Source organism: Tympanuchus pallidicinctus, unplaced genomic scaffold (assembly GCF_026119805.1).
Source record: "Tympanuchus pallidicinctus isolate F22 unplaced genomic scaffold, pur_lepc_1.0 scaffold4, whole genome shotgun sequence".
Taxonomy (NCBI): domain Eukaryota; kingdom Metazoa; phylum Chordata; class Aves; order Galliformes; family Phasianidae; genus Tympanuchus; species Tympanuchus pallidicinctus.
The window spans coordinates 35,432,462-35,576,640 of NW_026294758.1; the positions used below are offsets into that span (position 1 = coordinate 35,432,462).

The 144,179-nt window shown below is 37.9% G+C and overlaps 1 protein-coding gene across 9 annotated transcripts; it reads left to right on the forward strand.

The window, feature by feature from the left end:
* The first annotated feature begins 33,913 nt into the window (after window positions 1-33,913).
* On the forward strand, window positions 33,914-102,313 carry TLE1 (TLE family member 1, transcriptional corepressor). Of its 9 annotated transcripts, none has more exons than XM_052700757.1 (20): window positions 33,914-34,507; window positions 34,739-34,839; window positions 36,113-36,176; window positions 36,267-36,311; window positions 53,189-53,251; window positions 54,194-54,298; window positions 70,655-70,859; window positions 71,606-71,622; window positions 79,801-79,917; window positions 83,475-83,528; window positions 85,122-85,274; window positions 86,080-86,224; window positions 86,925-87,115; window positions 87,920-87,996; window positions 95,954-96,203; window positions 97,866-98,152; window positions 100,016-100,163; window positions 100,541-100,691; window positions 101,127-101,203; window positions 101,362-102,313. In XM_052700757.1, the coding sequence occupies exons 1-20, from the start codon at window positions 34,484-34,486 to the stop codon at window positions 101,467-101,469; spliced, it is 2,382 nt and encodes a 793-aa protein (XP_052556717.1). In that variant the 5' UTR covers window positions 33,914-34,483; the 3' UTR covers window positions 101,470-102,313. The 9 variants fall into 9 exon arrangements, with proteins under 9 accessions (XP_052556717.1, XP_052556718.1, XP_052556720.1 ...); XM_052700758.1 differs by having other exon boundaries at window positions 70,658-70,859; XM_052700760.1 differs by having other exon boundaries at window positions 54,194-54,268; window positions 70,658-70,859.
* Window positions 102,314-144,179: the final 41,866 nt, after the last annotated feature.

Here is a 144,179-nt window from a genome sequence, read left to right on the forward strand (position 1 = left end):
ATGTTACAAAAGACGGTTTGAATTGAGGTCCACGTGACTTCTTCATGCTTCCTTAAAATTCACCAAATCCCTTCTGCTTTTATGTTTACCAGATGTTGTGAAAAATTCAGAATAATTTTTATGGGTGATTTTTCCTTCCTGTTTTAAAAATTTTGTCTGTCTATCTATCTATCTATCTATTTATTTTAGAACAACTACTTTGTGTTACTTTGGGTGGTTGTTCTTTTGAAGTTTATATTTTATTTGACCAGGTTTTCCAGTTTTGATGCTATGCTTGCAGCCATTGCGATCCAGTGTGATTTTGAGATTGTGTCATAAAATATTGTTTGATATTCTCACGCAAGGCAGTAATGCCAGTGTGTGCTTGAATGCAGATGTTTTCTTTCCTGGTTTTAAAGAAGACTTGCTTTAATGTTGCGGTAAAAAGCTACGTGAAGTCTTTTTCTCTGTATATTAAACTCCAAGACTTATCAATTCTAAATCCTGACTCAACAGAAGACAACCTAAGAGTTAAACCATGCACCTAAGACTGTCATATGCATGCTTCTTGATCATCAAGAGCCTGGCAACATGACTGTTTCCCTGGGAAGACCATTCCAGCCCCCAGCCACTATTAGCGATGAATGTTTTACTAATCTGAATATCCTCTGATACATTTTTAAACTATATGCTCATGTTCTATCATTGGCCACCAAAAAGAAGAGGTCAGCACCTCCTCCTCCATGCCCCCACATGAAGAAGTTGTGAGCAATGAGGTCACTCATCAGGCTGGTCTTCGCCATGTAAGTCATGCCCATGTGTCCTTTCAGCGTCTTTTTTGTTCTCATTTAGCCACATTTTAATATTTTTATATCCTTATATTTTTCAAAACTGCACACAGTGCATAATCTGAGGCTGCACCATTTCAAGCAGGAGTGTGACAATCCCTTCTTTTGACAGATTATTTCCACAGTGCTTAGAGACCGCAGGATATATTGGCCTTTGTGGCCTCCAGGACACATTTTTGGTTCTCACTGAGCTTACTATCAATGAAACCCCAGATGCCTCTGTTCAGGGCTGTATTCCAGCCATTTGTCCCTCAGCAAGTATATACATTCAGGGTTGCACCATCCTAGGTGCAGAATCCAGCAATTGCTCTTGTTAAAACTTTAAAAACTGGAAATTGTCCAGCGCTCCCATCTATTAATATCGTTCTGCAAGGCCTCTCTACCCTCAAAGAAATCAATGACTTCTCCTTGTTTACTATTGTCCACAAACTTAGTGCGCACTCAACTCTTCCATCCAGTTCACTGATGAAAATACTGAGAACTGTCTCTAAAATTGAGTCCTGAAGCACAGTGCTACTGACTAGCACCTGCCTGATTGTACTCCATCTGTTATAACTCTTTGAGACAGACCCTTCAGCCAATTATTTACTTATCCTATTGTGTATATGTCTAGCTACGTAGTAGATATTTTGCCCAAGGACAGACTTGACCCAGATCCAGGCCATCGGAAAGTGTGTTGCCTTCCTGGGGCCTGGCTCAGGGACATAACCAGGAAACTCCCTAAGCTGGTAAGGTCATCTAACTACTTTCCGTAACTCATAGTTCAGGTGAGCAGTGATGAAAGTGCTCAGACAAGCCTACAAACTATGAAAAAAGATTTCAGGCGTTTAGGGCATTTAGTTCTAGGAGCGGGAGCTCAAGCAATCTTCTGCTTTATACCTTCAGGGGCAGTAAGGGACACTGAGCAGGATCAGAAAGCACAAGCAATAAATAGTTGGCTCGGAGGCTGGTGTCAAGCCAGAAACTTTCTTTGATCATGGGGCAGTTTATTTGGCCCCTGGCCTATTGTCTGTCTGCTTTAAAATAGCTACTAAGGGGGAAGGGGACAAAACAGGCCTTATAAGAGATGAGCCTAGTGGGATGATGCTTAAGCTGGGGGTGAGGGAGATGGCTCAACTGAAGTGCATCTACACCAATGCACACAACATGGGCAACAAGCAGGAAGAGTTGGAAGCGATTGTGAAGAAGACTAGTTATGACCTAGTTGCTATTACCAAAACATGGTGGGACCACTCCTATGACTGGAATGCTGTGATAGATGGCTACAAGCTTTCCAGAAGGGGTAGATGAGGAAAGAAGGGTGGTGCTGTGGCTCTTTATATTAAAGACTGTTTTGATGTTGAAGAGCTTGGGGTTGGGAATGACAGAGTTGAGTGTCTATGGATAAGGATCAGGGGGTAGGCCTGTAGGAGCAATGTCTGGGTGGGGGTCTGTTATAAACCACCAGATCAGGATGAAGAGTTGGACAAAGCATTCTATGAGCAGCTCACGGAAGTCACACAATTGCCAGCACTTGGTCTCTTGGGAGATTTCAACTTCCCTGATATATGTTGGAAATATAATACAGCACAGAGGAAGCAGTCCAGGAGTTTCTAGACTGAGTGGAAAATAGCTTCCTTACGCAACTGGTAGGAGAGCTTACCAGGGGTGGTTCCCTGCTAGATCTAGTCTTCACTAACAGAGAAGAACTGGTGGGTAAAGTGAAGGTTGGGGACCATCTTAGACAGAGTGACCATGGAATTGTAGAATTCTCTATTCTTGGAAGTGTCAAAAGAATGATCAGCAAAACTATTTTCTTGAACTTCCAGAGGGCAGACTTTGATCTGTTCAGGGTACTTGAACTTGTACTACCCAAGAACAGGCTGTCCCTGAGTACTGTAAGGCTAGCCATAGGGGAAGAGGACCGGTGTGGATGAGCCAGGAACTGCCGCTGAGACTCCAGGAGAAAGAGAGTCTACGTCCTCTGGAAGAAGGGACAGGCTACTTGGGGAGATTATAAGAAAGTAGCTAAGGTATGCAGTGAGGAAGTTAGGCAAAAGCCCGACTTGAACTCAGATTGGCCACTGCAGTAAAAGACAATAAAACATCCTTTTATAAATATATCAATGGCAAAAGAAGAACAAAAGATAATTTTCATCCTATACTTGATGCAGCAAGGAACATGGCCGCTGAGGACAAGGAGAAGGCTGAGGTCCTCAATGCATATTTTTACATCTGCCTTTAATAGCCAGACCAGTTATCCTCCGTGCATTTTGCACCCTGATCTGGAAGTCTGGGATGCTACTCAGAGTATACCCCCAGCAATTCAGGTGGAGACAGAGAGCTTCTTCTCCATCTGGACTGTCCCAAGTCCATAGGACCAGATGGGCTGCACCCTCAGGTGCTGAGAGAGCTGGTGGGGTGATTGTTGAGTCCCTCTCGGCCATCTAGCAACACTTCTGGTTAACTGGTGAGGTCCCAGAGAATTGGAGGCTTGCTGATGTGACTCCCATCTTCAAGAAGGGAGTTAAGGAGGATCCAGGGAACCATAGGCCTGTTAGCCTGACCTTGGTACCAGGGAAAGTAATGGAGCAAATCATCTTGGATGAGATTGCATGGCATGTGCGTGGTGTCCAAGGGATCAGGCCCAGCCAGCACAGGTTCATGAAAGGCAGGTCTGCATGAGGACCTGCGAGATATGGTTTAGTAGCTTGTGGTAGCAGGGGTAATGAGAAGGCAGTTGGACTAGATGATCTTGTAGGTCGTTTCCAACCTTGTGATTCTATAAGTCTATGACAGTACCAAAAGCTTTGCTAAAATCCAAAGAAAATACATGCATCAAAACTGCAGGAAAGATCAAGTCTCAATCTCAGAAGAAACCTGTCCTTTAAGAAAGCTTCAGTGATGTTCTTGGCTGCACAGGCCATCATGAAGATACCCACTATACTATACTCATGAAGTTGGTTTATCAGAAAACATGGAGGCAGGCTAAATATTTAGATCTCTATGTTTATTATACTCAGTGCTCACAGGCTCATTGTAAGCAAAAGATATGTGCCAGGATAAAGACCATGACTACCCAGTACACCTGGAACAATGGAATTACTTTAAAGTCTAACAGTCACTACTGAAATATTTTTTTTTTGTTCAATTTGGCATAACAAGAAAGGAAACTAAAGGTTTGCATAAATTTTACTGTTTTCAAATAGTATTTCCAATAGCAAGTGATTTGATTGCATGCACACAACATATTTATTGAAGTATAGTAAAAAATAAACCCTGCAAAATTGGAAGATTGCATTGCATTTATAGAAGGAAGACAAAGAGAGAACTAAGCATTCTAATTAATGGTCAAGTTTTGTTTTTGTGTGTTTGTTTCTTAATACGCATCTAAAAGCAATTCAGATATCTGAATATGATGAGAAAAACGTAAAAACTAGTTGTAAAAAATGGTAGGTCACTTATCCAACTATACTGATCATTTTTCCAGAAGCTATGTTTCTGCCCATAACCTATGAATGCACATCAATGCAGTGCAATGAGAAGGACAAATGAAAATCATATAAGCGTAGTAACTGAGTGGCAATGAACATGCTTCTTCAGTAAAGCACCAGTTAGGTGGGACTGCAAATATGAAGAAATGACTTGCAGAGACACGATAGACACATATGATATCTGGAACTGAACTGGAGCAATGCAGTCACATCCTTGCAGCCCAGCCTATAGCAACACAACTGTTTCAAAAGACATGCCTTTGAATATAATACAGATTGCCCTGGCATATCTATTCAAGGATTGCAAAATGCCGTATACACACGACTTTTAGCCTTAAAGGTTTTTACAAAACAGTACTATTTTCTGCTTTTTTCTGCACTTAATTTGTTCAAATTCAAATCATTGAAATACAGAGAATTTCTACCAAGTGTACTAACCATTGAATCTGAACTGTATATTCATTAACACACAAATTGCAGTGCAGTGCTTCTGATTCTTCTTTTTTACTTATTCAAGCCTGTTTGAAGTTACCATAGTATAAAAACCAGCAAGGATTTCATGTTATGTCGTAATAAAAATACATCTTTTTAATTTAAAGTATCTTGAAATATTTGAAAACAGGCACTCTTCTCAGAATAGAAGATGCGGTTTGGCAATTGTTTCATATTTAAAAATTACAGCACCAACATTGTAAGGAAATTCCTCCTTCCAAGATCACCAAATAAAACAAAAAAAGGTAATTGTAAAATAAGTAATTAAAACATAAATTCAAAGCAAGCACCTCCACCTATATCAGAATTGGTAGTGAATTATACACGGAGCCGATAAAGTAATAGAAAACTATGAACTGAGGCACAGCTTATCAGATATTTTTCATCAGGTCAACATTGAACACTCAGATTACAATATTGTTTGGTTATGTTTTCTTCTTTATTAACTATATTTATGTAGTGTAGCTCAATTATTTTTATTTGTTTATTTATTTAACGAGATGCAAGCTCAAACACTCTGTTTTGGGGCATTCACTTGACTAGTAAATCCCAAGTTCGGTTATCTTTACACAGTCAGGAAAAACGGTGCTTGGATGCTTGTTTAATGCCTATGCAATCATCTAAGAAAGCTCCATGGAAGGTGTAGACTAGATGCTTTAAATGCTCATAGACATCTAAAAATTTGACAGAAAAAAAAAGCATTACAGGGCATCAAAGTGAAGAACATACTGTGTTTGAAAAGTAAAGTAGGGATGAAATTAATCTGTTAAGATGTCTACATATAAGCTAGCTTTCTAGGTCTTCCTTGAATATAGAGGCAACTCTACATAGTCATTTCCCTCATTCTACAGCAAATTTCTGTAACAGCTTAAATTAATCATCTTCTAGAACTTCTAATTTCATTCCATGGACCATAAATCTTTCTAAGGCATGGAACATACACACTGTAAGCCAGATGTATAAACTGCTGCTCACCTTCAATGTCCACAGAACCTCTTGATGCTAAAGCTACTCTAAAAATAATCCTTTCATATTCAAAGTCCCTTTCTGACTCTTGAAAAAATGTACTTACTAAAAATTGACATTACTATCCACTCTCCAAAGTCAGAATAATTACTGTTCAACAAATATTATCAATAGATGATCACTGTGACAGTGATATTCATGGTTTTAAAGTCATTGTAGCATGTAAACACATCCTTGACATTAAATTTTGCAAAAGCCATTCTTTCATAGAAGACCATTGATATTCCTATATTAAGGAAAATACTGTGTTATTAAACTATAAAAAATAAAAGACTTTCTCCATGGATATAAGCCACAAATTGGAAAATAAGCCTATAAAAGTGCATCATGTTTTGTCTGTTTTGAAAGATAGCCAACAAGACCATTAAATGGGGATTTTGTTGCACAAGGTCTGCAGAATTTAACCACGAGCACACAACATCAAGATGGCTGTGCCAAACAAAGTATGTCGGAATCAGTTTCGCTCAATAAAATCTCTAAATCAAATGAATGTTCAGTATGCTTAGAGCACTTAGTATTTTTCGTACTTAAAGTCTGAAAGAATATAGAATAAACACTAATGACAGATGTTAATAAAAATCTATTATTAATTAGTAGTGAGTGTAATCTAGATAGCTGTTTTCTTTAACTTTTACAAAACTTGGACACGCAGCTTCCTTATGTGCAGACTTCCAAGAAGATAGCTATTCATTTAGCAGATTTTACAACTTAGTATTAAATACATCAGCAGCACCTCATGCTTAGAACATGAGTAAATATGTCTTAGCTTGTTTAGATGTAAGGAAGTCAATTTGTGACACTCTGTACATCAAGAAAGAAAAGAAAAAAAGATGTTCAAATTCAACATTTGTAGCAGTCAGGTGTATACATGAGCTGAAGGGTCAGAATTTCCTTCACTTCTGATTAAATTTTGAGGCAGGAAAGTAGCAATTACGAGCTGTATGACTGAATAGTTTTTATGATTATACAAAATCTGAGGAGAAAACAGAAAGCCTTAAATTTGAGAATAAAGAAAAGAAGTCTTCATGTGCCATGATCTATAGCAGAAATATATGTTTTTAAAAGACAAACATTTTCTATTTCTCCAATAGAAACATATGTTAATGAGAGTGTATGTAAACATTTTTACAGTGTGGAGGACTGACTCTGACCAGAATCCAACAACCGACATAGTTGTTTGCTGGATCCCCTCTTCCCAATTGGAGTGAGAGACAGAGGAAAGTACAAAAGCAAGAAACCTACAAGTTGAAAGACACAATCCTTCACTGGTGAAAGATGGGAAGAGTTAGGAAAAGAAAAAAAAAAATAAGTGATGTAAAGGCAACCAGTCAGCATTCCTCACAGTCAGTCTGGTATTCAGCCACTCAATGAGCAACAGCTACCCTGGAGAAATAAACGATAAAATCTCCTTTCCTACTCCAGCTTCATTTTGATCAAGTCATGTGGCACGGAACATCCCTTTGGCCAGTTATTATTGACTTTCCTTGTTGAGTCCTTTCCAATTTCTTGCCAGTCTACTCACTGTAGTCTAGAGGGAAAAAGATAAATGCTTGACGCTGCAAGATATGGTCAGTGGCAGCTAAAACATACGTGTATTATGAATGCTTCTAGTGACAAATCTGAAACACGAATTTGTACCAGAGGCTATGAAGAATGTTTCTCCATACAGCCAGACCCAGAACAAACACTGAAACAGAGAAATGGCACCATTTATAATGCATTCAAAAGACTTCTCTCTTTGCAATATGTAGAACATTATCAGTCTGGTCCAAAAATTTCTGCCAATTACTTAGACAATGATTAAGAAAAGCTTGGATTATGTTATATGCTGTACCAACCTTCCCTTAGTCTGTTTCAGAAACACATTAAGAGAGTTACATCATACTCATTTTGACGGATTCTTATTCCTCTGCCTGTAGAATTCCTATTTCTGGCAGCCAGACTGCTGATCTTCCTGCCTATGCAAGGTGTTAGAATGGCCACCAGATTAGTTACAAATAGCTGGTAACAGAGAGCCTACCTTAACATCATCTTTTTCAGAAAACAATTTGCTCTTCCAGATATCATAATCAAGGCTGTCATGTCTAATCAAGTTCTTGATTGTGTTTGCATGTGCACAATTAATGAATGTACAGATGCTACAGATGCTATGGTATAGCAGAGAGCTTGGCTATGTAGTTGTTACACCAAAGCAGGAAATGGAAATGATAGGTACACTCACCTATATCCTGGGCTGATGTGAGAAACTCCAGTGGAGTGGATCTCTAGAAGAGACCCTTCCCTACTGGCAGTCAGCTCTTAAATAGGTCTAGGAGAGGTGGAGCCAGGCTACACCCCTTCTGGCAGCACAGGTGAATTGCCTTCACCTCTGCTCCCGTGGCTGACTCATTGCTTGCCTCGGGTGATCAGAGGTTCAGGCTGTGATTCAGCAGTTCCTATACAGCATGATTTTCTGCACTATAGCAGGGCAGAAGAAACTAATGATAGGTTTGGCACTGAATTTCATTGAGCATTTCATGTTCCTCTACCTCCACAAAGAAAACCCTAAAATACATGTTGTCATTTTATGTACTGACTTAACTATTTAGGAATCGCGTACTTCAGGGATGATTTCCTTTTTCACTTTGTGAAATAAATAATTAAATACTGACTGCTTATTAAATCATTTAAGTGAGGTCTTTAAAACTTTTTCTCATAGAATTATTCTTACAGAGCTAAGAAAGGTCTCTGAAGCAGAATTTGGAAGGCCAGGATTTACAAGGTGCATAGTGTTTGTATGAGCAGTAAAAAGACTTGTTAGTGATACTTCAAAGTCTTGAGATAGCGGCCAAAACACACTAACTTTCATAGGCATCAATTAAATAACATAACTGTATTTCATAGATGAAGCGACCAACAAGTAGGGAAAGAGAGCTAATTTACACAAGCTATATGTATCATTATGGCTGTGAATCCCTTTCTATACTGAACTGGTGTACAGGGAAGAAGAAGTGCTGCCATAACTTCCTTGAAAATCAGCAGATGAATAAATATAGCAGTCAATTTGAGGAATAACTTGCATGTTGTTCTCAAGAAATGGGATGAAAATATTTACAGAGAATATAGTGTAATGTTGGTAATAAAAGTCCCATAAAATGTTTAGGGTACTGATATTTTTTGCCTAAACCTAGGAATGAAAAACAGTAACTATGTAAACAAAAATCTGAAGAAAATTAATTACAAAATCTATAAGTCAGAATCTGCTTTAGATTATTCTTGTGAGATGTTGGTTTGGTTTAATGAATAGAAAATTGTATACCTGAGGTTAAAGACTTCTTTTACAGTTAGCATTTTGAGAACATATTTATTCAAAAAACAACACAAGTTAATGTTTTCCCTATGACTGCCTAATACACACTCTGATATCTTCTTGTCTCTATTCATGTTCCACTAAAGATTTAAAAAAAAAAAAAAAAAAAAAAAAAAAAAAGGCTTGGAAAGGTGATTTCCTTTTATTTGCTGCTTCTCAAAAATCAGAGCATGAAATGCAGTATTGATAATATATTAACATCTCTTGAAGTACTTCGACATTTTTTTTAGAGGCTCACGGAGTCCTAGGCAGCTAGAATATTCAAACAAACATACAGATATTCTGTTATCTCCTTTTTGCATGTGGAAGGAAACAATCCAAATGACTTCCATATTTTCCTGCAAACTTCTGTTGCACTGAATTAGGTGGAATTTTCATATGACTCATCATCTTCACATAACTCCACCATCACTTTACCCCACGTTATAAACTGCAGGTGACTGTGGTACCTTTTGATTTCTGAGTAGAGGTGATTATGGATAAACAAACCCTTTAAGGAATCAGAAGGTATTATGGAGTTTTAAAATCTAGTTGTTCAGTTGTTCCACGTGCAATAACTTATCTGCTGATACTTTAATGTTTGTATATCATTTCAATTCTTTTATACTAACTGGAAACATGAAATTTTGTCTTAATATGGACACAATGGACTGTAGACTAATTATTGATTATAGATTTATTAAATAGATTTTAAATTAATTGAAGACTAATAGATTATAGACTAATTGAAATCACCAATCAGTAAACATTTCTAATATGATATTTATAAAAACAGGATACTTCATACAAATATTTAGTTGCATAGGAGAAATTTGGATGAAATTTTGCATTGAGTTAAGTGAAATATAAAGATCCCATCACTTCATTGCATCAGGATTTAGATGCAATACTGGTACTAGGAGCCAGAACAGTAAATGAACAGCAGCAAGAGTTACTTGAACATCAAGTTAGGGCAACTATGAACACAAGGACATGCATAATCATATTGCTCTTCTTTGGTTTCATTAACAACTTACAAAAAAACACCATACAAAAAATAACAATCATCTCTGGATACTGTGATAGTTGGTAGTTAGAGGCAAAAAGCAATCATGTTTTTGTTGTTAATATTCCTAAAAATGTTTCTATTTCAGTGTATATCTGTTAAGTTGAAAGTAATGTCCTCAGCTTCTTCTTGGTATACTGCTGCTTACAGCTTCCAAAAGGCAGCAGGTGGGATGTGAGATTAGTAAATTTGCTAATTAAAATGAGAACAATTGCTTTCATAGGAAATGAGTTTTTTCCCCAAGAAATATTTTTTAACTCTTGTGCTTCTGAAAATTCATTGTTCTTTTAGACATGGTGTGCATTATTGTACATTATATGAGATCAGGCAAAAGTGGCAGTAAGAGATTGCTGAGAGTCAATATAATATTGAAAATACAAACCCACTGTACTCTTTTTTTATACTGCATATTTTGTAAGATTTGTTGCACTGAAAACATCAGGAACTTCTAATACTAAACTGAAAAAAAAAAACCAACAACCAAACACATGCACTCTAAATGCTGAATATACACTAAGACATCAGGTCATCTTTGCATTGCCTGCACATTGCCTGTGTCCTTTGCACTGCCAGCCCTGGGTGGTAAGCACACATTTCCCAAAGGTAAGATATGACACATGTGGAGTAAGAAGACATTAACCTGACTGGTAAACACCTAACACTGGTGAATTTTGAAGGGAAGAGTGGGAGGGGAAGTATAAATTTAGTCATAATTATGTCAATAGGTTGCTAACTAAAGCAAGATAATGGACATGACGTAGCAGTTTGGTATAATCTTGCGACTATTTCATGTATTGGAGTAACCTGCTGATATATAAATGAATGTTGGAATATGAATAGTGTTAATATAATCAGGAAAAGACAATGAAAATGGTTGGCTATTGATCTTGAAAGCAAGGGGATATCTGTGAACCAAGAGCTCTTGATTTTATGGAAATCCTAGCTCCCCAGTGAATAACTGTCAGGATTTTGTGGATTAGGACCCTTGGAGTACAAGTACAGGGAGGTGTAAAGTGGTGTCCATGAGTTTACAGTGGCATAAGACAGCTTCAGGTTGTACACCCACTGGTGTTTCCTGTCTACAGCTATCAATGTTATTCCTGTTTTCCCTCTGAGACACTTCCATCACCAGTCCTTGTTTAGAATCAAATGTATTACTGACTTTCAGATCACAGATAAAATTAGCCTCTCATCCGTACAAATGTTAGCTTTGTGCCTATGAACAAACTTATTTCACCTCCATCTTTCCACATAGCCTGAGTTGTTTCTTAATACACATGATTATGAGATGTCAGCAATCTGCCAAAAAGCTGAAGACTTGGCCAGGGTAACTTTGGTTAGCTAATTGGTCAGCATGTGTTTCCAATATGTATGCTATTGGCTTAATTAGGTTTAATTAACAAATGTTTATGTCTGGTGTAAGGGACAATGCCTATCTAGTGAAGGCTTATTTACAGGCACCATATGGCATTCTGGTGAACAATTGCCAGAATAACTGTAATGAAACATTTAGAAGATTCAGTTCTGAAAAAGTCTTTTTAAATATTAAAAAACATAAAAATGTTATTCAGATGTAGGCATAGCCTGGAAGGTGCCTTTTGGTGCATTTCTTTGGAAATGAGCCTTATGTTTCTCTCATCATCTGTGACCTATAGGGATGGGATGCAGGAAGAAACTTTGTTAGTATTAAAATAAAATAAAAAAAAAAAAAAAAAAAAAAAAAGCTTCCAAAACAAGATAAGTGCCAGAAATTGTAGCTAATATAAATATTTTTAATAGTTAAAAATTCTTCTCTATATCTTAAAAAATAAAAAAAAAACAAACAGATGTTTTAGACTTTAAGTGATGAACCAAACAAGTAAGAAATTCATTCAAATGACATTGAATTTTAGTGTTAACTTTAATTAACTTGTAGAGTAGGTCACAATTAGAAACCTATACTGCTTGTGGACTCTACAAAGCCACACATACTAATTTTTAACTAATTTTAGTTAAAAAGATTTGAATCTAGGATGTGTTTAAGAAAAAAATCACACATAATAAGAAGTGCTGGTCTGAGCAAATACTTATTTTGTAATATAACGTTTTTAATGGGATTGACTGGTAAAGAACCAAATTCAGAACAGCTTGCCATTGAAATTTATCTTCTGATCCAGTGTAAATGCTGACTACATTTCTGTTTGGACTACAGCAAAACTTGATGGCAGTTTAACTGTCTCAGAATAAAAATATTGCTTATTTTATGGATTTATCTTGAATTTTGCTGGAAACAATGAGTGTTAGTCTTCATCAAAGTTCTCTTTATTACATCTTTGAATTCTTGCTCTGAGGCCAGTGTTTGCAAAACAGTAATGGAAAAAGTGTCACGCCAGTTCTGACACCCCTGTAGCATAAGGTGGCATGCAAGCAGAATTCATAGGCTTGAACAGAAATTTCCAAGAGCTATTCTTCCTTCTGCCTTAGTCTTCCCATTGTCAGCCATGTCTCTGACAATGTTTCATGTCATGACCTTCCCTACACAGAGAGATACATCTCCTGTCCACAGGCAGCTCCTGCAGCTCCTCTCTTCCTGAAGCACATAGTTAGCCTTTGAGGCTCCCAGGAAGAGCAAGGTTGTTGCATGCAGCCCACAAAAACAGAATCCTTGTCCACCCTTGTACTATGCAGTTAATATGACTTGCTCCTCTTTTCACAAAATTCTACGAGTTTTATTTTGGCCATAGGTTAGACAAGGGGCCAACGACTCTTCACCTTAAATACCACAACCTGTCTGCAAGTCTATGCTGGTAGTTCTGCACCTCAGAAGAAGGTATCCATGAGCCAGCAGTATGCCTTTCCAGGAAAAAAGGCCAAGGAATAGTATCCTGGGCTGCATTAGGAAGAGTGCTGCTAGCAGGGCTAGAGAGGGGATCTTCTCCCTTTGCTCTGCTCTGGGGAGTTCATATCCAGAGTACTGAGTCCAGTGCTGGGATATCCAGTACAAGAGAGACATGGAGCTCCTGGAGAAATGCCACCAGAAGGCTTGAAGATGGTTAGGCACCTGGAGAATTCTCCTACGAGAAAAGGCCTGTTTAGCCTCTAAGAAGAGAAGACAGAGAGAGAAGGTCTTATAAATTTATACTAATACCTCCAGGGAGGGTGTTAAAAATTTGGGACTGGACTTTTTTCAGTGGTGCCCAAGAGCAGAATAAGAGGAATACAGGAAGTTCCATCTGAATATGATGAAAAAAATTCCTTACCACAAGGGTGACAGTGCATTTGCACAGGTTACCCAGAGAGGCTGCTTGGATGCAGTGCATCTACATCCTGCTCTGAAGGTCATTGTTTGAACATGTAGTTAGACTACACGAGCTCCAGTGGTCTCTTTCATCTTCAAACATTTTGTGTATATATAGCTCTGAGCTGATTTGTAAGTGTTTTACAGTAAATTTGACCACTTCTTTCAAATAAAAAGAAAGCACGTTCTCACAGTGGTTTGAAATACTGTAGATAAACATTTTACAATAAGAAATATTCATGGCTTATGTCATGCTGCTTGTGCTTGAATACTGTTATTAGTTCTAATTTGAATGTAATTTAACACAATGATGTTAAATGAGACTGTATCTTTAGATTTTAGTATTGATTCACTCTCCTTTACTTAGTTTTTGTGTGTTTGTCCCCTTTAGTAATTCTTTCAGAGCTGCTCTCTGAAATTGCTTCATAACTATAGAATTTTGTGGTTCACCTTGCCTACAAGTAAGAGAAGAATCTTAAAGAAACTCTTAAATGGAAAAATCTTTACCCTTCTTTGAGTCACTGCCATTTTACACACAAAGAAATACAGGCATAGTAAACATTTGTTGGATGTTAAGAAAGTAGGAATTTTAAGAGGTATTTTTTGGTTGTAGGGTGAAGAAGGATCATTACTGATGTTTTACCAGCTTAGTAGTAAGATTCTCTTCCCTTCTGTACATATACTGTCACTCACTGTCTTTTCCTCTCAGACAAATGTTACTATTCCTATCATACTATGTATGATTTTAAATGCTGAGGAGTCTCCCCAGAGCCTTTTCTTATCCAGAAGATATACAGATATCTTGTCAGAACTTGAGCTGTTATTCTTTCCTGAAAGAATTGGTGACATTTTTTCCATAAGAAAGTGGGTGGTGACAAAATTGGAGGACTGTGTATCCAGTGAAATGTTTTGTCCTCTGTTCAAAATTCCTTTTACTTACGGAAATTTTTTTTTTTTTTTTTTCAAATCTAATATCTGCCAGGAATTCAGTTCCAGGTGTCCAGGTGTCCAGGAATTCCAGTTCCAGATTTCTGCCTCAGAGCAGTATTTCTGTTTACCACTCCTCTTCTGAACATGTCAGGCCACAAGGCAAGCACTGGTGCTGACATGACCCTGATATACTGACATACAAACAGAAAGAAAAAAAAAAAGTGATGTTCAGTCTCCCGCTCATTACTATATACCCTTACAGAGATACTATTCAGAAGTGTTAACTGCTGAAAAAGGGTGTTTGGTCTGTATGTCTTGTATCTTGACTTCATCATCACATTTTCTCTAATACAAAGAGACTCTCAGAGGTTGTTTTAAACCTTGGAGAAACAGAATTGTTACAAGAAGACAGAGCAGCAAGGTCTTGGACTGACATGAATGATGGTCTACTCAGATGTGATATCAATAAAAGGGAAAAAGAACTTGCTTACCTCAGGAAGGTCCATACAGTCCCTGGACAGGTGGAGATACTCAGATGATCTCAGTCATCATATCCAGTGACAACCCAGTCATCATGTAGTTATATGAGATTTTGTTTACCTGCTACAGATGAAAACATCTACCAGAAGAGGTAAAATATAAAGTCTAATTTCAAATTTTGAAATTCCAACGCAGGAAGTGTGTTGTATTTTACTGTGATACACTGTCGTGCCTATCAAAGAGGAATCCCAAACCTTGCACGGAGTCACTACAGTAAGGAGATATCAATGATTTCTGTGTAAGGCGCAGATACACAAACATATGAACATAGAATTTGAAGGAAAAAAAGGCTATCAAACAGGTAAGAATCTTTTCCTTTTTTTTCCTTTTTTTCCTTTTATTTTTTTTTTTTCTTTTTTCTTTTTTTGTCTTTTTTTTTTTTTTTTTTTTTTTTTTTCCAGCTTTAAGTTACTACAGTTTTCAGAAAACAAGAGAAGAATACCATGGTCCAAGATGCCTAATGTACTGCCTAAGACACATTCACAATATGTATGAATTAAAATATGAATTTTACCAATACAAATTAGCATGGGCAACTGCAAATCCATGAAAAAAAGGATAAGTTTAATGTAGTGGAAATGTTAAATGTGAAATTATAGTGATTATCTTAGGATCATAGAATCATAGAATGTTTGAGATTGGACGAGAACTTAAAGATCATCCAGTTCTAGCCCTCTGCTATGGGCAGAATTACCATCCACCAGATCAAGCTGCCTATGGCCCATCCAACATGGCCTTGATCACCTCCAGGGATAGGGAATCCAGACCTTGTCTGGGCAGCCTGTGCCAGTGCCTTACCACATACTGAGTAAAGAATTTCCCCCTAAGGTCTAATGTAAATTTTTCTTCTTTTTGTTTAAAGACATTTCCCCTTTTCTTGTAATTATCATACCAAGTAAAAAGTTATTCTTTGTGTTTGTAAGCTTCTTTCAAGTACTGGAAGGCTGCGAAGAAGTCTCCCTGGAGTCTTCTCATCTTCAGGCTGAACACGAGTAACTCCCTTAGCTCATCTTCATAGGAGAGATGCTCCAGCCCTCTGATCATCTTTGTGGCTTCCTCTGGACCTGTTTCAACTGTTCCACATATTTCTCTACTGGAACACTAGGCGTAGGTGCAGTACTCCAAGTGGGGCCTCATGAGGGTGGAGTAGAGTGAGGCAATCACCTTCCTCACTCTGCTGGACAGCTCTTCTTTTGATGCAGCTCAGGATACTGTTGGCCTTCTGAGCATGGAACATACAGTTTTGCTTATGTCCAGATTTTATTTAGTTCACAGAACCCAGAAGTCCTTCCCCAGAGGGCTGCTCTCAGTGAGTTTTTCTCCCAATCTGCACTCATACGTGGAAAACTGCCACAACCAAAATGCAACATCTTGTAGTTGGCCTTATGGAACCTCATTAGGTTCTTGAGATCCCACTTCTCAAGCCTATCTAGGTCCCTCTGGATGGCATCCCTTCCTTTTGTCATATCAAATGCTCCATTCAGCCTAGTGTTGTCCTCAAACTTGCTGAGGGTGCACTCGATCCCACTACCTATCTATGTCATTGATAAAGAGGTTAAAGAATACCAATCCCTAAATGGACCTCTGGAAGATTCCATTTGTCACTGTCCTCCTCCTGGACACAGAATAGCTGAAAACAATATTCTGGCTATAACTATCCAACCAATTGTTTGTTCATGAAATATTTCACTCTGCAAATCCATTTCTCTCTGATTTAGAGATAAAAATGTGATGTGGGATCATGTCAAAGGCCTTCCACATCTACATCCAGGTAGATGGCATCTATTGGCCTTTCTTTGTCCACTATGCTGTCACTCTACCACAAAATACCACTAGATTGGTGAGGCATGGTTTGTCCTTCATAAAAGCTGTCTCAGATCACCTCCTCACCCTGCGTGTGCCTTAATGTCTCTTTTCAGGAGGATTTGTTCCATGACCTTTCCAGGCACAGATGCCAGGCTCACTGTTCTTCTGTTCTCCCTTTCTGAAAAATGAGACTAGTGTTTATCTTTTCATCTGCATCTTCACCTGACAGCCATGATTTTTCACATATGGTAGAGTGTGACTTGGCAACCAGCTAGTTTCCTCCAGACACTCAGATGCACATCATCCAGAACAAAAGACCTGTACACTTGCAATATCATTAGATGATCTTATACCTGTTTTTCTCTTATAGTGGGAAGGATTTTGCTTCTCTAACCACCTCACAGAAGTTAAGGGATGTGATTGGCTCAGGAATCTTGTTTGCCAGTGAAGGAGTCAGTGAACATGCCTCAGCCTTCTCCATATACATTGTTTCCAGTTCTCTCTCCTCATTTGACAGTGAGCTACACTCTCCTCAGTCTATTTCTTCTAATCAGTGTATCTACAGAATCCCGTGTTATTTTTCACATCTCTTTCCAAGTTCAGTTCCGTCTGTGCTTTGGCTTCCCTGATTTCATCTCTGCAAGTCCAGAAATCATCTCAGCATTCTTCCCAGGCCACCAATTCCTGGCTTCCACTGCCTGCAAATTTCCTTCATAGACCTCAGTTTGACCAGCATGTCATTGCTCAGACATGCCATTTTCCTCTGTCTTTTGCTTATTTTTTTGTACTGGATAACAGAGGTGATGTTCCTGAAAAGTATCCTTCAAGAATTTCTGGCTCCTATCCTATGTTACTTAAGATAGCTTCCCAGGAGATTTCTTTCAGTAATGTTTTAAATGAATGAAATTCAGGATTCTGACTTTGGTCTTTGCCAAGCCCGTAGTTCTTGATATCACAAACCCAACCAGCGCATGATCACTACATCCCAGGCTACTTCCAGTCTTAACCACTTTAAGCTCATCTGTACTAATGAGCACCAGGTCCAACAATGCCTCTCTTCTGGTCTTCTAATATAAGGAAAAGAAAGTTTACAGAATCAGAGAATCAGAGAATGGTTTGGATTGGAAGGAACGCTTAAGATTATCTGGTTTCAATCCCCCTGCTTTAGACAGGGACACCTCCTCCTAGACGAGGTTGCTCAAAGCCCCATCCAGCTTGGCCTTGAATTCTTCCAGGGAAGGAGTATCCACAACCTCGCTGGGCAACATGTTCCAGAGTCTTAGCATCCTCACAGTAAAGAATTTCTTCCTAATATCTAGTGTAAATCTACGTTCTTCCTGTTTCAAGTAATTTCCCCCTTGTTCTGTCACTATATGCCCTTATAAAATGTTCCACCCCAGCTTTTCTTGAGGCTCCATTCAGGTACTGAAAGGGCACAGTAAGGTCCCTCCATAGCTTTCTCTTCTCCATACTAGAGAGCCCCCAGATCCCTCAGTCTGTCCTCATAAGGCAGGTACTCCAACCCTCTGATCATCGTGGCCCTCCTCTGGACCTGCTCCAACAGCTTGATGCCCTTTTCGTATTGGAGGTCCCAGAGCTGGATGCAGTACTCCAGGTGGAGTCTCAAGAGAGCAGAGTAGAGGGGCAAAATCACTTCCCTCAATCTGCTGGCCACTCTTCTCTTGATGTAACCCAATATACGGTTGGCCTTCTGGGCTTCAAGTGCACACTGCTGGCTCGTGTTGAGCCTTTCATCAACCAACACCCCCAAATCCTTCTTCTCAGGACTGCCATCCTCAGCCCAACCTGTATCTGCACTTGAGATTGTCCTGACCCAGGTGCAGGACCTTGAACTTGGGTATCCCGAGTATACACCAGGAGTTTCCTCAATTGTTAACAGACAGCTACTTTTTCTTTCCAGAAGACATCTGCGTGATTAAAATCCCCCACCAAATAACTACCTGCAAGCATAACGCTTCTTGTAGTTGAAACAAGAAGGCCTCACTCGTAGGCTCTTACTATCTCCAAACAGAAACCAGAAATTAATTGCAACATTTACAAGAAAAATATTTAAAATAATAGATATTAGGAAAAAATAATAATAATAATAGAAAAGATTTAAGGTAACTACAAGAATTGTAATAACTTTTAAAATTACTAAATTTGTGTTTTAAATTATACAATCTACCATTCTCAAAAACTGACTCCTAGACAGGCTAAGTTGTGGACCCAGGTGAATCTCATGAGGTTGAACAAATCTAAGTGTAAAGGTCAGGCACTTGGGTCATGGCAATCCCCACCATCAGTACAAGCTAGGGGATCTAAGGATAGTGCACAGCCCTGCCAGAAATATACTGGGGGTTCTGGTGGATGGCAAGCTGGATATGAGTTAGCAATGTGCCCTTGCAGCCACAAAAGACAACCATATCCTGGGCTGCATCAAAAGAAGCCTGGTCAGCAGATCTAGTGAGATGATCCTGCCCCTCTACACTGGATATAAGAATTTATTTATTTATTTATTTATTTATTTTAAGATAAAGGAAGTGAAACACAGGAACTTTTTACCCAGAGAGGTGGTGGGTCTTCCTAGAGACATTGAAGGTAAGGCTCAGAGCAAGCTGATCTTGTTGTAAGTGTCCCTGTTCAATGCAGGGGAGTTGGACCAGATGGCCTATAAAGGTTCCTTCTAACACAAAAGATTCTATAATTCTATGACTTTATTTTTTTTTTAAGTAAATTGAATTTGCTTCTAGGATCGGTCAAATCTCTATTGTAATATAGCATAATGAAGTTCCATGCCATAAAAAAGAGCTAAAAGATGCATGTGGGCATTTTCTTTTTAAATAATGGATACAGAATTTTCAAGGCAGACAAGTTAAATCTTTTGATTTACGTAAGGATGTTTTTAGAATGTGGTGCATGCGGAAGCAGGAAACTTCTGTGATCCAAGCAGTCCCTTTCAGTCTGATTCACCTTCCAATCTGCCTTCTTCTTAACACCAGCACAAGCCACTGCTCTCCCATCCACTCCTCCTCTCTGTTCCACTCTCCTAAATCTCTGAAAATTAATGTGTGTGTTTTTTTTCTTTTACAATGGGAGTCAGACTTTAGGGAAATGTCATTAGCCACTTGCTTTTATACAATAAAGAATATGAAAATACACGCGCACACACACACACACACATATATATATATACTTTTTTTTTTTCAGAAGAAAAATATAACATGGATAATCAATATAAATCAGTAAGTATTAATGTTAAAAAAAGGTTTGGAGCAGTAAAGAAGTTAATTCACTTTCTATAATGGTAGAATATTTTAAAAACAGTGTTTACTCACAGAAATGGGTTACTGGAAATGAGAGACAGGTAATTGTTTCTTTCAGTGAATGTAAATGTGAATTACCACTTTGTTTTCCAAACAGCTTGACATGCTCCCTAAAAGCTGAACAATGCATAAGGTGAAGTACAAGAGTGGAAAGGTAAAAAAAAACGTTGGTTTGTTTATGTAAGACTTACTGGTGAAGACAAAGGTATAATAGAGCCATATGTTGGCATCAGGCATGAACGGCTCAGGAACGTTAGTCTTGTAAACAAGGGAAAATAAGAGGATTAACAAGATAAATTATACCTTAGTTATCTCTACCTGAAAGTCTGGAATAAAATATTCTATTTAAACAGCAAGTTAAATGCTCCACAAACAATGATAAAATGTGATAGTCTAGCTAATGAAACAGATTCTTACATCTAAGGTACTGATTAAACAAGAATGGAGTAAGTGCTGCCATTTTTTCAGTGGCACATATGTGTCTGGTTGCCTACTGAGGGGCATCTCTCTGTTGAGTGAAAATCAATCACTTTCCTCATCCTAATCAAGAATTTTCAGGCATTAAACCTAATAAGAATTCTTGTGCAACTTGAAATTATTGTAATATGATTTATCAATTGTTAAAGTCATCTGAACCAGGTTATCATAAAATTTTATTTTCTTTCCTATCAGTCACTTTGGATGTGGAATGTATGCACATTAGTCCTCAGTACAAGCTATTGAAGTTTAAACTTTTTTTTTTTTTAACCTAAATATTTTATCCCTTATGCTTGAAAACTACATAACACATACTGCATCTTCTGTAACTTATTTAGGGCCTGACTTCTCATCATTTAGTTAATACAGTATTTTGTCATTAACTATGACAGGCAAGGGACTAATCCATAGATGAAAATAAATGGATTTTCTTGGCATGGAATGAATATTGTTTCAAAGCAATCAAGATTGAAAAGAACATACTTTTCTTCTCCCTTTTTTCTCTTCCAGTGTTTTAGGAAGTATTTTGTTGAGTATTTTGACAACAAGCAAACAAACAAACAAAAACCAACAACCAACCAAAAAAACAAACAAACATACCAAAAACTCATGTAACATACTTGTGGTGTTTTTTTTTTTCCAAGGGAAAAGTTGCATAGATCATGAAATCCTAGCCACAAAATGGAAATTCTGTTTTTCACTTAGCTGCAACTACTGTTTAACATTTTGCCCCACCCAGCAGCAACCCTGGGCTACCTGTTTGCCAGGTATTCATTCAGCCTTGCAGCAGAGTCAACATGTTCTGACACAGTTGTTTGATTTTGAAGAATGAGCATATTGAGATGAAATACAGTTTCACTGGAAATTTTTTAGGGAGCTTTAATGAAGGCAGTTCTAATCTCACAGATCTACCACAAGAAACCAAGGCTATTTTTCTGGAGGTCATGCTCCTGAGTACTGGCTCTGTGGCTTCATCCTGCTCCCAGATTTTCCACAGAGGAGTAAGCAGTTTCAGTGTTGCTTTTCATTCTGATGTTGGACCAGGACTTTTCATGTCTCATGCTACTTTCTGAGGCCTGCCCATAAGGTCTGTCTCTGGGACTAGCCTACCTCTCTGTGTGAAACCTCCTGAGGCTCTGTACAGGAGTGTTTCAGTCTAACAAGCAAGGCCTACAGAAGTGGGAATCATGTTTTTCACATTGCCCAGTCAGTAGTGAACAACTGTCCTATTTTAGGAAGAATCTTCTTCTGCATAGCCATCTTTGTTAATAGTCTCTGTCTTGAAATTCTAACAGGGTTCTCAGAGGGACCCAATAGATGGAAGCATGTTACCCAGCTTCCTGCAGATCTGGATCAGCATAAGTAAGATTCTTTGTAGAACTGTATAAATACTGTATAATTGTTATCAAGAAACACAGATATTACATTGCAAGATACTAAAACAGGAAATCTTTTATTTCAATAAATTTGAATACATCTGCATTTTTATAACAAACTGTTACACTGCTTAAAAAAAGTATCCAAATAGTTGATTACTAAGACCAGAAAGTAAAATTTAAATAGTAGCGATAATACGTCAGAAAGAACAGTCAAGGTCATTGGGTACTTCATGCTGTGACCGTTTACTGATCGATCTACTAATTCCAGCTGAGAGTGCTGCGCAAAATGTAGGTCTCAGTCCTGAGGAAATATCATCCATGATTGACAGAGAAGAATTTTTTCCCATTAGAAAGAGTCAGGTTTCCTGATAAGCACTTTGCTTTCCCTCACTATGCTGGATTTCAGAAGTGAGACTCTAAATGAAGAAGAACACCTGGTAGAGGTTTTAAACAGTTTCATGGTAGATAGAAAATTGTAGAACTGAAAAATAATTGAGTTTGACATCTACCACATAACAGTAACTCACAATCACTGGAATTCTTTTTTACTTAAGCAAAACTTATCAATTCACACAGAGTTTCATTCACAGGCTTGAGAATCCTGAGATAACACATGTAAAAAAGATAATATGAAAAAAAATATTCTGGAAGTTCCCTTTGTTAAATAATAGATGACCTGAATATCAGTATAAAGAGAATTATACATTAAATGAGTTTTAATATTTTAAGTGTATAAGCATATGGGAATGACTGTGACTTGCTGTTTGTGAAAAAATTCAATATATATCTTATTTAAAAGTTAGATCTATTTTTTTTGTACTTTCCATAATTTTTATTAAATAAGTATTCCTAAAAGACAGCTTTTAAATATGAACAAACTGAATTTTGAATTCTCTATAGAAAAGTCTGCTTATATTCTCAAACTTACTGTGAACTCCTGCAAAAGACTATTTTAAAGCTCTTTTTGCCCAAACTGTTAACCTTGATGACTGGGTTTCTTCCTTCTTTTGTTGGCTTTTTTATAGGAAGGGAAGGGAAGGGAAAGTGGAAGGGAAGAGAGAAGGAAGGGAGAAGGATGGGAAAGGGGGGGAACAGAGGGGAAGGGAAGGGAAGGGAAGGGAAGGGAAGGGAAGGGAAGGGAAGGGAAGGGAAGGGAAGGGAAGGGAAGGGAAGGGAAGGGAAGGGAAGGGAAGGGAAGGGAAGGGAAGGGAAGGGAAGGGAAGGGAAGGGAAGGGAAGGGAAGGGAAGGGAAGGGAAGGGAAGGGAAGGGAAGGGAAGGGAAGGGAAGGGAAGGGAAGGGAAGGGAAGGGAAGGGAAGGGAAGGGAAGGGAAGGGAGAAGGGTGGGTAAGGGGGGAAAGAGGGGAAAAGGAGGGGGACAGGGGAAGGAGGGGAAGGAAAGGAAAGATGTTTTTACATCTGAATTTGCCTTTAGTAAGATTAGATCTTTTGCTGAGAAAAGAGCAATACAATTTGTCATATTTTTAATAAAACTTTTTTAAAAAGTAACAAGTGTTCCTGTGTAATAATATTTCAAAAATTTATGTCATATAAGAAATGGTTAAGGTCCTTTGTGCTATCTTAACATTTATCTATGTTGAATCTACTTTTTGAAGTGGTTTGTTTTTTTTCTTCCTAAGGTTTTAGACTGTTAATTACAAAAATATCTGAAGGAGACTTTTTTTTCCCTTAGCCTATCAACAGATACAGTTTCATTTAAATATATTCTAAAAGTACTGATTTTGTGGCAAAAGCTACAGTAGTATGTCTGTTTTTATGGAAAGAGACATTAAAAAATAGATGATCTAATGAAAGTGGTGTTCCTTCAGGCAGGCTGTTTGCATTTATCAACATGAGTCCCATGCCTCCCATGTGTTTTAACACTTTCTCAGTTGCCACTTGCAGTTTGTTGTTAATGGAAAGTATAAAATGGTGAAACCAGAAGACAACTGAATTCCTTGGCGTCTAATGGCAACATTTTAAACATCTATATTCATTTTGAATAGTATTTTGAAGAGGGATGGGAAAAAATATGAGGTCTTTGTCTTGATTTTCCACTAATGACCACATGAATTCAAATTTTAACTCATGTGAGTCAGGTCATCTTTTGCCATAGCTTCAGATTCATTGAAAACCATACCTATGAACTAATCAGTTGTAGCCTCGTGATGTTCATGAGATACATATTTCACAAACTGCTTGATCATATGTGTATGTGTCTGTGTCTGTGTGCCCATTACCACTTTATATGAGGACTACTCCAAAAGTAATGTTTCCTATTTTATTGTACTGGTCCATGACATCAGAGGTGGTATGGCAGTAAAAATTGAACCTTCCCACCAATGTTCCATTACATTTTGCTGCCACGTGACTGATGGCAGACAGGGAGAATGGTGTTGCATATAAAAATGAAGATGTGGAATTCAGTATCTCCATGCAGAAAAAACAGAACCCACTGACATTCACTGATGCCTGCTGAACATTTATGAACACCAAACACTGGTTGTGAGTGCAGTGCAGTGGTGGGTGGTGCAATTCAGCTCTGGTAACAGTAATATGTAAGATAAGCCATGTTCTAGATGGCTATGCATAACTGTCACATCATGCAATAAAGAGCACCTCATTTAATCAGCTCATTTATGCAAATTGGCTAATGGTGGTGACTGTCGAAAAGGAGTCATGTTTAGGTGGTTTTTTTTAGCTTAATGCTCTATTAAATAGCGTTATTTTCTTCATATCTGTTGTACTTTCCATGGAAATAAATAGGAGACATTATTTTTGGAGCAACATATGTACGTATATATCTACGTATAAAATAACTTCTTGATGTTTAGTACCAAAACAATCAAGAAACAAGCCTCATGCTCTCTGAATAGTTACTATCTGAATTGTCTCTTCCTTTGCTTTTACAGGTGATTTACTTCAGTTTCAACTTCTTACAATGATGTAACAACACATTGAAACACTGCCAAAGTACTCAATTGACTGATGAGAAGATACCTAATTCCATAATTGTATTTCTTTTAGAAGTTAAAAATTCCATGGCATTAAAAATAATAATAATAATTAAATCTAAGCAAAAGTGATAGAAAGGTGCATTTTTTGGATTCATACAGAAGCTGATATTTTCATATACTGTATTCTATTCTATTGTATTGTATCACAACACTTAATGCAAGTAAGCAACAAGTCTCAGATGTGCTTATCAGGCAGCAAAATAGTGAAAGACTTTACAGTGAGAAAGATTGGACAGGAGGGACAAATATTCCCTACTGCAAAATTCAGTTTGTTTAAGAAAAAATTTATTCTTGACAGTTTGGATAAGATGGACGATTGTGGGTAGATTATTTTTCTTTTCACAGAATCACAGTCATTGGGGTTGGAATAGACCTATGGAGACCATCTTGTTCAACTCATCTGCTACAGCAGATTTCCTACAGGAAAGAATCCAGGTGCATCTTGAATATCTCCAGAAAACAGGATTCCAGAACCTCTCTGGGCAGCCCCTTCCCATGATCTCTCACTCTCAAAGTAAAGGTTTTTCTTATGTTCATGTGGAACTTCCTGTATTCCAGTCTGTGCAACTTAGTGTTCATTCAGTTGCTGGGTACTGCTGACAAGAGCCTGGCACCATTCATTTGGCATTTGTCCTCTAGATATTTATAAATATCCCTGATAAGATCCCCACACAGACTTTTCTGTGCTGAACAGTCCCTGATCTCTCAGCCTTACCTCACAAGAGAGACACTCCAAGCCCCTTATCATTTTTTCAGCCCTCTGTTGGACTCTTCCCAGTATTTCCCTGTCTTTCTTGAACTGAAGAGCCCAGAATGTCCACATTACATATCCCAAGCAGAAAAACTCACAGTATATCTTAGGATGTTCAGACTATTTTACTAGAGTTGTCAGGCACCTGGGATGAAATTCTACTCCAGATGAGTCAATGGGACCAACCAAATATGTGAGACATGACACTTACACAGTGAGGAAGCCCACATTACATATGCATGTCATGCTTTGATAGCAGTTCTCATACTGTATGAGCCAGGGGTCAGCCTGGTTTGTGATATTAAATAACGTATGGTAATGTGTGGGGCAGGGATAGGGAGACTGGTGTTACAGCTGTGTTTACATCTGGCAGCCTGCATTCAAAGCAAATCTCTGGAAGGCAACTATCTCTGTGCTGCCACCCCTCTTGCTTGTATGACCTGCTCTGCTCACGTAGCCTTTTGTGAGGTGTCTTATGGCTTGGGACAGAAGTAAGTTGGGAAATTCAGTTCTTGTTCCTATTGTTTTCAAACACAGGGACAAAATGTGCCAGGCTTTGTTCAGTGGTTTGCTTGTGGGAGCTTTGTTCAACTGAGGATTCAGAATTTGCCTTGTGGTTTGGCTGGCTAGCAGGGAGACAACCAACCAGTATTCAAAAATTATTTAAAAACATGTGTGACCTTGTCTGCACCATCTGGCCAGTTCAGTAGGAGCCCTGTGTGAACCACTTAAAGAGAGCTGTTTAGAAGATGGCCTTTTCTCTCACTACAGATCTTATCTCAGCCTATGACAGACCTTACGTTGAACAGCAATCTGTGATTACTTTTTTTTTCTCCCCACACTAATTTACTTTTTAAATGGAATTGACAATATATGAAAAGAAATTGTTGAATTCTCTAGTTCAAATCAGAGTATACGATTTAAAAACAAATAGACAGAAATCTACTAATTTAAATGGAAAATTGCAATAGACTTTCAGGCATCTGTCTGCATAAGGATGTATAAAAATTTACAAGAAACACAGGAAGAATTAAGATCATAAGGAAAGGACGTAAATAAAAACAAAATGGTTGAAGCTTTAGAGATTAATTAAATGCATCAAGTACCTCAGTATTTTTAAGGGATATGAATGGAAGTAACTACCCTCACTGTTTGTCATACTTTCCTCTTCAAAATTAAATGGCATTTTCTGAATTATTTTGCAAGATAGCAGAATTTGCCCTCTAAGTGCACATAGAAAATATCTATATTTTTCTACCTGTTTCTTCCTTTCCTTACATGAACATTCCCTGGCTTTGTTAAGCCAAAAACAAAAGAAAGGTAGGAAAAAAAAAAGGGCATTTTGTCAATATGTTATGAAGCAGCATCTTTTTTCTTTTTTTCTTTTTTCTCCCAGAAAAGGGGGCCAGCTTGGTGGGATCTCATTAATAATGGTATACGCAGCCAGGGGCTTCTATAAATCCCCAAATACAATTTTTGCCTTTCAAGGACATCTCACTCACAGATGTAGAGAGCTCTACAATAAGTGCTCTCGGCTTGAACCAGCTTCAGAGGACTAATCATGTCTCTCTCATTTGAGTGAAATACCTTAATTCAAAAGCAAAATACTGACACTTAACAGCTATCTTCCCATGTAGGCAATACAAGAACACTTAATAGATAATTACACTAAAAGGTGCATCTGCACATCTGCATGCCTTTACTGCTTACTCCATGCCTTTCATGGTGCGCAGTGATGAGTTTTGCGAACTGTTTTATCTCAAACTGAATGAAGATGTAATGATTTTGTCTATGTGATCTAATTCATTCCCAAAGCACAACACAGTGCCAGTTTCAGGGCACAGGCATTCTCCTGGTCTATGCTTGTGAGTCATGTAACATAAAGATTTTCTTCTGTAAGTGTGTTCCTAAACCTAGACAGCAGCCAAAAACCTGAATATGCACACATACATTAGTAGGCAGCAAAGCTAAAGCAGAACATAGGCTCCAGAGTTGCTCACCCAAGCAATTCAGCAGCAATAGCCTATCTACACTGTACTCACTAGGCCTGTGCTTTCACATAAGAAGTTATTTAAAGGACTTTGGCAGCTCTTTCCTCAACCACCAGTACTAATCTTGACTCCTCATCCTATTTTCTATCTGGTAAATGTGGAGATATTTGGATTACTTGTGTATGGTTACTCTGCTGTCTGTTAATCGTATCATGTTTTTCTTGGGTAGAATGCTTATTGACCGGTTAAAGACTTCAATATATAAATCAGATTGCAATGGTTGTATCCATCTTTCCTTTTCTTTATACCACTTTTATATTTTTAATGCCACTGATTAATTACAAGCCTTACAAGCATATCAGTTAATATCAGTAGTTGCAAAATAATTATTTTTGGTGGGCGTTTCATCTGAGAATTTACTGGAGCCATATTAGAGATAGTTCTAAGTGTATGTCAAACTGCAGAATTTATTATTTCAGTTTTTGGGTAACGGATATGTTCTCCGGATATGTTAATGATCATGGTTGTGGTAATGACATATTTGCCTGAGACACAATCTGAGACACCTGCACTGAAGGTGAAAAGGAAGAGCAGCAAGTTCAGAGCAGGAAGAGAAGAAGAGAAGTAGACAGTCCTGGAGGAAAGAGCACTTTGTTATTTTTTGTTTATGCTGTGAGTAGCAGTAACTGCAATTTGGCTTGAAGTGTTGGTTTTTTTTGTTTGTTTGTTTGCCTGTTTTGTTTTGTTCTTGCTGTATTCTGTCATCCTCCCTTTCCCCCTGGCTCTCTCTCCCTTCCCCAAGGGAAGTTTTGTTAAGTTGGTGCTGAAATACTCCCCCTGCATATCACTCCTCTCCCCAGATCTCCTTCCATCACTATCCTTGTACAGCAACATTTTTCTTGAATCTTTCAGCTTCACATTGGATCCCAAAAGATATACTGGTAAACTAGTTACAAACATGGGAGCCCAGAGCTTTGACAACATGGGGAAAGCTGGGAATGGACCACATGCCTCCGTGCCACCAGCAAGTGCTGGAAGAGTATCTCCACAGATGTTGTGGCTCTGGCATGCCAGTGCATTACAGCATCAGCATTATGGAGAGACAGCAGGATAGCACAATCTGCTCTCATCTAGACTCCACCAGACTGAAATACAAGGTCTGGAGCAGAAAGCTGGTATAGGAGCAGCTCATCTGAGGCTAATAACCTCAGTGCAGACAAGAACTCAAATTCTGAAGGATTGAGGCAGAAGTATTAGAGCAACAGCTGCCATGACGACTTCCAGTTGAATCAAATTCTTGATGACTAACAGAGTCATAACTTTGTACAGAATATTTCTGCATCATATCTATACTTAAGCAACTCCTCAAGGAGATTGCATTTGTATATGTATGGAGAACAGACATTAGGGTAAATGGCAGGGCTCCTGCAGTACCCCTGCAGGATCAAGTGGTTAACTGTTCTCACTCTGAAATGCAGCATACGTGGCAGCATTTCTCCCTTTTTCAAATAGTCCTTTTCTTTCTGATATGAAACTTCCTGTGCTCATTGGAATGGATGCTGTAGAAGCAACATTTCCACAATGTGTTGTTTCAATGGTATTTATGTTTGTGAGTGTTCGGTGCTCTGTAGATTATTCCTAAGATGTTGACAGCTTAGGAAAAAAATCAGCCTATTGTCAATATCAGAAGACCCTATTTAGGGTACCATAATGTCTTGGAAAAGTTTTCGAATTTTGCAACTCAAGGATAAACATAGTGTGTACTATTCACTGCAGTTGTATTACGTACGAGTTCTACTGAATCTACTGAAGTGAAACGGCTAACTGCATTTTCTGTTACATCATTTCTTTTCAGGTAACTCCCCCAAAAGACAGTAAAATCCAGTCTTCTATGCTTGGAAAGCCATGTTATTAATAACATACATTTTACATGTGTCAGCCACAATCAACATGCACAGAACGAGGCCCAAATCTAACACTGAGACATCCCTTCTAATGCAGTATTGTCATTGACTCAAGGTGGTTATTTCCCTGTGATGATAGGATGGGAACCACTTCCACCCTCCCCACACACACACCAGGGAGGCTGCTCACACAGCCCAAGAGATTTAAGAAGGTGACATGGCACCAAGGTTATCAGGCCAGAGCCACAAAGTCTAAAGCAATGTCTTAGAGGTTATTATAAACAGGTAGTAGATCTGGCTTGTTTTCAGACTTAACAGTGCATGGAAGATGAAAGAGGCTCCACACCCCTATCCCCCACCACCCATCAGCACACACCTCCCCTGTGCTTCGTCTGGAAGCACCCTGCAGAAGCAGCAAAGTTGTGAAAGACCTACTTTAATTATAAGTGCTACAGTAATGAATTCAAGTACACTCATTTATCATGGAGGGCTTCCCCATCTGTCTCTAAAGTATGCTCAAAAACGCTGTGTATTTGATAACATGAAGGTTGAGAATTTATCACGTTTTAGCTTTAAACACTCCATTTTGGTTAGCTTTTTCTAAGACTGTGCAACTGCATTTTGACTGAAAGAACAGATTGGTGTGTGTGTGCGTGCACACGCATGTGTGGTCTCTTTCTAATTTATTTGCACTTCAACCCATTGGGATCAAGCTGCAATCCCTGTAGGCAAAGGAAGATTAGGGAAAGCGACCAACTGTTTTTTTCCCAGACACAGAAGGGAAGGCGACTTCTCAAGTACCGCAAATTTTTCTGGCCACCGTACAAATTGTTCCTGAGTATGGAGTGTTTCCAAAAGACCTAATTAGCAACTCGCTGCAAACATTTCTTTGCATTAGCTAATGATCCGGCTACACTTGTAAGCAAACAGTACCAACATATCTAATCAATGCAGAAAAACCAACAGAATGCCTATTAAACATCTGGATGTAATTTTCTAGTTAGACTTAGGACAAAATGAAAACATATGCAAGTTTCTTTGATCTATGCCTCAACAAAGAAATTGTCAATAAAAAAACACGCTGGCCAGTCAGTGTGTCATTTTCATAAAGCCTGGTCATTTCTCTTCAAATGTTCCCAGTTTAATTTTGTTGGTTTCCTGCAATATCTAATTTTACCATATTGTGCGAAACCACAAGGGATTCTTTGGATTGGATTTTATTTGAGGTTTTACTGCTGCACGATCTGCTACTGACTTATTTTTTTTAAGTTCAACACGGGAAATTTTTAAGGGTGAAAGAATGGGAGGAAGGAGAGAATACAGACACAGTGGTAAAATGACCTTCTGCAACTTTTTGAATGTTCTTGCCTACAAGGAAAACTACTAATTAAAAAGAAATCAAATTACAAAGAGAGTATGTAATGGCTATTAGCCAAAAGATAGCGAATAATTAGAAATGAAAGTGCTTTACCCTGCTCATATCATTTACACTCCATAAATAAAGAAATATTTTAGAAGTGATATTGTTTTGCATGCCCTCATAATAATTATTATTCTTCCGGCTGTACAGGTTGCTCATTACTCTATACTGTACACTGTGTGACTCAGATGCTATTTTATTCCACCTGTGCTGTCCTGACACTGAAAAGGGCAAAAAAAGAACAGCCCTCTCCCCACCATGTATATATGCATCATTTTAAAAGGCATTCTCTGGTTCTCTTTTGGTTGAAAAAACAACGATCTCTCAATACCAAACTTAGAAACATAAAATCTATTGAATTTTGTAATTGCTTCTTACATTGATGTGCTCTGACTACACAGGTAAAACAATGAAATAAATCATAAATTTACTAAATTTTTCCCCAGCCTTATCTACAAACTCTTGATGATTAAGACCATCAACATTCTTATTATGTGTGCCAGTTTGGGGGATTTTGAAAAATATTGCTTGTAAACAGTACTGTTAAAAGAAAAGAAGAAAGAAAAAAACCCACACTATCAGAAATTGAAAGTCAGACAATAAGTCATATCCCTCAGGAGCAGATGCTACATCTCAACCCCTTTCAGTATACTCAAACTAGATTTTGGATCTGATACTGCTCTTTTTCACTCAAATCTCCAACTGCTTTCAGTGTGAATTTTGAGTACATGGTCAATGCAGGATTACGCCTTCTGATACAGGAGGTAAGAACATGACGTTAAAATCCCCACAGTGGAAAAAGAATTGGTTCAAACAGCAGAGAAGAACTGAAGGTTAATCAGGAGGGTTGGGAGAGGGCAATCTTCTTACTGTACATTTTTAAAAAACATAGCATAATGATTTAAGAACAATCGTTTGTAATTCAGTTTGAAAACTGTGTAGGGTAATTACAGTACCATGGCATAACATTCTGGCATCAAATACTACCTTGAGTCAAACAAAGCTCTTTACAACATGCTTGGCCAAATTTTGGCCTATCTTTCACTAGCATAGTTATTGTGTGCTGCCATGAGTAAGGATGTTACGTTTTCTGAGAATAATCCAGACTTATACCTATCTAATAAAAAGGATTATTTTTTGTGCTTCCATCAGCTAATGATGCCAAAGTATAGATTACTTAATTATCAGATAGTGTTGATTACTGCTGATACTAAGTAATGTCAGTTACCCACGCTCGGAAAAAAAGAAAATTTTGTTTGGTATCACTGTTGCTCTTGCAGCTTCTCTGTCTTGTTTATGATGGAGAAGATTCAAAATGCTGTTAAGTAATTGATTCTAGGATTGAAGGGGGGTAAAAAGCACTTGTTAAATCAGGAAAACAGAGCTTTTCTTCTCTGTTACAACATGCCCTGGACACTTTAATGATGACAAATAAAGATTACAAGGCATTTCAACTTTCATGTAGGTGAGCAATTATAAAAAACAAAACAAAACACAACCTTTTGTTTATGTTCCAAAGCACAGTGTTGTTTTAATGCCGTATCTGTTAATATCTCATTAACAACTTGTGCCAGCAGGTTAAGCAAAGTACAACCAAAGTTAGGCAAGTGCTACATTATTGCAGACTCCATAGCTGCTAGGTACACACACAGATATGTAATAATGGCCTGCATATTTATGGTAGCTTTCATCTGAAGATCTGAGTACTTCATAAGCATTAATTAATTAAGCTTTAGAATGCCATGAGTAGTGAACTGGCTTGTCCAAGGCAACAGGGGAAGAGCTGGGAAAAGAACTCATGAGGAGGAGCTCCAGTTATGCATGCGGAGCGCCAGGCAGGTTTACAACCCCACCTTGGGAAGCACCACCTCACAGTAAAGGCATTTTCACTCTCGTCTTAGAAACAGTGAAGAAGAACAGTCCTCATGTTTCTGTACTTATTTACGCATTCACAAATGTGCATGCTCATGCACATTACCTAAACACACCCATACACATACACACGTGAGTGCCCACAGGCCCGCGGGCCCGGCAAGACACGGGCAGGTGATGCAGAGCCCTGCTCCCAGAGCCCTGCAGCCTCAGGGTGAGTGCAGCTTTCAGCCCGAGCGCTGAGCGGTTCCAGTCCTTTCCTTTTGGTCATTCTGACACAGAACTGCGCACAGCGCACAGCACAGCACAGCACAGCACAGCACAGCACAGCACAGCACAGCACAGCACAGCACAGCACAGCACAGCACAGCACAGCACTGTGCACAACCTCCTATTCCGGTACCTCCTCGCGTCCGGTTTCCTAACAAACTCCAAACTTCGGGCTCCTTATATAGCTCCAAGTACTAAGTAAAAAGCATCAAGGGGCAACGCCACAGCGCGTACAGCTACCCCGTATAACTCTCCGAGCCGTCATTCAGTCTCACGACGCCCCACTCCAGACCTCCGCACCGCCCCCCGCCCTGGCGGACATCAGCGCCCTGCCTCCCTGCCCCATAACACCACCGACCCCATGCGCGCAGGCGCCGCGTGCTGTGCGAGAAGCAGCCCCACGTTACTTTGACTGACAACTCAGCCTCCCTGCTCCCCTTCCCACAGACCTTCCCCTCCTCCCTGCACTCGGTGCCCTCCCATTGGCCGGCAAGGAGGGCTCCCGCCGCTCCGCCAGAAACGCTTCCCAGCGAAAGGCTGAGAGGCGGACGGAGCTGCGCCCGTTCCATTGGCTCGCGGCGCCGGACGCATCACGCACCCACGTTGGTGCGGAGGCCGGCGACTGGCTGCTACCGCCATCTCTCCCACCTAAATGAGCGCTGTGGGAGGGGCCGGGAGGCTGGTTAGCCGGAGGAGTGTGAAACCGCGTGTTAATGCAAACGGCGCGGCGAGCACGGCGCATCCCGCCCGGTCCAGCCGTTCCCGTCCCGCCGAGGGCGTCCCGCGGGGCTGCCGCGCTGCGCTCCCCCGCATCCCTGCGCGGAGCAGGGCAGGGCCAGGCAGCGCTCCTCGACCGGACGGAACATCACCTCGCCGGGCCATCGCCGGGACAAGAGCGACGGCGAGGATGGGGAGGAGATCGCGATGCGCCGCGTGCTGCTAAGGCGCGGAGCCGCCCGGTGCCGGAGGCCGTCGCCCTCCTAATCCCGTTCGGAGCGGGCGCTCCCCGCCCTTTGTTGTGCTGTCTCCGTCGCCGCGGGGCCGCCCCGCGTCCGCCCCCCGCGGAGCCCCGCTCCGGCCGCCCCATGAGCCGCCGGCGGTCAGGAGCAGCGCGGCCGCCTCCGGAGGCTTCCCGCCCGCCCCTCTCGCTGTGACGGCCCCGCCCGGAGCCCACTACAGAGCCGCTCGCCCTCGTGACTCGCGTCGCCCGTCCCGTCCCACGGAGCTACCGCGTCAGAGTGGCCGCGGCCGGAGGATGTCCCTGCGGCGGGATAACTAAGCGCCGCGGGACGGTGTGAGGCGCGTTCGGAGACATGTTCCCGCAGAGCCGGCACCCCGTGAGTACGACGCCGGGCGGGACCGGCTCTGCGTGCGGCGGTCACTTTCCGCCCCGAGGCGCGGGGAGCGGCGGGGAGGAATCGGACTGCTCAGCTGTGGGAGTCGGCGGGAGGAAAGGGCTGGGGCCGGGGTCGCGGCAGGAATGGGGCGGGCGGGGAATGGGGCTCGTTGCGTCCCGCCCCGTCCGCGCGCTCTGACTGTGCCTTTCTCTCCCGGTCCGTCCGCACCAGGCGCCGCACCAGGCTGCGGGGCAGCCTTTCAAATTCACCATCCCGGAGTCGCTGGACCGCATCAAGGAGGAGTTCCAGTTCCTCCAGGCTCAGTACCACAGGTGAGCCGCGGAAGGGGTCGCGCCGGAGGGCCGCTCCGAACCGCTCCTCCCCCACTGGGCGCGGGGTTGCAGCGAGCGGCCGCGTCCAGGCGGTGGCGTGCGGGGCCGGGGCGGCGCGGGGCCCTCGGGCGGGAGCGCGGCTGGAGGCGGCCGGGCCCTGGGTGAGGGGCGGGGAGGTGTTACGGGGGAAGAGTGGCGTGGTGCGGAGGGCGGCGGAGGAAGATCCTTCCTCCATTGCGTGCGGTGTTCACGCTAAGGTGAATCCGACGCCGACGTGCTGTGCCAAAAGAGCCTGGTGGATGGCAACTTTGTAGCGCAGAGTTAAGCGGCGGTCTGCTGAAGCCACGAGGTGCGCTTCTTCGCGCGGCGCTGTACGGTTCTTTGGTGCTGGAACCCCGCAGGGAGCGGGTTCCTGCCTGCAGAGGGTGTTTGGCAGTAAGAGGCTTTTGTCTCTCGATTTTGTACTCCCTTGCACCTGAGCGGTCTGGATAGGGATAGAAGATCTGTTACTTTCCATGCAGGAAGTCAGCCGACTGAGGCTGGGGTTCTCTTTGATTTCCACAGTAGTTTGATTCTCACTCGAGATTGTTGATTTGTCTGAGCCGTCAGTTAGAAATGAGGTATAAACTGTGAACATTCGGTATTGCAGTTGTAAGTGAAAAAGGCTTCTTTCCGCAGCGTTTGTTTCAAAGTATGCTTTAAGGTGGCCCTTAAAATAAAAAATTAAAAAAAATGTTGCTGCTTTTGCTTTGTTTAGTCAGAGTCCTTAAAGCGATGCTGCTGTTTGTGAAGAGACAGATAACTTTTCTGAAAACAAATTTGCTAGCAAATGGCAGTCAGTTACTGCTGTACAGCTGCAGGCAAGATAACCCAAGCTGGAGGTGCCTGGAGGTTAGGAGATGGAGATATGCCTGAGATGTAATTCTAACCACAAATGGTGCCGTTTGTGACTCTGAAAGTCACTAGTGAGGAAATACTTCTGGCTGCTCAGAGGAACTTTGGAGAATGTCTGATCCTGACACAGCCCAATAGTCCATGTCCTTTGCCTGTCTCCATAGCTTTGGACGCAGCTGCAGCTCTCAGGCAGCACCACAAAATACCTTCTGAATTTCCTGCTCTACCCTTGTGTTTAAAGTATGAATTAAGCATTTATCTGTCTGTTTGCATGTGAGTTATGAGGTTTTTTAATTAGCTGTTTTTGTCAAAACACAAAGTGGGTAGGTGTCAAAACAAATGACATAGTAGTTACACTGAAGTGTGATCTATTTTGTAGCCTTAAACTGGAATGTGAGAAACTCGCCAGTGAGAAGACAGAAATGCAGAGGCACTATGTGATGGTAAGTTTGTTTGTTCTTTATTTCAGTAAAGATCTTATAATACAATGCAAGCCGGTATAAAAAAAATAATACGTGCTCCTTTATTTGCAGTATTATGAAATGTCATATGGATTAAACATTGAAATGCACAAACAGGTAAGGCATTTTGTTTTCTAAACCACAGAAATTTGCAATCAGTCTGCGTTTAAGTGTAGCAGCTGTGTTTGTCTTCAGATAACTGCGTTGTATGTCTGAATAGACTGACTGTAGCTGTGATTGGCAGACCTATGCCTATCTACTGTCAAATGTGGTGTAGGTTAGGCTGAGTGACACAGCTGTCTTGCTGTTGGTCCTAAAAGGTGATGTCAGAGGTAGGAAAGGTCTCCTCTCTGTTTTTGAAAGTGTAATTCAGTGCTTATGTGTTTCTGATTTGTCGCTGGTAGGAGGGAGCCTTTGATGATGACTCTGTAGCGTATGTAGTGACAGTTGCTCCAGTACTTGCCTTTTAAAAGTATGAAAGGGTTAGTGACTTGGAAAGCTCAAGTTATGACTATGAATTTTCAAGTTCCCATAAAATTCACACTTACAGCCACTATAATGGTGAATAAAAAGAGTGCTGAAGTAGAACAAGACACTAAAGACCTCATAAGAGAAGAAAACTAAATGATTGTTCAGCCCAGAGGACCCTCAACTAAGTAGTCATTGTCTGCCAAATAAAGCTTTAATGGTAGGGTGTAAGTATTCTGTAGATATGCTGACATTCACTTTTTCATCAAGATGCTGGTACAATAAGTCTTTCAGAAATCGATGGCCTCTTAAAAAAATTATCATTAGATGAAGTTGCACAGTTGGACACATTTCAAAGTGCAACAATACAACTCTTTCTTGAAGTGTATGTGTTATTTCATCTAAAATTCTTGTTTCATTAAATTAAAGAGCATGGATGACCGGTTAGGGCATAGCAAGTAAATTGATTAGTTCAGGCTTCGGATCTTCAGTATATTCAAAGACTTTCATTAAGTAAGTGAACTGCAGAGTGGAATTCTTCTTTTGTAACTCTGAACTCTTTGATTTTTATTTTGTGTTCACTTAAAAATATTGTATTTTGTGAGGTGGTATGGTGGTTCCTTGGTAACATTGTTTGCAAAGCTAGGCTAGTGCTCCACAGTGTTTTTCAGAGTTACACTTGTTTGAATCCAAAATACTGGTAAAAGCAGGGATGTTAGACGGCCTAGTTGTTTTGAAACGATGCACTGAATAGGCAAATAGAACAGTAGGAGTGGTGGGTGACTTGGTTCAGCGCTGTGCTATGTTTTTGTCCAGTCTGTGTTAAAAGAATGGTATTTTCTCAGTGAGGTAACTTTTTTTTTTTCCTCTTTATCCACTTGATCCTGATTTTTGGGTTTTTGTTTATTTAGTCTATTGTAAAGCTCAGAATAAATAACTTGTGAGGAAGACAGTGTCCATATAGGGGGTTGAGTTGGTGCAAAATGGATGTTATCTTCAGAAGATCTTGACAAAGTCAGGTGACTTCAGTAAATGTACAAGGAAATTAAATAAAATCAATTAAGCCCATGAGATTAAAGAGCCTCAGAACTGAGGTTTCCACTTTGACCTTAACATCTGTGCATTGCAAAGGTTTAATGCTCTGTATATATGGCAACTATAATTATCTACCCAGTATGCAGTGATACTTGGGAAGCTTTTAAGATTTATGGCAGTCCATTATATCTGCATTGATTCTGGTGGAGGAGAACAGAGCACGCTTACTCCCTGTGTGAAAAAGGAAAGAAAAAGCATTTGAAGGGATAAATAGTTTTTCTTGGTTATGAGTTTTAGATACTATGCTTTTACATGTTGAGGAATTCTGAAAAGAACAGCACCTTCACATTAAAGATTTAGATGACTACAGTAAGGTTTCCTAGTGCTGTTAGAATTCAGTATGTAGGTGATCGAACAGTAAGGAGACAAAAAAAGCAAAGCAAAAAAAAAAAGCCACCAATGACATTCTTCTGAATTTCTACTTCTAACAGTAAGTTCTGAGGAGGCTTTTGTCAGATAGTAATCATAATTCTTATTAAAACTGGTGACGTCTAGCCCCAAGGGTGTAGCCAGGCTCAAATTGATGCTTTTTGCTGGCTGATCACCAGCATGGCCTAAGTGCTCATTATGTTGTAGAGAGGGCCTTTGGAGCTCTCATTACGTTTGACAGGAATTCTCTCTAGGGGGAAACTGGGCATTAGCTAGACTTCTGACAGGCTGAAATTATTCCTGCTTTATGGCTTATAACCAAATGCTAGCAAGGCATCATCAGGGGACATGAAAAATTGTCATTTCTGACAACATCTTTGTTACTGAAAGATGCAGTGATGGGGAAACTTTCCACTGAACAAGCTTTTATGTTCTTAAAGCCTACCGTCTACGTGGATGCTGTAAGCACCCTGTGTGAAGCCTTCAGAGTGCTTGGGCTGCTGATTTGAAAATAAAAAAAATTGTACTGCAGTGGTGTTAGCTTGTGCAGTGTGCTGTCCATATCACTGTGGAAAGTAGGGGTCACTTTCGTTAAAGAAAGTTGTTGTAGTCTGCCTGCTGATAAAAAGGTTGATTTCTTGTGCTGATGCAGTTGTGTCAGTTACTAAACTCTTCATTTAATTCTGTAATTTATTATGATTATAATGTGGCTAAAATGGTTAGGACTTGAATGTTGCTGTATGCAGGTTTGACTGAGGCAAACTCTGCCAAACAAAAGCAGCTGTATGGCAGAGTTTTCAACTTGAATACACTGCATTTGTGTCAATGAATGGCTGCATGAAGGCTTTCTTAAGCTTCAACTTTGGCTCTTTGTAGTGTTTAACTTTGCACAATATGCTTAAACCCAGGTACTGCATTTGAGTGCTTTTGAGCTTGCTGTCTGAACACAAATCAGGACATAATAATTGACATACTTGTGGTTGGTTTGTGTTTTCTTGATTTGTTTCTGTTTTTATAAGAATATCAAAGGTTAATTCTTAAGAGGATGTTGTGCCTGGATTTTTGTACTGTTTACAGAGCTGATTATCTTAAGGTGTATACAGTTACTGATTAACACTACTGTCTCTGAGACAGAAACAAATTTGAGGATTTGCTGAGGATAGGTGGGGTTGATTCAGGTATTGTTTTCATGTGTGTTGTGGATTGAATTAACAGATGAGAGAAACTGAAGAGAGTTTTTCCCACTGTGACATCTGTGTCTGGCAAAGCAGATGTGTCAACTGCTAGTGCCAAGATGTAGAGTCTTTTGGGTATTAAAAGGCCCACTGTACTTGAAGGGTTACTGCCCTTGGCTATTAGGGAGAGATGCTGAAAATAAAGAGGTGCTGCCCTGTCATCTTCTGTCATAAGTCGAGAGATAAGGCTTCCTGTGTGTTTAATGCCTAGATTGTTCAGGTGCAAGATTAGCTCTTGCTCAGTGGCAGGCAGCCAAAGAAAGAAAAAATCATCACTGCTGAACTAACTGACAGACTGTATAAACTACTACAGTATTTGAGTGTCTGCAATCCCAAAGGTTACCAGCTGGTTTTCCTTCTCTTTGGGTGGGTTATTGTGATCTTTGTGACCTGCCTTGAGGCAGGAACGTCATTCAGTAGAAAAAGAGGAGCGGGGAGTGGAAAAGGAAGGAAGGGTTCTTTCACAGTGGGTTCTGGGGTGAAAGGTAAACACCTCTTTCTGCTATTTGTAATACAGATCAGGCTAGTATTTGAATTGCCTTTCAGCAATTTTAGTTTTGTAGCAAAGGGTTAAAATTACATTTCATCTTCTGTGCAAAATGGAAGATAGTGTCTTCTGGATTTGTGGGTAGGTCACCACTGGCATATACTGGCATCTAAAAACAACATTATGTTAACTTGCACTTACCAGAAGACTCCACAGTACTTATTAATTTAAAAATGATAACAACGTTCAGTAGAGCTAATGATGTTGTCGTTCCACTGAATTTAAGAGTTGAGAATATATAATGACAGCTGTGTTTACATTGTAACTGTATACTCAGCTCCCTCTTCTCACTGGCATCAGTTACTTGCTCCGTGCTCCAGTTAGTTGTCTTTATGAACAAACAGGAACAAAAAGGAGAATTGATTTTTCTTGATCAGCAGTTTTTATATTCTTAACCATTTCATCTCATCATCAGGGGTGTGAGGTTGATGGGTGTTCAACTTGTCCTCTTATGTAAAACTTCTTTCTAGTGGGTTTTTGCCATTGTGCAGGGAGGAAGCTGTTGTTGGTGCAAGATAAGTAAGGCAGTTGTGTTGATTTTGGGGGGAGGGGTTTAGGGGCTGGGAATAAAGAAACTTCATTTGTGATGTTATCTTTGTTTGATGACCCTCAGTTCTCAGCAAGTGCATGTAATTGGTGTCTAGTTGCCTTTTCCCTGCGTTTAGAATGTTAGACCTTTGTGAGTATTGTTTGTGACTCACTTTCACATTGGGTGGTCCTATTCTACTCAATCTGTGAAAGTACAAGTTGTTCAACAGCTTGATCATCTGATATGCCTTTGCTTGATTTTTTTTTTTTCTTTTTTAATTTATTTTTCCCCATTTTCAGTCTACTCCACTGAAGTGAGGGCACAAGAACTAAATGCAATTGTCAGGGTTTAGGCAAGCCAGAGATTTATGTAATGACATAATTGTTTTCCGTATTTTTTTTTTTTTTTTTTCCTTTAGAAAAGTTCTCAATACTTGATTTCTTTGCTTGGCTACCAACAAATTCTGAACTGCTACTATCACCTCTCAGATTTGCTCACATTTGAGTTCTTGCTCATGAACGATGTTTGCTCCATCAATTTACACTGACGCTAGGGGTGGTTGCCCCTGGTGTGCCTATGAGTGTGTCTAAGTTGTGTAATTACATTGTTTAACTGCCCTCTTCAGCTTGTAAGGCTGCTTTGCAATTCTTCTGTCTGTCATTGTTTCTACTTTGAATCCTCTTGTGGAACTAATGTTATTACTTACTGTGTGCTGTCTTCTCCAGACTGTGTTGCTGAGCATACTCATAAACCAGATTGTAGTAAATGTCCCTGAGATACTACTGCTGACATTCCTTTTTCTGCAAGAGCTGATGGTTTTCCCTTGCCCTGTTTCCTATTTTTTGACAATTATTTATCTGTTTAAGGCATGGAGCCAGAGGCAATTGAAAGGTAGGTTAGAATTCACTAAAACATTGCCTGTGTGAGCTCTACTTCAAATCTGACTAGGTTTTAAAAATAAGTTTTTTCCTGAAGTCATTTATTGTAAAAGAAGGCATAGTGATGAAATTTCTTTTAACTTTTTTTTTCCCCTCTGTATTTGGTGCAGCATATAATGAGTTCTTTTTTTTTTTTTTTTTTTTTTTTAAATGAACAAATGGAAGATGGAAGTAGCACTGGTTTCTCTTAGAAACATGTTCCCAGTATGCTTAAGTATAAGTGGAATGGAAAAAGGATTATAGCTTTATTTTTATAATATTCTGTCGAGGATTACCTTAGTTGTTAGCAAACCCAGTATTACCAAATGTATTTTCAGTGTGTTGAGAAAACTGTTCAGAAAATTAATCAGTTTGGTAGATTGCTTTGAAGTTTTTATAATGATAATAGTGTTTTGTGGCTAGTGATAAATTGAATAGCATTTCAGAAGCCTGCAAACTCTAATTGGGGATTGACTGAGTTGCTTTCACCTTTTCTTTATGTTCTGCAGAAGCACAAACAAATTAGCACAGATGATTAAATTACAAATTAAAGTTCTTTGAGAGCTGTTTGGTGGGTTATCTGTCAGGGTTGCTTATCTGGAAGTATGTTGTACTGCTTAAGTGATTGGAAGACCTAGCTAGCCTTTTAGGTTGTGTGGTCACATAACAGAAAACAGACATATTTGTGTTTGGTGCTTTTCTTTTGTTGTTAGTGTGGTGATGGTGGTGTTCCCTCTACCTTCCCTCACCCAGCATGGATTTTTTCTTCTTCTTTTTTTTTTTTTTTTTAATCCTAGAGATTTTTGATGTTTGTGTAAACAGTCAGTCAAAGTAACTTACTTGTAAGGTGACCAGTCAGGGTATTGACAAGAACAGACACAATAGAAAACTGCATTAGGAGGCAAGCCATTGGGATTTGTAGTAAATATATTACAGAACACAAGTGAATTGCCAATACTGCTTGTTTAGCAGTTTGCAAGGGCAATGGTAGTATGGATTTTTGAATTAGAAGGGAAGGACTGTTCTTTCTCTGTGCTGGAACATCTACTTGATGGCTGAGGATAAAATTGATTTAGAGAACAAAATGCTGCCATCTCTGTTTTTGCCATTTTAGAGGCTTCTGTATGGATTAGTAAGCAAAAACAAGAAGATAGCTTTCAGTTTTGGAGAAGGGAGCAAAAATATGTATGCTAGTTTGACTGATTGTGTATTAATTCTAAGAAAACATTATTCAGTCGGGTCAAGAAAAGCAAAAGACATCTAAAAGCAGATAGTTTTAATTATCTGTGGCAATTTGCTTATTTATGAAGTTGTTTTTAAATATGCCAAACCCCCTGAGTAGCTGCGCTCTTTACTTCCTTATATAGTGATCTCAACCTCTTCAAGTGCAGAAGTTTGAATTAAATCTTTGGGAGGACAGAGAAAACCCACATTTTCTTGGGAAAAATAACAAATAAGATTGTTCTTTTGTGGTTTTGCTCTAACAGTCTCTATTTACAACAGAATGTGCTTTTGTTTTGTTTCTTACTGAAATGTTTATCGCTGTTTTTTCTTTATACAAGTCTTGAGTCTGGGTATAAGGTCATCCTGAATTTCTGCTTTGTAACTGGCTGTAAGGTTGCCAGCCATTACTTTGCAGATACCTAGCTGTCTCAAATAAGGGATATAAATTGCAAAGTAAGCGAAGAAAAAAAAAGGTCTTTTTTTTTTTTTTTTTTTTAAAGCAAGACCTATGGGAAGCCTTTAAACTTTTTCATTACACTGTCAGGTGCCAGTTCCAGGGAGGACTTGGCACCTCCCTCTGAACTAGCAGAATTAGTTGTAGCAGTGCCATTTCTGACAGGGTGCTTGTCTGATCTGCTGCTGAAGATTAGCAACAGCAGCCACTCTCAGACTGTCTGGGTAACAGTGCTTTTCTGTGACTGAAGTGCTTTTTCAGTTGCACCCCCTTTGTTTTTCCTTTTTTTTTTTTTTTTCCCCTGTGCATTTTTGTCCCTGTGGATAGGAAAAGGCGATTGTTTGTTTTCTTTCCAGAAGCCTCTTTGTGCACTACTGCATCCTAATGACTGTAGTGGCAGCCTTTTACTAGTGGCGTACTGCAAAACAACTTCTGATTCTCTGTGACAGAGAGGTTGCTTTTCTGGCCCCCTGAATCCTTACTTTTTGCTCCTATCTAGGTATCCTGTGGTTCTTAATGCCAGTTTGACCCAATCCTTTTTATTTTTCCTAATCGTTTTTTTTTTTTTTTCTTTCACTGCAAAGTGAGTTCTGAAGCTCTCCTAGCATGTTACGGATTTCTTTGCAACTCTCTGTAAATTAAGGATTAGGGCAGGTAAGGATATTTTTATGCTCATTAGTGCAAATGTTAAAAAATACCAGTCCTGTCATCCATGCAGAAAGAACTTCTTAAGTCTTGATACTTGGTTTAATCATCAAGCAGTTTTGCACATTCTTGTGAAGTTGTAGTAGAACTGTGCTGTTTCCATTGTTCCTAAGAATGCTACACTACTAGTGTAAAATTCTCAGTGAAGAAGGTAGAGCACCTGTGTCACTTAGCCATAGAGGACTTACCTTGTTGGAATTTACGTGGTTCAGATATTACTTATTGTTGTAAAATCAATAGAAGTTACAGTTTGTCTTTGCTTTACCTAATTGAGAGTATTTTAATGTCTTGAACTTGAACAGTTGAATAAAGCCGGTCTATCTTTGCTCTTTCACAATCTTTGCTGTTTTCTTTGTCAAGTATTGTCCTTTTATATGTAGTTTTCTTTCTGCCTGACACTTGCAGGTTTTGCAAGGTTTTCACTAGCCCAAGCTTCACTAGTGTGCTCTTGCTACACTTCAGTTGCCATGGTTAACTTGATCAGAGCATTCAAGTAAAGTGAGTTCTTTGCAACTCAAACAGTAAAGGAAATGTTGACCTTAGGTAGCTAATAATTTGTATTAATTATGTGGTTGAAGACTTTCGTTTTATAGTTAAAGGTGGGTGAAAAAAAAAAGTTTCTAGCAGCATTGGTGTCTCTTTACTATCTCTTTCTTTCTGTAAGTTAATGAATTGAACCTTTTTTGTTCTCTTCTTAGTATGTCACATGGCTGAGCAACAGCTTTGTTTTTTGCATAACTTAGTAGTGGCACATAATTTTGTAACTATGTGCTAGTGCTGTATATATTTATACTACCTCACCTGGCATAGTTTTTACTTCTTGCACACTTTCTTGTTTGCACCACGTTAGTTAGAAACTAGTGATATAGATTCTTGGCAGAGTTCATCCTTACCCTTCTTCCTCTGTCCGTTCCTGTTCCATTCTCAGATGTGTTAACTTTCACGCATGTCCTCAATACTATTTCATAAAAAATTCATCAGCTTTCCAAATGCTTTTTATCTTTCAATAACAGATCCTGTAAAGATGAACTTAACCAGTTGACATCTGATTTCAGAAGTCTTGAGAGCCTTATTACTCTGCTTTGTACCAATAACTATAAACTGTATTGTGATTGTCAATCTCAAATTACTTCCTGTCTGGTCAGTTTAAATCAGCTCTTGTCTACAAGATGTAATCTAGGTGACATGTTCACTAGCTCTCTGTATCCTGTGGCAGAAGAATATAAACAAAACATAATAAAATAAGGAAGAAATTTATTTACATATCTCCAAGATTTTGCTGAAAGACTTCCAAATTTCACTTTCTGCACACAGTAAAAGTAACTGTTATTCCTTCCAAATTCTGTGGCAGCTAATTCTGCTAACAGCTAACAAATTTTGTTGGTCCTCCTGACTTGTTACTGATTAGTGAATCATTTGATAGCATCTGAAGTATTGATATGAGCACACCTCTAAGGCCTTAAATTCTTTCAGTGACTTGAGGTGTTTGAATCTCAGGTCTGAATATTGTAAATATTGTAAAACTGTTAAATTAATGTGAAATGTACAAGTGCGTGTGATGTGTTTGATTAAACTTGCTTAATTTGGTAGTTATTCCTGAAGTTCCAGTGAATGCAGTGTATTGCATTTAATTTTTTCCTCCATATTTCCATCCCTTCTCTTGATATGTTGTACTGCTTATTTTGTCAGTTTTCATGCTTTGTTTTACTCCAGATCAGATTCTAATGCTGTTATAGTCTTACTTGATGGTTGATAAGGACTGAATCTCAACTGAGAGTTTTGATAATGTCTTGAGTACTTTAAGTGTTTTGTGCTTGATTTGAGGTACATTACGCTCTTACATCTTCAAAGCTACATAGCTCTAGGTACTTCCACAGTTACGTAATATCTCTGACATTCTATGGCCGTCCTAATAAAGTGGCTCTCAGTGGGTGCTTTACGGATGTGTTTAAAAACTTGGTTGTAGGTTATGGGATTGAGAGCAAAACAGGAATGATTTTTGGAGTGTATCCTAAATCAAATGAAAAATGAAGGGTATGGGATTCCTTTCTATCAGATCTAGCAGTTACAGCTATTCTGTTTTTATGGTCCCTTTCTTTTACACTTCTTTTTGTCTCTTCCTTTTTCTTAGATAGAGCTGTGTTGCGCAGCTGTTCTTGTGTTAGCTAGGTTCTTAATGCCCCAGTAATAATTAATCAAAACATGTTTTATAATTACAAAGAATGTGTGGGATGGGAGGAACTCATCTGGCTTGTTGTTTCCCTCTGCTTTCAGTTAGGCTCTTCCTGTGCTTCCCTGTGAACAGCTGCTACTTGGTCGATGCTTCTTGTTAGTCTACTTAACTTGCTGATCTGCTAAGCTGGTCCTTTTCCTTTTTCCTGTAGAAATGTTTTCTGCTCAACTAGTGAGCTGAGATGTTGGACGATTCTGAACATCTCCAGGAGTGCTTTTGGAATAAGGTGATCAGTGCGTGCCTCTGGAAATAAAGGTGGTGAGACTTTCTCTTTTGGATCAGTCAGCTTCTGACTTGCTCTGCCGACTCATGAAATCTGAGTAAATGGGAATGATGTGTACCCCAAAACAACTGGAAAGTAAAGTAAAGCTCCGTGTTGGCTTCAGAGATTTAAACAGTTCTGTGTATTAAGGTTGGCTTAGGCATGGAAACAAAGCTGTGGAATTAAGATTTGAATGAATGCAAAATGAACTGAAGTTGAATTAAAGGAGAAATGTTATAATAGCCCATTTTAGCCAAGTTTATGAAAAGTGTTAACATAGTGAAGATGTGTGAAAGGATCACTGGAATGTCCTGACAACAGCTTTGTTGTTGCCAGTTAACTTAGGTTCAACAGAATTTACAGCTGCAAGTGGCATGGGCAGTTGTTTACAGTGGTTCAGTGAGAGCTGCACAACTGCTCTATTATAATAGAAAGGATTTAAATTAGACATCTGAAATATATCCAGTCACTTTACAGTTGAATAAAGTTCAAATCTATAGTAGATGTTCGCTAAGTGTAGCTGTTGGCTTGTGTCTCAGATCCACCGTATGTTTAAATTAACATGACCTTTCTGTAACATAAAGTAACACCTGAAGAGGTTTCAGATAAATGTAGCTTAGATAATAAATGCACATTTGGAAACTGTCATTCTGCAACTTCGTCATTTTGAGTTTTTGTTCTATTAATATTTCTGTTTCTTCTTTCTTTCTGCACTCCCACTTGCAATATGGTGATGTTTTGTTTTTTTCATAGCTAAAGATTTTTCATGCTAGTCTTCTTGGTGGGGCAGAAGGAAAACTGTATTTGTTAATGATATGTCATGTTAAACTGACAGCTTATCCCTCAAATGCAGAGTTTGTTCTTGTTTCTGAAGTGAATGCTACCCATTGCTGCTTGTCAGTATGAATTTCAACTATCTGTGGAGAATAAACCTTCCCTCCTCCTCCCATTGGTGTGAATGTTAGTAATGACAGTGTTTATAATTTAAAATACAGTTTGAAGGCCAACTTCCACAGTTTGTCGCGTGGTGGTTAATATGGCTGTAAAGGGGAGATGAATGTGGCTACTTCTCCCAGTCTGTTACTCAGGAGACGAGTAAATTTGATTGGCTGCTGCAGTTCTAGCAAAATCATTTGATTTGAGAGGAATAGAAAGATAAGATATCCAATTACTCAAATGATTTGCGGGGTTAGCCAACGTTGTCATGGAGATGTGAGTTGGAACAAATTAAATTTTAAGCAATAAAATAATCTTAAAGCACGCCTGGGAACAAGAAAATTTGGCAGTAGCACTTACCTGAATTGAATCTTAGCTTGACACACTGTTGCTTGACATTGATATACTATGGGGGCCTAAACTTCTACCTGGTATATTGCCTTTTTTCTTCCTTCTTGCAACTATTGCCAGAACAGATTGTGGTGTATTAGTTTTAAATAAAAGGGCATTAATTTCTCAGTGCTTAATGTGGATTCAGTAACTCATAAACAGCAAAGTTCATAGAATGCTAGCCTTAATCATTTGAGACTTTTGAATATTTAAATATTGAGATTTAATCATACATCCAACATCCTCTCCATCCCCAAATTGTTAGCAATGCATTCTTGAAATTGCATAAGCTTTACCATGGCAAAATTAGAAGTTATGCTCTGTGAAACATTGGTTGTGAGTTTTTTTTATGTGCTCTATGAATAGGTGTGATTTTTGTTGTCTCTGAAGATCTGAATCACATTAAGAATAAAGGCTGCAACACTTCAGTGCAGGTTATTCTAGTGTTTCTGCAAGAAGAATGAAAATAAAAATGGGTACTAACAGTTTAAGACTAAATTGTGCATTTGCAGTTTCTTATCCAAGGTCTTCGTAGAGATAGTTTTCAGTTAGTTTCTGGTTTGCAGCAGGGATTAAAAATGGTCAAGCATGTCCCATAAAGAGGGCTTTTATCTACATGCCTGTTAGACATATGGGGATGAAAATTGGTCTGAGGTCAAGTCAGTTGCATCATCACAGCCTTTGATTTTTCTCATCATCCCTACTACAGATCATCTCAAATAATTCAGTAATGACCAAAAATGCAACATTAACCTTTACTACCTGTTGGAATGCTGTGTTAAATGCTGTAAATATAAAGAAATCCATTTCCTTCTTCCAGAAGTAGTTCAGTGTTGTGTTTGGCTTCCTATGTTTTGAAAGTGTAATTGGAGGCATAGTACTTCAGAATTAACTTGTAAAGCCTTTATGAATATTTGACTGTATATTCTTTTCTCTGCATTGAAGGCAGGTTGACTTAATTGAATGGATTAGGACTTGCTTGTTCATTATCATGGTAACCTTGGGTTTTTATGTTGCTTTTCTTGAATTTCCTTTTCTGAAGCTTTCTCAACATTTCTCCTAAGCTGTCTTCCTCCAAATTAGATGACAATTTTTTTTATTTTTTATTTTTTAAATTGGTTTGAAATAATTGAAGTACGAAAAAATGTGATGAAAGTGCAGAACTTGAACAGAATTTCTTGAACTTAAGAAATGGTGATAGAGTACTTCAAACACCAATCTAACTTTTGGTTACAGAAAATGCAATCTGCAAGAGAAAAAATGAGCTTCTGTGGACTATTCTGGCTTAGCGTTGTTTGGTAATGGTAGACCTGGACAGCTTTGTGCAGTCTCAAAACTAATAAAGCAACAATTGTCATAATACAGCTGATTGTCACAATAATGTCTTCTAAGATTTAATTTCTGCTTTAGTTTACTGTAGTTGCTATAGCTAGTCCTTGCTATGACAAATATGGGAGGCGCTGACTGGAGCAAAACCACAGCTGTTGTTGGAAACTCTGAATCTCATCAATGATAAACTAATTTTCCTGAGGTGGAAGTTGCATTTTTTTCAGTTAGAAATGAGAGTGCTGACTCTTACTGGCTAGGGCTTCTTTTATGAATGATGAAATGTGTTATGTGTAGTGTGAAATCTGAGTAGAAATAGGGTTCTTGCTTCTTCCCATACCAGTGCAAAAATCTGTATTTGCTTAAGAAAATTGTGTTAAGTATGAGATATTACATGGTGCTTTGTGATGTACAGGGTGTCAAAACATTAAATGATCTGAAGTAGACTGCTGTAGAGGAAAACACTTTGATACTTAAGTGAATATTATATTTAGTTACTAGCCTGGCTGCTTGGTTCTATGTCATTATGTTAGGAATTCATTTTAGCAAGTGACACATCTAAGTATGGACACTTGAGTTTGGCAGTGTAGGGTCAACAAATGTTTTGACCTTAATGAGTCCTTAATGATATGGAATGAAGGCAAAAAATTGGATGAGTAAAGCCAAAAATAAGGCTCAACCTAATTTACAAAATGGAGCTGATTTCCTTCATGTTAATTTTTAATGATACGTTAGAAGGGAGGGTGGCATTTCAGTCAGAGGTCTGACAAGCTTGTCATTTGCAAATAAATCAAAAGACAATCATTGCTACAGCAAGAACCACTCAATGATGTAGTTTGGTCATTCTTTGATAGGTCTCACACTCGAGCCCTCTATTAAAAGTGAATGTGTTCAAGAGGTACTGCATTAAGGACACAAACAATTAAGGGCTCTTCAGTTGCTTTGCTAAGAGCTGCTGTTGAGCTAGGAGGGCTTTCATGAGAGATTCAGGTTTCTGCAGTCTGCTTTACCAAAGAGCTGAAGAACATACACAATTAGACATATTTGTCTCTGCTCCATGCGACTTTCTGCAGAATTTTCTTTGTTTACTCATTCCTCGGTCTGTTCTATGTGACTCAAGATCAGCAATTAGATAATAGGCATGTTATACTGTGAAACCTCTGAAAGAAAGTAACTGATAAGTATTTTTAAACTGTTAAGTGTATGAGCCCTAATTTAGAAAACTATAGCTTGCCTTAGTGTCACCAGTTACTTATGTTCTGTCCTGACTGACTCATTCAAAGAAGTTTTTTGGGAGTGTGTATCTATCTACATATGTATAAAAATACACCTATTCAAATTTATTTGGTCTTGGATGCTGAAAGTTCATTTTTAGCAACTTGATTTGTATTTAAATGTATGGAATTTTCTTTTTCTCAGTGCTGAAAAAAACCTCTTGCAGTTCTTGATAATGAAGATTAAGTGAATTGTGCTGTAATACCTAGTTAAGTAACTCATTATAGAACAAAGATATTTTAAAAACATCAGTAAGAGTACTTTTTACTACTTATTTGATTATTTTTTTTCTTTTTAAAGAAAGAAGTTATAGAGATCTGCTAGTAAATAAATAATTTTAAGTACTTTAATTGTGTGTGGGAAAGAGTGCCAGTATGCAGACTGCCTTTTAAAAACAAGCAGATTTTAGTTATGAGGTGCAGAATAGAGAATTTTAGTTTTCTTCCAGAGGGAATGCCTATTACCTGGCTCTTGTAGCAGTAACAGCACATCTTTAAACAAGCACTTGTTTATGATTTGTATGCCTAAATTTACCCACAACTGTGGATGAATAGGAGATGCTTTTATATGTGATGATGCCTTGCTTCAGAAGGTGTTAGGAAGAAATTTTTCCCTTCAGATGGTGTGTGAGGCACTGGAACTGGTTGCCCAGAGAAGCTGTGGATGCCTCATCCCTGAAAGCATTCAAGGCTGGTCTTGTTGGGTTTGTGGTTAATCTGATCTAGTGGTTGGCAACCTTGCCTAAGGGAGGAGCTTGGAGCTAGATGATCTCTGATGTTCCTTCCAACACAAGTCATTCTGTGGTTCAGAAAGATACTTTATTTCAGTGCCACTTTTCAGTTAGTTATTTGTAGTACTGACACAATCAATTTAAAACAAGATTAACTGAGGAAAGGCTGCACCTCTTTCTAGGTTCAACACTAATTTTTCAATAAGCAGACAATCTCTGATTGGTATTACAATGCAGAACAGAGGCAAGTGTGTCTCATCCTTTCTGTGTCTTGTGCATTATTCAGATGAATTATATGCCTTTTTTCTCTTCCAGGCTTGTTTGATCCTTTTTGACAGGATTATTAGAGAAAAGAAATAATTTCAAAAGTATAACTGTTGTTTCTTGGGACTGGTAACTAGCACGTAATGTTATGTGCTGTTGTGTTAGTGTGTAGTTCTGTATTTACACCGTCACAGTGAAGATCAGATGCTTGGGAACTTGTGAGAAAATCCAATAATGTATATGACTTGCATGGTTTCTAGACTGTTATCAAAATAGACTTTTCACAGTGACAATAATGTTACTTTTCAAAATTATGGAATAGAGAGACTCTTTTGTGTGGGTCATGCAGTCTAAAACAAATTTTTAGGATAAACCAAATTGCTTCTGTAATTTTTATTTTCACACTTAAAACCTGCTGCAATTCACTTTAGCTTCTGAAAACAAAGCTAATCCTGTTGGTCTAGGGGTAGCTTATTGGAAATGAACCACCTCTTAAACATTAAGGCTGCTAAGTGGCAGTCTTTTCATTGCTTACTATCTGTGTTCTTTAAGCCTTTTAATAGCCAATTGTCACAGTCATCATACATGTCTTTTTTTCTTTAAGAGAACTTAAGATACCAACAGATCTGTTGATTGCTTGGACACTCCAATAACTCCTTTATATTATTTTTGGTGGTAGTTATCTATTACCAGTGAATGGAATGATTCATAGTTTGTGCTCATAGACCAAACAGAACAGAAATGGACCAAAGCTGCTTGTTGTTTAGTCTTGTGTAAGAAGATGGATATTTCTGTTAGAGACCTATTTGCATTGTTGTGGGAGACAGAAGGGTTTGCTGGAAAGTGGCTGTTTGTTCATTGCCCATGCATGAGGAAGCCACTTTACCTAGAAAGAAATGATCTCTGAAGTATTCAGGAGATCCACAGGGCATGTGGACCTGCCAATAACTGACGTAGGTCAAGTGGAATACTTCAACTTACATCAGAGAGAGGAGTTTTAGAAGTCTGATAGGAAAAGAGGTGTTAAAGCTTGTCTGTTGCACTTAGACCTCAAGTTACATGTTTCTTGAGACACAGAAGCACTGTGGGGCTTTTGTTTTCTAATTACTGATTGTCTGATGTGTAAGCATCAGCACATCTCAGTGTTTTTGTAAGAAATCTGGGGTGATGGGAAGGCTTGGGGCAAAGGCTCAGCAGATAAGTTAGCAATGTTTTCATCTGACTTGCTTGAGTTTCTCTTTGTTCAGGTTTTGGCATGTAATTTGGCCGACAATTCTCAGCAGTGATTTTCTCCGTTTATATCCTAAAACACAGTTTTCCTTATTTTTCTGTTGTATATATCTTAGTTGATAGTAACTAGTTAGAGTGGTTCTGTGCTGCTCTTAGCACAGGGCTGTTCCTACATCGGTTTATTGTTCTCCTGCTACTTGTGGTTTCACTGATTTGTTGTTACTGACTACCTTTTTCTTTTCCCCCCGATGTCCTTACTTTAATTCTGTCTTAGTCAGTATGTTTTAGAAGCCTTTGTCTTTCTTACCCACTCTTCATTGGTTCTCTTCTAGTATTTTGTATTCCTGCAGTTTTCTTTCTGTCAGCAAAACTAAGATTGCCTTGTAATTGGCAGAAAAAAATTGATCATGAAAGAATGATCTTCTTGCATGCCTGTCACCTCCATGTTAGGCTGCTTGGTAATTTGAGTAACAATAAATCTTAGTTTTAAAAGGCCTTATTGTGGACTTAATGTTTTTCAAAAATGCTGTACTTGTTAATTAGCTATGTACAAGGATCAGATTTGTGCCTAAATGTGTATACAGATTAGGTGCTTTAGACAGAGCAGATGTCCGAGAGTAGTTAACTATATCTCTGTCTTCATTTAGGCTTAAATATTAACTATTAGTATTTGTACTGGCATGAAGACATGGATTGCTGTTTTTTACTCCACAGTGTTAACCTAATACGATCCTGTACGGTACCTGATATGTGGGAACTAGCAGAAAACACGATTTTAATCAAAATGCTTATTTTTCCTCCATAGACAGAAATCGCCAAGAGATTGAATACAATTTGTGCACAAGTCATCCCATTTTTGTCTCAGGAAGTAAGTAAAACTGTTCAGCTGTTAAAGTGCAATTATGTTGCTTTTCTGTTTGCAAATTAGCTAGTTTTAAGATGTTAATTTTATCACAATGCACAAGTGCAAGGAACATCTGTTATAGCTGAAGTGTGCAAACCCCCTGCTAATTTGGTTTAACAGATCTGAGTTCAAACTACTGACAATGGCTCAGCCTTTTTCATTCCCAGAGGAGAGGGGAAGTATGTGTTTTTTTTTTTTAATAATAATAATAAAAAAAATCAACAACAATGCAAAAAAATGATTTCATTTCTGATTCTGGTGATTACTTATTTGATATTCAGTTGTCAAATGTTCATCCAGTGAAAATACGTACGCTCATTGTCTACATCGTTTGTATCAAAATCTAGTGTAAAAACTGAGTAGTTAAATGCAAAATGCTTTTTAAGGTTACAGACCTGCATCTGTTCTGAATGACTGTGATTGTAGCATATTGTAGTCAACTGCTGCTGCTAGGTGTTGAAGGGTGTTATTTTGGGTATGCCTTTTTAAACTCTACAGTTTACAGAGTGTTTGCAGTTCATATTAGGATTCAGTGAAGCATTTATTCTTCACGTTTAAGATTTCTGTAAGTTTTGCTGTGTTGACACAGTATATAAATGTTGAAATTACTTCTAGTATGAAGATGACGTTATTGTCCTGCTATCCTTATTAAACATTAATTTTTTGAAAAATGAATAATCAATTTTGAAGGTGGCACTGGGGGAGAGATGAATTGGCTACATTCAGGGCTGTCATTTGCTTTTGATGGAAAGGATGAGAAATGGAGTACTGTTCCCTTTTTATCTGCATGAGATGTATCTTGCAAATAGCTTCAGCTTCTCCAAAGAAACTGCTTGTTCAGATATTTTTGTTCCTGGTTTTATTTGGTGCACAAATTCCTCCTTATACCCTTTCTTCTTTTAATAGCATCAGCAGCAAGTGGCTCAAGCTGTAGAACGTGCCAAACAAGTGACCATGGCTGAACTGAATGCCATCATCGGGGTACGTGGCCTTCCAGGTCTACCTCCTACAGTGTGTATAACTTGCTTTCATATATTATTTCTTTACTGTTTTTAAAATAAGCCTAATGTTTTGACATCTAACACTGTTTTGATGCTCAGTGTTGCACAAGTATGTTTGATTTTTCTTGCACAGATTTTAGTAGGGATAAAGTTAATATTTTGCTTAGATTGCTGTGTGGAACAACTTCTACTGCAAGAAATGCAGTGATTAGGACAGTTGCTTGTTTATTTGTAAGTATTGTATGTCAGTTGAGGTAGTTACCTTTGCCTCATTCATTTAGTCCTTACAGCCTGTACAACTATTCATTCATCTTTCTTTTGTCTTCTTGCGAGTCTTTCATAAATTTTAAATTAGCAAGCTACTGAAAAGAAACTTCACTTGCTTTTGAAGTAGTATTAATTGACTGACGCAGGGCTCTAAAAGCCTTTCACCAAGTTTGTGCTTCTAAATATTCTGAAATAAGTTAATGCTACTTGCTTGTGACTGATTGTCAATCACAAGTCATTTGTTTTGCATTAATGAACTTTCTGAACCATACATTCCTTCCACTGCATGAGTTCATTTCCCCCCCACTAAGTCTAGAATATTTCTCATGTTTTCTGTCCTTCCAGACTAAGTGAAAGAAGTAGCGGAAACAAGAAGCCGTCCTTTCTGATTTTATTCATATGTGTGCGCCTTGAGCAGATTCAAATTACTCATTTATCAATTTATGTTAATTGCTTGTGAGAAGATGCCCTGCTGGTCTTTATGGTTCCCTCAGACACTTTGTAATGATAATTAGACATGCTGCTGTATGGATTAACAGTGCCATAGTCCAGTTACGTCTACAGACAATGGAACCAGTTAATCCATCTGTGCTTAAAATTACATCCCAACTGGAGATGGAAAAAAAAATAAGAGCAAGGGAGGATTAAAAGAATGAGCCTCAGCTTGAAAACTCTCCTTTCATCAGTTTCTCAATTGCAGATCTGCAGTTGGTTTGTCTGTGGTAAGCTATTGGCAGTCAATTAGGTGAAATAAACTGGGAGGGTGACCTTCATTTCCTCTTAATAGCTTTTCCTCCCTGAAATGGGGAGCTTCAGTGGATTTTCAGCTTAAATTTTATTCAAGCTGCTTTATTACACTTGACGGATTAGCTTTGCATAAACATACCCCTACCTTTCAAATCTGAGCTGTTTTTTCACCTTCATATAAAATTTGACTGTTACTTAGTTTGTTTGCTAATCACATTCTAAAAACCGTCGCAATTACATCTGTTATTTGTCACAATGTCCTCTGTTCTTTGCTTGTGTAATGAATTACTTTATTTCAAAGATCAAATCAGGTATTCATAGAGCACATGTACATCTGTGATATTTGATTAGCGAAGATTAGAGAACTGTACTTTCTTGCATTTTTTTTTTTTGAAATGAGTTCTTTACAATGAAAATTGAATTGAAAGCTCTTTTTAATGAGCTACTTTTAAAGAATATTATATGCAGTAAATGGAAGTATGCATTAAAAGCATATTTAAAAACAATTCTACTGAGCTTAAGGTAGTGCTGCCTAGCCAAACCAAATCTTATATCTTGATGATGTCATTCACCTCTTCTTAAGTCTGCATGAAATAGTGTTTTTAAAGCAATAGGGATCTTCAAGTACCATACACAATTAATAGGAGTAGAAGCCCCAGCTTTTTCACTTTTAAATAGACTGCGATTCATCAGAGTAAACACTTCACTGTGTCTTCTGAAAGACTTCTGGGTGACGCCGTATCAGCCCAAAACTGAGTAAGGAAATGATCACATTGGGTACGGTGTCTTTGGCTATGTCTATGTATGCCTATGTATTTTACTAAAATTAGTTGTGTGTCACAATGATCTTTTATAGGCTTATGTGGTCAGTAATTATCTTGTGCTGCAGAATAAGTTTCATGCTTTTGACATATGCTTGATTTTGTTTATAAGGGGCCGTGTGTATCCTGAAAAATCCAAATAGCATAAAATTGGGTTGACAATTCAGTGGACCTTTGGTCTCCCTCACTGAGCACGCAGTGTGTCAAGCCCTCTCCCCAGAGGGGAGGAGACATCAGAGGCCTGTCTATTTCTACACAAGGCAGCTGCGCTGGAAGTAAGCATGGCCTGGTCTGATAGCAGCTGTCAGTATTGTTTAGGGACCTGACTTAGTGTAAAGAACAATGGAAGGGCCATGCTATTAAAGTGCAATGTCTTTCAAGATGAGAAAAGAAATAGTAATTTAACGGTTTAGACGTCTATTATGAGCATGAAAGATCATGGAACTTCTTTTAGAATGCAAATAGGCTGTAGCATTCTGTAACAGAAGATTGCATGCCCTCTAGGATTATACTACTGAGGATAGTTGTGTATAGTCAATTTTTAGAATAGAAAGAGTGCTGAACTTCCGTAGCTGCTTGGATAATTTCTCCTGACTAGATAAAATTTGCATTTTTGTTGGTGTTTAACTTTTTTCCTTCTTCATTTCTGTCTTAAAAGGTCACTGTTTTCTGGTACGAAGCAATTCAAGAGTTTCCCAGTTAGCTTGCCTAAATTAGAGCAAAAAACAGTTCTTGTTGCTGCTGGGCTCTGTCTGAATTCTGGAAGATAGCAAAGTCTTTAATTAGTGGGAATGTTTTCTTAATTTTTTTTTTCAAACCATCTTTATTTTATGAATGTCTTTCTAGTTGAAAAAAAAATAGAATCCTATTAGTGGACAAACTAGGTTAGGGACTGTTTTCCTCATGGACTGGTCAGATTCCTTTTGGAGAATTTGCAAAGTCAGAATTCACATTTTTGAGTCAGTGTATGGATATAGGATGTATGGATTTTTGAGTCAGTGTATGGATATATGTTAAGAATATATCGAAATAAAAAATAGAAACAAAATATTGACGCATTAGAAAAAGAAGAGTAATACAGTTGATCTTGATTAGCTTACGAGTGCTAAACCTCTGGGTTGATTACAACTTGTGGGAATTATATTTTGGTCTAAATGGTTATATCTTTGGCCTTATGCTTTTCCTGCACGTGCTTGAAGGCTTAAGTTTCCAGCTAGCTGTATAGTAGTGTAACTTTAAAAAAAAAAAAAAGACCCACAAACAAAAACAACAAAAAACCTTGTTTGTTTGTTTTTTTGTAAATCGTGCTGTTTAATATTTGTTGTATTTAAAGTTGAAAAAAGTAGCAGATATACTAGGTAGTAGAATAACAAGGCAAGGGGGAAGGGGGAAGAAAAACAGTAGCACAACAGCACAACACAAAACCACTTTAGATTCAAGGTACACCTGTAACTACTGTAGTTGCAAGAAGGGTTAAAGGAGAATACAGATCATAATATGGAGGAGTTTATAGGTAATCGTGGTTTAACTCAAAGGGATTTTTTTCACAGATATGATATCCTGGAAAGGTTCATATTGGGAAGGGTAAAAGATGGTTATAATTGATCTGTCTACCTAGATGTAAACTATGCAAATGTTTTAGATTTTTCTGCTTTAAAATTAACTGGAACAATTTCAAAGTAGAATATTATGCAAATATCTGAAATGAGAAATATAAGCAAGAAGCTGGAATATTTTTTTATCATTGCATTTCAGATGCACTGTCTTTAAGTTTTAAGGTGGGTTGCTAATGGTTCTGTGAAAAGAATACCTTCTGGACTGACAGTACTCTTGAGACTGATTGAGTTATAGGTCTCTTAGAGGTCCCTCCACTGTTGCATGTGGTGATTGGCTAAAGGATTAGCAAGATGCAGGATTATTTTTTCCCCTCTTGGCTGTGGTTGCCAGCTATCTCTGGGATTGTAGTGCGTGAAGCTTAAGAGGATGAGGTTAACCTCTTGAGGGTTTATTCTTATGAGTGTGTAGTTAATCCTTAGAAAGCCTATAAATAACTAGGCTGTATGTTTCATTATAAAATAGAAATACAGACTAGAGCAGAAATGAATGCAGAACTTAGTGCAAGGGAAGAACTAAGCAGCTGTAGCATTACTTTAGATCCTCCTCAGCCATGATTTGCATTATGCCTCAAGGGGAGGGGAAACTGTCTAGTTGCTTTAAATTAAATAAAAAGAGATCTTGAGGTTGTATACTGAATGATAGAGGGCTGTAAGTTCGACTACTTTGGAGTTGGAGAGAGGAATGAGTGAATGAAGCCTACAGATCTAAAAAGAACTAAGAATGTAGTTCTTAGGAGAAGGAGAAGCAAATGCTATTGTAATAGGTGAAGTCAGAGGGGAAAAGTTCTGTTCTGGGGAGACTTTGAAGCAAAATAAAACTGAGTGATTGACAGAGGCAGAGCCAGTATGAGCAGGAAACTGTACACATATATTCTATCTTCAAGAATCTCAGCACTTAAGTATTAAACACCAACTCACTATATTTTTCTTGGAAGAAAGATGCTGACAGTAGAGTTAGGGATCTTGAGGAGGACTGGCTGGAGAAGAAGGGAACGCTCGATTTTGCTCTTGAATGAGGGATTAGCATGGATGGTTAGGATAACCTTAGGAGCTACTGAAAATGTGGCAAAGTTATGGCTCATTATAGCAGTTTGCTGTATGTCATCAGAATGCTAAAGAGTTTTCAGGATTCCTTATATCTGGTAATTCCATCGATTACTAATTCTTCAGTTATCAGAGCTGCTGTCTTCTGTAATGTTTAATTTACTGGGAATGTTCCATAGTTTTATTAAAGGTGCTAGTTAACCGTAGCTTTTAAATCAAAAAACATTTAGTAACACTGAGACAGCAAAAGCAAGGATTAGCAGTAGTAGTGCTTTGAAATGTTTTCTGAGGTGACTGATAGCGGATGTAGGGAATTTCCATGAAGCTTGTGCATGGGTTGGAAAAGTGAAATGAACATGAATGTGGTAGTCTTATGACTAAGAAACTTTTCTTTTGGTGTCTCTGAAACATGTTTGTAGTTGCTAGTATCTGGGACAAACAGGTGATATGTCACTTAAAGAACTATACTGAACTTCGGATTTTAACTTCCAAAAGTAAATTTCTGTTTAGATTACTATTTTTGTCCTCAGCAAGATTTAAATTTCTGAAGAATAAAAGAGCAAGGAAGAAAAAGAAATGCTTTGTTACACTCATGTCTCAGTAATAAAAACTCACAGTGAGTAGTACTAAAGTCATTTTCAAATTGGTGTGTGCTTGAATTGGTTGTTTTTTGCCATTGTAATAGCAGGAGCATGCAAATGTATTTGGATGGCAGTGGCATGCTACTGGTAATTAAAAATGCAAATACATAGATTTGGGGTTAGAAAGTGAGTAATAGTTGGAACTATTACTATAGTGGGTTGCTCCCAGGAAAAAAAAATAAAATGTTGGCAGTTTCTTTAAGCCAGAAGCAGTGTGTTGACAGCTTCATTCAAGAGTCTTAAGGTTTGCATGTGAGTCTTCATAACAAGAAGTATGTACTTGTCTGATTTAAAAAGAAGAAAAGCCTGTCTTAATGCTGACACCAGTGAGAAGAAAATAACTTGTTTCAGGAAAACAGCCAATGTCATATCTGGATCAAAAGGTAGAGATTTAAGGTTATTTTCTGTTGTTTTTTTTTTTTTTAATGCTATTTTGAATTTGTTGCTTTCCTTCAGAATTGACAGGTCAAAGACATTTGAAGACGTGTCTTCCTCCACAGAGACTTTTCTTTCTTATACTCTTCCCCTGTTCTTCTAGCCCATGCTACCTTGTGGCATCAGCCCTCTAGTAGATCTCTCTGAAAGTAGTGCCTCCTGTTTATTTCCATGGAAATTACAACAGATGTAAAGAGCACAGTAACAGTATTTGACAGAGCAAATTCTCAGCTACAAAAAACAGTTTTTCAACATAGCCATCACCATTACACATTATTGGCAAAAATGCAGAGCTAAGAGCCTGCATGCTGTGCTTGTAGAAGTGTGCATGGCCATGTGGAGCATAGCTTGTCTTTCATGTCACTGTTGCCACTGCTGAAATGTACCACTCATCACCTTACTATGTTCACATCCACTGCTCAGTCTCCACAAATGTTCAGCAAGTATCGCTGTATGTCAATGGGTGCCGTTTTTTTCTCCAGGGAGGGATTCAGTCACATACCTTTGCTTTGTAGACGCTTTCTTACCTGATGCCACTTTGTTAGACTGCCCCTCTGCTGCCATCTCCTGTATAACAACAAAATGTAATGGGATATTGGTGGGAATGCTCAGCCTCTACTGCCATGCAACTGACATTCACCTATGACATAATAGACCAACATAATAAAATAAGAGGCATTATTTTCAGAACAGTCCTTGTAAAAACTTCTGATTCATCCATTGATGTGTTCTTTTTTCTCTAGTACTAACTTCACTTTTGCACTTTTGACCTAAGGGGGAAACGTGTTATTGTTAGTGCAGGGGTCTTTAGAACTTGATCTTCTGTGGCTCATCTCTAGCTTTTGTTATAAAAAACTCTGAAGATAGGATCTGTTATTATTCCAGACTCTTAATAAACATTTTCAGAAGAATTGCTATCACTGGAAAAGTTTACATATAATAAATATACACAGGAACTTCTATAATTTTATAAGTACATAATTGCATACACAAATATTTAAAATGTGTGTGTATGCCTGTACATATAAGGTTATGCTAGGTAGCAAAAGAGCTTCATTTTTCTGATTTTGCTATTTTGCTGGATAGAAGCATTAACAGTGCTTCTGTGGGTCTGTACTTGTTATGAGAGGAGTTCTGGGCTTGTTTACTTCCCTCCTCCATGAAAGCAGTATTGAGAACCTCTTCTGTTCTCGAAAGCCCTTGTATGGATGCAGCTGCACCAATGGAGTGCTAATGCACCCTGGAGAGAAGATGCTGCTGAACTGGAAGAATTCCATCTGCTGGCAGGATTCTGTGTCCTCACTGGAGAGCCCTCCCAGTGTGGAACAAGCTACAGCAGCTCCCAAGAATAGCTAGGCTGCTAATGCAGGTTTGCTCTTGTGAAAGAGTTAGTCATTCTGGCAGGGCTATATACTTATTCCCTCTCAATGGGATGTTAAAAATTATGCAATTTATAATTATCACAGAATTTTTCTTAAATAGCTAATTGATATTTTAGAAAAACAGCTGACTTTTCACTGGGTGTGGTAACAAATCCATTTGGGTGGGTCCACCCACATCTGTCATTCTAAAAGTAATCTTTTTGAAGAGCCCTGAAGTGTAATATCTCTTCATCTTTTTAATTCCGGTGCTTGACTTGTTCTCTAAAATGCTAGAAGGAAGGGCAGAGAAGGCTAGCTGTTAAAAGTGAGACTGAAAAGCACAGCAAATATTAAAGTTGTTGATCAGCATAGAGCTAAGGAAAAGATGAAGTACCACTTTCTCCTTTTCAGTCTGTGTGTCTGATCTGTAACAGTGATGTGGGAACAAATTAATAGTCAACAAGCTGGCCTTTTATTTTTTTTTTTTATTTTCTATTTGCATTATATTGCAGAGCACTGAAAAGCTGTTTGTCTGTTCTTATGGAGCTAACTACTGTTTTAGAAATGGGATCTTGTGATTTCACAGGAGTACTCTGTGTGTACTTGTAGATAGGCTGGTAATGACTACAATACTTGAATTGATAGCAAGCCAAGCCTTTTTTGTGATGAGATGTCATTTTCCTTATTTAAAAAAAACTGAATTCTTCATGAAATACAGAACGTATTATAAGACGTTTACTGGAATACACATTTCATACCTGTTAATGGTTTTTAGGAACTCTCAAAAAGTCTTTCAGTTATTTTAGTGGACAACTGATTTAGAGTTTTGCTACTTAAGTTCAGGTTTCAAGGTAACTACTTTGGCTGCTATTGAGAATTTCTTTCCCAGTTCCATTTTTCCAATTCTTTAGAGATAAGCTATATACATACATGGTTTGTTTGCCCCAAGTGAGGATCTGTCTTCTCATGTGTGTTTTAATTTTTCCATGGAATAGTTTTTCTTCTGAAATACACTGCTAATCAACAGATATGTATTATTGTTTCAGAGAAGTTGGTATGACAGCTTTTTGACTGCAAGTACTTTTTTTCTTCCTTTTGATAAAAAATAACTTTTAACCTTACAGAGGAAGCATATGGGGAGTTATGCTTGCTAACTTTCTTTACATTAGGGAGATTAAAGGATGTATTTTGGTCTCTACACAAAAGGAAGAAGAAACAGGCTCTAGAGTTGACCATGTTCAGTATTTCATGGCAAAACTGTGCAGTACAAATCTGTAGAAGAAGTATATTTTACAGTGGTGTAGGTATGCATCGGTGTAAAATTGTAGTTAGAGCACTGGTGCATGAAACATGTTGGGTTTGTTTTTCTTCCTGAATCATTTGAAATCAATCTTGCTTTTCCTATTTAAAATTTCCCAAGAACAAAGAGAAGAAGAGAGATGATTTTTCAAGGAGGATCCCATAGCAGAGAGATGAAAAGGAATCCTGAAAAGGAAGGGTATAACACCAAAGAAAGAGGGAGTCTGGTCATAGGGTGGACAAAGATTTAAGAAAGGAAAACAGAAATAACACAAAATCGTATACTTAATATTTTTTTACAGTACTTGAGTGCTTTTTACATGCTATTTTGTATCTGCTTTTCTCTGGGTTTTATATATAGATAAAGGTGGCAGAAAGTCTGACTTTATTAGTGTGCTTGAAGTTTCTCTATCAGCAGAGCAGTGAAATATAACTTCTCAGCCTTACTTCAATTATCTTAGATGAAGTTAATTTGTAGGGGGAGAGGGGGAATTGTGGAGAGTGTGGGGGGGAGCAACCTTTATGCCAGTATATCTTGCATTTTTTGTTCTGTGTGAGGCAATTTGTACAGCCTGTACTGTTTCAAAAAACTTGGTAAGATGTGCAGTTGAGATTTATTAGTATACTTTGAGGTATTTGAAAAAGTGGAACTAAGAACTGTGAAAATTTTCTGAGACTATTCTGTTCAGAAGTCTGACAGTTTAAAACAAATTCCTGTAATAAAAATAGCAACAAAGAAAGAAACTTGATTACTCATCTTCTTTCGTACTTTTTGATATTTGCTTTCTGACATCTATCCTCTACTCAGTAAAATGTTTGATTTTTAGAATGGAGTTGAAGATGAGTGGTAATACTCAGACATTATCTAGGCATTTTCTGTAGTAAGTATGAAAAAGAAAAAAGATTTCTTTTCCCATGAAACAGTCTGGTTTTAAAATAGTTATGTCACTGTCACACAAATTTTGTCTGAAATGTTTTTGCATATGTTTTGCCAATCTGTCCTTCTGTGGACTTAAGTCTCTGTAACAAAGTGACATTTCATGTTATATATAGACTGAAAAGGCTTGCTGAAGATGCTTTCTTTGTGTGAGGAAACCTTTTCTTCCCTTACCCTAGTCAGTGTGACTTGTTTACATAAAGGATAGTTTTCAGATAGTTGTACAAACTTACGAAGATTCCATTCTTGGCTCAGAGGCCAGAGATGCTGTAGCAGGCATTTTAAAGTTTGTTTGATAGCTTCCTATCTGTCAAAATTAAGTCAGAACTTTTAGAAGAGGAATTGGACATCTTGGTGAGATCCTCCTGAGCCTTTTCTCTAGGATAGTCATCTTTGTCATCTTCATGACCTTTCATTGGACTTTTGCTGTAGATCCAGACTCCTTTTGCATTGCGAAGGGAGCCCAGAACTGGATACAGCACTACAATTTTGTCATTACCAGTCCTGAGAAGAAGGCAAGCGTTACTTCCCTGGACCTAATGATTATACTTTGCCTAGTACAGACAGGGTTATCATTAACCTTCTCCATATCAAGAGCATGCTGACGGATATGTTCAGTGTAGTGTCTACCAGAACCCCTGAGACTTTTTCTGCAGAGCTGCTTTTAAGCTGCGTGGTTTCCAGTATGTACGTGTGTTTGTGGCAGTTCCTCAGTCCTGCCAGGTGCAGGACTTTTTATTTCCTCTTGTTGATCTTCAGATTGGATATTAGGTAAAAAATTCTTCTCAGATTGATAAGACTTTGAAAGAGGCTACCTGGAGGTGTGTTGGGGTCCACTGTCCCTGGAGATGTTCAAGAGAAGTGTAGGTGTTCCACTGAGGAACATGGATTTTAGAGGGCATGGTGGTGTTGGCTAAGCAGCTGATCTTAGGTAGTTCTAGTGGTCTTTTCAACTTTAATGACACCAAGAACGTAAAGAAACTGTTAACACATCTTGTAATCAGTTTGTCTAATAGTTGATAATATTAAGGAAAATGAAGCATCCAAAAGCAGAGAAGTGGAAACACACCATTACTGAAGTAAAGTTAGAAAATAGAGGAATAAGTAAGCAATCCATGCTGAACGGTCTTGTCTGAATATGATTATGTATTAGTCTCCTGATTTTTGTAGGGAAGAATGTGGGTGTATTCTTAAAGGAAAGTTTTGTCATCATTCAAAATATTCACACCTATTAGCTCTTCTAAAGCAACTAATTTAAATGCAAGTAATGAATTGATGGGTTAGGCTGTCAAATGAGAGTACTCTTATAGGTTAGGCTGTTGTGAATGTGAATGATGTGTTGTTTTCTGTTTGCTCCTGGTTGGTTTGTTTTTGTTTTTTTTTTTCCAAAGTGAGGTAGTATACTGGATCTGACAGGAGCATAATCTTATGTTGTTTCCATTTTTTTGAAAGGTTACAATTACAGCACTGTTCCTAGGAATTTTTTTTTTTAACGTGAGAGAAAAGATTGTTGTGTTGTCAGCTGGCTGTAGCTGGCTGTTTGTGTTTTAGCACTGGCACTCATGTTCTTTGGCCATAAACATCTGATACTGATTCTCACCTCCTTCTGCCTGATCACGCAAATGAAAAACTTGAAGATATTCCTTTGGGAAGGGAGAGAATATGGAAATGCAAATGAATGCAGTAACTTTTTTTTTAAAAAAAGTTTTTCTTATGTATCCATCTCCTTGCTTGATTTCAACAAAGTTATGTTAATTGTGCTCTACAGAAATTGACATGAATTAGCTCCCCCTGCATTTGCATCTCTGAATCACTCTTGCGCTCAACAGGTGTCTGGGGGGGTGGGAGGGGATCTGTTGATAGTATTTACAGAACGGGTGCTGATAAGGATTTCTAGAACTCTACTCTCAAATGATATTTCAGAAAGGCACTGGAAGACTCATCTGTTATACTTTGGAACCACATATAGCCTTTTTCCACTGTTGGTTTGCGTTTACGTGGAGAAGGAAGATTGTAGGACGTCATGGTCAATGTTAATAGACAAGGAGCCAAAAAGAGGTGTCTTGCTGTGATGTAGATTTTCTATGCATGAACAAAGACTTACTCTAACTGCTGCTGGAAGCTTGCAATAGGGATTGAAAATTAATTGTGGTTAAAGAGCTCATTATAGCTAAAACTAGAATGTTGGACATAAAGAACTTTTAGGATTGCTAGGAAGTCCTTGCATGGAGAAGCAAGGGCTGTGTTTTTCACATGTTAATTTTGGGGTCTTCACAGTATGGTTGGGGGGTAGTAGGAAAAAAAAAAAAGAGGTAATAAAATCTAATTCAGCTGAATGTATATTTCTTTCCTCCCTTTGAAAATATAAAGAACTTCTGCTTTTGCAACAAAATGTTGAGTGAACTATTGATGCTCTTAAAATCAATGCTCTGGCTAATTATCTCAGTGCAGTTACTTAGGTATGCATCACTGCCCTCTTCTCTGCTTCCCATATCCCTCTGAAGCTGGACACAGCCCTTACTCTGCAAGTAATGATAATAATTGGTAGTAAGACAGACCTGTTACTCATCCTTCTCTGAGCACATTTCTTATGGCAGGTGTCTAGTTTTTAATTAAGTGCTAATGAACATGCCTAGTGGACCACGGTACTGCTGCCAAGTTCTTTAGTTTTATATCTCACTGCTACTAAGCTCTTAAAAGGTGACAGAGCAAGCATTAGTGTCTTTGAAGTGACAGGAAAGTCATTATATGCATAACATAATTGTTTCTAGGATCTACAGTGGCAAATGCCTAGCTACTAAATACATCTGGTAGGCACTACTGTTATCCATCTCCCCAGTCTTTAGTTTTTCTCTTTATGTGCAGATTTTCCCCTCCTAGAAAGAGTGCAATATACTCTTAACAATTAAAGATGTATAAATAAGAAAATAATAGGGCAAGAGTTTCTGGAAAGGGTCATCTTTATCTGTGTGTTAGGAAGAACTTTGGAGCCTATTGTAAATAGGATATAAAACATAAATGGTATACATCAATCTTAAGCTTCAGTGGCTCTCAGTTAATAAACATTAAACCTAATCTACACCACTGATACTAAAGACCATGATCATATTTCCAGTCTTCAGTCTGTTCAGTGTTGTTGTGCATTTCAGCATCTTTGCAGACCACTTCCCACTGTTGCCCTCAGTAACCATTTTGGAAAGCATTAAGGTGTTGTGTGGCATAGCGATGCATTTTCCCTTTGGAGCTTTCATATTCTGCTCTACACATTAAATAGAGCATTGCTTCCTGGCTAACATATGCAGTACTATCAGAGAAAGCAGTTGTTGCCATTTTTGTCACATATTTTCAGCTTCGAGGACTTTATTAGAATAAATTAATCTGTTCCTCATTTCTAGGGTTTTCAAAATACATTGGATGTGAGTAGGCTACAAAGCAGAGCTGGGGTAATTGCAGATAACATGTCCCTAGCAGTCTGGTTTCTAAAGACATCAAGCAATGCTTCCTGTAATTGTGTGGATTTACTTGTTTGCTAATTAAACTGGGCAAGAGAGGTAAGAAAAAAGGGAATCTTCTTGAAGCCATAGGGACAAGAATGGAAATAATTTAACTTCATTTCCCTGTTTTGATTTTTTTCATGCTCACTCTGTGAAAGATGCTAATTTGAGCTCACTGTTGAAGAAAAGAGGTGATTTCTCTCCATGAAACTGTTTAGAGGGAGAGAAATCACTTCCTGTTCTTAGCCAATTTCATACCACAGCTAGGTAAACTAGTATAATAGGACAAGACCAAGGCTATGAATATATTACAGTACTGTGGATGCATGTGTGTTGTATGGCTTAAAGGGAAAATGTCGACATGGTTTAGGTGGTCATAGATGAGGTGAATAAATTAAGTACCATCTCTCTTAAAGAATCATCTTAAAAAATCACAGAGTTATCAAGATTGGGAAAGAACTCCAAGGCTATTCCACCCAACTGTCCTCCTACCACCAATGTTTCTCAATACAACATCTAAATGTTTCTTGACCACCTCTAGGGTCACTAACTCTACCACCACCCTGCTCAGTCCGTTCCAGTGCCAGACCACACTCTTGGAGAAGTATTTCCTAATGTCCAACCCAAATCTCTCCTGGTGCGACTTGGGGCCATTCCCTCTAGTTACCTGGGAGAAGAGGCTGACCTTTAGGCTCGCCACAGCCTTCCTTCAGGTAGTTGTAGAGAGGGGTATAGTCATCCCTGAGCTTCCCCTTCTCCAGAACTAAATAATCCCAGTTCCCTCAGCTGTTCCTCATAAGGCCTCTGCTCCAGACCCCTCACCAGCTTTACTGCCCTTCTCTGGTGCCTCAGTGTCTTTCTTATAGCCAGGGGCCCAAAAGTGATCACAGTGCTGAAGGTGCAGCCTCACCAGTGCTGAATACAAAGAGATGATCACTAACCTGCTACTGCTGGCAACACTATTTCTGATACACGCTGGGATGCCATTGGCCTTGTTGGCCATGCTAGCTCATGTTCAGCTGAATGTTGACCGCTCCCCCTAGGTCCATTTCCTCTACGCAGTCTTCCAGCCACTCTGCCTCAAGCCTGTAGCATTGCCTGGGGTTGTTGTGGCCCAAGTGCAAGACCTGGAACTTGGTCCTGTTGAACTTCATCACACTGATTTCAGCCCTGTGACCCTGCCTGTCCTGATCTCTCAGTAGGACTCTCCTACCCCTGTGAAGGTCAGTCATTCCTCCCACCTTAGTGTTGTCTGCAAACCTACTGAGGGCACACACAGTGCCCTCATCAAGGTCATCAATAAAGATATTGAACAGGACAGGCCCCACTGCTGACCTCTAGATGTGACTGCATTCACCATCACTTGTGGAGACTGGACAGTTCTTTACGCAGCAAAAAGTGTATCTGTCCTACCAGCTTCTCCAGGGGAATGATGTGGGAGACAGTGTCGGTAACTTTGCTAAATTCTTGGTAGATTACGTCTGCAGCCTTTGCATCATCCACCTGGCAGATCGTTAGATCATAGAAGATCAGGTTGGACAAGCAAGAACTGCCTTTTGTGAAACCATGATGGCTAGCCCTCATCCTCCTGTTGTTCTGCACATGGTGTGTGATTTCCTTCAAGATGATCTGCTTCAAAATCTTGCAAAAGATCAAGTTGTCCCCTGATTTGAGGAATTGTTCTGGAATTTACTGATACAGTCTGGGAGGATAAGTTATCTTTTTCCTTGGAGCCTGGATGAAAAAAATAAACTAGATTGCATTTCTGTCAGACTTTCTGTGCTCTTTATGAATACTTCTGAAGAAGAAGAAGCAATTATGTTTCACTACTTTATTTTGTAGGAGGTAGTAAATGTTTCAAATAAAAATAACTCTAAATATATCCTTCAAAATGTTACTTTTTAGGTTCTTAAAAATATTAAAAACAAGTCTTGTCTCTTGCCTTTAAAAGTTATGTGAGGGTTGGAAAGAATAGCGACGAGAATGTATGCATTCCTGCAAAGGCTAATTAAGCCTTTTACACTGTGTTTGAAGAGGAATTTGTGAAATTTTTGTGTGAGAAGACAAAACATTCATAAAATCATGACTTTGTTGAATAGCCTGAGGGGATTGTGGTATTTTTCTGGGGTTTATACCATGTATCAAAAACAAGTAAATGATGGCTGATTTGCAGTTGGGGACAACAGAAAAGTGAAAGCATTTCAAGTTTAGTCCAGAGTTCTGCAATTTCATCTGTTTATGTCTACAGACATTCTTAAAAAGCTCATGGCATGTGTCAGGAGAGTGGTGTGAGAAATGAAAGCATAGAGTACACTCATCTGAATAGTAATTACATTCTTCTGTACATAGTTATTATGCAGATGTTATGTCAATGGTTTATCACAAAGTCTTGGAACCTATGGAAGAATATATTTTAGATTTTTTTGGACTGGGTATTTTGGAGTATTTTGTGAAGTACTGTGAGTTTTATTTTACCTGTATTCCAAGTGAGTTTATAGTACCTTACAGCAGAACTGTAACAATGTTAGCTGCTCTTACTAGGATAGATGGCATTCAGTAGATCAGTCTCTCATGCCTAGCTAAGACATCCTGTTCAGATACTTGCTTGTATGACATCTGTTTCATCCAATGAGCGGAGTAATATTCTTTGGCTACTTTTATGCTGTTTACTTTCAGCAGAGGAATGGTGGAATATGGTTAAAGGAGAAAGATTTGTTGTCTTTTGTTCATGTGTCCAGGCCCAAGAAAGCAAGAAATAGGAAGAATTTGTCTTTTCCTGTAGCAAACTAAAGGGGAGCTATGACTAAGCTAAAGGTGGTTTTGAAACCTAAGTTTCTGAATGAATCTGTGCTGAGCAATTTGGACAAAGTTAAATGGTTTGCTGGTCTTGGAAAACGTTACTAGAACCATAACAACTTCAACTAGAAAATAACTTTCCCACATTGAGTAAATACTAAGATATTCCATTTTAGGGAATTTGTTCCCAAAATTGCTTAAAGTTCCTGTTGCCAGTTTGGCTACTGGGTTTTACATCCACCCTTTTGTACTCATGTTGCTATCTGAGTTTGGAATAGATTTTAATTTATTAGTACCATGTTTGCTTTTGAATTTCTATTATCTTATTAATGTTATTTGGAATACCTGGATTTTAAACTCAAAATTTATTCCAAAGCATAATGTTTGTTAACAATTTTCTTCACAAGCTTAGCTAGAAAAAAAATATAGAGATAGCTACAAGAAGTATAAAGTTCCTGTTTTCACACTTGAGGAGCACAGCACGGCTTGGATTTTGTCAGCGCTTTCTTTTTTTTTTACCTAAGCCAGTGCTATGCCTCCCTATAGAAAGGGAAAGGTAGTGAAGCCTTCTTTGGAATTCTGCAGATTCTGCTGCTGATCTTTGTCACTGGTGATATTATGACAAAAAGTGGCTGTCCAAAACAAAGTGACTTTTGGTAGTTTAATGTTATTCTCAGACTCTATAGCAGATATTCAGCTAGCCTTCTTTGCTTTGCGGAATGTGATCAGAAGTGTCCACAGACAGTATGATGTAGTGCAGTGTCTAGTGTGCTGGGACAAACAGGAGAACCTAGATTAAATAATAATAAAAATCCACTGTTGGTTCTCAATAACTAACCAAACCTATTCTCCCTTCTCCTTCCCAAATAACATTATTCTTCTGGGGATGATGATGCCACTGGGAACAGCAGCAGCAGTTGCAGGCTCAACATCTCTCCCATGGCCATGGACCTCCAGTGCCTCTAACACCACATCCATCAGGACTTCAGCCTTCAGGAATCCCTCCACTTGGAAGCAGTGCTGGCCTCCTTGCCCTTTCTAGTGCTTTGGGTGGTCAATCTCACTTGGCAATAAAAGATGACAAGAAGCATCACGATGCAGAGCACCACAGAGGTGAGAGGCATGGCAGACCTGATTAGGACACTGTCAGATTTGAGCATTGCTGCGAATTATGTGCATCTCTAAAGAAATTGAGTTTTATAGAATAACAACTAACTTCTGGCAAACGTAAAAATGTCTGCATATATACCAGTGAAGCAAAATTCAGCTTGGAAATTTTCAATATTTTAAATGGGGATCACTAGGTGTCATGTGCTCTGTAGTTTGCGGGGCATTTTGACATTCTGGTAAATGTTTAGTGTAACACCAGTGGCCTGCACCATATTGTGGAAAACTGTTAAACTGCATAAATGAGTAATTTTTTAAAGCAAGTAATGTCGTTAAGTGGGTGGGTGGGATAGTAGGGAGGAATGAGAATTTCAATTTTGAAGTGAATGTGTTCAAACAAAAGATTTAGGTAATTGCATCTGTTACTTTAGTTTGATAGGCTTAAATTCTAGTGTGCGATTAAATATTGGGCAAAATTGCACTTGACTAATTTTTGAAAAGAAAATAATTTATTATGTCATGAAATAAAACTAGGCTTTGTGTATGGTTAAACTGTAAATCTTGTTTACAAAATACTGTAATTTTCAGGAGATCACTGTATTAGGAATGTGCAATGACTCATATAAATAAAAGCCATTTTAAAACTGTTCGTGGGTTGTGTTCTAATTTGTTTTCCCCCCTTTTTTATTTCTGTTCTTGCCTCTGTGTCTGAACGGGCATGTCTGTGCATTTCTTGGTTACTACTGGAGCAGACAGAGAGCCAGGCACAGTAAGTACCGACACTCCTGCTAATGTTTCCACTTCTACATTAAGTAATGATCAGAAGTTGTATTGTTTGTCTGTCTTGTCTTCCTTTTTGTCATTTTCACGGTACTGGGCTTATTTGTCTACAATTAAAATATCTCTTGGTTTATGCAGAACATTGTGTTGAGTGTTTTGATAAGATGATTATAGGAACCAGGTTTCTGAGCAGAATGATTTCAGGGATACTTGATCTTAATTTTGTTTATTAAAAAAAAAGATGTGCTTACAAATCAAACAGACCTTTTACTGCAACTTAGTTTATAACATTGATTCAGAGTTAAGATGTTTACTCTAGGATTTTCAGGAATAGAGTTGCAGAACAGGTGGTAAATAATTGTTATGACTGTGTTTGGCCTTAGCATTTTATTTAATTGAATCTGGACAGACTCCTTTACTTCTTAATTTGTGCTTTCCTGATAGTACTTTTTTCTTTTAGACAAAAACTGCAGTACAGTTTGCCTAAAAGAATCTTTAAAAAGAAAAATAATCAGCCAAATATCATAATTGTAATAGCTTTTTAAGAGGTTATGTCTTGAATGATTATTGCTATACTAATCTGTTAATCTGCTGGAGATGGCCACATGCAGCTTTCACATTGAGTAACAAAGCTAGCTCTGCTTGTTGATGCCATAGGTGAATTTGAGTTCTCTTTGTTTTTTCTTCTCAATTAGAAGAAAAAAGAAACAGTTACAAATTAACAAATAAGTTTATGGTACTAAACTCCTGATTTTATTGTTTGGTCTTTGTTTTGTTTTCTGTTTGATTTTGGTTTGTGGGTTAGTTGGTTTTCTTCTTGCTTGCTTGTATTTTAATAGAAGGATATGACAATTGCTTTACCAAAAGCTCCCTGCATGTATTTTGAGACAGTTGTTTTCAGCTTCTGTAGCTATTGAGTTACAGAAGTTAAAAGTCTTTGCCAGTTTAACTGTGGAACTAATTTCAAGCTGTGTTTTCCTGAAACCTTGGATCTATGAGGGTGTATTTCTTTGAGCGATACTAGGCAAGAGTGGAATTCTCAATGTCTTTCTTAGGAAATGAGGAAGGAGGTTTGCAGTGTGTGTGTGTGTTTGTCTGTGAGCATGTGAGAATGTGCATATACAGTTAGGAGATACAGTGGCTTTGACATTTGGCTTGGTGGTTATGCTGTTTCTTCTTCTTGCTCTCCCCAGCCTTCTCCATGTACATGATCATATATAGTATGCTATAAGATTTCACTAAGTAACATCTTTAAAAAGATAGTTCAGGGTGCTCTTATACCCCTTCTCTTCCTGTTTCTCTTCAGTTGCAAAAGTGCCAAGTGTTTTTGTGTTCAAAAATTTGATATTCCACAATGTTGTGAAATTCAGACTCAAAATATAACATGTAGCTTAGAATAGATCTTGCCTTTGAACAAACTTTCAAAATTAAATTTTCTTTTCTGGAGGTTTGCCATATCAATTGCTTAGTTTAGTCTGTGTGTGACTTTTATTTACAGAACATAAAACTCTTACTCCAGTTACTTCTAGTGCATCTGTGTAACTTATGATTGGTTATTGGTTATTGACTGTATGGTAACTGGCTATTTTTTCATTCTGTTAGTACTAACTGACCAGTAAACAACCTAAAGTTTTTGGTTTTTTTTTTTTCATAAAATCTGTAAATACAGATACGTTGAGTTCAAGTTATTGTGTTCTTGTGCCTTTCCCTTCTTCTTGGTCCCAATGTAGACTCCTTTATAATTAATTGAAATACTGATTACAGGTCAACTTAAACCTGAGTCTAAAATTGTTTAAATGCAGTGTTGCCTTAGAATATTGATGTAACAGAAAATGAAAGATGAAGCAACAGTGGCATTCAAACTTGTGGATAAATTGGTCAATTGGAAATGATTTGATCTTTGAGCTTCTCTAATTGTCTTATCTTTAATGGATTTGTTTGTTATTTAAAATATATCCTGAGGGTAATGTAAAATTGATCACAAATTCATCTCAAGATGAGATGAATTTGATTTTTTGGGGAATTGCATGTTAAGTGCTCATGCTGCCATCAAAAGTAATGAGGAGGGCTTGCTTCCTTCATAGAAGAAGCAAAAGCCTGTACTGTTGGTTACCTAAAGCAACCACAATGATTGTATTATATTATAATAGTACAGCATTATTGCCATTGAATATTGCTGTTGCAGCCTTGCATTATCATCAGTAGAGGCTGATAGTTTTAGATGTGGAATTTTGAAAGATAGCTACTTATAGCTTGGTTGATGTCTTAAAAAGCAAAAAAAAAAAAAAAAAAAAAAAAAAACCAACAGTTTAAAGCAAAACTTTGAGTTACATCACATTATGCCATCTTATTGTTTGTTTTTTGCTTTTTTTCTAAAGTCTCTTCAGGCAAATTTACAGTCAGTAATTTGTACATATTGCATGTCTAGCAATGCTTCATAATATTGATATTCATAAATGAATATAAATTAAGATGCAAAGGTGTAGCAACTACATTTTTGTTTACCTTGATCTCTGTCCATTCTGCACGGAATCATAGAACGGTTTTTGTTGGAAGGGACCTTTAAGATCACTTAGTTCCAACCCCCCTGCTATAGGCAGAGACACCTCCCTCTAGACCAGATTGCTCAAAGTCCCATCCAGCCTGGCCTTGAATGCTTCCAGGGAAGGGGAATTCACAACCTCACTGGGTATTCTCTCCAGTGTCTCACCCTCATGGTAAAGAATTACATCCTAATATGTAGTGTAAATTCACCTGGACCTATACTTTTGCTATGTTTTTTTTTAAAAAGTTATGCTTTCACTTCAAAGACAATACGCTAAAATGATCAGAATAAAAGTATGAAACTACGTTAGTAACGGCTAGAGGATTTTGGCTGATGCATCTCTAACTGTCCAAGCTTGGGTTATGTTATTACAGAAATGCAGGCTTTCCTACAGTTCTGACACTATCTGGATGCAGTTAATGAAATGAAGAAAAGTGAGCAAGTTTTGCAGATGAAGTTGAATAAATTTTTTGGATACATCAACGTAGAAGAACTTTGTCCAGTTCTCTTTGGCTAATATAGTAGCAACATTTTCAAAGTCATTTCAGGTGCTCATTACACTTGTCTTCCCACTATTCTCATACTTTCCGAGCAGGAGATGCAAATCTTGTCAAGTGTACTGTTGTGTCAGTAATTTGTAGACGGTGAAATCTGACTTCATTATATACTTTGGATTTACATTAAAGTTAGTGTTTACCTTTTATCATCATAAAAAAACAGTTGAGCTTGTTTGTTTTTTTTTACTGACTTCAGAAGTACTCTTAAAATTTGCAATAATTATTCCGACCTGTTGGTAGACCTAGATGCTACTATTGTGTTCTAGCAAATGCTCTGTTGAAGTAGAAAAATATTCTGTCCTTGGGTTTCTATCCCATTCTTCATCTCTCAGTTACGGAGGTAGGAGCTATGCAAAATTGAATGCTACCCACTTTTTGATATTATATGCAAGCTGTTCTTGTTTTGTGTTTTTACTCTTTTAAATGAAACCAAAACAAAAACAAAAACATCTCAGAAGTACTTCTGGAAGCCTGTAGTAGTTTTTGGTGTAACAAGTATGTGTCTTTGCCTTTATCAAGGAAGTTGTATTTTTTGATAATGGCTTGTAATTTAGGAACTTGAATTTCTTTAATAAATCATATCATTCATTTTTATTTGCTTTGATAAGTCAAGTGTTACAGTCTTTATGGATGAACATCACAAATTAGTTTCAACAGGAGTCAGTCACATAGAATAGCTTGTGATGCTCTGCTTCAGTTCAGTTTGTGTTTCAACACTTTTGTGTTGAAATCAGAGGTGGATGTTGGTGGCATGGTAATAGAGGTTGAACCTTCCCACCAATATTCCATGACATTTTATTGCAGCAGAGGGGCAGTTTGACAAAATAGTGTCTTATGTAATAATGTGTATGAAGTAAAGGTATGTCATTGAATTCCTCCATGCAGAAAAAAATGACACCCATCAACATTTGCTGAATGTTGATAGAGACCCAACAGTAGATGTAAGCACAATAAGGAGGAAAGTGGTGCATTTCATCAGTGGCTACAGTGACTGTGGGTCACCTCTGCTGGTGCAAATTCTTAATGTGCGCAGCATGCAGGCTCTAACTCATTGCTGGCAAAAATGTATAGCTTATCTTGGTGACTACTGAAAAACAGCATTTTGTAGTGGTTTTTAAATTTGCTATCAAATCGTATTTATGTACTCTTTGTATCTGTTGTAGTTGCTGTGGAAATAAATGAGAGACATTACTTTCAAAGCTATGTATATCTGCAGATAGCAGTTCTGCATTGTGCAGCAGCTCTGTCATGACTGTACTGGCGTCTGAATATACAGCAAGTCAAGTGAGTGTGCCTGTGCCTGGAGGATAGGAGAGTGTTCTGGCAAAGAGACCAGCAGCAGAGAAAATGTTGAATCAAGAACACAGGTGTTATGTCCTTGGTGCTGTTTATATGCTGCATAGAGAGATCCAGCATAGAGTTTGTTATCATGTCCATATGGTCTAGAAGTTGTCTATGGTATTAACATAATAAAATGCTGTATTGATTGAGGTCTTGTGGACTTAGTCTGTACCTCTGACATACATACTTCTCGTTTGAAAGCAGTTCCTAAGGGGTGTTGCATGCCACTTAAAGAAGTGTGTTTAAATAGTGTGCATTATATTCTTATTAAGAAAACTGAGGCAACCTTATCACTGTATATCTTAACTATGTTCTTCCTTGTTTTTTTGCTGCTGATGCTTCCAGTGTTTTAAATTTTGCAGACATGAAAAGTTGCTTTGAAACCCTGAGTTTCCTGTAAAGCAGCCTTTATGCAGGCTAGTAGCACTGACAGAAGAGGAACCAGCTGTTTGTAACTTGCTTTTCTTTTGAGACGTTTTTGTAGAACAGGACCCATATAAATAAGCTTTGATTCATTGGAGGAAAGCTAAAATATTGGCATTAAATTGATTTTGGTCATTCGTTCTAAACTAAGATTCACAATCTACAGATATTTCATAGTAATCCTTAATAAATTGGACTCCTGGTATAAAAGTGTATCTTATCTTCAATTACTTGTCTAGCACATTGAAATTAAGACAGAATGAAAAGTGTCATATAGTTTCTCTTTAGGAAATCCAAGTATGTGTGTATGTATGTACATTTTTTTCGTATGTATGTGACAATCTGATTATTATTGAAGAGCAGTTCCAACTGTTAGTTTATGTAGTTTTTAATTAAATATTACAGCTAAAAATAAAATTAAACCCTACTTTTGGTAAGTCAGATGTTAGTAGACCTAGTAGAAGAATTAAGTAGATAATTTTTCTTTTCTTTAAAAAACAAAAGGTAAACAAAACTACCCCACATTGTGAAGCTGTTGATGTCTTCTAGCTGGCCCTGTGCTTGATACTGAAGATTCAACAAATATAAACTGTAGCTAAACCGGTGTGGATGTTAGATTTATCTAATGTTAGATTTATCTGTAAGAGGTATGAGAAGCTCAGGGCTTGTAAGAGCGTCACTTTCCCAGTTAATGTTTGTATTTCTTTTTTTTACTATTGTTACTTTTGTCATCTGGGTGTACTAAGCACAGCTTTAAAAGATGCGTATTTCTGAACAAAATCTTTTGCAGCTGTTTGTTTTAATAATTGTGGCTTACAGTAGCATTTATGAAAGCATGTATTTTTAATCTAAAGCTATCCTTTATCTGATTTTGATCACAGTTGTTAACACTTTCTTTTACTCATAAAGGAAATAAATAGGTCATTTTTTACTTCAGTTTAATGATAAATTTTGCCAGACTAGTATCATGATATTCTTTCAACTGCCAGAGCAGCTATTGTGCAGTAATCTTTTCTTCAATAGTGCCTATCATGGATTCTCTGATTCCAGAGAAGAGTGCCTTTAATGAATGAGGTGTTAGAGAAACAATATAAATGTCCATAGAAGGAACAATTTGAAGAATGTGTTTCTCAGGACTGTACATTATTATTACAAATGTGTATTTACGTGATAAGTAAGCTGTCAGTCTTGCAACAAAAATCAAATTTCAATTTTGTATTCATTTGGAGATCTGAGCTTGTAGCTAGTTTTCTCAGCATTGAAATTCTAAAAAACAAACTATAGAATATTGTCAGCATCGTATAGGCAGACTTTACATTAAACTAGAACAAAATTAAATTTTTTAAATTATACTTTATGCCAGAATTTGCAAGCTGATCCTTAGAGTCCTGCATATTAACTTCGAATGACAGGGTTTCTACATTTTTCAGGGTTTCTATAGCTTCTGCCCACTTCACACTTACTTACTTGTACTTAATTTTGGCAATTTAAAATGAAAACATGTATACATTTAGTACACTGAATTTCATTGTTTTATTCCAATTAATACCTTAGATTTGATTATTTTTTAAATGAACGTGTCTTTTCAAGAAAATATTTCTTAAGGCATTTTCAGTATTCAAACCTGTGTTCAAGTTTGACTGTGCAGCCTGCTTCTTAAGATATTTCTACTGCTACAGTCACAATGGATTCTATGTTAATAAATTGAAGATGAATTTTAATGTTTTCAAACTAGTGAATCCCTGAGTTAGTATGCATCTGGGAAGGAGATGAGGGGTTAAATTCAGACTGTTTGGCAATTAGTTCAGTGATCCAACAACCCCACCTTTTAGCTGAAGAACATTGTGGTAAAGACATTACTTTGAGCTTCTTTATATTCAATTTCATTAGACCTTCCTATATACTTTATGTAAGCCCCTTGGCATTTGTTTAGCTTGAATAGTCAATAATAAAAGAGCTTAGAATTGGCTTTAAAGTGCAGCTTCTGAAGTAGGAAAAAGAGGATTCAAATTGCCTTATGTACTCAGTTTTGTTTTGTTCTCCTTGAGATTGAATACTGATGTCAGAGCAAAACTACCCTGCTGTCCTCAGGAATGTATTCCTTAAAGGGGAATACATTTACTGTGCAGTTCACTGGCTACTATCAAATGTTAATGATATATTAAGAGTAAATATCTGTGTCTCACAGGGAATATACAGAGGTATTTTCCTGGAGTATTTACACTTAGGGTATGTGTGTTGGTATTAGGCTTCGTCTTTGTAAGGTACACATGTGTGTCTGTAAATATCTGTTTGTATATTTACATGAACATATATTTATGAAAGCATATATTTTGCTTTTAGGAACTAGGCTTACCACATCTTTGTGAAGAGAAACTTTTTCTCAATTCATTCAGTATTGTTAACAGCATTAACACATCACTGAACAAATTGCCCTCTTGCATTTGCTAATCCTACACTTAAAAGAACTCATTGTAACACATTTTAATGCTTTAGTTGGAGTGGAGGTGTAAATGAGAATTGGGCGTAGTCATGTGACTGAAAAATATCTAAAATGCCTTTCTCTTTGGATCAACAGTTTGTACTTATGATATCTGAATTAAAGTATCTGTGTAGTTTGAGGAAAAGATCTCAAAAAAGTCTGTACTTTCGTCTTTTGTGTATGTGTGTGTTGGCCTCAGTTTTTTCATGTCAAGTCTGATCAAACAACATTTCAGCCATAATTTCACACTAGTAGAAAATGTTATGTTGGAAGAAAAGATTTTTGTATTTATTTGTTGTGCATGTGTTGAGAGTGCCCAACTGTATTTTGACGCAGCTAGCAAATGAGTAGTGTGTAACCTTATTTGGTAGATACTAATTAAAGAGTAAAAGGCAAGTTGCCATATATATCTCTGCAAGAGTAAACATACCAAAGTCTAATCTGTGTACGATGGTGGAAGAGTGGGAGAGTTTTTTATTTGTAAATGTGATAGTTAAAAAAAATAATAATTGTATTTGCTGATGAATAAACAGCAAGACTGATTCTCCTAATACATGAAAAAACTCAGTTGAATTGAGTAATTAAATAGATGGTGACTGACTACTGAACTGAACTTTTGATAGATGAAAACCTATGCTTCTTAGAATGCATGAAGCTGTATATGCTTGCCTGGAGGACTTTGAGTTGAATTAAATGGAATGAAAGACTATGTATTTATCACATTTCTAAAACATCTATCACATCCTGTTTGAATTTTTGGGCGTATATGAAGGAATCTTGAAAGGGATTTTTGATTGACCTTGTTTTTTGTCTTTACAGAGCAATTCTCTATTGGTGCCAGACAGTCTGCGAAGCACAGATAAACGCAGGAATGGCCCTGAATATTCCAATGACATCAAAAAGAGAAAGGTGGATGATAAGGATTCCAGCCACTATGTAAGCAAATCTGCGTCAAAGAAATGATTAATTTATTTGCAGATGCTGTGTTTGTCGGAGAAGTAAAAGAGCTGTGAAGAACAAGGCAATGTATTTCCTGTGCCTGATATAGTATGTGAATATATATGCTGGAGGGACCATTAGTCATACTGTGGAAAAAACAATGACTCAATAGTTCAAGCTGTTGTTTGGAAATACTCCTTAACAGTGAATTAGAGAGCCATGAGTACCCATTCAGGATTCAGGAGTGTTCCAGGACATTTCTTCCAGCAAGGTAGCATTTCTGGACTGTCCAAAAGCCTACTGTGTTTAGGCTTATTTGAAGTGGTAAAACTCATTCTTTTGGAGAATCTGGGAAATTTTTCTGATGCTAGCTATTACCATGCTGAAAAACAGTCACACCTCAAAACTGAATACACTGTAAGGCCATACCAACTTCCTGAAGCTAGTTTTTGATTGATACAGTACTTGCAGCAGCAAACAACAAAATAGAAAACTATGCAGTTTATGCTCTGCATTTTTTATCAGACTTGTGTACTACTTCATTTGAAAAAAGCACTTCAGCATAACAGTGTGGCACATGTGAATCTAAAAAGGTTTGTGGGCTTTCTATTTGAAGGCTAAAAAGCTCAACCAAATCACAGTACAGTTCTTGAACAAGCCATGAATAAGGATAATTTGAGAAAATATGGGAAAGCAGATTTTCCATCTAACAGAAGTTATTTGACCTATCAAAAGTAGGGTGGAGTATCTCATTTAAATGAGTTCAGTCACTAATTAATTCTTAGTTACTGAAATCCAGGAGCCAGGTGCCTTTTTATTACTCAGTGTTGGCAGCGTTCTCTCCTCTTGAGCCCAACATACGCCTGTGTAGAAAGATATACTGTCAGTTAACCCTTAAACCAGAGCCATCAGTACAGGATCTTATTTTCCCCCTTTCTGCCCATTGTGGTGGTGTACTGTTGAGATTTTTCAAGTCCTATTATCACCATTTCTAATAACATAGTTTTGATTACAGGAAGGTCTGGCACACTTCCTCATATTACTTCCTCATCTTTGAAGGTTGAGTATTCTGGATGCATTTTTTCTTTTACATTTGTAAAAAGTGTAATCAAAAAAGATGAGCTTGCTTTTCTCATTGTTCTCTTGGAAAGAAATGGAAAGTATATTGCACAAGAGAAGTATAGTTTATTTTAGTTTGCATTTTAAATATGCCAGATAAAGACAGTAGCAAAATAAGGAATTAAGCAAAACAAAGGTATCTGAAAGCTTCAGATATATTTTGATGTGAAAGAAGGATTGCTTCTTTTAAGATTTCTCAATTCAGCAAACACAGAACTGCTGAGTTCCAGATCACTTTAGAGAAGGGTCTTGTAGGGTCAAGAGGTACCACATTTGTCGGAAGGGAAGAACATGAGTTCTAGGAATTTTCAGTATGGAAACAAGATACAAAACATATTTTTTTCTTTTTCTAACTTGTCTAATATGCATGCTAAAACTTGAATAGTCTCAATCTGTGCATTTGTTAGGGAGGAGATTCTTCTGATATGAACACTTCCTCTGGGATATGCCTTTGATAATCACAGTAAATTTCTGTTTCTCAAGATGACTAAGTCAGATGAGTACATTCAAGTATAGCCTTGAAACTGCTTTTGAGCATCTCACAGGTGGTGAATTCTTGTGAATATATCTACTGTGCTCCTACATGCCATAACCTATTCTTGCTTGCTGTATACTTAGTACTTTAGCAGGTAATTGGATCTTTTCTGTTCCTTCTCCTGTTGCATCCTTTGGTTGGACAGCTTCCTGAGTGATGAGCAGAGTCACAATTCTGTCTTTATGGCACTCCTGTGTACCTATCTGTATAGTATCTCTTAAAGCAATATTACCTACCAAAACAAGGAAAGGCTTGAGACCAGCTGTTGAAGTGGGATTTATTTTTTATTGTTTATTTTTTTTATATTTATGTTCTGGACTTGGAGGAAGGAAATGGTGTTTTCCATTGTCTACCAGTATTAAGTGTGGTAGCCTAAACATTCTGAAAGCACTTCAATTTAGTACAAGACATGTGAGACTTCTTTCTGTCTGATCTGTTTGCCTAGAAACTTCTAAAGGAAAGCATACTTATCGGAAATGTCAAACTTGCCATGGAGGAGATTTAAGTTTTATCATTCATTTCCTTTGTTTTCTATCCAGAGTCCTTTGAGGTTGAATCAGCACATGGAAAAATCATTGGATCACTATATATTATGATACACAGTGTGTGTGTTTTGGAGGATTGTAAATTGTATTGGAGATTGAGACCAACGGGCATTTGAGTTATAGCTAGAGTGGAGTACTAGGGCAGGTGAACAAAGAATTATGTAAAAGAGAGTCAAAATGCAGCTTGAAAAGCCACAATAAAACATTGCTATTTAAGAATATCTAAGTATTTTGGTTTTGTGAGGTTAAAATGTTGAAATACATTGGCATTTCTCGAGCTTTTTCTTTCTCATAGCTTTCAATTTTCAAAACTTTCCTTTCTGGAAATAGAGAAAAAGTCCTGACAGTTTGACAGATTTGATTTGTGAAATAAACATTGAAAATAGAGTTCTGAGATGCATTGTTTTGGTGTTTTTTTTTTTTAGTAATAATTTCAATAATATGCTGGCTGCACTGTACATAATGCCTCCTATTTTATGAATTTGGCCCACTACATCAAAGGCGGATGTTGGTGGTATGGCAGTAGAGGTTGAACCTTCCCACCTATATTCCATTATGTTTCATTCCTGTGCAACAGATGGCAGTGGAGGGACAGATTGACCAAATGGTGTCTGATGTGATAATGTGTATGAAGCAAAGGTGTAGAACTGAATTCCTCCATGTGAAACAAATGGTACACACTGGCATTCATCAATTCTTGTTGAATGTTTATGGAGATCAAACAGTGGATATGAGCACAGTGTGGTGATGGGTGGTGTTTAAGCATTGGCAGCAACAGCAGCATTAAAGACAAGCCACATACTGGACAGCCATGCACAACTGTCACACACCAAAAGTATTTCAAACAGCTCACCTGCAGAAATTGACTAATAGCGGTGACTGTATTGAAAAACAGTGTTATGTAGCTAAGCACGTACTCTATCAAATAGTGTTGTTGTGCTCTTTGTATCTGTTGTAGTTTCCATTGAAGTAAATAGGAGGCATTGCTTTTGGAGCAACATACATATTAACAGATACAATTAGCACATGAATGAGGGGTTTTTTTTGTTTGTTTGTTTGTTTGTTTTGGTAGTAATTATAGTAGTAGTAGAGAAGGACCCTCTTGCATTTACAATGAGACCACCACCATTTAAATAGTTCTAGTTTATTTAGATTGTATTACTGAAGCAGAAGTAAAGTGCTATGTTCTGATTTTCAGTATTTGCCCTATTGCCAATAAGTAATGAAATGCTGTTTGTTTTTCTCTAGTAAAATAAAAAAAAAAAAAATTGGAATAGATAACACATCTTTCTCATTCTCTTTTCCCCTTCTTAACTCTTAATGTACTAATTGAACTATTTATTTGTTTTTAATAGGACAGTGATGGGGACAAGAGTGATGATAACTTGGTTGTAGATGTATCCAATGAGGTAACTTTTTAAAAATTTTTATTGTTTTAATATTGTCCCAAAGGAAACATGAAGGAAAAATGCATCTTTCTTAGATTAAAAAAAAAAAAAAAAAAAACAAAAAAAACCACAGAGGAATATAGTAAAAATATGCAACAATTGTCCTTTTTGTTAGTTCTGTATTGATTATGTCTTCCTCCTAGTTTTAACTGGCTGTGGTCCTAGCTCTTCCTTCCCCTGCTTTATCTAGGTCTGTTCTCTCTGTACTTATTTTCTGACATTTCATAGCTGTTCTGTAGGGGAGAGAGTTGTGATGTGCAGGGGCTGAAGTGGCAAACTGCTGTCTCCAAATGAAGAAGGAAAACAATACTTGATCTAATGTTTAATAGTAGGAATACCACTGAAACCATTATTAGGGGCTTAAAAATTACTAGTACTTTGACTACCTACTCTAAAGGCAGGATTTTCCATGCAGGCATATTTAGCATGAAGTCAGTAAAAATCAGAATTGAAATCAGTCCACAACATTTCCTAGAGGTAGTAGATGCTTTATTGGTTTTTTTTTTTCCTCCAAGACTGAGATTTATCTGTGCAGTCAGGGTGAAGGAACTGGCTTTCCATTCCTTCATCTTTTATTTCACACAACAAAAAGATGCAGGAGTCCTAACTATGTTGGAGAAACTCATACACTGTGAAAAGCACAGGAAGAAATGCTGGAAGGAAATGTGTTCAGTACCTCCAAAAGCCCAAATGATTTCATCTAAGTAGAAAAATGTGTATCCAGTTAAAGATTTCAGTAATCATTTCAGAAGTCTTGGTTAAAATGAAAGTGCTCAATAATCAGCCAGTAGACTTATTGCCTCCTCATGAGGACTGCTTAATTCCTGCTGCTATTCTGATGAGCCAGAGGAGCTTGGAAAGCCTACAGAGCTGATGGTGTTGTAGCTTGCTGGGCAGCCTGTTTTGGATTAGAGTAAGTGAAGAAAGTGCCTCTGGAAGACAGAAAGAAAATCGCTTCAGAGATGATTGCAATTTTTATGCAGATTTAAGAAATGAAGTAATGGAATTTAGAAGTAATAGATATACTATCTAGATATACTTTATATATTGTTGTATAAAATCTGCATCTCTCTCTTATTCTAAAGAAAAGGATGAGCAAGGTGCGTATTCCCTAAAAAATGAAATTAAATGAATGTCATTCCTATTGAAATGGTTGTTTTCACTAGCAGCACATAAAGAACATATACAGAAGTAGTATAAGCTCATTGCAGTTATTTTAAGTCTTTCTTGTTCATATCAGTTGTCATGCATGCTTGCAATCTGTGTAAAGCTAAGTGCAAACTAAGACAAGATCTACGCTTGGAATCAATTTATGATATGTGTTTATGGTTTATGTAGTGTGTAATAAGTCCAGATTGCACTTAGTTACATCTATAATTGATGAAAGGATTTAAGGGCTTTTTTTTGTTTCCATAGAGATAGAAAGCAAAATACTGCTTCATTCAAATATACTGTTTGAGTTCTCGGGATTTTTTTCCCCAAATTGATTCTTTAGTTGTGTCGAGTACCAGCTCTTAACGGTTCTGTGCTGCTCTTCCTTTTCCATTCTTTTAGGATCCTTCATCTCCACGGGCAAGTCCTACTCATTCACCACGTGAAAATGGTATAGATAAAAGCCGCTTGCTGAAGAAAGATGCCTCTAGCAGTCCAGCATCTACAGCCTCTTCAGGAAGTTCCACTTCTCTCAAATCCAAAGAAATGAGTTTGGTGAGTATTGTAAACAGTCTGTTCTCTTGAGAAATGTTCTTTTTCCTGTAAGGTCTGACTCTCCATTCTTCAGCAACTACTTTTTTGCAGAAAGTGTATGGCTGTAAGAATCTGAAGTACTGTTCTACACCACTCCAGTACTACTGAGCTTTTTTCTCAGGAGTAATTCCTTCTTCACGTTGATTTCCTGTATCTCATGCATTTCTGTCAAATAAGCTGTAAATTTATTAGGAAACACAAGATTCAATTAAAAATATTGTTTAAGAAAAAACATGATTGTGCTTTAAGTCTTTTATGGATCTGAATGTAGTCAGTAACATGTTCCCTAGGCTTTTATTAAATTCTTCTAAATGAACTGCTGCTGAAAAACTTTTCAAAGAATAACTAACTTGGTACGATTTTATGTCACAGTTTCTTTTATTATTATCAACTGTGATGGTACTCTGTTTTCACTTCGATTCACTATGTCCAGTAATCGTGATTTCACGCTAAAATAATGTTGTGATGCATACTGTATTTTCCTGGAAAAAAAAAAAAACTCTTGTGTACTTTTTAAATGCCAGTGGAAGAAAGAAAAATAATGTCTTAGCTTTTTTTTTTTCTCCCCCCCTCCCCCAATTCTGGCATTAATCAAAAGGTCAGCATTTTTTTTCACAAGTTAACATTGTCAGTATTGCGCGGATTTATGAAAATTGGCTGAGGGACTAGGTACTAGGTGCCCAGCATTCCAGCTGCTGTTGTGATAAATTGTGTAATATGGTTTGGATTAAAAATAATACTAATTTAATTTGTTTAATGATACCAGCATGAAAAAGCCAGCACGCCTGTTCTGAAATCCAGCACACCGACTCCTCGAAGTGACGTGCCAACTCCAGGCACTAGTGCAACTCCAGGACTTCGTCCAGGCCTTGGCAAGCCTCCAACAATGGACCCTCTGGTGAACCAGGCTGGTAATGCATGACCTCTTAAGTTTTTATGGTTTTAAGATTATTTAAGTATGCATTTTCATGCAAATGTTAACCGCGTGTTTTTTCTTGATGATGAGGACTTGATGAGATGCAGATTTTTGGATTATCAAGTATTTGAATATCTTTCTATCTTTCGTTCTTCTTTGTTTACTTTGTTCTTTACCTTTTTGGAAATAGTCTGGAGACTGTATGCAATGAAAGATTTCTGAGAAGCTTCTAGTACTTAGTCTGAATGCAATTGCTTCTCCAGCTCTTTGTTTGAATCTACTAATGTTTGCTGCAATATAAATCTTGATAAATGCAGAGGGATGTTTACTTTTGCTATTCAGGCTGGTACAGCAGAGTTGCTTCAGACATGAGCTGTGTAAACCATGCCTGTCAGCTTTAGTGCTTAATTTGGCCATGGAGAGACTAATATGAACAGGAAAATATAGAAATGGAAACGGGCAATGCTAGAAGAGGTTGTTAGAAGTAATCCCTGAATTCAGATCTCAGTAGACCTTATTTACACTGAGTGAAAAGAGGTGGTAGTAGTGATAAATTATAGGAATGTTTCTTAGCTGTGTGTGTGCATGTGTGTAAGGGGAAGGTTAGGTACCAAAGTCTGAAATGAAAGGTCTTCTACCTCCTTCCCTGTGTGCAATGAAATCCAAAAAAACTACTTGCTTTCATTGTTCCGTAGCCGCAGGTTTGCGCACACCTTTGGCTGTACAAGGGCCATACCCTGCTCCGTTTGGAATGGTGCCTCATGCTGGCATGAATGGAGAACTAACCAGTCCAGGGGCAGCGTACGCCAGCCTGCACAACATGTCACCCCAGATGAGTGCTGCTGCTGCAGCAGCTGCTGTGGTTGCGTATGGAAGATCTCCTATGGTAGGCCACACACTGCATGCAATCTCAGTTGTGTGAGTTGCAGGTCACTGAGGAAAGCTACATGCTTCATTTAGCACTGATGAATTCCCAAGTTATAAAAGCGCCAGAGGCTTGGCTGCTTCACTGTTTGTTTCACTTTGCTTTGGATGGAGAAACCTGTATCTTGAGAACAAATAATCTTCATGTATTGATGTATGTTGCTTTTTTTCTCATTGGTGCTTTGTCTAATTAATAAATGCCAAACTGTTTGCTTATGCTTTAAATGAAAAAACAGTTTTGGTAGATACAAATCTCTTCACTCGTGCTGTGAACATCTACTTTTCTTTTGCTGAACAAGATTTGTGATCTGTACAGACACATCAAATTAATTTCCTTGTATTGTTTTCTTTTTGAGTAAATGAACATGAGAAGTCTTAAAGCTCTGTGATAAGGTGTGTTACAAGTAGTTGCTGTTGTGGGTGTAGTCACTAACTGGAGCATAGCAGTCGTTGCTGCTATCAATCAGAGTAACCTGGGAGCCTGATCTCACAAACATATGCATAGGCCTATCCACTTGTGAGTTTGCAAGATTGATCTTAAGCTTGTCATCTTCTGTAGATGAGGCTACTTTCTCAAACTGGACAAATTGTTACATGAAAATGTTGAAATCCTAAATTGCATGTACTTCTTAAAGCAATAAGAATTCTATCTTGATTACAGTGGTCAGAATTAAAATGTATATTTGGTTCAGAATTCCTCTTTGGTAGTAGTGTTTGCTGAATGAGAAATTGCAAGTGTGATTTTTAATTTGCTTTTCATTGTCAGGTTGGGTTTGATCCTCCTCCTCACATGAGAGTACCTGGAATCCCTCCAAATCTTGCAGGAATTCCTGGGGGAAAACCGTAAGCAACTTTTTAACACTTCGGTAACAACTGCAATATTTACAGAGAGTACAAATGTCTTGTGTCTGTGAAGAAAAATTCCAAGGGTCTGCTTGTTCCCATGAGATATTTTTTTTTTTGACTTCTTCTGACGGTAGTTAGAGCATACACATTCTAGAATGGTAGCTGTCATACCCCCAGACAGATGTGCATGTAACTGTTTCCAAGGAAAAGCTGCTGAAGGTAAATCCTGCTTGTTTGTTTAAGATTCTTGATCATAAAGTTAAAGGAAACATAGATGGGAAGATAGTGGTAAAATGTGTAAGGAAGAACAGTTTGAAAGTCAAATTTTGGCTGTACCAAACATGAATGCATAGTACTAACTCACAGACTCCTTGTCTGGCACTTGTTTTAAAGGCATGAGTATCCGAAATGGTTACTTCAGCAGCTTGTATAATCGACCAAAGTTTAAAATATGTTTGTGTAAGTATGCAGCTGGAGAGCAAAAGATGAGGAATCTTTTGTGCAGCAGGAGACATATAGATAGATGTAGGTTGACTTACACAACTACTTTTTATTGAAGAAGTTTTATTATTAGTGAAGGGATGCTTAAATAAAATGCTAATGTGATGTCCTGACTTACAGAGGCAACAGAAATAAATTCATGAAAAACTATGCATCAGTGTATTTATTTATTTTTCCCAGTAATTTAGTTTTAGTAGGATAGGGAAGCAGAGCTTATCTGTTTTCTTGGAGATAAAGGAGCAGAGAGAATTAAAACAATTTTTTGTCTTTGTTAGGACCAACTCATTTTTTGACTTACCTTCACTCTTATTAATCAGTCCTGACTTGTCTTTCAGAAAAAAACTGCAGTTAGAGTAGCACCTCACAATCCAGGTACATAGTTTTGGAATCAACTGCAACCAGTGCTAAAGTGATCTGCTGCATGCTGTCTTCTGTACCAGTCTATTACAAGAATTTTGGGAATTAACTGGTTTAATTTTTCCTTCTGCTGCTTCAGGAACAAAGCAGAAACTACTGTCTAATTTATAAGATGCATGATTTAGAAAGTTACATGTACACACACACATTTTTTTGTCTTCATATTGAACTCCTATTCATACTTGTTGTCAAGCAATACAAGTTGTCAGCAATTCAGACACCCTTAAAAGTGTTCACCACTTTGCAGGCAAAAAGACATGTGCTTCCTTGTACTCTTGTAGAGCAGTATGAAAGCAGAAGACTTCTTATAATAGCCATCCTAGATATGTCTTTACTGTTACCCACCATGTTTCTGAGAACTGACATAGCTAACTCTTGGTGAGAAACCTGTTAGATCTTGGGTTCATTTGAAGTTGGTGGTATGTTGACAAGACTACTGATGTGAGGTGTCTGACTTAGTGTTAGGTATCAGATGGTAGTGTGTTTAAATTTAGCACAGGAATGAACATGCTTTGTTCTTAAAATATTCTTCTGTTAAGGGTCAAACTCATTCTTGCTGACTTCAGTAGAATTTGACATTCTTACATAAAATATTTTCGGAAATCATATAATGTGATGGCCGTAAGCTTTTACTTCTAACCAAATGTATTCACAGGCTTTCAGTGACATATTCCATTATTCCATGCCTAGCCATATGAACTATGAAACCCATTTTTGTTCAGTCAGAATTGTTCTGTGATTAAGTCCTAATCGTTGCACTTCTCAAGGCACAAAAACAGTGCTTGTGTAACATTAAACTTTGTATTATGTTATTTTATAACCAAATTATAGTCTCTGTTAATTTTTTAATTTAAAGTGCTGTTCAGCACTTTATTCATACTGCTTCACAGATCACTAACTTTGAGACATAGTTTCTACTCTTCTCTCGATTTGATTGATGTGTTCCATAGTGTTTATCACAGTCATAGAGCAAGTCATTTCCTGTAAAGGAACTTATTTGCTTATCTTCATTATATGTGTATCAAATCTAAAATTTCAGACACTGAACTCTTGTCACTCCAGTGACAACTTTAGAATCATCTATCTTCATCTTGTTTGGCTACATCTGTCTAGATGCAGTCCTAGCTAAGCTGCACTGCCCGCAGTTTTTTTTTTGATAGCTCTTGTCTTCATTAGGCAAGTCTCCTGTATTGTCCGTACAGAATACAGATGTTATATACTCAGGCAAACCAATCAAGGACTCATGGTTTATTTTCAGAATCTGCTTAATCAGATTAAAAGTAAGGTGTCACACTGAACTTATTTTTTGAGATCTGGAGTTTTAGTAAGTGAATATTTCAGATTAAGTTACTGAATCTCCAACTGTAAGTATACATGCACTCACTGCTGTATGATTTTAACAACAGCGTTGCAAGGACTGTTTGTTCACACATCCTTTCTTTCAAGAGAAAATCATTTTTCTACCCAAAGGAGTGACATGTCTGATAGCACCTAATTTTATTTACCCCTGTGCATTCTGGGATCTGTTAATGGCCTAGCTGGTTGGAAATCAATAGCCTCTGAAGAGTCTACTCTTAGTCTTTTATCTGCTCTTACCAAGTGAATATACTCTGAAAAGCTTGTCTGTTGCTTGCCTTGTTTTGTAACTAGGCTAGATGTCTTTACTACCTTGTTTTTATCTTCCTGAATGTGAATCTGACAGTTTTGTTCCCTTCAAAATTACTGGCAAAATTATATAGGCAATCAAGGTAGAAAACTAGAAATCTTGAAGTCTTCTTTAATTTTATATCTAAATAACTGAGCTAGGCTTTGCATTTGATAACAAATAATTATTTATTTGCTGTGAGGCTTATTAGCTTGTCCATACTAATTTGATATTTCCATGTATGCTCATGTGGTCTCGTATGTTTTAATATTCTTGGTTTCAGTGTGTCTTCTCACTAGTAAGTTATTCTTTTCTTAGCAGTTGCTCTTGCTTTTTTTTTTTTTGTTCCCCCCAACTTTCCAAATTACCTTAAGTAATCATCATCTAGTCACTAATTATCTTTTTCTTTGGTGACGGAAATCACTCCTATTTTGGACATACACATGTGATGTCAGAGTCTTACATTCTGTTTTTTGATACTCTTAATTATGCCATGTGCTATAGGTTCTTGGTATGTTGCTATCAACATGTTTCTTGCTTTATGTAGCCTTTCTAAAAAAGTAATAATTTAGCTTTTAGTATTCTTGTGGATTTCCCCAGAATGTGAACCACATCTTATATTAGTTGGATGAGCGACTGAGCATAGATTTTCAAGCTCATTGATGACATTTCAGTTAACAGCATTGATCACCTGGTATCTATAACTTTGAAATAATGGTGGTACTGAAAGCAGTCATGTTTCTCAATATTCATGCTTCAAATAAAATTACATTTCAAATGTTTTAGACAGACTCTGACAGAGATGAAAAAATTATTTCCTGTTAGCAGAAAAGGGGAATTTCATTTGGTAAACATTAGCTTTTGCTCAAGAGAGGAAAAAAAAAAGGAATTTTTCTGTTCACCCAATCATTCAATTTGTTCAATGAAAGTACAATGAGAAATATTTTAAAGGAGTGTTAATTTCATTATATTCTAGAATAAAAAATAGATTTTCCACTTGCTTTTTGATACTTCCTAAATGTTTCTAGAGACCAGTTGGTGGATGTGAGCAAGTGAGGGATGGGTGGTGCCTTTCAGCAGTGATGACAGTGACGATGGGTCACCTGCATTGGTACAGATTTTTGTGAGTGCCATGCAGGCTCTTCTTTATCGCAGGCAAAAATGCATAGATAACAGTAGTACCTATGTTGAAAAATAGTGTTTTGTAGCTGAGAATTTGCTCTATCAAATAGTGTTTTGTGTTCTTTGTATCTGTTGTAGTTTCTATGGAAATAAATGGGAGGATGACTCATCATTTTGAAAGCACACTCATCAACAGAAGGAACTGTCTGCTTTTGTGTTCTGCAGCTAGACTATTTTTGTGCCAGCTAAAGAATTCTGTTTGAATTCTTGAATAGAGAGATGAAGTGGAAGTGGTTTTTTTTTTGGTAGCATAGTATTCTAAGGTCACAGGAAGTGCATACATTATATCTAATTTTAAGATAATAGGTAGGTATTTTTAGCTGTTCTGCCACGTTTTTGGCCAATGAATTAATGTGTAGGCCTGTTGTATAAAAATTTATTTGAAGAGGAGCAGGAAATAGTTCTAGCTCCTGTCAGCAAGTCAGAGAATAGTCTTATAACTGTTCTTTCTGTTCTAAATCTTGATCTAGTATTTGTTATTCACACCGGTGCAGTTCTTCTATTGTATTATTTCAGTGTTTCCATAATACTTACTGAAGTATAAGTGTAAATATAGATATCAATTTATATGTTCTTAGAATCTTGGAATCATGGAATTTTTTGGGCTAGAAAAGACCTTTTAGATCATCTAGTTCCAGGCTTGTCTTTGTGGCCCTCCTCTGGACCTATTTTAATAGTTCCACATCTTTGTTATGCTGGAAGCCCCAGTCCTGGATGCAGTATTCTGAGTGGGGCCTTATAAAGGCGGTGCAGAGGGAGACAGTCACTTCCCTCTCCCTGCTGGCTACCCCTCTTTTAATGCACCTGAGGATACTGTTGGTCTTCTGGGCTAGAAGTACACACTGCTGGGTCATGTCCATCTTTTCATCTATCAGCACCTCTAAGTTGTTCTCCACAAGGCTCCTTTCAAGGAATTCTCCCAGACAAAAGGCCCTGCAGAAGTCCAGGTAGATGTTATAGATCAGTCTTATCAACTGATGCAGTCCTCTGTTATACAGGGGCACCATGCACAATCTGCCCTTCATGAAGGGATGCTGGCTATCTTAGATTGCCTCCATATCCTGCATGGGCCTTGACATAGATGCTAGGAGCATTTGTTTCATGATCTTCCCAGGCACAAAGGTGAATCTCTCCAGCCTTTCATTTCCTACATTTTTCCTTCTTCTCTTCTCTCTAGGTAACCTAGGACTCTAGTAGCACTTAAGCAGCCGCTAAGTCATTTGCATTGCTGTCCCTGTTACTTTATTCTTCTGAAAGAAGCTTACTTCATCTAGGGAGTGCTGGTCTTGCAAGTTTCCTTTGGGCTCAGTTGTGAAGGGAACAGAAGAGAAAGGCATTTGAAATGAAAATTGCTATACCACAGTATGTAGTAGACATTACTAGACAGTGTTGATGTTAGCCTGACATACCACATACCTTTGAACAAACAGGAGCATTTACTTTTTTGTGTATTTGTATTGGCAGAGGAATAGGGATTTGGCAGTGTGTAGCCATTTTTCTTAAGCAGTGGATTGCTAGTAACTTGCGCCATAACAAAAGCTGCTTTGACTAAGTCTTTTTGATGACTGCCATTTTGAGGGCTGATGAGTCTTGGAAATGTATGCATGACCATCATGATAAAAATGAAGCTTTTAATATGATGTAATCAGACTTCAAATGTTAATATACTGGTAAGATTATATTTAATTAAAAATACAATGAGATAAATTCCTGGCATTTCAGAGCAGAAGAGACATCTTAATGCTTCAGTGCGCATGGAACACTTCAAAAATGTTCCTATTGTCTTTTTCTCACCCCATTTCAACAAGAAATGTGAAAGCTGTGTATATGCTCAGAGTCATTTCAAAACACCAATAATTTAAGTGTTTTGAATTGAATAGAACATTTAGGTTGTAATCATCTGTAGGATGGTTAAAAAAAAAAAGTACAAGTGGATTATTCATCTTGAATGTAATAGGAAGAATCGCTCAGTACTTGTTTAATTGTTTTTCTTATGTCCATGATAAAAACAAGGGCAGGCTGAAGCTTCAGAGTTTTGCAGTTTTTTCTGCTCTTACTATTAAGAAAAAAACAAATTGATCAGTAGCCCAGGATGGGGCCTAGCTTTTAAGCCTCACAAATGCTGTGAATCCTTAGTTCTGTACCTGAACTTGAGCAGCTTCAGCCTTGAGCACTTTTGTTGCTACTCTTCTTCCTCACTTATCCTATGTCTCACCTGTTTGGTGAATAGCTTCTCTGGGACAGTTCTGTCTTAACTTCTCTTCACAGAAATGGTACAAATGCTTCTGTCAGCCTTTATTGTTATGTAATTCTTTATACAAAAAGAAAAAAAGGGAGGAAAAAAGGGAAAGAATCACATAAACACCAGGTTGGAAAAGACCTACAAGATCACTCAGTCCAACCATCCACCTATCACCAATAGATCTCACTATACCATATCACTCAACAAGAAATCCAAACATTCCTTGAACGCCTCCAGGGTCAGTGACTCCACCACGTTCCTGGGCAGCCCATTCCAGTGCAAGGATTCCATAGGAGGAAGTGCATCTGATACACTTTGCAGCTTGTATACAAATAAGGGAGTAAACTTCCTTATATGTCATTTCTCATAAGTTTTATTTGTCACCTTTTTTGTTTCCTCATTCTCTATTTGTGTGTTCTCTGAGCATATCTTCAGTTGACTAGTCCAACCACAAAACATGAATAAGGTACAGGAATTGTGTGTGTATGGACTTGACTTCTTTGGTTTATAGCAGTTACTGTCAATTACCTTTTGCCCTTCCCCTGTGGTGAAGACTGTGGTACTGCTTTGTCTGACGCTATCTTATGTTCTGTATGAAATAAAAATAGAGCCTTCTCTATTTTCTTCTGGCTCCTAGGCATACTTAGTTGCTTTAGGAAACAAGCTCAAGTACATTGTGATATCTATTATAGATCCAGAAATCTTACTTGTTTCTTTCTTTCAGACTGTGCAATACATGGAAACATACAATAAAAAACTTGAAAACTACTCACTTAGAACAAAAAATTAATTACCTACTCTTTCGTCTGTTGAAGATCAATGCAATGCTTTAACTTGAACTATAGTAACCAAAGATTTATGAGGAAGATTTATTTGGAAAAGAATGCACAGACCTGAGAACAAAAATAAATTAGAAAAAAAAATAACAGTATAATTGGGAGAAGGTATCCTATTAGTAAAAACATTACTTGTTTTTCACCACTTTGCTCTCTTGAATAAGAAAGCAATTAGTGTAACAGCAGTATCTCACCAGAATAATACAAACAGCTTTTGCAGTAGTATTTTTATTATTTTTAAAACAAAGAAAAAATACCACCCTGAATCTGAAACCTTTTTGTTGCTTTCTGTGCCCTGGTCTTCATGTTGAACTGATTTTAAATGTCACAGTGAACACAAATAATTCTGTGTACTTTCCCTAAGGAGTAATGGTTTATCACTGCAGGGACTCAGTTTCTCAACCTTAAGTTTTCATATGCTTGAGATCATGCAGTGTGTAAATACAGACACTGCAGAAGTGCTAAAACTCCCTGGGAAACAGAGCCTTTCAACTGTTCCAAAATACTATTCAAGATAATATAATTATGAGAAGATTGTGTCAGCTTTCTGATGTAAGAGCGTCATGTAAGAGCACTCTGCATTTCCATGTTGTGTACAAAACTAGTTCCCAGCTGGAAAGAGAGACTTACTAGCACAGCAAGTGCTGATGATGAAGATGATGTGCTGAAATAAGTTGAGGACAAGTTTAACTTAAGAGTTCACGGTAACAGGTGCAAGCCTCATGGAATACATCTGAAAGATGGTCAGGAAATGCTGCTGTATGACTTGTGCGGAGACTCAGAACCACTGATTAAAAAGCAGCAGCTGAAAGGTCTTTCAACAGCTCCAGTAGCAGAGTGATGGCCATGACCTTGATTCATAGAGTTAATAGGAGATTTTAATCTGCTTCCCCACTGCACAAATAGTTCAGTTGAAACACAAAAGCTGAACACGGTTGTTGTTTCTTTCTTTCTCTGATCCTGATCTTTCTCTGAGGTTTCATGTACCTCATGGTATTAGGTCCTGTAGCTTTTCAAATCTTTTTCTCATGAAAATTAAAGAAAACAGAAAGTACTACCTTTTTCTGTAATTTTTGCACTATATCTTTGCTGATATATTTTTTCTTCTCCTTTCTTTCCTTCCCCGAAAAGAGCCTACTCCTTTCATGTTACTGCAGATGGCCAGATGCAGCCTGTTCCTTTCCCTCCCGATGCCCTCATCGGTCCAGGAATCCCTCGCCATGCCCGTCAAATCAACACTCTGAACCATGGGGAAGTTGTGTGTGCAGTTACCATCAGCAACCCCACGAGACATGTGTACACGGGTGGCAAGGGGTGTGTCAAAGTCTGGGATATCAGCCAGCCCGGGAATAAGAGCCCTGTCTCTCAGCTCGACTGCCTGGTAAGTGAACAGGAACTAATGTAGAAGGGTAACTTCTCCTTGGAGACTCAATAAGGAAATAGCTGTCCTTGTCTGGATTGTGTTCATATTATAAGGAAATAGCAGGCAGTTCTGTTTCCTGCTGTATGTATTTAACTGACTTTTTTTTTAAACACTGAACAGGTGGTGTTTCAGAGAAGTGGACTGGTTTGTTTAGTGATAAATGTCATTACTAAGGGTGAAATAATAGATAAGACGTTTGAGAGTACAGCTGATTCTTTCTCCATCCAAGTCGTGCTGGTGTTTTTTGCACTGCATGGATTTAAAAGGAATCCTGGCTGAGACAGAGACATTCCATGGTGTTTCGTTCATGCCAGAAATCACATCCTTTTTTGTAAGAGGGTAGTGGCTGTATAAAGGAGTAGTGTGACAAGGTAGCAAGGTCACTTTGTATTGCTGCACTTCTGCTGGTTTCTATTCATATCCATCAGGTGCAAGCTGATTTATTTGCAGTTAGTTGAAAAGCTAAATCAAAAAAGCCGTTAAATAAAAATGCTTCTTACACTAAAGCAGCGTAGAGATTTGGAAAGAGACAAATCAGTGTAATGTTAACTGAGAAGGTGTAATGTCATAAAACACAATAATATATATTATGGATGAAAGTAATTCTTAGATGCTGATCATAATAAATGTGCTTATTTTTTTCCAGCTTTTACCTTTCATTTGATGATATGCCCATGTCAGTTGTCCAGTAGTAGTATGTGTATGGTTAAATATGTATTCTGTCTTGTGACAGGTTTGTCTCTGGATGCTCAGTCCTAGTTGCCTTCATTTTAGTTACAGATCTGTATGGCTGCCAATAGCTAAGCTGACATTCCCAGTGCACTGCTTGCTGCTCCCTCTCTGTGACTGTAAAACAAACAAATGGGCAAAACCCCAAGCAAAACCACCATCCTCAAAAATCAAAAACAAACAAACAGAAAACAACCTCAAACAAACCTTAGCAGTAGAAGTGTCTTTGATTTCTACTTACTGTTGTGGATTTTTTTGTTTTGAGTTACTGATCCTATCCCTGCATTTCCTAGAGGACTGTTACTATGTTGCGCAGCCAATATGCTTAAGAAGTCAGCTTTGTAATATGTAAATATTGAAATCTTTTCCATCTCTAAATCTTTTATAGTATCTATGTCAGCACTAGTATCAAAAATGTGAAACCACTGTGAGTATGACAGGAGTGATGCTAAGCAAGAGAACCAGCATAAACCCAGGACTAGTAGGGGAATAATTCAACATTTTCACTTTAAAATGATGAATGTAAGATATCATTTAAAAGAAAACTCTAAGATCTGAAAGATATGAAACTTCAACTGTATTTTCATAAGTGGTTGCTTAGATATCATACGAGAAGTCACTTTATTTTTTGCAAAATATTCCAGTGATGCTGGTGATCATAATTGATGGAGTGCACTTTCTCAAATGCAAGCTTACTTTTGGCACTGTCTTAGTGTAATGAGATGGAAGACTTGCAATTCATCAGGTTTGAGAAAGTTAGTAATGAGAAGTAGGCATTTGAAACCTTTTAGGGTATACTGATTTCTGTTCTGTACTTTGGCACTGGAAAAAATTGCTTACTGTTTAAAACTTGGATGCAGTCAGAATCTCATTAGTGGTCATTATTGGCAGGCATGTATTAACGTAACGGAGGTGATTTGTGTTGTACAGAACAGAGATAACTACATCCGCTCTTGTAAATTACTGCCTGATGGATGCACCCTAATAGTTGGCGGGGAAGCCAGCACATTATCCATATGGGACCTGGCAGCGCCAACTCCTCGTATAAAAGCAGAGCTTACATCCTCAGCTCCTGCCTGCTATGCTTTGGCTATCAGCCCTGACTCCAAGGTGTGCTTTTCCTGCTGCAGTGATGGGAACATTGCAGTGTGGGATCTGCACAATCAGACATTGGTCAGGTGAGTATTACTTGTTTTCTGTAAACTTTAATTAATTAAACTTAGTCTTTGAGCAGCTAAATATTTATCTCGCTGAATAAAGGTTCAGAATAGCAAAGTAAAAGAGTCTTTCTTATCCAAAGAATTAGGTTGGTGCTCAGGTTGGGCTAGAAACTAATTCTAGTAGCCTGTCCTAGGAGCTGTTCTTTGAGGGCCTTTCAGATTGTTCTATAACCTCTTGAAGTCAGTGTGAAAGCTCTTGTTGGTTTCATGTACTTGAACGTGTCTGCAGATTTCAACAAGCTAGATTGTGATTAACATAGACTGAACTTGCTATGTAGAGAACTCTGTGAGGTTTCTTCTTTTCATTTACCTTAGGTCTTTCTAAGTAATAAGGAAAAATTTCAGTTTGTAATTAGTGATGACAGGTAATAAAATTAACCTTCCAAAAGTAGTTGAAAACCTGGATCACTTCATTTTTTTCAGGAAAGTATGAAGGGCTGATGTTTGATGTCTTCATAAAAGAAAAATATTTGAGTTCTGGAAGACGAATTTGATCTCTAAAGCTGTGAGGATGATTTGTGGAGGCTATAATAAATATATTACTGTGTATGCTACTTGTGAAATACTTCCTTTAAACCTTGATTACAGTGTCTAGCAGTTCAATATTTAGCATCAGTGCTATGACAGAAAAAAAAAAAAAAAAAAGCAAATGTGTGAAATAACTTAGCAACTGGTTGTGTGATTTTAATAGAAGGTGACCTTTGGTTCAATCTTGCTAAGGCTGTGATGACTTACAATATTACAAGAATGGAGAGCCTACAATGGAAAAGACCATGATATTTTAGAGGATTAGAATGATACACCAAAGAAGCTGCTTTGTCTGCTGTGACTTAATGAATTTACTGTATATCAATAGTAAGCCTAAATTGATGTGCAGTTTAAGTGAAAATTTGACTTTCTGCTAAATTTCTATGACAAAGAAAACACCCTTAGTTATGTAAAGTCTTCAATTTGCTTTGTATGTGCTTAGGCCCTGAGAAGGGCTCTTTCTCCATCTGTCACTGACTTGAATAAATAGTGTTAGTTACTGTTTCTCCCATCGGTCACTTGCTGATCATTCTGATTGATAACATGTGGAAACTGTGAAACACAATGTGCCATGTGACCTTCCTATGGCAACTCGTGGTAAATCACCTCGTTCACTCTCAGACTAGATGCCTTTTTCTCCCTTCCCTCCACCTTTGCCATTGAATTTTCTTATATTTAATTGCCGATGAAAAACATGGATGGCTTCTGCCAAAGGATTAAGGAAAACTTGTTATGACCTTTTGGTTGCTGAAAGCTGGAATCTCCTAATGAGAAGATTTTGAAACAAAATGCATTGTCTAGTTATTTTGTGATCTCCTGATCTCCTGCCAGAGAATGCAACTTCGCTGATTCAGCAATGCTTGTGCATGACAATTTGGGTCCTTCTCTGGATCCCTTCACTATTTATCATGTTGACTTACAGACAGGGAAAACAACAGTAGTTGTTTTCTGAAACTGGAGGAGCTTTATTCCGTCAGCATTTTTTTTAATCTATTTTGTCTTTAATTGCTTTTTAACTGTAGTTACTACTACACTCAAAAAAAAAAAAAAGAAAAGAAGAAACTTCTCAAAACATGACAGAAAATATTTGTCCATCTATCTGTGATGCAGTCAATTTCTGTAGCACTTGGAAAATGTTTTTGTTGTATTTCATGCCAAGTCAGAGGGAGGGGCTGATATTTGCCCATCAGCAGACACAGATGACACACATGCAGAGTCCAAAACTAACACCACAACACTGTTTACCTTGAGCTCTGGCAGGAAATCATTATTCAATCTGGTTTGTTTTATCAGGCAATTCCAGGGCCACACAGATGGGGCCAGCTGTATTGACATTTCTAATGATGGTACCAAACTCTGGACAGGAGGTTTGGATAACACTGTCAGATCCTGGGACTTGAGAGAAGGGAGACAGCTACAGCAACACGACTTCACATCACAGGTAACTGGATTTTTCTGCAACACGCAGGGGAGTGGAACAGGCAAGCATTTAGGAAGAAGGCTGAGAAACTACTCCAGTGCAGCTGACGAATTTTAGATTGTTTGCTTTGTTTGCTTTGACTATTTATAGCATGATACTTTGGAACTTTTGTATGTTTAATTGCTTTGGGACAAAACAATAGGCTGACTCTACTTTCTGTCCCTGTTTTTCCTAAGTTAATAGGCAAGAACAGGGGTTATTTGGTCACTAGAATTTTGACAAGCAGTCTCACTATTGAACTTTGTCAGTTCTGTTACTATGCCCTTCCTTCTTCCTCTCCTCATTCTTTTGGCCACTATAGGAAAAAATAAAAACTGTAAATGTTGTTTGATTTTCAGATATTTTCCCTTGGTTATTGCCCTACTGGTGAATGGCTAGCCGTGGGAATGGAGAGCAGCAACGTGGAAGTGCTACATGTAAATAAACCAGACAAATATCAGCTGCACCTTCATGAGAGTTGTGTATTGTCACTCAAATTTGCTTACTGTGGTAAGTTTCCACGAAGACAGAACTGGAAGTCTGGACTCTTAATTCATACTGCCTACATAAGTTATTGCACAATCATAACTTCTGATAATTAAAATTTATTTAGTGTCTGTTTCTCAATTTATGAATAAATAGCTCTGCTTTATGAATATAAATATACTTGCCTACAAAGAACTGACTTTTTTATTAATTTATTCAAAGTCTGCTGTAAAGGTTGAGCTGTGTATAAAAGACTGTTTCTACTTCATGTGGGGATTTCTTGTATGTCATATGCTACAAAAGCATGAGGCATCCATGTTGATTCTAAGCAATAATACTGTATTGATTAGTGGTGAGAGCTTTGTGTAGCTGCGATTAGCCATCAGATTTCAATCTGAAACCAAATCTGTCAGATGTCTGCCTCATGTGTTTTCACAGTTCTTCTCTTTCACATTCTAGGTAAATGGTTTGTGAGTACAGGGAAGGATAACCTTCTTAATGCATGGAGAACTCCTTATGGAGCCAGTATATTCCAGGTGAGGATGATACTGCTTTTAAAGAAATCACTAGTACTCTGCAAGTCCCACGAGTGGACACAAATCTCTTTACCTATGTGATCCACTCGAAATGGGATACTGAGATGAAGGTAGTAGACTTTTTTTAATCAAGTAATATATTTCTATTTTTCTTCTAGTCCAAAGAATCTTCATCAGTGCTTAGCTGTGACATCTCTGTGGATGATAAATACATAGTCACTGGCTCTGGAGACAAAAAAGCTACAGTCTATGAAGTTATCTACTGAAAATATGATGGGGATATAACTTTTAGAAGTTGAACTGGGCCAAAATTGTTCTTAATTGTAGAATTAGAAAGGTTTGCCTTTTAAAAAGGAATTAAAGTATTGAGGTTCCAGACCTTGTGATGAAGTTACTTCGGTTTTTCAAAATAGAAGGCAACATCCAGCAACTTAAGTATTGGCTGTGCGGACCAAACAGAACACAGAAGCAAGATGGACAGATGTAGCCTAGGTTTTTGACATAGTTTTAAAAGCCGAGTCTGCTAAAGAATGTTGAAGCCTTTTTATTTTTTCTCTTTCTTTATGACCTCATGCAAATTGTTCTCATTGCCTGAATATGGGGATAACCTTTCTGTTCCTTGCAATTCAATTTGCATCCTGTCCTGTGTAGAGCAGTGGTGTCTCAGATGAACTTGTTTCCTGGTTTTGCATCTTGTGATATGTTTTTGTATTTTTGTTGAAGGTCAAACATTTGTATAAACTGTAAATATATTTAGTTTATTACAGTAAAGGCTTTAGTATGAACAACCACTCTTCTTCTCCCCTTCCTCCTCCCACTCTTCTTCCCTCCCACTCCTCACCCCCGCTTATTTAAAAGACCTTTTGGGGATATAAGTACCTTTTTAGAAGCAAAAGCAAACACTATGTATAGTTTGAAAACTGTGTCTTATTCTTTATAACTCTTCCTAGATTCCTTTATCATACTTCAAAGTAATTGTTTTGACATATTAGGATATCAAATCCAGTAGATACTGTCTTGTGCTGCAGGAAAACTAAAAGGCAATTTTGTACTAATTATAGTGTAAATATAAAAATTGAACATTTCATAAAGTTGTGCAGTTTATTTTAAGTTTGTTGCGATGTCCCATGTATATGTTCTTTGGCAGAAGCATTAATATGTGCCTGATCATAATTCTTGTGGTCATCTCTAGAAGAAATTTACTTCTCCTTTCTCCTTCAGCTGAACAGAATTCATGAAGGACTGCATTTAAACTAAGTACATCAGAGGCTTTATTCATTTAACTGAAGGTGTCTGTGATTAAACAAAACTAGATAAGTTGTGTCCTTCATATTTTACAGAAGAAAATAATTATTTCCTTTTTTTTTTTTTAATGGCTTGTTTATACGTAGATACTCAGGTAAATATTAAAAAATTACCAAAGTGTGAGTTTTACTGGCGACCACTTAACTCACTTAACTGATTTTAAAATACTTGCAGAGCTGCAAGTAAAGTGAATTAACCTAAGTTAAACTAAGTTAAACTTGCTTCTTAATTTCTTGTGGCCACGTTGACAAAGGATTTTTTTATTATTTTCAACTAATCTACTGTATAAATACATTAGAATTAATTTTCTAGTGTCCCATGTTAGACAGGCCTATACTCTGTATTCCTATTGAGGAGTCTTTGAGTCCCTTCCACTGTTACATGTGTATGACATCGCCGAAGAGCTATGCTGAGCATCCAGTTACCAAAGTCATACATCTTCAAATCAAGTTTTTTCAATGTTCTCGAGACAAATGGATGAGGAGAGAATATGTACATTTTATTCTAGTAATGTTTTTTCAAATTAGATAAACAGAAGGATATCTTTAAGTAATGCTTAAAATTGCACAAACTGAGAGAGGTTAAGACACATTTTGAATAGCTGCTTTTTCACTTTGCTAGCATCTGACAATGACTTATATTCTCTATATTTCAAAGACTCATAACCAGGAAGAAACAAGTTTGACTGACAGATGCATGGATATGGATTTTCTCATTTGGGGTCAATTTTTTTCTAAAATTTCCAGTCTGAAGAGACATCAGTTTTCTTTTCAATTTACATGACCATTCTACAGAAAACATTTTATAGTATCTAGCATTACAGTAGCATTGGAATATTAACTTAGCGTTTGGAATATGAAATGTTAACCATTCAGGATAATCTAGTTTCCTAGACATACAAAATCAATACTCTATCAACTGGTATCTATGTAGTTGTCTATTGTTATTTTGTATATAGGAGTAGGAAAATTATAGACCAGCTTTAGGTGATGATGATGTGCCTTTCACACAAGTGAGGCAAAAATAGAATCACAAGGCTTTTCCCAAAAAAATTGTATTTGCTATATTGAAGTACTGTGAATTGTTACGCTATTCTAAAATGGGAAGGCTTAAAAAAAAAAAAAAAAAAAAAAAAGTTTGCACTAAGTTACTTGATTTTAGGCTGACCATGTTTTAATTGTGAAGTTCTTTCAAACATCTGACCCTTCTGATAAGAATTGACTTTGCTTAGCAGCGCTAGCCAAGGTCAAAGCATCCATTTGCTCCATTTGGCACGTTTGATTGTCTTCCAAATTGCCATCTAATTGGCTTACTTCATAAATATTCTTTTGTCTTTCTTAAAAACTGATAGAAGAGGATCCAAGAATGCAACTATGATAACATACTTATGTATGTTTTGAAATTAAACACATATATGTAATGGTTCTGCTCTTTACTTGCACCATAGTACTTGTCAGTGAGACCAAAATTTGGCAATCTAAGAGATTCAAAATGACAGTGTCAAGAAAATCATGATGTATCTTGCCCTTCTTGTTAACTTTTAGAATGTACAATGAGTCAGCAGCTTTGGAACAAGGCATTATTTTGCATGTGAATTAATTTAATCACATTTGTACCTTGGTTTTTTATATTGCAATCAACTTTCTTTCACCAGTCAGATCTATTTTATGCCTTGGATCTGAAAACATGGGGACTCATCCAACACCCATGCTCTCAGGTTCTCATTTCACATGTTTCACTTTATATTTCACAAACATTTTATTTTCATTTGTCACAGTCGAATCTCTTCCATGTACAGCCACATTTTTAAATGAAATGGTGCAGTGGGTGGAATCTTGGCATGTATGTCTGTTTTTGCTATTGTCTCCAAGACTTAAAACTTGAGAGAGCTTCTGTAAATTCTTGTAGCCCTGTAGAAAGTAGTGGGTGGAAATAACTCCTTAAATGAAGAAACAGACCAAATCAGACCAGCAGTAACAGAGAAGGCTCTGGGAAAAGGAAATGGAAAAAGAGGGTGCAACAATAACGATGGGGTAGGTAATTTTTATTTTTTGTCAGTTTAATTGCAATCCTAAAAGATTCCTTTGATTAGCCCCTTTCTGGGACAGTCTTTGTTTGCTGGGTGGCCCTCAGTATTCAGACGGCTGAATGCCACTCTGGCAAAAAGTAATGCCAGACAGAGCAGAAGTGGGGAGTCCTTACAAATGACATATTGGATGTCAGTGTAAACAATAACTGATGAACTGGAGATTTGTGGTAATATCAGTTCAACTGAACAAAATTCTTTGCTCATTCTAAGTACAATGTAGTGTATGTGTACTAGACAACAAGTTTTGTAAGTCAATTGTGCATAAAATCATGATAATATTTCTCAGTGTGGCAGAGTACATGTTTTCTTTATAATTCCAAGTAAAGATATTTCCCTGCATCAAACTGCAAGCTTTTGAGAATTTGAGAGAGAATTTTCATCTGCATTAATTCTTTTCAACTCATTTGGTGTTTCAAAAGCTTTTTTCTTTTTAAAGGGAGGAAAGAGCAAGAAAGAAACATGAAGATCATATTGTTAATTTTTTTTTTTTTTTGGTAATAGAAACATCAAATTGGAATCTGTCATCACATGCATATTTTTGTGTATAAATAACCAGCCATATCTTTTTACGTCTCATCTTTGGATTGGTGATAGAGGTAGAATTTTCAGAAGCATCAAAGTAACTGTAACATAAAACTAGACTGACAAATAGATGGTTTGGTTTTTTTTTTTGGTTTTTTTTTTCCCAAGAAAGAATTACATGATTCCACTAATTAACTAGTGGAATCATGCAATACAGTTGCAGACCTTCATATTTTCTGTTATATTGATGAAATTTTGAGTTGATGTGAGAAGTTCTATAGTTATATTAATTAAGGAAGGTGGATTTTACTGTTTGCATACTCTAGAAGAGTTTTGAATCCAGATTCCAAACTTATGGTGTTTATTCCTTGGGCCACTTAGCTGGAGGAGCTTGCAATCTTCTCAAAACATTTTTTTTTTTCCCCATCAAAAGTGCTTAGAAATAATGTCAGAATATAGGTGTATACAGGATTTGAGTCATGATATCCTTCCAAAGAAAGGTCAATTTATTACAGACTGGGAGATCTGCAGCAGCTCAAGTAGGACTTAGTGATCACCAGAATGAAAGAAAGAGCTGAACACTTTCTGAGAATACACAGAGAGGTGAAAGGAAAAAAGAGACACACTGTTCTCCCACCTTTTTCAGTGGTAGTTTAACACAAAAACCACCTAGAACAAGGTTTCAGTGTACAATTACACCAACTGCCATTTTTCCATGAAGTTTCCATGTTTTCCATGAACATGCTTAGATGTTTCTGTGTAGTAATTCAGGGACACACCTAAGAAAGGAGTGGACGTTTCTATGACATTCATAAGCAGTCACATAGTTCAAAGAGGAAAGAATGTTATATCACACCCAGTTCTCAACATTTCCCGCTACCTAGTATTTTTGTAGCACAAACTCAGCTTTCCAGCAATTGATAATCCTATTTTCAGCAACATGCTCCCAGATGTCCCATTGCAACTTAAGTGCTTTGTGCAGCATGGTAAATTTTGCTAGGGAAACCAGACATGCAGGAACTGGATGCTTTAAAAATCTGCACTGTGGACCTAACTTAATGACGTTTCTGAGAAGTCTACTCAGTTTCTGATGAACTACATAGGAGTACTCAACCACTCATTAAAAAGAAACAATGCATTCTCTACAGTTCTTTGAACACACTTTAAGCACATGGTTGTTGGGATTTTTTTTTTGTTTGCTTTTTTTGAGTTATTTAGTGTTTTTTTTCATGTTTTAAAAAATATACATAATTACAATGTAACAAGGAAACATAAGGGGAAATAAGACCAATGAATGAGGAGCATTTTGTTTTCAAACTGCAAAATGTTCTTAAAGATGTCATGCCTCGAAACAAAGGAACCGATTGCTTCTATAGTACATTAATTCTTGAGAGAGCTGTATTTTTTTCCTTGGAGTGATACTCTCAGAAAACTGAACATCAAAAAGCAGGTGATATTGAGACTCACATTAGTTCCATTTCAAATTTGAGGATCCTCCCCCCTCCTCCATTCTTTATTGCCATGACCCACAGTTGGCTCACAGAAGCTGAACATTAGACTTTGACCTTTCTGGCTCATGTACCAGGAATAATTTTGTCTAACAAGTCTGTTGGTGATGCATAGGCCACAGGAGAGTCTGGCTGAATCTTTTTGTGGATAGGTAGATAAATAGTGTCAGCCAAGATGTAATAATTTCCTTTACTAAAGCAAGCACCTAGAGATAAGATAGCATCATTGCTCAGTACTCATACTTCCATTGTTTGTGGAAATGCTGGTCAGTGTTGTTGACTCACTGTGGAAAAATCCTGTGGTGTTTCCTGAAGTAAAATGTTGATTTTGTGATTGTTTCTCTCCTAAAATTTCATATGCAATTTTTACGTTGATTCATAGAGAGGCACTGCAGGGAGCAATAGACAGTTGCTATTACATAGAGTTTGGCAAGGACTTTCTTTGTTATGTTTGCAGTACAAAGGTATAGTATATCTTGAACCTCGTCTCTATCTCTGTTTTATGCCAAGAACGTGTGAGAGGTAAAGATAATGCACAGTTTGGAGATTAAGTAATCAAACATGCTATTATCCTTATCCCTTTTGTACACTTTGTCATTAATATAAAAGTGGAGATGATAGCTTGTAACTGAAAAATAATTAGTGCCAGTTTTCCTTCAAGGCTTGATTTTAATGGCAGTTTAAAAAAAACTTAACAAGCAGAATGAGCGGTCATAAATGGAAGTTAACCCATAGCACTGAGAAACTTAGAAATCATTCATTACTGCCGTGGTAGTGAGCCTAATTTGTTTAAAATAAAATCCATCTGTTCATTTCACAGTCTTTGTTCCACTTCTTTACAGCAATCCACAGTGGATTACTCCATTACTTTAAAAATTGGCTGCAATTATGATAAGCTAATAACTCTTATTTCGTGGTTTGCTGTAGCAAGATATTTTGGAGTACTACCAAACTTTCTTTTATTCTTAAAAATAATCGAGCTGTTGGTCTGATGCTTGAGTTTTTTGTTTATTTATTTGGGCCTGAGTATTTTCTTAATTAGATTTTGAGTAAAAATGTAATCCGATGGCTCTACAAATTGAAAGTATTTCTTAAGGTTGATGGGTCAGCCAAACAGCTGTTAAATATGTAAATGACCTTATGTCACTTCAGTATTGGCTTAAGCATGCTGTGTGTGTATGCCACAGGACTTTGAGGTTTAGTAGTCCAACTTCCATTGGCACATGAGGTTTACTTCCTGAAATACTTGTTTTTTGTATGGGGACCAGTTGACTGCTGTGCTACCCTGTGTTGCCTCTTGAATATGTATTAGTCCTCTACAAATGTTTTAGTGTCTTTTGCATGAATAATGCTCCTATTTTTCTGTCTTTGATTGTTAATTATGGGAGGTGTGCATTTCCAACATCAATTGAGGGAACATTCACTAATCTAAAATATAACTGATTTTTTTAACGTGTATCTCATGAGGTTTGTAAAACCATATAGAGAAACCATTAATTTTAGTTTGCTAAACTCAAGATTCTCTCCTGGGAATCTTTATCACTGTTTCATCAGTGAATCTTTTTAAGGAAATGCTCTGTTGCAGTACGCAACAGTACAGTTTTTGTATTGTTTGATAGCTTTTTTGTGTGTGTGTCTGTGGTTTATGCAGATAATCTTCTTTGTTGAGTGCAAACTGGTACTCTATTTATAATGTTTCCCAGGTCTGCAATATTTTAGCTAACTGTAACTTATTAAAAATCACAAATATTAAATGGGGATATTAATGATGAATGGTTGAAATTTGAGAGTTTCAAAATGAATTTTAGAGAACTTTAACTCTTCATTCACTGTAGTTTTACATTTTTCCATCACTTAAGTAATTAAAAGAAAATCCTTAGTGTTGAATTATAGTAACCTTTTATACAACTCTGTACTCTACACAGGCTAATTTTATCTGCCAGTAGAAAGCAATAATTTAGATGGATTTTTTTTTTCTTCTACCTAATTTCTTTGCGTATCTCCATGCCTTCATAAACTTATTCTTCTATATTTTGAAGTAAAACCTACAGATGTACAAGGTACTATAATGAAACTTGTTTACAGTACTTGTCCACCTGTTTTTGCTGTAATAGAAAGGGGGAATTGTAGTGACAGATATGACAGATATAACTTGCAATAGTTGTTAGTGTTATGTGCCTTTGAGTCATTGTCTTTTTTTTTTTTTTTAATCTTAGGTGAGAGTTACAGTTAGTAGATTGAAATCAATTTCTTTTCTATCAAAATAGGTGTGGTGATGCTTTCTTTAAGCCTTGCTAGTTAGAGCATTTTAAATCTGTAAGGTAAATGGTTGGTTATATGCCTGGTTTTTAGTTGGCTGTCAACTGTTGAATTTCACTTTTATGTTTCAAGCACTGTTACAGTAGAGGGAGAACTTAGTGATATTTGGCTTTTTTATGCTTTCATTTTGTACTGTATGTGATTATGTGATTAGTGGAGATTTATTTTATTTTTTAACCACCATAGGTGTGCCCACTGTAGCGCTTTGTGGCTTTTTGTCTGTTTGTTTGTTTGTTTTTTAATGTTCCCATAGTTTGCACTGCATAATTCATTTGAATTGAGTTTACAAGTCAGTCCCTTTCTCCAGGCATCTGCTTTGTACCTTGGCAAGTATGAAAATAATCAAAAATATCACAGAGCACAAAAATGAGATTGTGTAATTCTGTTTCTGAGTGTGAATTATGTTTAGCAAGACTTGTCTAGTTAAAAGGCAGTTAAACAAGTAATCACGCACTATCCATTTTTAGTTGTCATTTGTAGAAAAAATGCTGCAGAGTGATATGTGGTAATAACAAATTCAGAAGGAAAAAAATATGAAATTCAGATAGCAGCTTGTGTGATTTGCTGTTAGCATGGGGCCCAATAACACTACAAAGCTATAAACTCTGTCTTTCTAGATTGCCCAGTTAGGTGGCAGAGATGCAATTTGTCTTTTCTGAAGCCTCCTGCTGCTTGCTAGCTCCATCTCCTGTCACAGCCTATTAGCTCCCCGAGAAAATTGGTGGGAAATTGCCTGCAGATTGTAGGAAATTGCATCTCCAGGCCCTGAAAAAAATGTAGGATAGCACAACTCTGACCCTCCCAGAGCAGCTATTAATACAGCAAAAGCTGACCTTTGGCATGGTGTGAAACGACTTTGCTATTTGCTGAATAAAGACTATATTATGTGTGGCTGAAGGAGGGTACAAATTATTATCCCGGCTATGCCTGTAGCCAGCCTGCTCCGGTAAGTTTTAGCATTAGTGACAGGTTTTGCTTTCCTCGCTCTTCGTGGAAGATTGGAGATGAGATGTTAGAGGCCCATCCAGAAATTTCATTGTAAAGATGAGAAAAGCTATCGCATATTTAAATTATGCTAGTGCAGTTAGTTGTGAAGGTTTACTGGCAGAACAAAAGGATGGCTTAAAAAGCTAATCTTGAATAAATTGATAATTGCCTCCATTTGCCCCAGCCTTGGTGAGAATAGGAACAGCTTTGAGGCTATTTTCATTCTGTGTGCATATCTATAATGGGCATTTGATCTGGAGAACAGTTATAATGAAAAGGAGCTAATCTGTACTGTAACTGCTGAGTGTAAAAGTATTGGGTTGTATTTTAGTTCTTACAGATTTTTGCATGCAATTCCTTGCCACTAGGAAACTCATCCTCACCTTATTTAATCAAATCTACATGTCCTTTATAGTGTGATACGCAGTGAGTCTCATCCTCTGTCAATTCTACTGGAGCTACCTTCTGATCTTGTACTTTACCTGTTTTATAGGGCCTTCAAATAAGAGCTGACTTTTATGAGAGGGGATATGTAGAAGTAGTTTGCAAAATTTAAAAAAAATAAATAAATAAAGGCCAACATTCTGTTTGAGCTTGTGATTTTACTTAGCTGGTGCAAAGCCTCATGAGGAACGTGTATGGGCGAGTCGGAGTGACATATTGATCGGGAAAAAGTCATTTTGCAATCAAGAGCATTACTGTTTTCAAACTCAGCTGAAATCTGTTGATAACTCATGGCTGCCCAGGGATCTGAGCAAAATCAATATTCTTATTTCCTATTGTATTAGTGCCCGCTGATGTAAATAAGCTGACATGGCTTCCTAACACTCACACAACTGATTAGGGAAAGTGAGTGTCCTCACAGGGGGACTGGAGGTAGAGGAGCAGAAACCAAACAGGTGCTTCTCTGTGATTTATAAGCACACTTGAAAGGGCTCAAGAGCACTTCACATTACAGAGCTCCCTGAGCCCCTGTTTTGAATGCTGATAGTCATGCATGCACGTGTATATATGTCAGTCTGAAATGCTAACTTTTTGGGGCATTTATAATTAGCTATAGCACCTTGTGTGTAAATTATGCAGTTCAGTACCATGTCTTTTCTTGTGAAACACAAATACAGGAACTAAAAAGCCAGGATGCTTGAGCCTTTACTCTATATTTACAATGTTGTTCATCTTCCAAGGTGTTACAAACTCTTGCATTCTCAAAATAAACATTGCCATTCCAGAACAATCTTGGGTTTTCCATAAAGATCAATGCCTGTAGTGAGCAAAAAACATTAAGAAGAGACAGAATGTGCCCTGACTAATAACTGAGTTTGCCTTTTCTAACAAACAAACTAAATGGGGTGATACGGTATTCAGAAATGACTACTACTGGCTGATGCGATTATGAACACCCTTACCTGCTTGCCTACTCCAGCTTTAATGAGGCCAAGCCCCTTATACAACACAGCATGAGGAGGTAAGAAATTAATCCTATGTGAAAAGCAGAAGTTTCTCGTCATAAATTCTCCTGTTTTGTTATGGAAAGAACAAAAATTCAGACCGGTTTGTGGTGCATCTGGCAGATACCAAATGTTGCTCTGGACAGCTGGATGGTATGAGAGAGGACTGGCAGAGAAAAAAACTCAGGCAAACCAACTCTCAGCCAGCACTTCATGACTGGAAAAGATGTGCAGACCATAAGTAGCACCCTTCATCCTGGAACATTTTATGAGCTCCAGCAAAAGACAAGGCACCTAGCAGTGCTTGCTTTTTTTATTTTTTTTTCTGTAATTAGTTCAAAGACTTCATTGTATACCTAAGCTCTGGTCCGTCTGAGTCAGATCACATTTTTCATATCACAGAAATACAGCCAATAACAACATCAGAAAAACAAAATCCAAGTTCTTTAACCAGTCTGGTTCTTTTATATTTTTTTCTTTCCCTGCCTTCCTTTGCAGAGCTTCTCACCATGTTAGGAAAACACAGAATTTTTTTTTTTAATTTTTTTTTTGCCAGTTTTTGATCAAATTTCCAGTATTCCAGATGTCATAAAATGGTTCTAATTTACTGCAGTATCTTGTTATATATAATATCAGTGGTTGGTGAATTTTGTGGGTGTCATTTTTCCTAGCCCCAGCAATTATTTTATTTAACCCTGAGTCATGTTTGCTGTCATTCATTGAAACAATCCAGGAATTTTTTTTCGTATTTTCCATTAATTGTTTCCATTGGATGTCGAATTTTGTGAGACAGCTAATCTGGGCATCCATAGATTCTGCCAAAATATATGGTCTGCTATACTTTCCCAATACTCAATGTGAGAACAAACCAGCCTAGTCTCCACCATTTGTTCTCAAAAATCACCTTCTATAAGGCAAAATCTGATAATGCTTGGTCCAGTTTATCCAGAAAGCTTTTATTCTCTGAAATGTCTCACAGCTACTCTTGAGAGTAGCTTTATTTATAAGCTTTTTGCTTATTTTTAGTCTCTACGCAAGGCTAAAGCAAGAGCATGGCCCTTCTTATGGCTTTTGATGCTGGAACAAGTTGGAGGAGGGCAATCTGAAATAATGGGCCTTGGAAGAAGATGCAAAGCTCTTACTTTGGACAGATTTGTTGCACCAATTGCTTGGCCATCAGATTGGAGGGAGCTAGCCAGGGTTCCTCTGCCTGCAGGAGTCACCAAGGGGATTTCAGGGAGGAGAATGTGGATAGTGGGAAATCATGTGTGGAGGTGTGGTATAAATAATCTCTCCCAGAGGTGGATGAGAGGATGAAAGGATAATTTACATCCCTATCTGGAAGTGTTGCTTGGAGACTGGGATTGTTCAACATGCTCCAGAGGTGAATGAAGAAATAAAGGCCTGGAAGAGAGTGGTTTGTAAGGTGGAATCAGGTGTTGGATTTATATTGCCACTTCTGCTTGTGAAGTGTCAGCTAATTTAATGACAACCTTGTCATCTCCCTCAACTCCCTACAGCAAGCTGCTTTGCCATTGATTTGAAGCACATCAGGGGAAGAAATGGAGAACCGCAGTTCTACTGCCTCCCTCCAGCCAGGCCAAAGAACTGCTTTGTATGAGACTTATTTGTTGAAGAGGAAAGTGACTGGATTGGATTGGAGAGGAACATTATGTTTGTGCCCGCAGGGAAGACTTTTCCATTTACAGAAGAAATGGAGATATGTTAGAAATAGCACACTCAAACAGCAATGAAGATCTAAAACCAGAAAGGTAAGCCAAGAGTTTGTACTTGATTGAAGAGAACTAGGTGGAAAATTACATTTGTATTATACAACCACATGCAGGGAAGCCAGGACACACTGTTGGTTGTTCTGAATTTTTCTTAGTACCCTCAGGAAAGAAGGTAATGAAAGAGCAAATATCCAAGAAAATGTTTATCTGCATGCTTGATAAGTTCCTGAGAAATGGTCTTATCCAGCCAAGAGATGGCTAACCGCTGTGGTTAAAGTGTAATGGGTTTTTGGCAGAGACCTAGATGATCTGGTTCTCAGCCAGATTGGATTGTTCAATTGAAAATAGGCTAAAAGTAGGTACAATGAGAGTCCTCCCTGTTCCCAGGAAAGCAGCTTTACTTGTAAGGAAATTTGCCTTTCTTTTCAAGAATGCGATATCTAGGAAAAAAAAGAAAACTTCCAGAGCAGATATGTTGATGATTAATTCTTTGTATGTCATGCTGGAGATTTTGAAAACTGGACACAGGTAATGCATGGACACAGGAAGTTTTTGCCTAGGTGAAACCTCTATTTTTGCAGCATGGAAACTGTAATGCCAAATGAGTAGGTCTGAATTTTCAAGCCTGCTTTGCCTCAAAGTACACAGTGAACAGCATACATTTTTTGGTCTCTTGTTGCTCCGGGTAAAGTTGATTATGAATGTCAGGCTGTGACTTCTGTCGGTCCTTTTTGGGAACTAATACAAACTGGTATCACAAAACTGAATATTGTCTGGCATTCACTTTCAAAAATACTTTTAGTAGTCCTGCTGAAAATGCTTTCCCCCTTATTCTTTGCAAACTGGAAAATAATACAGAAAATTGCAGGTATCACTCAAAAGCACTGTTGCTTTTCTAGGGTCGGTACTATACACATTCTTAAAAGTGGGTTTCATATTGTGTGGATTCTGTTAATCTCATATATAGTGACAGAATCTTCTTCTGTCAGGAACAGAATAGTGTTCTGGCATGTTACTTTGAAATGTTCCACAATATGTGCTATCGTGTCTTTCCCACTACACTACTACTTTAAAGTCTGAGGCTTATCATAGCAATTTCCCATGCTTTCATCCAAAGCCTGAAAATATGCCTCAAGCAAGACATTCAATCAAAAGTAAAACATTGCCAGTTATCTGACTGTCTCTCCAGCTCCTTGGGAGGTAGCTTGCTGCTGTGCCAGCGTGAAGAAACTCATGTTACAAAAATCAAATGAAACAAAACAGAAATTAAACAATAAGAGCAGCTTCAGCTCTGAGCAGCTGTCTGAATATCCCACAGCAATCAAGTTTCCCCCTCTTGATAAGGAACTTTAATTTGATCTTTCACTGATTTATTTTCTGCTGCAGTCTTGAGCTTTTTAACTGAAGAATTTCCTTTTCAGATGTCTCTAATCAGAGTTGAGGAGGATTTTTTTTTCCCCTTGGCTTCTGTTTGTTAGGGGATTTCACACAAGCACGGTATCCACTCCCTTCTTATCCAGTTCTGAGGGATCAGGGTGATAAGTGGGTTGGGCTGCTGGACTGCTCTGCAAGAATTCATAAATCAGGACTGACCTCTTTAGATAAAACTAGTTATAGATGGTATGAAATCCCACTCTACTGAGCTTTGGCAGCACAGGAAGCTACAGCTTTTGGTATCTTGTTGTATGGGAAGAAGGAGATGTTTTGTTATTTCTGTTAGCTTTACAATGAATGTCATGTTGTGCAATCAATATGTACTTGATTTCCTGCTGTGGATAGAGAGCTGCTGTCTCATAAGTACACATTCAGGCATCCAGGGGGAAATCTGTTCAGGAAAAAAAATTAACCAACTGGAAGTCTTTCTTGTTAGCAGTCCTATTTGCTTTGCCAAGGGGAGACTGACATATGCACATCCACCAATGGTATTCTCCTTTATTTTTGCCAGGCGTTGCTGATGTCTTTTCACTCTTCAGCCTCTTCTCTTGTATCAGTCCCATAAACCACCCCACTAGTTCTGTAGCTTCAGATCCTCTTTTTTTTTTTTTTCTTCCTAGGCTCTATTCATGACCACTTCATTAAAACTAAGGAAGAAACATTATCCTATTAAGCCTTGTTATGAAGGCTTCTGGCATCCCATTAGCTCCTTTTCTCACAAAACAATTTCTTAACAAAATTACTGATTGAGATTGAGAGGTCTCAGGTTATCTGACATTATAGATCAAAGGGGATCTTTCTGATGATATTTTGTGCATCATCTGCTCAGATAGGGTCAAGTTCTAAAATATACTGAATTGCTTAATACCTATCAAGATGAGTTCTGACTAACTCCAGAAATGGAAACCGCTGTTTATCTGTATACAAATATGTCATCAGTTGGTTGTATAACAACATATAACCAGTTCACACAAGAATTGTTGCTTTTTCTCCTTTGGCTCTCTCTCCAAAGGGAGAGCTGTGTTCTGTCCTGATAGGCAGCAGTAGTTTGACAGGACAGAGTGATCTGTGGGTGGCTCTTTCTCCTGAAGATTATCTTCTTGTGACAAGAGAGATCACCCTCCTCTTTACTTCATTGCTCGTCTTGTAGTCCTTGTTCAGATTCTATTATGTGCTCCTCATCTGCTGTAGTGGGACAAGCAGTAACTTTGTTAATTTACGATAGCTAGATATATCACCTGGCTTCAAGAGTAGTAGTATAGCAATAGATTGAATTAGAAGGAGAGGAGATTAGACAGGAAAGGGGAAACAGCAGTTAAGGTGCCAACCAGCTGGGGTGAGAGGAGCTGGAAAGGACGACTTTATGTAGAAGAAAAAAGAAACGGTAATTTTAACTTTTCCATGAGTATGACTCATCTTGAGTGGGCTGTAAATTCCTGTCATGTTTTTCCCCCTCTTTGTATGAGGAAGGAATTTATACCTTAAAAATATCATTGTGGTTTCCAACCTCGAGAACTCTTAAAACTCTGCTCTATAAATCACTTCCTCAAATGCAGAAGCTAGGATGCCTATTCCCTAACTGCAAGCACAGCGCTTCTACACAGGACTGACTTTATGGAAGACTTATTTTTATTCGTATAAAGCACTAGTTAACCATTTTTATACTCTTATTGTGTCTGCATTGTTCTAAATGTTCTTTGTCTAAACCGAGCTATCAAAGAACTTTTGTATGTACTGGAATGAGCCTGCTTAGTGGCAATGCTTGGAAACACAGAATCATAGAATCATGGAATTGCTCAGGTTGGAAAAGACCTTAAACATCATCAAGTCCAACCACAACCTAACCATGCTAGCCTAACTCTAAAAACGCTCTGCTAAATCATGTCCCTGAGCACCACATCCATATAGTTTTTAAACACGTCCAGGGATGGTGACTCAATCACCTTCCTGGGGAACCTATTCCAGTGCTTAACGACACTTTCTGTAAAGAAGATCTTCCTGATATCCAACCTAAACCTCCCCTGGCGCAACTTGTGGCCATGTAGAAAGCACAAGCTTGCTACAAATGATAAGTTACTTGTGGATCTCAGAAACAAAACACGCGAATGGTGATTTTAACGTTTTTACTTTTTTTTTTTTTTTTTCTAAAATTAAAAATGAATTTTTAGAAGCTTCCATAGGAAAAGTGCTGACAGTTATTTACTTTTCTTTTTAATTTATTGAAGTGGAACACTGTAGTCACTTTAAAATGACAGTTTTCTGAAGATAGATAAAATAAGGATTATTTCTTTTCCCTAGACAATAAAATGCTATATCCATAAGATAGAATGGTTTGAGTTGGAAGGGGCTTTTAAGATCATCTAGTTGCAAACCCCCTTCTATAGGCAGGGACGCCTCTGTCTAGACTAGGTTGCTTATAAAAGCCATGCTTGCAGGACAGCTTGCCCCTGGACAGAATCAGTGGGGAAGACCTGGGAGGACTCTAGCCCTGCTGTTGGTGGTGTGTTAGTATCAAGATGGAGCATGTTGGACCAGAGGAGATCCTACGCCTTATTCAACCACTTGGAACTACAGCTGTCATAACAGTCTCTGTTTCTTGTCCAAACAGACAACGTACATTCTGCTATGACATTGAGCTTAAATTTGTTATCAATTGTAAGTCAAAGTTTCTCTGAGGCAGAAACCCTCTTTCTCCAGATCAATGAAGGTAGGCCAAAAACTATGCACTGGAAACTGTCAGTAAGATAAAGTGTGGCCTACTAGTTGAAATGTGGCGCTTAATGTGGCTTGTAGACACAGCTGAACAAATTACTCCACAAGCTTCAGGGGTCACTGCAGTGTAAACAGAAAACAGGGGTGACCTATGCTGTGTTCTCAAGACATATAAATATATTCCTTCTGCTGCTGCTTACCTTCTGCTGAGTCAGGTATTTTAAAACACTGTGGGATTCCTTCTCTGGGCAAAGCTTTGAGACTCCCCATATTTCAAGCAAGATTATTTTTATTATCCTTTAGAGGTTGCATTTAAGTGTGTTTAGAGCCACAGAGTCTTTATGTTGCTCAGTAAGGGTCTTCTTATCAAATTTGTGCTTTTTGCAATTGGCAAACCCAATTTCTGGTTCCAGGAAGAAAAATGAAAGATTTTTTAGTGATATGAGCTTATGTGGCTGCAAAATGTACATAATCTCTGTGTGTTTGGTAAAAAGCAAGTAGCTTATGGTGAATTAAGATCTGGGTTTCTTCCTTAGCCATTGAACTTTTCATGTCTTATGTGCTTTCTGGGTATTTTTATTTGTTGGTTTTATAATTTCTTGTTTATTAATTTTAATATAAAAGCCGTAGTTTGTCTGTTCCTCCTTTCAGCGAAGAAGAAAGGGAAAAAAAATGGAGCATGCATCTGTCTTGAGGAGAGTGGAGAAAGTGTAATGAATTCAAATGAGTTCCTCTGAATTATGCATATTTTGCACTCCTAGAAGCTCATGAATAATTGTAGTGTTATGGGCAGGTACTATTTCTTTGTGTAAAGTACTCATTTTAGACACTAACTGGCCTAATATACAGACTTGGCTGTCTGTGGAGACTACTAGCTAAACATATGTTACAGCATCAAAAAAAGAAGGAACAGTAGTAGTGGCTATCTTAAGCAGAATAAAATAGAAAATGATGCTTTCTTTGACTGTCATTTGTCGTTACAATTAACATTTGACTTTTCAGGTTTGGAGCAGGTACTAGCAGGCTTTCAAAAGAGTCATGGAACCTATCACAGGTTACTGCTGTGCCAAATATGATGTTGCTAGACATATACGTGGGACTGAAGGAAGAGAAATACTAGCAATCTGCTATAACTTAATCCAGATGGTCAAGTTTATGTTTTCTTCAAAATGCAAACTGTCTCCAGTGAATTCATTAGAACCATATTGTAGCTTTCTTTTCCTAGTATAATTTTAGTAGCTAGGTTAAAAAGAAAAGCCTAGGACTGCCAAACTAATCTCAAGTGCCTGATTATTTTCCCTCTGAAGGGTTTAAACTGTTTGGTTATTCTCTCCTCCCCCACTCTCCCTCTTTTATTATTATTAAGCCAGTGTGTAATCCTGTGAAATACTGGCTTAGAGTATCTAGAAATAGATAACGTGCTGTTTTTGTCTGGGAATAATCAAGATGTTTGAAAAGATCTGTAGTTGTGAGGCATTCAGCAAAGGTATCTGCCTATTTTGTCATGAATGGCTCATTTATTGAAGAAGAAACATTTGTCCTAAACATGCTAGATGCCTTTTTCTACATGTGTTTCCAGGCAGCTTTTTCCTGTACCTCTTCTGATATGTTGTGGATTTTTTTCATTTCTTTGCATTAAATATTTGCCAAATTACACAATACCTGAAATGGATACTCTCTGACCTTTTTTTTTTTTTTTTTCCCCACCAGAAAAGGCCAAAACTGAAGAAATTCTGAGAAACATAATATCTTTTAAATACAGATTAATTCTGTTTGAATTATTTCCTTAGAGAAACTCCTAATACCTACCACCAGTGATTGTTTTTCACTTGGATGGACTTTTCAGTGAGGAAACATGAAACCATCGGACATTTATACGCAGATATCTCATGCAAGAGCACCAGATGTTATTTTCTGATCTTTCTGATAGTGACCTTACTTAAAGAAAACAGGAAATCAAATTTCTAATGAAACAGAACAAGCATATACTGGGACAGTATAGGATAATAATAGGATAGTTGCAGACTATCCTGCAAAGGAACAGTATTAATTTTTATACTTAAGAAAGAACAGGGTAGAAAAAATACATTTGTAGGATTTTTAACAGTTATCCAATAAAATGAGCTTTCATCACTCTACTAGGTGAAAGATGAAGGAGCTGAAATCCTGCCGCTTACAAGGAGAAGAGATCCTCCTGGGGACTTTTCTCAGTACATCAATAGCAAAACGCCACTTCCTTAATTTCTTTTAGGAACTCAGATGGTAAATTGCTTGTAGTGAACAATGACAGTTTCCTGGATAAGGGAATATACAGGAGAAGTGTTGATGTGAAGTTAACTGTCGTCAAATGCAGCATAACAGCAAGGAATTGAAGGAAATATACTGCTCATTTTTTCTTGATTTTTGTTTATCAGAAGGTGTTTCTGGAGAAGTAGATTTAAATTCACTGTGTCCTCCAATTTAACCACTCCTAATTTTGATTCACTAACAAAACATGAAATAAATATAAAAAAATTGAAAGTCATATGATAAAGTTTCTATCTGTTTATTTAAATAGATCAGGTACTAAAGAAAGCTATTGAATGCTAGGAATAGAGTTGCTTTCCCCCTCTTGAGACAGCAGCTTTACAGAATATCCTCTTTGCAGGTGATTGTCAATCCTGTTTAGAATTGGCTACTATCTGCTATTAAGTTGTGATGCTCCATATGGATCATGCAGCACAACATCATCTCTAGACTGCTCACAGCTCTGTGACAGGCCAAAAATCAGATCCGCATTATGTTGTGGTAGCAACACATCTGGAAAATAAAGCATGGTAGTACCCATGTCCACATAAACTCTGTCATGTATGTGGTACCACAATAGCAAGTCAAAGATCCAGGGGAGAACAAGTCATGAGCAAAGCAGCAGAACTGCCATAATACAAAATATAACAGATCAAGTATGACTGGTTTTGTTATTATATTTTTTACATTTATAGATAAAAAAATGTTTCCTGAAATGCTTCACTTTTTACAATGAATTTGTACTGTTCGCACATACGATAGATGCAATTATCCAGTAGTGTTAAAACAGTGCTTGCTGTAGCTGGTAGAATCAGTTCGTGTTTCTAAGATGTTGTTTTCAGTTTTACCGTAATGTCCAGCAAGAATCGGCACTCTAACTTCTACTTGTTGAAACAAGCAAATAAAATGGATCCTATGCTAAGCATCACAAGATCCACACTGGAAAGCTTAAACTAGATGTAGTGAGATGGGCTAGAAGATGGAAGAGCTTCTTTCCATAAGAATAAGAAAATAAATAAATTTGAATTGGTGAGAGTTGGCATCTCTAAGACAAGGGAAGTAGGCACTTCTGTGGGAAAGGTGTTTACTCTTATAGGTGATGTAGCAAATCACCCAAGTATATCATACCAATGATGGTTCAAGGAAGTGTTCTTCGTATGAAGCTGGAATGAGAGCAGAAGCTGGATATATCCATATGCAGCCAGCTTCTGACAAAGATTATTGTGTGAGAAATTGAGTGGAAGTTAAAGGATAGAATGAAGATGCTTAGAAAACTGCCATTTGTTCTCAAATTTTTACAAGTGCATTTCAGATGTCGTGGGTTGGAAGCAGCTGAGATGCTGAGTAATTTGTCTCTGCCAGCAGATAATGTATTCAGTTCTTTGTGTTATGCCTGGTGTTTGGATTAAAGAAAGTCCTATGGGCACAAGATAGAAGCATGAGGTAGACTGCACCTTGCAATGAGGTGCATTCCCAGAAGCATATGGGTTTCAAACAGTGAGCAGCTGAAGGAATTTTTATTTATTTATTTATTTATTTATTTATTAAGGCTGTAGGACTCACACACTTTAAAACCTGTGGAAATGTTCCCATTAACATCAGTGAACCTGGAAATCTAGTACATTTTCTATTCCATTGTTTTAAAAGTCAAAATATATCTTCAGTGTGTCGTTAGGACTGTAGACATGTTTGACATATCCAGAAGTTTTCGAATAGATACAAGAAAATTTTTCCTTCTGTTGGAATGTTTTGGTTTGTAATAAAAGGAAATGCTCCGTGATAATGGATACACTCGAGATGTCTAAATTTGTTGGAGCACTTATCAACTCACCCACTTAAACTTTTAGCAGACCTCTAAGCTGGAAATGACTCTGTGAGCCTGGTCTCATGATGGAATCTTAAAACAAGCACTTTTCCAAATGGGTGCTATTTTGAAGCCCAACAAATCATGTTTCAATCAAAATATTGTTGGACTCAAGTTCCAAAAAGAAGTACCTCTTTTGGTGAAAGATGTTCACCTGGAGACTCTTTGCAGGAAGCCTGTTGCTTTCTCTAAATAGGAGTGTCAGCAACTATAAGCCAAGTAAAGACTAGGTTTACTGTATACCAGGAGATGGCCCCAGGCAGCATGAATGCTTTTTCCCACTTAATGATCTTCAGTTTTCACTCTGGCTCCATAGCCTGCAACTCTTTTGTGAACCAGCAGTATAACAAAGACTCTGGGCACAGCTAGTGCTTTTCATTTACAAGTGTACCCCATACAACTTCATCCTTCTGCCTTTTTTCTTTTCTGCCAAGAAAAAAGAACTGAATAGCTAGAATTAGTGCTCCTTGAGTACCAGTTCACTTGCCTAGCAATTTTCTTAAGAAAACAGATGGTTCAGTATGTGAAAGAGGGCTGGTAAAGACCTCTGTGTGAGGTCCTTGGCAGAGTAATCTCATTCCAAAGATCTAGGTGGCTGGGATTCCCTCCCCCTCTCCTTTAATACGAATTCTTAAGTGTTAAGTCAGGCAGAAAATGAGTCTAGTCTACATTTATCTTACTGAATGGCAGTCAACTCCTGCCTAATCTTTCAACATATATTTGTTCAGTGGATCAACAGATTGTGTAAGCAGCATGACGGACGGGTTTAGAAATATGTCTGCTTATGTTTGGTTTGTGCTGAACTACTGACCATTTTGTTTGTGAATCCATCATAAATTACATCTCCAGGTTACTTAGTATGAGTGAGGAGGGGAAATACTTGTTTTCACTGTGGTGAAAGGCATCTTACACAGCTGTCAGACTCCAGAAAGGAAGCAGAATTGCATCAGTAGTAGTTTTAGCTTTGTTTTCCAAAATCTTGATGGATGTGGCTCTTCTTTCGCAAGCCGTTTGCTGATTGCAGTGTTTCTTCTTGTTGCAGATAACATAAGGCAAGAAGCAAGAATAGTTGTTGCCAGGTGAACATGTAATAATTTGGGAGCAAATGTATGATAGAGATTACGGATGTCATTTTAGCTGCATTTTACAAAACAGAGGCTAAGCAGCAGCAGAAACATGTGATTATAAATGGCAGTATTCAAAGATATCAAATAACATAAAGTGATTTTTTAGAAGGGAATCTTAATATCTAGAATTGGCAACATATGGGAGCACATATATGTTAGCTATTAATGGAAATGTCCTTCATTTTCTTACTGATCATCTGTTTCCTGCATTTCACTGTTATATTTGTAACACAAAAATATACTTTTAGTCATTTTTAGTCTTTTTTTTTTTTTTTTTTCCTGAAGGAAAAGTTCTTTCTTGAGATATGATATAGCCAAGTGCTTCTTGCTGTGAATGAGCAACATAGTGTACAGAAAACATGGCTGTGAAGGGTTGTATTTCACAAGATCTGAAAGCAGGCTAGGAAGATAGCATTCTCAGTATCACGAAGACCTATGGATATCTCTCAGGACAAAAGCGTGGGCTGAGTAGATGCTTCAGTCGACTCTTTCAATCTGAAAACTATTTCTAACATAGTTATGTGACTGCTGCTGCCTCGTGTGGGAGATGGAGAAAGAGAAGGAAGTTCTCTTCTGCATATGAGAAGAGCTTGCCTGGCAGATGGCAAAGAGCAGGGGACTTTGTGGCAGCTGTAGACTGACCTTCCAGCCAAATGTACCTTCCCAGCATCCAAGGGGGCACAAGATGAAATCTGTTTTCTACCACTCTCGATTTTGTTGGGTTCCAGCTGCTGCCTGCCCAGGAGGCATGGGCTTGTGACAGACAAGTTTCTTCCCCATATGGCCCATATGGGTACCATCACAGGAGTTGAGAAAAGGCTTTAAAAAAAAAAAAAAAAAAAAAAAAAAAAAAAAAAAAAAAAAAAGATAAAGAGCCAGTTGTCTTCATTTCCTTGGGTTACCTGAACTTTGGAAAATAATCCTAAACAAGAAATTTTATGTCAAAGAGTCTCACCTTGTCCTGGCTACATATCTAGATGCAGCGAGGCTCAGGTTTGATTCCCTGATGGCTACTTTAAGATCTGTTTAAATGAGTTTGCACTGGAGCTAAGTGTATCTGGTAAAGAAAGCCAATGAAGCAGATTTGCAGAAGAAGAGATGACAGTCAGGAAAGGACTACATTTCTTTATGCAGTCAGAAGGACTGCATTGTTCAATGGGAATTATATATTCAATTCACTGTTTTTGCTCTTTATTGTAAAGAAAGCACGGAAAAAAACAATTTTTTTGCATAGTGTGCAATTACATTTTACATACCTTTTTCTTCTTTTTTCATCCTTTTTTAAATTTATTTTTCATAATCATAGTCCTATAAGAATAAAAGAAGACGAAAACAGAAACAAGAACAACAACAACAAAAAAAACATGTTTATTTATGTGCATATCTGTTCAGTATAATAATCTACTGATTTAAGTATCTGCTTAGTAATTTTACTTAATGCATTTATTTTATATTGATTATGATGTTGAAAGAAGTTTCCCTTCTTCACTCCTCCCTTTTCTTAAGACAGTGTAGATGGCCTTTGAAATTGCTTCTACTATTTCTAAATACTGTATAGTTCAGGGAATAAGAGCGCTGGAAAAATGCTACATTTGCTGAAATAGGTAACATTGCACACTTGTATTTTTTTGTTTGTTTGTTTATTTTTGATTCCTGTTTTTTCCCATTCTCTTTTCTTTAGATATAGTTAAGAAAGGGATGGTCTGAAGGTGCTATCTTATGTACCTTTAAAGCCTTTGAATGCCACACTCTTATTTTTATCTTATTTTCTGCTTTTCCTTTTTTAGCCAAAAAAAAAAAGCCTGTCAATTTCTCAAAGTTTTGAAAATCTGAAGTCATTTGTTGTACATCAAAACACCAGATAAATAAAAAGACATCTTAGCATAGCAGCAAATTAATAAGCACAACATTGTATACATACAAACATGGATAGTTATATTCACTACTTCTTTGACAGCTAGTGCTTTCTATGTGAAGTTTAAATCTAGTTTACTGAATGCTTCCACTTTGATGCACTTGTATGCTGTAAGTAAATCTCAAGGGGAAAAAAATTACTTAGAAGCCAAAGTTCATAATTCTCTGGCTGCATTGTATGTCATGCTGGCAAATTAAAATTTAAAGTACAAGAAGTATAGTAACTTGATCATTTGCAAAGTAACTCCTTTAGAAGTATATATTTCTTCCACACTGGTATCAAACTAGATAATGTTAATTGCTGTTTTACTGACTAATTGCAGAAGTTTGTTTAGAATAGCTGCTGGCCCTCTACCAGTAAAAAGAGGTCTGCTCATTATAACTAAAGCTAGCTGAAAATCTGATTTTTTTTTTTTTTTTTTGGGGGGGGGGTGGGGGGGTTGGGAGAAAGTATTATCCAATATGAAACATTTTCTTTGTTGAACTATTAGTATTTTTTTTTTTTTCCTCCAATACTGTAGTTGTCTTGGTTCTCAGATTCTTCCATTTCCTAGTCATGCAAGTCATGACAGTGCTTCATTGTGGAGAGAAGACACAACAGCTGTACCTTACAAGTGATGCACCTCAGGAAAGTTTGGACTAAGTAAGATTGAATTGTGAAGGAGAATATGAGAATTAAATCTTCAAACTATGAGCCTTACATATTGTAATGATAAAATAAATATGTTTTTAATTTTTAACTTTTTCCCTTAAAAATGTGTCTTCTCTGTGCTTCTTTCCTGATAAATTAATTCTGGGTTATAAACATAAGTTCTGTTTTGGACTCTGTCATTACCATGAAATTCTAAAATTCAAAGTCTCAAAAGTAGATTTTAGTGTTTTTCATTTTACTCTCTCTGCTCACTCTGTGTAAATTATAATTTTTATTCTCACACCACCTACTTTTAAACCAGCCAAATAAGCTTGAATTAGCTCTACAACGTGAGCTAAAAAAGTTTAAGTTATGTCACGTGTACCCTTTATCCAGCCTTAGCAAATTTACAGATGTTAATGAGACAGTGGCAGAAGTACTGAGGCATTCATAACCAGGTGTAAAGATGTTGGAAATTGCTACGGTCCTCCCTGAGATTTCTTTCAACTGTTTTTCAAATGTACCAAATTTCTAAGGGTTCAAAGCTTAGTGATGGTTCTCTGTGTGCTACGCATTTTCTTCCTATCACTTTACCTCTGGATATCCAAATCTGCTTTACCAATACTTCTTCAAAGCTGTAGTTGAAATTGTGTTTGTTCTAAGCCTTTTCATTAGGATGTCTTGAAACAAACCCTTTAAAAAGGTGGCGACTTTGGAAAGCAGAGCTTCAGCTCTTTGCCTCCTTATGGCTAAAGAGGCATGAACGCACCCAGGGACCTCAGCTGATCCTCACACACCTTTTCTCCAGACCCTGCATTATCTTTGTAGCACTCCTTTAATGCTCTGTAATGGTTTTATGTTCCTCTTACATCGTGAAGCCCGGTGCTGCACCCAGTGCTGTAGGTGAGGCTGCACAGCACAGAGCAGAGCAGACAGCCCCTCCCCTCGCCCGCTGGCAGTGCAGGGCCTGCTGCACCCCAGGTACGGTTGCCCTTTGGGCTGCCAGGGCACATTACTGGTTCAGATTCAATTTGCCATCCTGGTATGCACGGAAAGTTTGGAAAGTTACCATTGATTTCAGAAGTGGGATGAGGTTTAAAAAGTTTTCAAAATATGGCACAAGGGTGTGCTAAAACTGAAAAGCATTTCAGATGAGATATCAATTGAAAACATTCTAGGACAAGGCAAACCTGGGGAAATGTATTCCTGTAGGGAGCACTGTGCATTACCTTCTCTCCTTTGCAGCACCAGGAGCTTAATGGCCATAACATGACATGAAAACCTTTAGACACAAATGCAAGGAGCTTGTGAAAATCTAGGACAATTTGTTCAGAATATTACTGACCATGTTTTCTGTGGCTGGGAACTGTTTTCTTGAGCAGGCTCTTGAGGCTGTTTTTTAACCATACTGTCTTTCAGTGTTTCCTGTCTGCTAAATGGCATGTTGCTTATGATCCTCTGTTGCGTGTTTTGAGATTCACAGCTAAAATGCCATGTAAAAGCTAGGTATATTAATCTATGCTGGCAGCTTGTTAAAGTGTCATGGTTTCAGTGATGCATTTGTAACAATTCTAACATAAGATAAATGTGACAAGTGCTCATTTCAAACACCCACGTTATCGAAACTGAGAATAGCTTAGCTAAAGCACTTTGAGTTTCCTAGGGACAGCTGAGGTATATAGTTACAGCATCTCAGGCTGCTTTTACCTGAAAAAATGAAAATGTTACTTTCGAGATTGAAGATTGAAAGATAGTGGTTGTTTAAAAAGAGAGTAGGGGAAAAATGAGTACGGACTCATTTGAGAAATACACTAGAAGTTCTTAATCTTTGGGGGAAATGAAAAAAAAAAAAACGGGTTAGAATAGTTACGCTTTAGCACAAAATCATTTGTAAGTGTCCCTCACCATGGGATCTTTCTTTAAAAATCTGTGACATGAACAGGAGAAGTGCCTGTGTGAGAAGGCCAGCCTGCAGGAGGAAAACTGTTCTTCAGTGGATGTGCTGCCAAAAGGCACTAAGTGATGCGCCTCTCTGGCTTGATCTGGGAGTCCCGTACAGGACAGTGCTGAAAGATAACCCCATCATAGACCACGGAAAGCAATGATGTTCACTGGGATTTGTAAATTCTTTGTAAAATTGTTGTTGCTGTTTTTTGTTTTTACAAAAGAGAGATTGCATGATTTACAATTGATTTTACCTGTGAGTTTTCTGTGTGGAAAATGGGAAAATATTGAAATACTTGGTGTTTAATTATAAGAAAGTACAAAATGTAAGTCAAATATTGTAAAGTCATTGACCAAACAAGTACCTAGCTAGCGCTAAGGTCTCCAAGAAGGTGAAAGATCCCTTTGTGATAAGGAGCGGAGGATATTTGGGGTGGTAATATCACTGTGCAGCAGCAAAGCAAGCATGAGGGAGTGACAGAAGTGAAATACAAGAGCTGAGTGAGCAGCCCACAAAAAAGACAGGCTCTTAGCTAGACTATGAAATGTTAGCAGATTAAAATGTGGCTTGGACATAACTGTCTGAGAAGAGTGCAGAGAAAACTGCTGCTAGAGCACAGGAAAAGAAAAAAGGCTATACAGATGATATGCAAGTCACACCATCTGGGGCATGCATTTCTGAAGAGGCTGCAGAATCTTATCCTGAATACTGTGACAGCGTGGGAACCAGAATTCAGTCTCTATCACTAATATCATAACTTGTTACTATTTCACAGAATCACAGAATTGCAGGGGTTGGAAGAGACTTCAAGAGATCATTGAGTCCAACCCTTCTGATAAAGTGGGTACCCTGCAATAGGTCGCACAGGTAAGTGTCCAGATGGGTCTTGAATATCTCCATAGAAGGAGACTCCACAGCCTCTCTGGGCAATCTGTTCTGGTTCTCCATCACTCTTACCATAAAGAAGTTCTACTACATGTTAGTACTGAACTTCCTATATTCAAGTTTTAGTTCATTACTCTTTGTCCTATTGCTATGCACCAAAAAGAAGAGCCTGGCCTCATCCATTTGGCTCTCACCTCCCTTTAGATATTTGTAAACAGATTTACTAATCAGATTCCCCTTTAGTCTTCTTTTCCCCAGCCTGACAAGACCCTGGAGAGCCAGCCTTTTCTCATATGGTAGATGTTCCAGGCCCTTTATCATCTTTGTGGCAATCCACTGGACTCCTCACAGGAGATCCCTCTCTTTTTTGAATTGGGGAACCCAGAACTAGACACTGTAATCTAAAAGTGCCCTCACCAGGGCAGAATAGAGGGGGAAGATCACCTCCCTCAACCTGCTGGCCACATTTTTTTTAATGACCCCAGGATATCACTGGCCTTCTTGGCCACCAGTGCACACTGCTAGCTCATGGCCAACCTGTTGTCCACCAAGACCTCCAGATCCTTCTCCACAGAGCTCCTCTCTAGCAGGTCGTTCTCTAACCTGTACTGATGCATGCTATTATGTCTCCTCATGTGCACGACTCTACACTTGCTCTTCTTAAACATCATCAGATTCCTCCCTGCTCAACTTTCCAGTCTGTCCAGGACAAGCACACTCCTCATTGGCTCCTCCACCGCCTGCATCAAATATTATCATCAGCACATTGCAGGAACTGCCTGGACTGTATTTGCCTCACCATGTTGCTCATCCAACAGTTATCAGGATGGTTGAAGTACTAGTACCCCATGACAACCAATGCCAGGAATTGGAAAGCTACTTCCAGGTGTTTGTAAGGGCCTCATCCACTTCCTCCTGATCAGGTAGCCTGTAGTACACAACCACAACACTGTCACCTATGTTAGCCCCTTAATTCTTACCCTCATTCCTAACTTATATTCAACTTGCTGCTTACCAGGACTCCTGGTGTACTTCATTCAAAATCACTTTCTTTTTGATATTATAATGAGCTTATCTCTGTGAACCACTAGAGATTAGCCAGGCTAAACTGTCAGCATGAAAGTCTACTCAATGGTAATGCTGTTCACTATGAAACTGCTTAGCTGAATATTGTATACAAATAAAATGCAGTAATAAATGCTTTAAAAAGAAAGTTCAGTCAATATAGTTTACATATTTTTACAGCAAAAAGAATAAATACACAGTCAAAAGCCAATGTTTTTCTCTCATGTAGCTATTTTATAATTAAAAATGATGTGAATATTTAATGTTTTTCTGAAATAATAGTTGTATTGAAACAAAAGGCTTTTGGCCCTTAAAAATACAGGGAAAAATGCAAGGAACAACAACAGCAAAAACCCTGAGAAATATCTCAGAAACATACAGCAGAAAGAGGGAAAGGCTTGAGAGCTGCACTTACTTAAACTTAGTTTGAAATTGGTTCTAAATCATATATAACTTTTCAACTCATATGATTTCTAATTGTAAATAGGAAGAAGGGAAGTTACTCTTCTTGGTTATGTTACAACAGCAGGAATCTTCAAATTCAATCCTGTGTATCTGGAAAATGATTCTTTTCACATCTTTCTAATGCATTTCTCTGTAGAAACTAATTCATCTGTAGAAAGTAGCTTTTCATGATTCTGTTTCTGTTTGGGTGCTTAAGAGATAAAAGGCATGCTATGAATTGGCCTCTTGTTCTTCTGAGTTTGGGGATGCCCTACAGAAAGATGTGTGTTGTCAAGGGCAGGAGTGAGGGGTGGGGGAATTTGTGGCAACTGCAATTGAATAAAAGGCCTCAGTCTCTTCTTGAATTCCTTCTCAGAACTAATTCTAAAGCTAGAGAAGTATGGAAATTCCTCTAAGAGCATGTCTCCAGGCTGATCAAAATCTCTTAGTAAGATTTTGAATAAATACCTTTAAATAAATCTATCACTAGTTCTCTGGTTGTAGCTCTAGTTGCTAAGTATTCTTGCTTTGTACACAAGGTATTTTCCTTTCAGCTTCAATGTATACAATGCAGTACTTGTTTGTATAATCCCCTGAAGTTTTATTGTGCAATTAGTCCACAGCTTTTTCTTAAGCTTAAAAGCAAACTTGTTCTATAATATTTTCCTCTCCTTATTCTGCTATTCACAAATCTGGAATACAGTCATTAAGATCAGACAGAAGCAGTTTTCTTACAGCCATCATTGGAAAATACCATGTAATATCGGAGTTATCAAGGAGACAGACAATGAATAACTCTCTGTTTTTCAAGACAGTTCAGATTTTACAACTTCAGCTGTGGGCTCTGCTGCTGACTTTGAACAAATCACTTAATCACTCTGTGCCTCTGTAAAATAATAAGAATTTCTTTTTACACATCACTGAGACAAAAGGCAGGAGTGTTTCCAGTTGGCCAGGTAGCATGGCACTGAGGTGGGATAGTGGAAATGGATCAGATTGAATCTTGATTAGCAGACAAAAAGTAGGAGTAGCATAATGTGAGTCCTTGAAGAACGTGCCAGTGTTTCCAGCTGTGCACACAGGAAGTGATATAGATGTAAAGCTGTGACTTGCCATGGCCTGTGAGCAAGCAAGGGAAAGGCTGGATGTGAGGGAATGAAGCACTGGGGCAGTTTTCCTGGCTGCGCAAAGGAGAGAGTTATGAGTCACGTCTAGGCAAAGATGTGTGCATCTCCCTTCCCAAACTTAGATTTATTTTTTATTGTTTTGGGCTTTACTATAATCTTGATCTCTTTGCTTTTGGCATTACTTGTTTCTTTGAGTAATGATCATCACAGACACATGGTCATAAACACCAAAATTATCTTATGACTAAATCTAGCTAGCTATGGATCTCATTTCTCCTGATAGCCACCTCTGGCTGTGAGTCATCTTAGTGCCAGCTGGCAGCTTTCTCATCTCCTCTGGTAAGTACAATGGACAGCAAGAGCAGAGCAGCCAGAAGATCTTTTGCAAACTGTAGACCAGGAGAATATATAGCCAAATATCCACGCCCATGTGCACCATGATCCCATATGTGAGGGGACTGCTGCCCATAGTGCCTTCTCGGAAGGTGAGCATACTGGTTGCATCAACACAGTGTGTGCAGATGTGGAAAGCCTGGAGAATAGATGCCACCTTTCCTCCAAGGGAGCTGGGCCAATCAGTATCACAGCTAGAATAGCTAAATTTTTCCAAGGATATCTGAGAGTTGAGCTGTGCAAGCAACCTGTGTGGTCCTCCTTGTTCTGATGATGCTGGTAGCATGTTGCCCTGAGCTGCAGCTAGTGCTTCTGCTGGCCTGCCTCAAGCCAGCTCACCAGGGCAAAATCTGCTTCTTCCCTTGATTTCAGGCAGAATAGCAGGTGAGTGGGTCCCGGTTCCCCTGTTCATTAAAAGAGAGCTCAGATCTTCAGGTGCCATTACCAGTCTTATAGCTTTTGGAGGGAAGTAAATAAGCTCACAAAGTCTGACCTCTCTGTTAAATTTTAAGAACATCAAACAGACCCATGAGAGAAAATAGAAAGAAACAGTGGTTTGCACAGAAAGAATTTTCCTTTTCTGATAATGCTCATGATACTGATTTGACTACTTTAACAGATGACAAGATGATGCAATTGGTGAAAAAGTTGGAAGTTCTGACTTGCTGGAACCAGAAGTAGAAATTTCAACATTTCCCACAGAGGGGAAAACATCTTAGGAAACAACTCATTAGTTGGAAAAATTCGGGATGAAATGATGAGTGTTATTGCAGCCTCTAAGTTATCCTCCTGGCCACAGCTCCTACATGCCTACAGAGTTGTACAGTGCTTTCAGTCCTGGCTGTTCAGTTTACGTGGACCTCTTGTTCTGTAGAGAGACATAAGGGATATATCCTTTATCAGTGTAGGTTGTGAAGGCCTGCCATGCAAGCTGCACAACAACTAACAAGTGTTTTTGATTGTACTAGTGAGACATCTTGAAGAACTGGAACCCCAAATCTCCAGCTCTCCTTCATGGCAGGGATATGCTAGAGAAATGAATTCCCAATGCCTAAGCTCATCAGCAGGGCCTGCATGGAGAAGAATTCACAGGTGATCAAAGTGTCAGAAGAACTTCTAAGTCTTTTGTTTGTTTATGGAATTGATTTGTGGTACTCAGAAAAGTTCTGAACTAGCTCAGAACCATATAGTTTTTGTCTGTTTAGTGGTGATCCCCGTCAGTGTGGATATGTGTTTGCTGGTGAAGAAGTGTTAATGTGTTGAGTGCTAGGTGCAGTGACCTATGGCATATTGCATCTTTCCAGAATAGATGAGGTCTATTTTTGGCATGAAAGTTCTGAGCAGGACTAAAACTAGAATTATTCACGCTTATTTTAACTTGTGGTAATGTACTCTTAGGGAATATTAACGTCAGAGAATTAGACCTCACTGGTTATCTCAGCTTTACCTCAGTTTTATTTATGCTACTTTGCTTTAGCTGAAATAGTAGTAAATAATTCAGCTGGTGTTCTGTGGTCTTTGATAGTTGTGTAAGTAGCTGAGTTTTTTTCACAATATGCTGCCTGTGTACTTCAGTTCCCTGGAGGTTTGTGGAAGTTTGTCAATGATACAAGGAGGGCTGGCACTCAGAGGGGGAAGGAATATTGATGAATCATCTGAAGTACCAAGAATAAATTGTACAATTAATATAGTATTTAAGCATTGCTGAGGACATTCTGGGACAGGAAAGTATTTCTAAGTAGTTGATCAAACCCCATAAAAATTGGAGATAGGAAAAATAGTAAAATTGTGTAGTCCACATTGCTGTTGGCTCAGAATGGCTTTCTTTCTCTGGCAGGTGTGGCAGACTGGTTGTACTATTTTTTTGAAGGCAACCAAGTGCTGTATTCAGCTAGCTAGTGGGGGAGGAGAGCAAAACAAACAAAAAACAAAACAAAAGATAAAAGTTATATTTGCCTGCACTCCATAATTATTGTATTGTGTGTTTCTAGAATCGTATGTTTGCATGGTGATATGTAGGTTATTGCAACTATGCTCAGAAAGAATAATGAAAAGAAGTCTGCTCTTCTGCTCTTGTTTAAATGGTGTACTTTGTGTCTGAAGGTGAATTGGATAAGAATGTAAATTGGAAGATAGCATAATGAACCAAGATCTTTTCCAATTCTGATTTTTATGCTTTCTGTCCATTTGTTTTCTCTGCAAGCAGAAAGGAGTTACTTATGCAGGACAACCAAGTTCCTGTCAGCAAGGAGCTGCCAGGCACCATTGCTTTCTGCATGGCAAGGGCTCTAATACAATGGGGCTGGGGCCAGAATCAGGGTGTCACACCCTGCAATTGCAAAGGCGAACTCTGAGAAGCTCCCAGGAGTGCTGCAAACAGAGTGAGCAAATCCATTGGAGTGTAGCGCAGCAGTTTGCACAGCGGGACAAGCAGGGTGGGCAGGGTATCCCTACAATCTTGAGAGACAGACTCACCTATCTGCTGCCTCCCAGAGAACAAGTCTGGCCACAGTCTGAATTAAGTATATGCTAAAAAAAGTGTGGCTACCCAACCTGAGCGCCTGCCCAGAAATGTGGCTGTTCAGATCTCTGGCTGCAGTGAGTGCCTGAGGATGTTGCTGCCATTGGAGGGTGGCAGAGATATCACCTGCACAAGGAGTGAGCAGGTGGAAAATCTGCTCAGCAGTGTGGCAGAGCTCAGGGAGATTTAGGAGCATCACGGAATATGAGCAGGATATAGACTGGTGGAGCAACTCTCCACCATGCTTATGAGAAAAGCACCGGGTTGATGCGCAGTACGTATTGGTGGAACCCCTGCTCTCTCACCACTGGGCAGAGGGGGGAACCTAAGAGATGGAGAGGAATGGTAGCAGGTCTTGGCATTGCAGGCAAACCCCCTCCCTCCCTGTCTTGCCTTCTCAGGTACCTTACACAACAGGTTTGAGGCTCTGGAACTGGAGAGACAGGTAAGGGAGGATGTGGTGGAAGATCCATGCAGGAAGATCCATCCATGTCTCAAGACTGCCTCTGCTAAGAAGGAAGGAAGGGTAACTGTCATAGGCAGCTCCATTTTGAGGGAGCTCACCCTACCTGCCTCACTTAGGACTGGGTCAAGGTCATTCTGAGGAGACTCCTTAGTCTGATTTGCCTCTCTAATTGTTTTCCCTTGCTGCTAGTTCAGTTTGACAGGGGGACTTCATGGGACTGGGAAAGTTAGTAGACAGAGTGGGAGTACAGGTAGTGATGTTTTCCTGTATCCCTTCAGCAGCAGTGAGGGATACTGAGAGGACCAGAAAAAGCTCATTGGATAAATACATAACTAAGAGGCAGATGGTGCTACAATAATTCTGTCTTTTTCAACATGTGGAAGTTTACTCAGCTCCTGGTCTGATCACTGCTGATGGTGTCCATCACTGATGGGTCAGAGAGAGAAAAGAATTCTGGCTCAGGAGCTGTCTGGGCTCATTGACAGGGCTTTAAACTAAGTTTGAAAAGGGAAGAGGATGATAGTAAGCCACCAGTGACAAGCTGTGGGACAGCAGAACTGTGATGGTGAAAGCAACAGGGAGACTAAAGATAAACACTTCAAAGGAATTATCTTCCAAGAAGTGACAAGACCAGCTACTGGTGTAGAAGTGCTTCTACACCAGGGCACACAGCTTGGGAAACAAACAGGAGGAGCTGGAAGCCACTCTGCTACTGGAAAACCATGATGTATTTGCTTTCACTGAAATCTGGTGGGATGATTTCCATTACTGGAATGTGGTTATTGATGGCTACAATCTGTTCAGAAAGGACACATAAGGAAGAAGGAGAGGAGGTATTGCCCTTCATATCAAGGAAGAAATAGAGTGTGAAAAGCTATTCCTTAAGAATGGCCATGAGCAAATCAAATGTCTGTGGGTGAGAGTTAGAAACCAAGGTAACAAAGAGAGCCTTATGGTTGAGTTCTAGTAAAGGCTGCCTGATGTAGAGCCCATTGATGAAACCTTCTTTTTCCAGCTATAGGGGGCATCAAAATTGTAAGTTCTCATCCTGCTGGGGTACATCAGACACCATGACATATACTGGAAAAGTAGCATGGAGAGCTGTAAGCAATCCAAGAGGCTCCTGGAATGTATCTTGGATAACTTCTTGAGCTAAGTAATAGATGGCCCCAGCTGGGGGGATGCAGTACTGAACCCGTTGCTCAACAACTCTAATGAACCGATTGATAACATCAGGATTGGAGTCTGCCTGGACTGTAATGACCATGTAGTGGTAAGGTTCACACCTCTGAGAGAGAAATATTGGACAGGCAAAAGTAAAATCAGCAAACTTAATTTTAGGAAAGTTTTCAGGTCCTCAGTGAGTTAGTCAACAAAATCCCCTGCAATCTGTCCTGAAGGACCAGGGAGCAGAGCAAAGCTAGAAAAAGCTTTCCTTAGGCCGCAAGACTGCTCCATTTCCAGGTGTAGGAAAGGAAGGTAAGAGACCAACATGGCTGTACCAGGACTTGCTTGTCAAACTGGAAAGCAAGAAGAAAATGCACAGGCAGTAGAAGCAGAGACATGTAACCTGTAAGGAGTATAGGGTAGCTACTACTCTGTGTAGGGTTGGGGTCAGGAAAACCAAAACCCAACTGGAACTGAACTTGGCAAGGGTCATAAGAAAGGACAAGAAAGACAGATCAACTCAAAAATAAAGTATGAGATAGGTATATCAATTGCAAAAGAAAAGTGCAGATGGACATACCCCACCTACTGAGCAAAACAGGCAGGCTGGTAGCAACGGACATGGAGAAGGCTGATGTACTCATCAACTTGTTTCCCTCAGTCTTCTCTGGCAGCTTCTCTACACAAAGCCTTGAGTGGAAGGTTCAGAAGGCGGGAAATAGGGAAGCTTTACCCCACCTGCTGTGAGCAAAGATCAGATTTGTGACCACCTGAGGAGCCTGAATATCCACACGTATATGGGTTACAACGAGATGCATCTCAGAGATGCATCCCATTCTGAGGGAGGTAGTTGCCAAGCCACTCTTAATGTCATCGCAATTGGGCGAAGTCCTTGGCACATGCATTTTTAAGAAGGGTATTACCTAGGGAACTACTGACATGTTAGCCTCTCCTCAGTGCCAGGGATGATCATGGTATAGATCCTTGTGGAAGCTATGCTAAGGTGTATGGAAAAGAGAAACATGATACGGAATAACCAGCATGGCTTCACTGAGGGAGCTTTCTGTCTGCTCAACCTTGTTGCTTTTTAGGATGATGTAGCTGTGTCAGTTGACAAGGGAAGAACCGCTGATGTCATTTATCTGGATCTGAGTGAGACCTGAGGCCTCTGACGTGATCTCCCATAACATCCTTCTCTCCAAACTGTAAAGACATGGATTTGATGAGTGGACTATTCAGTGGATGAAGAACTGGTTATGAGATCATACCCAGAGAGTGGTGGTCAATGACTTTAAGACTGGTGACAAGTGATGGCCCTCATGGGTCAGTAATGCAACCAATGCTCTTTAACATCTTCATAAATAACATCAACAGTGGAATTGAGAGCACCTTTAGCAAGTTCGCAGTTGATGCCAAGCTGTATGGTGTGGTTGACATTCCCAAGGGTTGTATACTATTTAGAGACATCTAGCAGGCTTGAACAGTGGGCCCAGGTGAAACTCATGAGGTTCAATGAAGGCATGTGCAAGGTCTTGTACCTGGGTTGTGGCAACCCCCACTATCAGTTGGACTAAATGATCTTTAAGAGTCTCTTGCAACTCAAAAGATTCTGTGATTCTGTGATACTTGGATTTCCAAATTTTTCTGTACAGGCTTAACTGTCAGCAGCAGTGTTGTTAGTTTACATAACATAATTTAGAGAAATTGGACTTAGGTTGCGCATATGGATATATGAACTGAGATGTTTCTTATTTAAAAAAAAAAAATCAAAATAAAAAAGAAACAAATTATAGTTGTTTCTGCATTATATGATTCTGTAATTCTATGATAAAATGGTTTTATTGTTAATAGTCTTTAGATTTATAATCTGATAGATTTTTAGTAACAGGCTTTCGCTATCTGAGATAACAGCTTTCTTTAGCTGTGCACTAATATTTGAGAGTTAACTGCATCTCATACCAGTTTAATCTAAAGAAACAATCAAGTAGACTGACGTGCAGTATACCTTATGGGCTTTAAAAACAAATAAAATCAAGAATCTGATGGATGCTGATATCAATATTTTTCAGGGTGGAAATGCAGACTGAAGAATGATAGAGAAGAAAAAAAAAACACAGAAGAACACAGACATATAATGACTTCATTCATGTTTGCGGATATTTGTCGCTAAGTCCTCCAAAGGATGCCAAGTGTCATCTTGCTGGAGGTAGCAGAGATGCCTTGAGCAGACATGCCTGAGCAAATTCTAATTTCAAGAATCAGATTTTTAATTTGTCTGGGGTTTTTTTGTTTTCGTTTTGTTTTATTTTATTTTGTGACCAAAATATGAAGTATTTTGTACATGAGATTATCATTTTGAATGAGAAAGGATAATTACATACCTTTTGCTGATGCTGTCAAGAATAATTATTCCTCAAAATGCATAGTTCTATATATCCTCTATTCATACATGCAATTACTTAATCTGACTAAGAAAATAGTAGTAAGCACAAAGCCGTACTTAAGTATGTTGTTGTGTAGAGAAAGCAAAATAATGACTCCCCAGCCTTCCAAACAGTTCATCTATAATACATGTTCTGGATAGATACATAACATTGCAAAAGTGTATTTGAATTTCTTATTTGGAAAATGTTTTTACCACATTACCTCTCTAGCTACCACCAATGCACTCCCATCGTGGATAACTTGAAGATGAAAGATCTCTTAATACAGAGAGATCTTAACTCCTAAAATGCAGTTTTGACCAGGCTCTCTGACATACTGTTCTGTTTGACTGCCCCCTACCTTTATCTCATTCTGAAGCAGGTCTCAGCTGTGCCAATGCCATAGTCCTGCTGGACCTGAGAAGTTTCTGCAGTTTACAGCTATGGCATTTGCACATAACGGGTTAAAATGCTGGTGCCTGCTTATCTCTTTTGTAAATGTTGAGGTTGAAGATCTGCAAGGTCACCATGCACAAAAAATAGCCAAATGAGGGAGTGGTGAAAGGGAGGCATTGTTTTGACCAAATGTTGTGGGAATAAGCAGATAACAGTTTCAGCACAGTATCTTCAAGTCCGCAGTGCCTGGAGTGAGGCCTTTTGCTTCACTAACCATGAAATTAATATTAAGCTTAACACCTTTCAGTACACTAATGATCTCTAAGTACATGCTAAACACACCAGGGAGGAAAGCAGATAAGGTTAGAATAAAAGAGAAAGTATATTGGAGAAAAAGAGTGGAAGAGAGAAGAGAAAGGAAGAGAGATTAAAGGAGAGAGAAGAGAGAGAGAGACATTATATATACCTACACACACACACACATATATATATATATATATATTTAAAGAATGTGCTTCCTGTAACTACTCTCCTAGCAAAGTTCATTATCTCTCCCACAGAATGCTGGGAGAGAGCTGTAGCATATTAGATGTGAAGACATGAAAGTTTAAGCCGCTTCTTATCTCTATCATACTTGAATAATATACTCTGAATGCATGTGGGCACAAAGTCTTTGTTCACCAAAGACTATTAATAAGGTGGCAGAACAACTTACAGCTGATCCTGTCATTTCTTTTTACTTCTTCCTTCCCACTATGAGACATAGAAAGCAGTTCTATTTTAATTGACTTCTGAATCTAGATTGCTTTCTGATGTTGTTATGTAGCATTTTACATTTGGAAAAATGTTGTTCTGGGATTTGATGGCTAGTGGACAAAGAAAAAGAAAAATCAAGTGTCCTCCAAAGGAATCCTCGGGTGCAGATCCTGTAATAACTTTTTAGTGATGCTTTGCATGTGTTACTTCTCTGCCTAGTTCCAGTGTTTGGATTTTAATTACTCCATATAGTAGACAGTGTTAGAAAGTTGTTTATACTAGATAATGTTTTGTAATATGGCATTAGCTATAGCGTAGGAGAAAATTATATATTAAAAATTTTAAAATTTATAATTTAAAATTTTAAGATTTTGTATGCCTCCTGTGTAATCTTGTGTGCTTGTTGTATGCAGTAAATGTGCATCAGTCCTCTCTGATTTGAGTAACAGTGAGGATGGTCATAAGAAAAGTACACATGTATCTATGCTACACATTGTGCACACAGGATTTTCTTGAACTAAGGAAAATGTGTCTTCTGTCTCTCTGGGGAGAGACTGTTTATCAGGGAGTGAGTGCAGCGACAGGACGAGGGAACAAATTTAAGATGAAAGAAGGTAGATTTAGAAAGGAAATCAAATTATTCAATGATTCCATAATAAAATATCAAGTCAATACCTTTAATTAATTATTATCATCATTATTTTGCTGAGATTGCCATTAAGTTCTGGATCAGATATTTAGATGTTTTGAATCATTACGCATTTCATTTTTTTTTTAGTCCAGTTTGGAGATGTGCGCTATTTCATCATTTTTCCTGTTGATTTCCTCTTTCTGCACTCTGGAGCTGAATTGTAAATAGTTTTGCTTACTGTTGGCACAGATTACCAGACCCACACAAGACTATTTTTATGGAGTAAATCTATGCAATTGAAAACAAGAAAAGAAAAAAAAAAAGAAAGAAAAAGAAAAAGAAAAACAACCCACAAACTCTTTAATGGGAAAAGCTAAGAATGCGTTCTTAGTTTCTCCAGCACAGTTCCAGAAGATTGGTTACATAAATTTGTGGGTGTGTGCTTAATACCCCTCTGATTTAAGGCAGGTGGAAGTTCATCACATTTACATCTCCGCAATGGCATGTAAATTTCCTCTGGCAATGATTCAAGTGGATGCCTTTGAAAGAATGAACATTTTTCTCACTTTAGATGCTTTATGAAGATCTACCAACATGAAGTATCATCAGGAATGTGTTCACATCCATGCCATGAAAACTTGGCTACCTCAAGAAGGTTTGCTCTCAAGAAATACATCAGAAACCTCTTGATAAAAAGAACACCAAAATTTCATATATTATAAATGTTTTCTGGTTAATTAGTTTCAGTTTTATTGCACCAGATCAACTAGCAGATAATTTTGCTCAAGAGAGACACTGTCTCGTGCAAGGCTACTTTTTGCCATGACTCTCTACAAGATTTGTTATTGGATTCGAGAGGACTATTCTTTCTTGCTTTCAGAGTGGTGAACATCCTACATTTTATATGACCAGATTTGCATAGGACAGAGGTGAAATTTGTTATTCACTTCGTATTTGTTTCCTGAAAGTAAGGTGACTCACCAAATTAAATTATTGTTTTTTTTAGAAGATTCAGGTGACTATACAAAACTGCTGCTTCTAATCCCTTTCCAGATCCCCAGTAATGCACTCAAAGGGTCTTTGATATAGTATGAAAAAATACAAAGGTATAAAAAGCTCTAATTTAACCAGTAATATTAGCACATACATATAGGCATGCCTTACTGGCTACATACAGTAAGCACCACATGATTTCCTTTTAGTCTGAATATTGAACTTCCTACTGAATTCTGTAATTTAAAAGTCATGATTTTTTAGAGAAAGAAAGGACAGTTACATCATCTATTTCAATCCACAGGCAATGAAATTCTGGCTTTCTCATTTACTTCTGTGCTATTTCTTTCGTTCTTAAGTGTTCCAGGTATTCAGAAGAGCGAAAAACTTAATGATCATACCAGATGGCTTTTATAAAAGTAGAATGACAATTTTTTTATTTTTTTTTTTAACAAATACTGCTAATATTTAAACTGTTGTTAGTACTAAATGTAAGGGAATATAAGTTGAGTGCAAATAAGTGTTAGCACCATTATGACCTACAGAAGCAGCTTGATTTTTATCCTGTAGATTATTGATCATGTAAGCTGATATGGCAGTTAGAATAGATTTTCTATATGAAATCATATTCTTGACAGCTTTTTAAAATACATATATATTTAAACATCTTAAACTGTATTGCTGGTTTTATTTCTTAACTATGTGAACATGTTTATGTGATTACAGTTGTTATAATTGTGTGTAAAGATAGTAAGTTTCAAATGGTGTTGTGAGATAGCACAGGAGCTAAATATTTCCCATAGTGGTTTAAAAGGATGGTGGTGGAATTTTTCTCTTCTACAGACAATCAACACGTTACATCCTGTGGTGAAAAAATGGTGCTTGCTGCAGAAAACATCTTCTGTGCGAGTACTTCGCGAAAGTTCTATTCTGCCAACTTCAGGTGCATCTAGTTTTATTGCCACTCTTAGGTACTAAGTTACAAGTTCAGATGGTGCTGGTGCTCTTTCTTCTATGCACCCTGCTGTTTTAAAATCATAGTTACGGAGTTGGGATTTGCCAGTGCTTTATGCAAACATATGTTGCATTTGGGTTTTTCCCAGAGTATTTCATAAAAAAACAAAACAAAACAAAAAATCCTAGTTCCCACTTTAATTTTGGCAGCTGATCTAATTCTGATCTTACCAGTGTGGCTGGTATCTTCACTGGTGTTAACATGCCTACTGTATGGTGGGTGGATGAAAATGTAACCATACCTTATGATAAATTTCTCTTGTGACAGTGAAGTGTTTGATAAATGCCTAACAACAAACCTTCGCTCTCAGAAATGTTAGAGCATTCTACGTGGACATCCTAGGCAATGCAAAACATGCACAGCTCTATAATGTTAGGAGACAAGACAGTCTGGTTCTCCTCCAGCTCTAATAATGCTACGTAAAGTACAGAGCTCTTCCTCCACACCATAAACTACAAACAGAGCTGCATAATAGACACAATCAAATGCCAAGGACCTAATAAGATTTTCTTTTCCAGAAATATAAATAATTTAATCAGATTAATGACATTGTTCTACCTGAGGGATTCTATAATTAGCAGATTATTGAAGCAGCACACAGGTTATCTACCATTAGCACCTGGAGGAATTCCTGTTGTTTTAAACAGGAATTCAAATGATATGAATATTCCTGTCATGCAATCTGTAAAGATAACAAGCCTCTGGCATTTTATAAGCTATATAAATCCATGGATTTCACATTAAATATTTAAAGCACAGGAGGTGTTATTTGTTAGAATACTGATAAAGAGAGTTCAGACATTACAGCTGCCTTTTCCATTTGGTAAATCCATCTTTGTTTGAGTTGTTTTAAAACCTTTATGATTTGTTTTCTTTTTTAGTTGTTATTTTTTCAGTTCCTCTGGAGATATTTCTTGGTCTTACATGATAAACATTCAAAATATTTTTACAGAAGTTTTATCCTTTTATTATAGAAGGGATATTCAGACCAAGGATATAAACATATATGAAGCAAGCAGATCTTTATGGGACACCACAGAAATTTTGCTTGAAATACTTGGAAAAGGCAGACTTTCTTCGAGGTGTATATTTGCAAAGGAGAAGGTTCTCTCCCTGATATATGTTTCATTCAAAGAGTTTGCTTGGGATGATATTGGAGACAGAACTCAGCAAGGTCAGAATGTACATTGATGTATCATAATGAAGATATTGTATAATTCTTGAAAAAGTAAAGGCCCAGGGGAAGGTGACTGATGTCTTAATAGATGCAGAGTTGAACAGAAGCTTTTAAAGATAATAAAAAAATGATGACTATTTGTCTAGGAGTGAGCACTTAGCAGTTCTAGTCATCTGGTAATTTAAAGTGAAAAATTTTGTTGGGAAAAGTGTCGTGTCTCTGTTTTTAAGGGATTACCATGTCAGGCTGGAGATGCAGCCAGGATAAATGATGACCTTTGAAATCCTTAGAATAAATTATGGTTTGTGTGTAAGAGATGATAATGCAGTTAAAAAAAGATTTATGCAATAGTTCTTCGAAAAGCTTGAGATATTAACAAGGGGTCATAAATTAGTAGGATTTACATGTAAGAAACTACTTTACTGGAAGAGTCCTTTTATCCCATATGATTTTGCCTCTAGGCAATTGCTGATGTTTAAGTGAAGAGTTACCTGATGATCCCTCCAGGCAGCTGCAAAATTACAGGGACACCTGTGTTGTTAACAACCCATCCAGCTTTAATAGCAGCCAGGTACTTCCCCCTGTAGACATGTTAGCTTCTATTTGTAGGACATATGTCAAGACCTTGTCAGAAAGTATTTTTAGTCCTCAGGCTAAATAATAGTCTGAAAGCTTATTTTCACTCTGCTTGGCTTTAGGGGTGGTCTAAGTAAATGGGTTTTGGATGTTCTGAAGTAATGATTCTAGGTGACTTGCTCTATATCAATGTATAGATATTTCCTTAGTCTCTGAAAGAATCCCATATTAGACTGTAATATTCTTGTCTAGGTGATGTTTGACACCTATGCAATAAATGGAGGACCAATCTTTGTATTACTATGACTGATATCAGTTATTTTTTCCATACTCCACTACGATTATTTAGACCTTCTTGGGAAGAAGAGACTTCAGTAATTGTATCAGAGCAGTGATAAGAAATATTACATCCATCTCCTCAGCACAGTTCCCATAGAAATTGGAAAAGGTATTACCCTTTTTTTTTCCGACTTTTATCTGGAAGCCTCTATTATCATTTCACAGTTTCTTTCACTGAGTATAGCTTGGCTTAGAGGCTGTATTGCTTTTCTTGTGAGAACAGCAACATGAAAGCCTAAAGCTTTAAGTGTTCAGAAGCCTTAATATTGGCTTCTTTGACAGACTGGAAACAGTGATTGTTTGGGAGGTTTTGTTTGGGAGGATTGACATGTCTGGCATTTACTCTTGTTTGTAGACATCACAGTATGTATCCTACATTTTTTTCCTCCTTAAAAACAATACTTTGGTACACTTAAAAGCTCAGTAAAAGGTAGCAATCTGTAAGCTCATTTAAGTCTTTCTTTTTCTTAATCTCAGTATAAGTACTGTCGTTTTCTTAGATCAATCTATATATCTGCATTTATTTTTTTTTCTGTTAGCCTGTAATTTCAGTTTGTGATTCCTAGGTGTCATGTTCCACTCTTTGAGGGTGCAGATTTTGTAATTCCTCATGAATGTTGATGCTTTCAAAAATAGCTTCTTATTTCACAGAATCACAGAATCACAGAATAGTAGGGGTTGGAAGGGACCTCCAAAGATCAAGTCCAACCCCCCTGCCAAAGCAGGTTCCCTACAGCAGGTCGCACAGGTAGGCATCCAGGCAGGTCTTGAACATCTC

Coding starts and splice junctions, on each gene's coding strand:
- TLE1 (XM_052700757.1), top strand. CDS start 34,484: ATGTTCCCGCAGAGCCGGCACCCC. Junction 36,312..53,188: donor ACATTGAAATGCACAAACAG/GTAAGGCATTTT, acceptor TTTCCTCCATAG/ACAGAAATCGCCAAGAGATT. Junction 86,225..86,924: donor CCCTCTGGTGAACCAGGCTG/GTAATGCATGAC, acceptor ATTGTTCCGTAG/CCGCAGGTTTGCGCACACCT.